At 44.8% G+C, this 144,179-nt stretch overlaps 1 protein-coding gene across 2 annotated transcripts; it reads left to right on the top strand.

Moving 5' to 3' along the window:
• Positions 1 to 57,782: 57,782 nt before the first annotated feature.
• Positions 57,783 to 123,873, top strand: BCL9L (BCL9 like). 2 transcript variants are annotated; one of them, XM_069741183.1, is made up of 8 exons: positions 57,818 to 58,234; positions 81,809 to 82,113; positions 103,446 to 103,568; positions 105,266 to 105,470; positions 109,015 to 109,099; positions 113,708 to 115,250; positions 117,381 to 117,545; positions 119,003 to 123,873. In XM_069741183.1, exons 2-8 carry the CDS (start codon positions 81,855 to 81,857, stop codon positions 119,905 to 119,907), a joined length of 3,285 nt encoding a protein of 1,094 aa, XP_069597284.1. In that variant the 5' UTR covers positions 57,818 to 58,234; positions 81,809 to 81,854; the 3' UTR covers positions 119,908 to 123,873. The 2 variants fall into 2 exon arrangements, with proteins under 2 accessions (XP_069597285.1, XP_069597284.1); XM_069741184.1 differs by lacking the exon at positions 117,381 to 117,545 and having other exon boundaries at positions 57,783 to 58,234.
• Positions 123,874 to 144,179: the final 20,306 nt, after the last annotated feature.

The raw sequence follows: 144,179 nt of genomic DNA, 5'->3' as shown, positions 1-144,179 counted from the left end.
AGAAACTAAGCTAAGAAATCCTACAACTGTATACTGTACATAGAGAGCATTTATTAAAGTAGGGGATGCAACTGTAGTTAGGATTACGTCATTGGAGCAGAGTTGGCGTTTTTTGTTGGTCAAGCTAAGATGATAGAATACTGAAGGCTCAATGGACTAAATAGATGACGTAATAGACTAGCTACTAACAATGCAATAATGATGAGGAAATAATAAAAATGCAATTTTTCTATAAGCCTGCATGAAAGGTGTTATAAGTAATTACAACCTCCTTTGGATCTTGAAAATTAGAGCCAATTGGGCAAATTTGTCTTCAACACCAGGACCTGTCTACAATTCCTGGAAGCTGAGAACATCCCAGTTCTTGCATGGCAAGACATGCCACCCATTGAGCATGTTGGGGATCCTCTGGATCGGCGTATACCACAGCATGTTCATGTTCCAATATCCAACAACTTTGCACAGCGATTGAAGAGGAGAAGACCAATATTCCACTGGCCACAATCAGACCATTTGTGTCATGTACAGTAAATGGTGGTTACACCAAATACTGGCTAGCTTTCTGACTCCCCGGACTCCGCCAATACGGTATGGCCGGGGTTACACTTGCGAGTTCAATGCGAAAAACTCGCGCGACTCTCTCGCATCAAGTGCCGCCGGCACTCGGGACCGGAGCGTGCGGCTGCATAAAAATACATACAGTTGCAACACTCCAGTCTTGAGTGCCGGCGGCAGTGCTCAGGCCTGATGCGAGAGACTCACGCAAGTTTCTAGCATTGAACTCGCAAATGTGACCTGTTGTGAATTCTGTGGCCAAGCTCCCTCCTGTGGTCGTGAGTGGTACTGCGGCTGGTTCTGTCTATAAGCTTCCTTTGGTGGATGAGAGTGGTACTGCGGCTTCTGAGTTTCCTTCCTCAGGTGATGAGGTTAAGTCGTTAGGTGCTGCTCTATTTAACTCCACCTGGTGCTTTGATCCTGGCCTCCAGTCAATGTTCTAGTATTGGTCTTGCTTCCTCCTGGATCGTTCCTGTGGCCTGTCTTCCTGCATAAGCTAAGTTCTGCTTATGTTATTTTTGTTTGCTATATTTTCTGTCCAGCTTGCTATATTGGTTTTTCTTGCTTGCTGGAAGCTCTGAGACGCAGAGGGAGTACCTCCATACCGTTAGTCGGTGCGGAGGGTCTTTTTGCCCCTCTGCGTGGTTGTTTGTAGGTTTTTGTGTTGACCGCAAAGCTATCTTTCCTATCCTCGGTCTGTTCAGTAAGTCGGGCCTCACTTTGCTAAATCTATTTAATCTCTGTGTTTGTGTTTGTATTTCATCTTTACTCACAGTCATTATATGTGGAGCCTTTTCCTTTGGGGAATTTCTCTGAGGCAAGGTAGGCTTATTTTTCTATCTTCAGGGCTAGTTAGTTTCTCAGGCTGTGCCGAGTTGCATAGGGAGCGTTAGGCGCAATCCACGGCTACCTCTAGTGTGGTGTGATAGGATTAGGGATTGCGGTCAGCAGAGTTTCCACGTCTCAGAGCTCGTCATATGTTTTTGGTGAATGTCAGGTCACTTTGTATGCTCTGAACTTCAAGGTCCATTGTGGTTCTGAATTACCTGTTCATAACAGTACTGGAGGCCCAAAGTACTAATGCTTCTCAATAGAGGGAAAAGAGAAGTTCTGAGACCATTTTTTTTTCTTTGCACTGTGTTCTGTCTTTCTTTTCCCCTATACATCAGGGTGGTTCAGAACACAGGTGTGGACATGGACATTCAGGGTCTGTCCTCTTTGATGGATAATCTCACTATAAGAGTACAGAACATTCAAGATTTAGTGGTTCAGAATCCTATGTTAGAACCTAAAATTCCTATTCCTGAGTTATTTTTTGAAGATAGAGCTAAGTTTTAGAATTTTAAAAATAATTGTAAACTATTTCTGGCTTTGAAACCCCGCTCCTCTGGTGACCCAGTTCAACAAGTTAAAATTATTATTTCTTTATTACGTGGCGACCCTCAAGACTGGGCATTTTCCCTTGCGCCAGGAGATCCTGCATTATGTAATATTGATGTGTTTTTTCTGGCGCTCGGATTGCTGTACGACGAACCTAATTCAGTGGATCAGGCAGAGAAAAATTTGCTGGCTCTGTGTCAGGGTCAGGATGAGATAGAGATTTATTGTCAGAAGTTTAGAAAGTGGTCCGTGCTCACTCAATGGAATGAATGTGCGCTGGCAGCTATTTTCAGAAAGGGTCTCTCTGAAGCCCTTAAGGATGTCATGGTGGGATTTCCTATGCCTGCTGGTCTGAATGAGTCTATGTCTTTGGCCATTCAGATCGGTCGACGCTTGCGCGAGCGTAAATCTGTGCACCATTTGGCGGTATTATCTGAGCATAAACCTGAGCCTATGCAGTGCGATAGGACTTTAACCAGAGCTGAAAGGCAAGAACACAGACGTCAGAATGGGCTGTGTTTCTACTGTGGTGATTCCACTCATGCTATCTCCGATTGTCCTAAGCGCACTAAGCGGTTCGCTAGGTCTGCCACCATTGGTACGGTACAGTCGAAATTTCTTTTGTCCGTTACTTTGATCTGCTCTTTGTCTTCCTATTCTGTCATGGCATTTGTGGATTCAGGCGCTGCCCTGAATTTGATGGACTTGGAGTTTGCTAGGCGCTGTGGGTTTGTCTTGGAGCCCTTGCAGTGTCCTATTCCATTGAGAGGAATTGATGCTACGCCTTTGGCCAAGAATAGGCCTCAGTATTGGACCCAGCTGACCATGTGCATGGCTCCTGCGCACCAGGAGGATATTCGCTTTCTGGTGTTGCATAATCTGCATGATGTGGTCGTGTTGGGGTTGCCATGGCTACAAGTCCATAACCCAGTATTAGATTGGAAATCTATGTCTGTGTCCAGCTGGGGTTGTCAGGGGGTACATGGTGATGTTCCATTTCTGTCTATCTCATCATCCACCCCTTCTGAGGTCCCAGAGTTCTTGTCTGATTACCGGGATGTATTCGATGAGCCCAAGTCCAATGCCCTACCTCCGCATAGGGATTGTGATTGTGCTATCGATTTGATTCCTGGTAGTAAGTTTCCTAAGGGTCGACTGTTTAATTTATCTGTACCTGAGCACGCCGCTATGCGGAGTTACGTGAAGGAGTCTTTGGAGAAGGGTCATATTCGCCCGTCATCGTCGCCATTGGGAGCGGGGTTCTTTTTTGTGGCCAAGAAGGATGGTTCGCTGAGACCTTGTATTGATTACCGCCTTCTAAATAAAATTACGGTCAAATTTCAGTACCCCTTGCCGCTGCTGTCTGATTTGTTTGCTCGGATTAAGGGGGCTAGTTGGTTCACCAAGATAGATCTTCGTGGTGCGTATAATCTTGTGCGTATTAAACGGGGCGATGAATGGAAAACAGCATTTAACCCCTTAGTGACCGAGCCAAATTTTTGAAATCTGACCAGTGTCACTTTATGTGGTAATAACTCTGCAACGCTTCAACAAATCCCAGTGATTTTGAGATTGTTTTTTCGTGACACATTATACTTTATGATAATGGTAAATTTTGTTCAACATTTTTTGTGTTTATTTATAAAAAATATCAAAAATTTTAGAAAAATGATAAAAAATTAGCAATTTTCTAAATTTGAATGATTATCCCTTTAATCCAGATAGTCATACAACAGCAAACCATTAATAAATAACATTTCCTACATGTCTGCTTTACATCAGCACCATTTGTAAAATGCTATTTTATTTTCTTAGCATTTTAGGAGGTTTAAAAATGTAGCAACAATTTTTCATTTTTTCAAAGAAATTTACAAAATTTATTTTTTTAGGGACTTATCCATGTTTGAAGTGACTTTAGGGGTCCCATGTATTGGGAAACCAACAAACGTGATACCATTTTAAAAACAGCACCCCTAAACATATTGAAAACTGCTGTCAGGTAGTTTATTAACCCTTCAGGTGCTTTACAGGAATTAATGCAAAGTGGTATGACAGAAATGAAAATGTGTATTTTTACCACCTAAATGTTGCTAACTTCTAAACAGATTACTACAGGCGTCAGACTCTAAGGCCACTATTTGGTCATGAATTGCCATGGCAAACAGGACAACAAAATCATGATCTGAGGGCACCAAATGTGACAAAGAAGAAGCCCCCACACACTGTTAACCATTTATAATGATGTAGTCACTATTGACAGCAGCATCTAAGGGGTTAAACAGATTTAGATGGTGCAAATACTGATCGTGGCTGGTACAGCAAGTTGTCAGCTATAGTGTACAACCGACAGATGCTGAATTGTCATCTGTATGGGGAGGCTATTCTCTTATATCTCAGGTCAGTTAAAAGACGTATTGGCGGTCATTAAGGGGTTAATATGCCCGAAGGCCATTTTGAGTACCTGGTTATGCCACTCGGACTTTCTAATGCTCCATCAGTGTTTCAGTCCTTTATGCATGACATCTTCCGAGAGTACCTGGATAAATTCCTGATTGTATACTTGGATGATATTTTGGTCTTCTCGGATGATTGGGAGTCTCATGTGAAGCAGGTCAGAATGGTGTTCCAGGTCCTGCGTGCTAATTCTTTGTTTGTGAAGGGGTCAAAGTGTCTCTTTGGTGTTCAGAAGATTTCATTTTTGGGGTTCATTTTTTCACCTTCTACTATCGAGATGGACCTTGTTAAAGTTCAGGCCATTTATGATTGGACTCAGCCTACATCTCAGAAGAGTCTGCAGAAGTTCCTGGGCTTTGCTAATTTTTATCGTCGCTTCATCGCTAATTTTTCTAGCATTGCTAAACCGTTGACTGATTTAACCAAGAAGGGTGCTGATGTGGTCAATTGGTCTTCTGCTGCTGTGGAAGCTTTTCAGGAGTTGAAGCGTCGTTTTTCTTCTGCCCCTGTGTTGTGCCAACCAGATGTTTCGCTTCCGTTCCAGGTCGAGGTTGATGCTTCCGAAATTGGAGCAGGGGCTGTTTTGTCGCAGAGAAGTTCTGATTGCTCGGTGATGAAACCATGCGCCTTCTTTTCCAGGAAATTTTCACCTGCTGAGCGAAATTATGATGTTGGCAATCGAGAGTTGCTAGCCATGAAGTGGGCATTCGAGGAGTGGCGTCATTGGCTTGAAGGAGCTAAGCATCGCGTGGTGGTCTTGACTGATCACAAAAACTTGACTTATCTCGAGTCTGCCAAACGGTTGAATCCTAGACAGGCTCGTTGGTCGCTGTTTTTCTCCCGTTTTGACTTTGTGGTTTCGTACCTTCCGGGCTCTAAAAATGTGAAGGCGTATGCCCTGTCTAGGAGTTTTGTGCCCGATTCTCCGGGTTTGTCTGAGCCGGCGGGTATTCTCAAAGAGGGGGTAATTTTGTCTGCCATCTCCCCTGATTTGCGGCGGGTGCTGCAAAAATTTCAGGCTAATAGACCTGACCGTTGCCCAGCGGAGAAACTGTTTGTCCCTGATAGGTGGACGAATAAAGTTATCTCTGAGGTTCATTGTTCGGTGTTGGCTGGTCATCCTGGAATCTTTGGTACCAGAGATTTGGTGGCTAGATCCTTTTGGTGGCCGTCTCTGTCGCGGGATGTGCGTTCTTTTGTGCAGTCCTGTGGGATTTGTGCTCGGGCTAAGCCCTGCTGTTCTCGTGCCAGTGGGTTGCTTTTGCCCTTGCCGGTCCCGAAGAGGCCTTGGACACATATCTCTATGGATTTTATTTCGGATCTCCCCGTCTCTCAAAGAATGTCGGTCATTTGGGTGGTTTGTGATCGCTTCTCTAAGATGGTCCATTTGGTACCCTTGTCTAAATTGCCTTCCTCCTCTGATTTGGTGCCGTTGTTTTTCCAGCATGTGGTTCGTTTACATGGCATTCCAGAGAACATCGTTTCTGACAGAGGTTCCCAGTTTGTTTCGAGGTTTTGGCGAGCTTTTTGTGCTAGGATGGGCATTGATTTGTCTTTTTCCTCGGCTTTCCATCCTCAGACAAATGGCCAGACTGAACGAACCAATCAGACCTTGGAAACATATCTGAGATGTTTTGTTTCTGCTGATCAGGATGATTGGGTGTCCTTTTTGCCTTTGGCTGAGTTCGCCCTTAATAATCGGGCCAGCTCGGCTACCTTGGTTTCGCCGTTTTTCTGCAATTCTGGGTTCCACCCTCGTTTCTCTTCAGGGCAGGTTGAGTCTTCGGACTGTCCTGGTGTGGATACTGTGGTGGATAGGTTGCAGCAGATTTGGACTCATGTAGTGGACAATCTGACTTTATCCCAGGAGAAGGCTCAACGTTTCGCTAACCGCAGGCGCTGTGTGGGTCATCTCGTTATATTCCTATGAAGGTTTCCTCTCCTAAATTTAAGCCTCGTTTCATTGGTCCATATAGGATTTCTGAGGTTCTTAATCCTGTGTCTTTTCGTTTGACTCTTCCAGCTTCTTTTTCCATCCATAACGTGTTCCATAGGTCATTGTTGCGGAGATACGTGGCACCTGTGGTTCCATCTATTGATCCTCCTGCTCCGGTTTTGGTTGACGGGGAATTGGAGTATATTGTGGAGAAGATTTTGGATTCTCGTGTTTCGAGATGGAAACTCCAGTATTTGGTTAAGTGGAAGGGTTATGGTCAGGAAGATAATTCCTGGGTCTTTGCCTCTGATGTCCATGCTGCCGATCTGGTTCGTGCCTTTCATGTGGCTCATCCTGGTCAGCCTGGGGGCTCTGGTGAGGGTTCGGTGACCCCTCCTCAAGGGGGGGGTACTGTTGTGAATTCTGTGGCCAAGCTCCCTCCTGTGGTCGTGAGTGGTACTGCGGCTGGTTCTGTCTATAAGCTTCCTTTGGTGGATGAGAGTGGTACTGCGGCTTCTGAGTTTCCTTCCTCAGGTGATGAGGTTAAGTCGTTAGGTGCTGCTCTATTTAACTCCACCTGGTGCTTTGATCCTGGCCTCCAGTCAATGTTCTAGTATTGGTCTTGCTTCCTCCTGGATCGTTCCTGTGGCCTGTCTTCCTGCATAAGCTAAGTTCTGCTTATGTTATTTTTGTTTGCTATATTTTCTGTCCAGCTTGCTATATTGGTTTTTCTTGCTTGCTGGAAGCTCTGAGACGCAGAGGGAGTACCTCCGTACCGTTAGTCGGTGCGGAGGGTCTTTTTGCCCCTCTGCGTGGTTGTTTGTAGGTTTTTGTGTTGACCGCAAAGCTATCTTTCCTATCCTCGGTCTATTCAGTAAGTCGGGCCTCACTTTGCTAAATCTATTTAATCTCTGTGTTTGTATTTCATCTTTACTCACAGTCATTATATGTGGGGGGCTGCCTTTTCCTTTGGGGAATTTCTCTGAGGCAAGGTAGGCTTATTTTTCTATCTTCAGGGCTAGTTAGTTTCTCAGGCTGTGCCGAGTTGCATAGGGAGCGTTAGGCGCAATCCACGGCTACCTCTAGTGTGGTGTGATAGGATTAGGGATTGCAGTCAGCAGAGTTTCCACGTCTCAGAGCTCGTCATATGTTTTTGGTGAATGTCAGGTCACTTTGTATGCTCTGAACTTCAAGGTCCATTGTGGTTCTGAATTACCTGTTCATAACAGTGACCCCAGCCTAAGACTGCACATTTCAGCGTGTCCTTTTTTGTAGCCATCATAAGGCACACTGTGCAATAATCATGTGTCTAATCAGCATTGAGATGCTGCACCTGTGAGGTGGATGCAGGGCTGCCACTAGGAATTTCGGGACCCCATACTGGCAACATTTTCGAGGCCCCCTTGAGGCTCCGCCAAGGCTCCACCCCAGCTCCACCTCCACATCTCAAACCTTCCACAGTCCCACCGCCCGCTCTTGGAAAAAAATCATCTTCTGCACCACGTCCTCACTAATCTGATATTAACAGTTCCCAGCAGACACCAGATCACATATACTTTATAGCTAGCAGTTTTTGTTTTGGCCAAAAGAATTTTTAAGCCACCACCACGACAAGGTACACTCTTTTCGCAGGGCTCCACTCTACTCTAACCTATTAAACATTTCTTTATATTTTCTATATTTTTCTTTTTCTTTAAGGGAATGAGTCACATATATTTTTTAGAATGACCATTAATACCACATACAAGGGACAAAAACCATCAAACCATGACCAAATGACATTACCACCACATAGTGATGGAATAATACCACACACAAGGAACAAATATATCCTTAACTTGACGAGATCACATATTACCATCACATAGTGACCAGATAATACCACATACAGGGAGAAATACTGCCTCACCATGACCAGACCACATACTACCACCACATAGTGACCGAATACTACAATACTGATCATTAATAAAAAAAAAAAAACACTAATGCCATTATACACAGGAGCTCTGTATATAATGTCAGTGTGCAGGTAATACAGTGATCACCAGTGACATTATACACGGGAACTCTGTATATAGTGTCAGTGTACAGGTAATACAGTGATCACTGGTGGCATTATACACAGGAGATATGTATATAGTGTCAGTGTACACGTAATACAGTGATCACTGGTGACATTATACACAGGAGCTCTGTATATAGCATCAGTGTACAGGTAATACAGTATTCATCAGTGACATTATATACACGAGCTCTGTATATAGTGTACAGTTAACAGGTAACACACTGACTCACCAGTGACGTCTCTAGCTGAAGTTCTTCATCTTTGCTTTTCTTTTTCATGCAGCGCAGACTGCCATCATTTGTTCCAGCCAGGACTTGTCTCTGCATAAAATAACACATAGTTACCTAGAGCACCACTTCCAGAGCACATTCCCCACTTTTCCCTTTCTTCTACACTACACATCTGAATACAGACATGCATCCACCTTTAATATATAATTAGTTATTATTAATCCACCACTGCATCCACACCAACTATAATTAGCCATTTTCCCCAATTAATAAACATATACATTAATTAGCCCCTGTACTCTTTCCCCCAATTCATTACCAGTCACTGCATTTAACGCCCCCCACTAGGTGCCTCCCACTCCCCCGATTCATTATATTTACATGCCACTTCTGCCCCAATTCATTGTCGTCTCCTCTCTCCCACCCCACCCTCTATTCATTATCAACTGCTCTCCCCCACATTCAATACATCATTTACTCCCACCACCCTCAAAATTCATTAATATTTGTTCTCCCCCAGGGCCTCATTTGCTCTCCCCATCCCCCACCTTCAATTCAATTGCTGTCCCCATCCCTCACTTCATCATTTGCAGTCCCCCTCATTTCATCATTTGCTGTCCTCCTCCCCCCCTCACTTCATCATGTGCAGTCCCCTTCTGTTCATGTGCAGTCCCAGTTCCCTCCCTCACATCATCAATTCCAGCCCCCTCCATCATTTGCAGCTCCCACTCCATCATCATTTACAGCCCCCTCCAACATGCGCAGATCTCCCCTTTCATCATGTGCAGAACCCCCCTATAATCATGTGAAGACCCCCTTTTCATCATGTGCAGCACCCCCTTCATCATGTGCAGCCCCCCATTATCATGTGCAGCCCCCATTGATCACATGCTGCCCCTTTATCATGTGCAGCCCCCTTTATCATGTGCTGCCCCCTTTATCATGTGCAGCCCCCTTTATCATGTGCAGTGCCCATTCATCATGTATAGCCGCCCTTCATCATGTGCAGCCCCTTTATTATGTGCAACCCCCTTTATCATGTGCAGCATCCCCTTCATCATGTGCAGCACCCCTTTATCATGTGCAACCCCCTTTATCATGTGCAGCATCCCCTTCATCATGTGCAGCACCCCTTTATCATGTGCAGCACCCCTTCATCATGTGCAACACCCCTTTATCATGTGCAGCCCCTCTTTATCATGTGCAGCCCCCTTTATCATGTGCAGCCCCCTTTATCATGTGCAGCCCCCTTTATCTTGTGCAGTGCCCATTCACCATGTGCAGCCCCCTTCACCATGTGCAGCCCCCTTTATCATGTGCAGCCCCCTATTCATGTGCAGCCACCTTTATCATGAGCAGCCCCCCTTTATCTTGTGCAGTGCCCCCTTTATCATGTGCAGCCCCCCTTCATCATGTCCAGTGCCTCCTCATCCCCTCCTCACCCATTTAATTCATTTTATATAAGACAAAAAAAAAAGTTTTACATACTTACCTCATAAGCGATCCCCAGCAGGCGCAGCTCCGCTTCTGGTCAGTGTCCTCGTACATGTCGGCGCGTACACGATGACGTCATCGCGTATGCGCCGACACCTGACCAGTAGCCCAGGGAGAGCCAAAGGAGTTGGAGCTGCGCAGCCGTCCAGGTAAAGACGGCCGTGCACAGCTCCCAGAAAGCTCCGGGGCCCCGGCCCCGTCGTGTGCGCCACAGGCCTGCAGCACATTAGTGCAGGATGGGGCCCCATGAGCAGTAGCACAAGAGGCGGGGCCCTGCAGGCCCCCTGTGTTCCGCTGGTCATCGAGCCCCATATAACAGTAAGGGCAGCTTCTCCACCATGACAGAAGATCTCCTCTCCACCCTCCTGTCAAGATCACCCCTCACCACCTACACGCTCGACCCGCTTCCGTCCCACCTCATCCCTAACCTTTCTACGGTCTTCATCCCAACCCTAACGCACCTCTTCAACCTCTCACTCACAACAGGTGTCTTCCCCTCATCATTCAAGCATGCCAAGATCACACCCATCCTCAAAGCCCTCCCTCGACTCATCCTCTGTGTCTAGCTATCGCCCGATATCTCTTCTCCCTTATGCCTCCAAATTACTGGAGCAACACGTCCATCTTGAACTGTCCTTCCACCTCTTCTCCCGCTCCCTCTTTGATCGGTTACAATCTGGCTTCCGTTCCCATCACTCAACTGAAACTGCCCTAACTAAAGTCACCAATGACCTACTAACTGCCAGGAGCAGGTGACACTAGTCTGTCCTCCTTCTCCTGGACCTGTCTTCTGCCTTCGACACTGTGGACCACTCCCTTCTGCTACAAATCCTCTCATCTCTTGGCATCACAGACTTGGACCTTTCCTGGATCTCGTCATATCTGACAGACCGAACATTCAGTGTCTCCCTCCCCCACACCACCTCCTCACCTCGCCCCTTGTCAGTCGGTGTTCCTCAAGGCTCTGTTCTAGGACCCCTACTCTTCTCCATCTACACCTTCAGTCTGGGACAGCTCATAGAATCCCACGGTATGCAGTACCATCTCTACGCTGATGACACGCAGATCTACCTATCCGGACCTGACCTCACTTCCTTACTTACCAAAATCCCGCACTGTCTGTCTGCTATCTCAGCCTTCTTTTCTGCTCGCTTTCTACAACTGAACATGGACAAAACAGAATTCATCATCTTTCCCCCATCTCACTCTACCCCTCCACCAGACCTATCCATCAATGTCAATGGCTGCTCACTATCCCCAGTCCCACACGCCCGGTGCCTCGGGGTGATCCTCGACTCTGCCCTCTCTTTCAAGCCACATATCCAAGTCCTTGCCTCCTCCTGCCGCCTCAAACTCAAAAATATTTCCGTATCCGTGCTTTCCTTGACCGCAACACCGCAAAAACGCTAGTGCATGCACTTATCATCTACCGCCTCGACTACTGCAAACTCCTACACTCTGGACTCCCCTCTAGCACTCTGGCACCACTTCAATCCATCCTACACTCTGCTGCCCGACTAATCTACCTGTCTCCCCGATATTCCCCAGCCTCTCCCCTATGTCAAGCCCTTCACTGGCTTCCTATTGCCCAGAGACTCCAGTTCAAAACCCTCACAATGACATACAAAGCTATCCACAACCTGTCTCCTCCATACATCTGTGACATGGTACTTACCTACACGCAACCTCTGATCCTCTCAAGATCTCCTTCTCTACTCCCCTCTCATCTCTTCTTCCCACAACCGCATCCAAGACTTCTCCCGTGCTTCCCCCACACTCTGGAACTCTCTACCCCAACACATCAGACTCTCGCCTACCATAGAAACCTTCAAAAAGAACCTGAAGACCCACCTCTTCCAACAAGCCTACAGCCTGCAGTGATCCTGAACTTACTGAACCGCCGCACAACCAGCTCTACCCTCTCCTAGTATCCTCACCCATCTCCTGCAGACTGTGAACCCTCGCGGGCAGGGTCCTCCCTCCTTATGTGCCCGTGTGCCTTATTTGCTCATGTTTAATGTATTTGTCTATATTTGCCCCATATTCACATGTAAAGCGCCATGGAATAAATGGCGCTATAAAAATGTATAATAATAATTATAATAAATGGCGGCCCTGGGTGGATGGATGATCTCGGCAAAGGAGAAGATCTCATACACAGATTTAGACACATTTTTGAAAATGATTTAAGAGAAAAGGTCTTTTATGCACATAGAAAAAGTCTTAGATCTTTGAGGTCAGCTCATGATAAGTGGGAGCAAAAACAAAAATGTTCCCTTTATATTTTTGTTCAGTATTTCTGAGGTGCAACATATTCCCACAGATGGACTGCATATAAGATGCAAGTGAGTGATGGACAGAGATAGCGAGGAAGCCTGGTACCGAGTGTCGCTGGAGAGTAGATTGCACGTCTGAGGTGCTGTGCACAGATTTCTTTTATGAGAATTGAATATAAGGTTGTTATTGTTGGCATAGGTTAAATGATTAGCTTGTCTCACCCAAATCTGACCAAAAAGCTGTACACACTCACTAGAAAGTTACACATGCGCCACCTGCTGGTCAGTAGATGCATTTATAATAATCTTGAATTTTCCAATTGAGTCCTGGAGGGTCAGAAAATATCTTCTTAAAATGATTCAGAAGTACCCGAGCATGTCTGGCCAGAAAGGCACTATTATCTGTCACCAGGTGAGGGTGACCTTCAAAGCCTTTGGTCCAGATGAGCAGATGGAAAGTAGCAGGGACTGATATAATTGATGCAGCGAGGAGGATGGTGGCCGTAGAGGCAGAATTGCAGCTGGAGAAATGAAGTGTGAAGAGGCCAGAGATTGAGTGTAGGAAGACTGAAGGAGCACAGTCAGCCAAATGGCACAATGGTCCTGTAAATGTAGCAGAGCTGAGAAGGTCAGGACACACATGATAGAGATGGCGCAGAGTAGAGTGCTGGCGCAGAGCACTGCAGCACACAGCATTGGGTTTGTCAGCAGACTTTCTTAGTAAATATTGCAGAGTCCTCCGGTAGCATAGGTGGGCTTGTCAGGTGGCTCACTTAGCAAAGTTGCAGCAGAGCCCGGCACGGTAGCAGAGCTGCATTAATCAACATGCACACTAGTGAAGTTGTAGCAAAGCCCAGCATGGTAGCAGAGCTGAGCTGGTCAGGAAGCATAGTTAAAAACAGAGCAGGGGTGATACAGGGAAGCAAGCACAGAAGTAGTGCGGAAGTCGCTCTGAAGAGAAGAGAGAGCTGGTAACTGGTGAGGAAGCAATGTCTGCCACTGGATCCAGAAGAGGTGACAAGGTAACAAGCCAAAATGATGTTTGAAAAGAAAAAATTCTTAAAGGGAATCTGTCAGTAGGATCCACATTTCTAAGCCGTCTATATGAGCATGTTGGTCATAGGAAGCTGAAAAAACGTATACTTTGATATCTGTGATCTGATGTCTTATTCCAGAGAAATCCACACTTTCTTAATGAGTAAATGAGCTGTTAAGATCTATGGGCGGACATAGATCTACCTGAGAATCGTCCTCCAGAGGTTATTTTACATGAAGGGAGAGTTACCAGTGTGAGACATGTAACGACTGACATATTGCCTTCAGACGATTACCAAGGAGTAGCCATGAACCACCCAGAACTTATTAAAAACAAGTATAATTGTTTTGACAGTTATTAAAAACATTTCAACAATTCATTCAAAAGGGATTCAAAGAGGATCAAGTGACCGTGGGAAAGGAAAAGTCAGCAAGTAATCACTAAAATAAATGTCACGTGAGAAATACACAATGTGGTTTATATCTGCACATACTCACACTGTATACCATCATGATATATTACTAATCTATTCAAATGTACAACATAGAATACCAATAATTGTGAACGGACATAATTATAAGGTTATGTTCACACGTTGCGTTTTTTATGCAGTCAAAATCTGCTCTCTTGGCAGTAAAGAAGCTGCTTACAAAAAGCAGGTTTTGCTGTGTTGTTGTTGCGTTTTTTGCTGTGCATTTTCTGTGGGGTTTTTTTTTTGCTGAATTTCTATTGTTTCTTGTGTATGCTGATAAAGTTTAGTTCTCCCTCAAAAAACATGATGCAACTTCCTTAGGTTTTTGCACCGAAAACGCAGCAAAACCTGATACCTGTGTTTTTTGCTGCATTTTTACAGTTATTGTGTGCTTTATATGGTTGAAAAAACGCAGTAAAAACACTGAAAAAAACGCTTAAAGTGACATGCTTCAGTTTTCTAATTTAGCCAGGAAAAAACTGTGTGCATGAGATTTCTTAAATCTCATTGCTTTTGCTGGTACTGTAAAACGCAGCTTAAAATTTGCATAAAAATACGCAGCGTGTGAACATAGCCTTAACATTAGAAAATAGTATCAAACATATATCAAACATATATCCTTATCAATAGTGTAACTGCTGCATTACAACTCATGAAACACAGTTTGGGGTTGTATGGAGGGCCTTGCAATAACCACAATATGGGTAAGCACTGCACTTTTTTCAATATGTTTGATACTATTTTTTAATGTTTATGTACAACAACAGTATATAATCTCTCACCTTGCAGAACAAATATCATAGCATGCAATGACATTTAAAAAAACTAAGTATTGCACTAAGCAATACATATACCCTGCTCAAAAAAATAAAGGGAACACTTACACCACGATGTAACTCCAAGTCAATCACATTTCTGTGAAATCAACCTGTCCAGTTATGAAACAACACTGATTGTGAATTAATTTCTCCTGCTGTTGTGCAAATGGAACAGACAACAGGTAGAAATGATCGGTAATTAACAAGACAACCCCTATAAAGGGGTGGTTCTGCAGGTGGAGACCACGGACCACTTCTCTGTTCTCATCCTATTTTACTGTAGTTCTGGTTATTTTTGCATTTCGTCATTGCTCTCACTCCTTGAGGTAATGTGCGACCCACGGAAGTTGCTCAGGTACTGCAGCTCATCCAGGATGGAACATCAATGTTAGTTGGGGCAAGAAGGCTCTTGTGCAGCAGGCGGCAGCTCTTCCCTCTAAGCTATTCAACTCACTGGACAGTTCTTTGCTAAACCAGATACTATCACCTGTGTTGTTCCTGATTGTCTCCGCCCCAAGTTCCTGATGGGCTCAACCCTGTGACCTCCTGATTGAACACACTACTTAAACCTGGCACTGCACTTCCTTCCTTGCGAGATTATTGAGCTGCCATCCTTTAGTCTAGTTTCTTTCCACCTGCTGCTTATACTCAAGACTCTATTGCTACTACCGTGTACCGACCTCTGGCTGTTTCCTGACTGCGATACCTGCTTATCATCCTAACTATACTGCTGCTCCATGTACCAACCTCTGGCTATTTACTGACGACGCTACCTGCTTTTGCTGACCCTAGTGGTTGCAATAGCACTTTTCCAACTCAGGTCAGTCCATAACAGTAGCTGTGTCTGTCAGCACAGTGTCCATAGCATAGAGCAGATACCAAGGGACGGGCCAGTACACAAGGAAACGTGGAGGGGGCTGTAGGAGGGCAACAACCCAGCAGCAAGGCCACCATCTCCTCTTTTGTGCGAGGAGTAGTGCCAGAGCCCTGCAAAATGAAATTCAGCAGGCCACTAATATCCATTTGTCTGCTCAAACTGTCAGATACAGACTCCATGAGGGTGGTATGAGCGCCTGACGTCCACAAGTGGGTGTTGTTCTTGCAGCCCAACACTGTGCATGGCGATTGGCATTTGCCAGAGAAAAACAAGATTGTCAGATTCGACATTGGAGCCCTATGCTCTTCACGGATGACAGCAGGTTCACACTGAGCACATGTGACAGACGTAACTGAGTCTGGAGACACCATGGAGAACATTCGGCTGACTGCAACATCCTCGCGCATGACCCGTTTGGCAGTGGGTCAGTAATAGTGTGAGGGCATTTCTTTGGAGGGTTGCACAGCCCTCCATGTGCTGGCCAGATGTAACATGATTGCCATTAGGTATCGAGATGAGATCCTCAGAGCCATTGTGAGACCATATGCAGGTGCAGTGGGCCCTGGGTTTCTTCTGATGCAGGACAATGCTCGGCCTCATGTACCTGAAGTGTGTCAGCAGTTCCTGCAAGATGAAGGCATTGATGCTATGGACTGGCCTGTCTGTTCCTCAGACCTAAATCCAATCGAGCACATCTGAGACATCATGTTTTGCTTCATCCACTAACACTACATTGTACCACAGACTGTCCAGGAGTTGACTGATGCTTTAATCCAGGACTGGGAGGAGATCCCTCAGAAGAACATCCGCCATACCTGGACCTCCCGTCAGCGATTCGCCCTTGATTCAAAAGATTAAGAACATGATTCTGATGTAGACTTTCACACTAGTCCCAAACAGCCACAACTTTTTTCACAGCTCAAATTAAATTATTTAGGTTAGGGATTTGAACCCTCCTAAACATGCTGCAGAACTTTTACGCACTAGACTAAAGGAAAAGAACCTGTTAGCTCCTTGTACCTGTTTGGTTCAGGAACAGAGAAAAGGAATTCCGTCCATAAAGACGATGCTCTAGTGTATTGCAGTGATGTTCTTGGGCTGATGGAGAAATGTAACAATGAGTACAATGTGAGCGTGTGGAGACTCTTTATTGATTCATCCAAAAAATAATCTGAAAGCTGTGCTACTGCACAATGGCACAAATATGTTTCAGTAGCTGTATGGCATTCAGTGCACTTGAAGGTAAGCTATGAAAATGTTAACTTTATTCTCAATAAACGTATCTACAAGGATGGTCAATATGTGGTGATCTGAAAGTTCTCTCTTTGCTCCTTGGGCAGCACGGAGGATACACAAAGTAACCATGCCTTTTGTGTGAATGGAACAACAGGGATAGGACTCATCACTGAAGCCCAAAAAGTTGGCCAATGAGAAAATCTTTGCAACCTGGATTCAAGAACATAATTATGGAAAGTGTAATTGATCCCACTAAAGTTCTCCAGGCACCACTCCATATTAAAACACCATAGCCCCTATTGTATATCAAACAATGAGATAGTGGGTACTTTCAAAATAACCCTATTTTATTATACAGTGGGGCAAAAAAGTATTTAGTCAGTCAGCAATAGTGCAAGTTCCACCACTTAAAAAGATGAGAGGCGTCTGTAATTTACATCATAGGTAGACCTCAACTATGGGAGACAAACTGAGAAAAAAAAATCCAGAAGATCACATTGTCTGTTTTTTTATCATTTTTTTTGCATATTATGGTGGAAAATAAGTATTTGGTCAGAAACAAACAATCAAGATTTCTGGCTCTCACAGACCTGTAACTTCTTCTTTAAGAGTCTCCTCTTTCCTCCACTCATTACCTGTAGTAATGGCACCTGTTTAAACTTGTTATCAGTATAAAAAGACACCTGTGCACACCCTCAAACAGTCTGACTCCAAACTCCACTATGGTGAAGACCAAAGAGCTGTCAAAGGACACCAGAAACAAAATTGTAGCCCTGCACCAGGCTGGGAAGACTGAATCTGCAATAGCCAACCAGCTTGGAGTAAAGAAATCAACAGTGGGAGAAATAATTAGAAAATGTAAGACATACAAGACCACTGATAATCTCCCTCGATCTGGGGCTCCACGCAAAATCCCACCCCGTGGGGTCAGAATGATCACAAGAACGGTGAGCAAAAATCCCAGAACCACGCGGGGGGACCTAGTGAATGAACTGCAGAGAGCTGGGACCAATGTAACAAGGCCTACCATAAGTAACACACTACGCCACCATGGACTCAGATCCTGCAGTGCCAGACGTGTCCCACTGCTTAAGCCAGTACATGTCCGGGCCCGTCTGAAGTTTGCTAGAGAGCATTTGGATGATCCAGAGGAGCTTTGGGAGAATGTCCTATGGTCTGATGAAACCAAACTGGAACTGTTTGGTAGAAACACAACTTGTCGTGTTTGGAGGAAAAAGAATACTGAGTTGCATCCATCAAACACCATACCTACTGTAAAGCATGGTGGTGGAAACATCATGCTTTGGGGCTGTTTATCTGCAAAGGGGCCAGGATGACTGATCCGGGTACATGAAAGAATGAATGGGGCCATGTATCGTGAGATTTTGAGTGCAAACCTCCTTCCATCAGCAAGGGCATTGAAGATGAAACGTGGCTGGGTCTTTCAACATGACAATGATCCAAAGCACACTGCCAGGGCAACGAAGGAGTGGCTTCGTAAGAAGCATTTCAAGGTCCTGGAGTGGCCTAGCCAGTCTCCAGATCTCAACCCTATAGAAAACCTTTGGAGGGAGTTGAAAGTCCGTGTTGCCAAGCGAAAAGCCAAAAACATCACTGCTCTAGAGGAGATCTGCATGGAGGAATGGGCCAACATACCAACAACAGTGTGTGGCAACCTTGTGAAGACTTACAGAAAACGTTTGACCTCTGTCATTGCCAACAAAGGATATATTACAAAGTATTGAGATGAAATTTTGTTTCTGACCAAATACTTATTTTCCACCATAATATGCAAATAAAATGTTAAAAAAACAGACAATGTGATTTTCTGGATTTTTTTTTCTCGGTTTGTCTCCCATAGTTGAGGTCTACCAATGATGTAAATTACAGACGCCTCTCATCTTTTTAAGTGGTGGAACTTGCACTATTGCTGACTGACTAAATACTTTTTTGCCCCACTGTATATCAACCAAAATTTATTTTACATTTACATAGGAATAGAGTACCACACACCAAGCAGGTTAAAAGGGAGTAAAACCAGGTATATTATAAGTATCAATCTACACAGTCAATTAATACAATTAATTATTATAAATTTTGATAAAGTATTTTGTAGACCTCAATACCAAAGACACAAAAGGTTTGATATAATTATATAAGTAATTTGTGCAAAAATTGCTGTGCAAAATAAAAAACCAATATAATGTCTGTCCCTTTAAGAAGAAAGAGATATAGGGTAAACACCGGCACAATTTCCCTGAATGCTGGATACAGAAAACAGGGTATGATCTGGCAGTGCAGAGTCGTAGTATATAACCCCGCTATACAAAAAGTGCTAGATAATATGCAAAGGGCTATAAATCTATGCTGTATAGCATGTGCCGATATATAACTTACAGTACTTCAAAATAGAGACCTGGACCCCAGCCTGCCGCCCCAACGCGTGTTTCGCTGCTCTTCTTCAGGATACGTGGCTTAACGCTGTGCTCATATCTGTATATATATGCTGACTAACCAATAGAGAGAAACCATTCATCAGTGAGGTCAGCTGATATTTGGCGCATGCGCAGGTATTCCCCGACCGCATATGGGAATACCTGTGCATGCGCCAAATATCACTTAAAAAATAGTAACATAGTAACATTGTTATTAAGGTGGAAGGAAGACTCTAAGTCCATCTAATTCAACCCATAGCCTAACCTAACATGCCCTAAAAATGTTGATCCAGAGGAAGGCAAAAAAAAACCCATGTGGCAAGTAGTAATTTATTGAATAGATCACATTGCGGCATGTGTCACACGGATGTCGTCCATATTCGGTACATGTTTTACGGACATGTCTCGGTGTGAAAACACGGACATACTGTATAAGCAGCACCATAGCTTATAATGGGTGTGCTTGTGTACGTGTCTCCAGTACGTGTGAAAACGGATTCCATACATAGCGGAAACACAGACGTGTGAAGGAGGCTTAAGCTACGCTTTTTGTACCTGTACGCTCATGCAATTGCATTCCTATCCAGAAAGCTGCCATCTGTATAGCCACTGTTATCTGCCCGGGAACAAGACTCCAGGTACACTCTTTGATTAGAGTCTGTACAGAGCATAATTAATATCCAGAGATGGAAGCAAGCACAATTTATAAAGAACTCATATCGAATGCTCAAGGAGCTAAGTGATTATGTGCAAGTACATAAGGGAATTTCCACGTTCCCAAGTTACTGTGACTGCAGCTTCCCTAGAGTTTCCGCTTATAGTGTCTTTCAATGCAGACCTACATCCAGATGTCTCTAATTTGTTATACCTCCAAAAACACTATATACCTGCAGATATAGTATACTGATCGATAGTCTTCTCTGCAGTGGGTCTATGCAGCCAACGTGCAGAGCTGGCTGCCAATCAATGCGCCAGGGGAGTGTTTACAGTACCCTCACTATATAGTGAACTGTGACTGCAACAGCTCTGTGTATTACCTCTATGTCTGGAAAAGAGCGGCTGCAGGGAGAATATAAATTCAATTTCTCCTTGTAGTCGCTGCTCCAATAAGGCAGTAAGGAAGCACATAAACACTATTTATCTGCAAATATCAACTATATCTGCAGGTAAATTGCAGTTTTGGAGGAGACAAGTTCTCTTTAAACTCTATACCTATCAACCAAACAGATAAAAGTGATTCATTTTATTGCTAAAGATAAATCATCACTATGGACACAAAAACTCTTCAACTACATTAGTCCATTTCTCCTAAACATCTATGTTTTACTGGAAGACATTGTAATTATTCATCATGACTAGTGTTGAGCAATACCTTCCAATATCCGGAAGTATCGGTATCAGATTGGATCGACCAATATCCAAAAAATATTGGATATCACCGATACCGATACCCGATACCAATGCAAGTCAATGGGACACAAATATAGGAATGTAAATAAGCCCTTTCTGTCCTTCTACATCCTGTTCCGGAGGGGGGAAGAGTGTGGGCGGTGCGTGGGTGGACACTGTGCCTGTCGGTGTGTGAGGGCGGGGTTTGTGCGGGCCTGCCCGGGATCTGTACGGGCCTCTCGGGGCTCTGTGCGGGCTGCCGGGGGTCTGTGCGGGCCTGCCGGGGCTCTGTGCGGGCTGCCGGGGGTCTGTATGGGCCTGCCGGGGCTCAGTACGGGCTGCCGGGGCTCTTTGCGGGCTGCTGGGGGTCTGTATGGGCCTGCCGGGGCTCTGTGCGGGCCTGCCGGGGCTCTGTGCAGGCTGCCGGGGCTCTATACGGGCCTGCTGGGGCTCTGTGCGGGCTGCCAGGGCTCTGTGTGGGCTGCCGGGGTCTGTACGGGGTGCCAGGGCACTGTGCAGGCTGCCGGGGGTCTGTGCGGGCTGCCGGGGCTCTGTGCGGGCCTGCCGGGGCTCTGTGCGGCTTGCCGGGGATCTGTTCGGGCCTGCCGGGGCTCTGTGCGGCCTGCCAGGGCTCTGTATGGGCTGCCGGGGCTCTGTGCGGGCTGCCAGGGCTCTGTGCGGGCTGCCAGGGCTCTGTGCGGGCTGCCGGGGGTCTGTACGGGCCTGCCGGGGCTCTGTGCGGGCTGCCTGGGCTCTGTGCGGGCTGCCGGGGGTCTGTGTGTGTGTACAGTCCTGTTGTGAATTCTGTGGCAGAGCTCCCTCCTGTGGTCACAAGTGGTACTTCGGCTGATTCTCTCTGTGAGCTTCCGTTGGTGGAGGGAAGTGGTACTGCGGCTTCTGAGTTTCCTCCCTCAGGTGATGTGGTTAGGTCGTTAGGTGCTGCTCTACTTAACTCCACCTAGTGCTTTGATCCTGGCTTCCTGTCAATGTTCCAGTATTGGACTTGTTTTCCTCCTGGATCGTTCCTGTGGCCTGCTGCTCTGCATAGCTAAGTTTTCCTTTGCTATTTTGTTTGCTTTTCTTCTGTCCAGCTTATCTATTTGTTTGCTGGAAGCTCTGGGACGCAGAGGGTGTACCTCCGTGCCGTTAGTTCGGTACGGAGGGTCTTTTTGCCCCCTTTGCGTGGTTTTTACGGTTTTGTGTTGACCGCAAAGTTACCTTTCCTATCCTCGCTCTGTTCAGAAAGTCGGGCCTCACTTTGCTAAATCTATTTCATCTCTACGTTTGTCTTTTCATCTTAACTCACAGTCATTATATGTGGGGGGCTGCCTTTTCCTTTGGGGTATTTCTCTGAGGCAAGGTAGGCTTATTTTCTATCTTCAGGCTAGCTAGTTTCTCAGGCTGTGCCGAGTTGCATAGGGATGCCTCTAGTGTTGTTGGAGAGGATCAGGGATTGCGGTCAACAGAGTTCCCACGTCTCAGAGCTCGTTCTATGTTTTTGGATTATTGTCAGATCACTGTATGTGCTCTGACCTCTATGTTCACTGTGGTACTGAATTGCCTAATCTTAACAGTACAGGAAGCCCAAAGTACTAATGATTCTCAATAGAGGGAAAAAAGAAGTTCTGAGACCATTTTTTTTTCTCGCTTTACAAAAATCCGCACACCACAATAAGGTATAATAGTATAAAAGGTAAACTTTTATTGATACATAATGTTAAAAACATGTTAAAAATATCCCCACAAAAAAATCAAAATTCTGCCAAACATACATAATGCTGAACACTGTACAATAACAGTTAATATAGCTATAGCATAGGGATTGTGATTGTGCTATCAATTTGATTCCTGGTAGTAAGTTCCCAAAAGGCCGATTGTTTAATTTATCTGTGCCTGAGCACGCCGCTATGCGCAGTTATGTGAAGGAGTCCCTGGAGAAGGGGCATATTCGCCCGTCATCGTCGCCATTAGGAGCAGGGTTCTTTTTTGTAGCCAAGAAGGATGGTTCGCTGAGACCTTGTATAGATTACCGCCTTCTAAATAAGATCACGGTTAAATTTCAGTACCCCTTGCCATTGTTATCTGATTTGTTTGCTCGGATTAAGGGGGCTAGTTGGTTCACCAAGATAGATCTTCGTGGTGCGTATAATCTTGTGCGAATTAAGCAAGGCGATGAATGGAAAACTGCATTTAATACGCCCGAGGGTCATTTTGAGTATCTAGTAATGCCATTCGGACTTGCCAATGCTCCATCAGTGTTTCAGTCCTTTATGCATGACATCTTCCGAGAGTACCTGGATAAATTCCTGATTGTGTACTTGGATGACATTTTGATCTTCTCGGATGATTGGGAGTCTCATGTGAAGCAGGTCAGAACGGTTTTTCAGGTCCTGCGTGTTAATTCTTTGTTTGTGAAGGGATCAAAGTGTCTCTTTGGTGTGCAGAAGGTTTCATTTTTGGGGTTCATCTTTTCCCCTTCTACTATCGAGATGGATCCTGTTAAGGTCCAAGCCATCCATGATTGGACTCAGCCGACATCTCTGAAAAGTTTGCAAAAGTTCCTGGGCTTTGCTAATTTTTATCGTCGCTTCATCTGCAATTTTTCTAGTATTGCTAAACCATTGACCGATTTGACCAAGAAGGGTGCTGATGTGGTCAATTGGTCTTCTGCTGCTGTGGAAGCTTTTCAAGAGTTGAAGCGTCGTTTTTCTTCTGCCCCTGTGTTGTGTCAACCAGATGTTTCGCTTCCGTTCCAGGTCGAGGTTGATGATTCTGAGATTGGAGCAGGGGCTATTTCGTCGCAGAGAGGTTCTGATTGCTCAGTGATGAAACCGTGCGCCTTCTTTTCCAGGAAGTTTTCGCCTGCTGAGCGAAATTATGATGTGGGCAACCGAGAGTTGCTGGCCATGAAGTGGGCATTCGAGGAGTGGCGTCATTGGCTTGAAGGAGCTAAGCATCGCGTGGTGGTATTGACTGATCATAAGAACTTGACTTATCTCGAGTCTGCCAAGCGGTTGAATCCTAGACAGGCTCGTTGGTCGCTGTTTTTTGCCCGTTTTGACTTTGTGATTTCGTACCTTCCGGGCTCTAAAAATGTGAAGGCGGATGCTCTGTCTAGGAGTTTTGTGCCCGACTCTCCGGGTTTGTCTGAGCCGGCGGGTATCCTCAAGGAAGGAGTAATTGTGTCTGCCATCTCCCCTGATTTGCGGCGAGTGCTGCAAAAATTTCAGCCTAATAAACCTGATCGTTGTCCAGCGGAGAAACTGTTTGTCCCTGATAGGTGGACGAATAAAGTTATCTCTGAGGTTCATTGTTCGGTCTTGGCTGGTCATCCTGGAATCTTTGGTACCAGAGAGTTAGTGGCTAGATCCTTTTGGTGGCCATCTTTGTCGCGGGATGTGCGTACTTTTGTGCAGTCCTGTGGGATTTGTGCTCGGGCTAAGCCCTGCTGTTCTCGTGCCAGTGGGTTGCTTTTGCCCTTGCCAGTCCCGAAGAGGCCTTGGACACATATCTCTATGGATTTTATTTCAGATCTTCCCGTTTCTCAAAAGATGTCAGTCATTTGGGTGGTCTGTGATCGCTTTTCTAAGATGGTCCATTTGGTACCCTTGTCTAAATTGCCTTCCTCCTCTGATTTGGTGCCATTGTTCTTCCAGCATGTGGTTCGTTTACATGGCATTCCAGAGAATATCGTTTCTGACAGAGGTTCCCAGTTTGTTTTGAGGTTTTGGCGAGCTTTTTGTGGTAGGATGGGCATTGACTTGTCTTTTTCCTCGGCTTTCCATCCTCAGACTAATGGCCAGACCGAACGAACCAATCAGACCTTGGAAACATATCTGAGATGTTTTGTTTCTGCTGATCAGGATGACTGGGTGTCCTTTTTGCCTTTGGCTGAGTTCGCCCTTAATAATCGGGCCAGCTCGGCTACCTTGGTTTCGCCATTTTTCTGCAACTCTGGGTTCCATCCTCGTTTCTCGTCAGGACAGGTTGAGTCTTCGGACTGTCGTGGTGTGGATACTGTGGTGGACAGGTTGCAGCAGATTTGGACTCAGGTAGTGGACAATTTGACCTTGTCCCAGGAGAAGGCTCAACGTTTTGCTAATCGCAGACGATGTGTGGGTCCCCGACTTCGTGTTGGGGATCTGGTTTGGTTATCTTCTCGTCATATTCCTATGAAGGTTTCCTCTCCTAAGTTTAAACCTCGTTTCATTGGTCCGTATAGGATTTCTGAGGTTCTTAATCCTGTGTCTTTTCGTCTGACCCTTCCAGATTCTTTTTCCATACATAACGTATTCCATACGGAGATACGTGGCACCTATGGTTCCATCTGTTGACCCTCCTGCCCCGGTTTTGGTGGAGGGGGAGTTGGAGTATATTGTGGAGAAGATTTTGGATTCTCGTGTTTCAAGACGGAAACTCCAGTATCTGGTTAAGTGGAAGGGTTATGCTCAGGAAGATAATTCCTGGGTCTTTGCCTCTGATGTCCATGCTCCCGATCTTGTTCGTGCCTTTCATGTGGCTCATCCTGGTCGGCCTGGGGGCTCTGGTGAGGGTTCGGTGACCCCTCCTCAAGGGGGGGGTACTGTTGTGAATTCTGTGGCAGAGCTCCCTCCTGTGGTCACAAGTGGTACTTCGGCTGATTCTCTCTGTGAGCTTCCATTGGTGGAGGGAAGTGGTACTGCGGCTTCTGAGTTTCCTCCCTCAGGTGATGTGGTTAGGTCGTTAGGTGCTGCTCTACTTAACTCCACCTAGTGCTTTGATCCTGGCTTCCTGTCAATGTTCCAGTATTGGACTTGTTTTCCTCCTGGATCGTTCCTGTGGCCTGCTGCTCTGCATAGCTAAGTTTTCCTTTGCTATTTTGTTTGCTTTTCTTCTGTCCAGCTTATCTATTTGTTTGCTGGAAGCTCTGGGACGCAGAGGGTGTACCTCCGTGCCGTTAGTTCGGTACGGAGGGTCTTTTTGCCCCCTTTGCGTGGTTTTTACGGTTTTGTGTTGACCGCAAAGTTACCTTTCCTATCCTCTCTCTGTTCAGAAAGTCGGGCCTCACTTTGCTAAATCTATTTCATCTCTACGTTTGTCTTTTCATCTTAACTCACAGTCATTATATGTGGGGGGCTGCCTTTTCCTTTGGGGTATTTCTCTGAGGCAAGGTAAGCTTATTTTCTATCTTCAGGCTAGCTAGTTTCTCAGGCTGTGCCGAGTTGCATAGGTAGCGTTAGGCGCAATCCACGGCTGCCTCTAGTGTTGTTGGAGAGGATCAGGGATTGCGGTCAACAGAGTTCCCACGTCTCAGAGCTCGTTCTATGTTTTTGGATTATTGTCAGATCACTGTATGTGCTCTGACCTCTATGTTCACTGTGGTACTGAATTGCCTAATCATAACACAGTCCCATCAGACGATGACTGCTACAGTGACAGTGATTGACACATTAGCCAATGATGGGACAGTAGTAGTCCCATCATCCGGCTAATGTGTTGAATGAAAAAAACATACATACTACATACATACTACATACAGTACATTCATACATTACATACAATACATACATATAGACATACAGTACATTAAACCTAGAGTACATACTCACCATTACTTGTCATTTTGATCCCCAAAGCCAGTGTCACCTGTAAAAAAAATACTAAAATAACAAACAACCAATATACTCCCTGTCCGCAGAAATCCACGAGTGTCCCACGACGATCTCCCGTGGAGAACGGCAGCATCACCTGATGCGACCGCTCTCCAGGGGCTCCAGGAACACAATGACGGGAGGAAGATATCCTTCCGCACTGTATTCCTCCGCCACTGTAAAAAAATAGTCTCTAGTCTCACTTTTGGCATTGCTGTGTGGGAAATTTTCCCACGCAGCAATTGCCATAAAGTGAGACTTTGAACTATAGTAACCTCAGTGATGCACTGCAGGAGCCATTGTCTCATTGCCCCATAGGGCATCATGCAGCTCTCACCCCCTCCTTGCCCCATAGAGCATGATGCAGCTCACCCCCCCTTGCTCCATAGGGCATCATGTAGCTCACACCCCCTCCTTGCTGCATAAGGCATCATGCAGCTCACCCCCCCTTGCCCCATAGGGCATCATGCAGCTCCCCCCCTTGCCCCATAGGGCATCATGCAGCTCACCCCCCCTTGCCCCATAGGGCATCATGCAGCTCACCCCCCCATACAACCAGCCAGGACTCAATAATAAAAAAACACAAAAAAAAGCACAATACTCACCTCTCCTCCTCGCTCCCATGCTGACTCCAGCAGCGGCTCTGCTCCGATGTCAGGAGCAACGCTGCTGTCGGCCTCATACACAGCAGGTGCGCGATGAAGTGACGTCATCACGCACCTGCTGTGTGTCAGCGGCGAGGGGAATCATGGGAGAGGGAGCGTCATCTGACGCTCTCTCCCCATTAATGAGCACTGGGGGGCGCCATTGGTGCCGGGACCCTTGGCTTACGGCCCCATAGCGGCCGTGTGAACTGGGGGCCCCTGAGGGAGCAGCGGGGGGGCCCTGGTCTGCAGGCTCTGATAGCGGGCAGTGTTTAGCCGCCATTTGCAGCAAATGCTTCCCGCTATTATAGTGAAATGAATTCACTCCTCTCCACGCCCATGGGGGCATGGGGAAGTGTGACTATTCATTTCACTTTAGCAGCGGGGACAGGCTTAGGCTTCCTGTCACCCACTGATTCTCCGCTGGTACTGGGGGCCCCATAGCAGCTGCATGATGTGCCGCTATTAGCGACACCCCACTTGCTGGGGGCCCCTGGAGCAGCGGGGGCCCTAGGCACGGCTGGCACTGTATGCCAGCAGGTGTCAGGGCCTGGGCCCACCGGAGAATCCTCCGGTTCTCCGGTGGGCCAGTCCGACCCTGGTCGCGGCCTCTGTCTGTCATGGAAATCCAAGTCACTGATTGGTCGCGGCAAAACAGCCACGACCAATCAGCGGAAGAAAATGGCCGCTCCTTACTCCCCGCAGTCAGTGCCCGGCACCTGCATACTCCCCTCCAGTCACCGCTCACACAGGGTTAATGCCGGCGGTAACGGACCGCGTTATGCCAGGGGTAACGCACTCCGTAACCGCTGCTATTAACCCTGTGTGTCCCCAACTTTTTACTATTGATGCTGCCTATGAGGCATCAATAGTGAAAAGATCTAATGTTAAAAATAATAAAAAAACAAAAAACCTGCTATACTCACCCTCCGTCGTCCGACGATGCGCTCGCGCCTGCCGCCTGCCTTTCCCGTTCCTCGCGACTCCCCGGTGACCGCTCCATGCATTGCGATCTCGCGAGATGATGACGTAGCGGTCTTGCGAGTCTGCTACGTCCTCATCTCACGAGAGTGAGACAAGGAAAAACAAGAGGATGGCGGGAAGGTGGTGCGAATCACCACGGGAGCCGAGGCTGTGATCCTGGGAAGGGGGAAGGTAACGTGGGAGGAGGAGGAGCAGAGCGGCCAAGGTGAGGCGCTTCAGTCCCCACGGCGAGCATGGTGCCCAGGGCTGCCGGTGCTGTACGGCCTGACTGCTGCTGCTGACAGGTGCCGGTCTGTGCGAGACCCCAGCCCGAGAGCCGGCGGGACATGTACGTGTAGGAGGGGACGGCGGCACCATGGTGGAAGAACTGTTCTGTAAAGTTGTCTCCATTATTACACTACGTGGCCTTTGTTATACACTACCTGGCTGTGTTATACACTACGTGGCCTGTGTTATACACTACGTGGCCTGTGTTATATACTGCGTGTGTGGGCTGTTATATACTACGTGGCTGTGTTATATGCTATGTGGGCTGTTATGCACTCCGTGTGCTGTGCTATATACTACGTGGTGAGCTGCAGCATGTGCTACATGTTCACAGATCGACCAGAAGAAGAATTAAATTTCACCTGTCAGAAGTGTAGACTAGTGGCCCTTTTAGAAGAAAAGGTGTGGGGTCTGGAAGAAAGAATAGCAACTTTGAAACTCATCAAAGAGAATGAAGACTTTCTAGACAGAACAGAAGCATCTCTACTGGTCACAGAAGGTGAAAAAAGTGTCAGAGAACCTCCAAAAGCAGATGAGTGGAAGCATGTGACCAAAAGAAGCAAGAAGACCATGGAGAAATCACCAACCACACAACTGAAGAACCGATATCAAATCTTTGTAGAGGATGAAGATGGCACACCTAAGGATGAAGCAATACCAGCAAGCAAAAAAGAAAAGGGCACACAGCAACAAGTGACAGCAAAAAGTACAGCCAAGAAGCAACGAAGAGTGGTGGTGGTGGGAGACTCACTACTGAGAGGCACAGAAGCAGCCATCTGCAGACCGGACATAACTGCAAGAGAAGTATGCTGCCTTCCAGGTGCGATGATCAAGGATGTGACAGATAGGATACCACAGCTCTTCAACTCCAAGGACGTCCACCCATTTCTTCTGATACATGTTGGCACCAATGACACGGCAAGGAAGGACCTACCGACAATCTGCAAAGACTTTGAAGAGTTGGGGAAGAAAGTAAAGGAACTGGATGCACAGGTAGTTTTTTCTTCTATCCTTCCAGTAGACGGGCATGGCACCAGGAGATGGAACAGGATCCTTGATGCAAACAACTGGCTAAGACGATGGTGCAGACAACAAGGATTCGGATTCCTGGACCACGGTGTGAATTACTTGTACGATGGACTCCTCGCCAGAGACGGACTACACCTCAACAAACCTGGGAAACACACATTCGCCAGAAGACTCGCTACACTCATCAGGAGGGCGTTAAACTAGAAGAAGAGGGGACGGGAAGAAAAACATTAGACTTGAACAAAGAAGATCCAGGAAAACATACTCAGAAGGGAGGTAAGAACATTTCTAAAACAATCCACAGCGAGGAGACTGGAACAAAACAAAATCCTCTAAACTGCATGCTTGCAAATGCCAGAAGCCTGACAAACAAGATGGAAGAACTAGAAGCAGAAATATCTACAGGTAACTTTGACATAGTGGGAATAACCGAGACATGGTTAGATGAAAGCTATGACTGGGCAGTTAACTTACAGGGTTACAGTCTGTTTAGAAAGGATCGTAAAAATCGGAGAGGAGGAGGGGTTTGTCTCTATGTAAAGTCTTGTCTAAAGTCCACTTTAAGGGAGGATATTAGCGAAGGAAATGAGGATGTCGAGTCCATATGGGTCGAAATTCATGGAGGGAAAAATGGTAACAAAATTCTCATTGGGGTCTGTTACAAACCCCCAAATATAACAGAAACCATGGAAAGTCTACTTCTAAAGCAGATAGATGAAGCTGCAACCCATAATGAGGTCCTGGTTATGGGGGACTTTAACTACCCGGATATTAACTGGGAAACAGAAACCTGTGAAACCCATAAATGCAACAGGTTTCTGCTAATAACCAAGAAAAATTATCTTTCACAATTGGTGCAGAATCCAACCAGAGGAGCAGCACTTTTAGACCTAATACTATCTAATAGACCTGACAGAATAACAAATCTGCAGGTGGTCGGGCATCTAGGAAATAGCGACCACAATATTGTACAGTTTCACCTGTCTTTCACTAGGGGGACTTGTCAGGGAGTCACAAAAACACTGAACTTTAGGAAGGCAAAGTTTGACCAGCTTAGAGATGCCCTTAATCTGGTAGACTGGGACAATATCCTCAGAAATAAGAATACAGATAATAAATGGGAAATGTTTAAGAACATCCTTAATAGGCAGTGTAAGCGGTTTATACCTTGTGGGAATAAAAGGACTAGAAATAGGAAAAACCCAATGTGGCTAAACAAAGAAGTAAGACAGGCAATTAACAGTAAAAAGAAAGCATTTGCACTACTAAAGCAGGATGGCACCATTGAAGCTCTAAAAAACTATAGGGAGAAAAATACTTTATCTAAAAAACTAATTAAAGCTGCCAAAAAGGAAACAGAGAAGCACATTGCTAAGGAGAGTAAAACTAATCCCAAACTGTTCTTCAACTATATCAATAGTAAAAGAATAAAAACTGAAAATGTAGGCCCCTTAAAAAATAGTGAGGAAAGAATGGTTGTAGATGACGAGGAAAAAGCTAACATATTAAACACCTTCTTCTCCACGGTATTCACGGTGGAAAATGAAATGCTAGGTGAAATCCCAAGAAACAATGAAAACCCTATATTAAGGGTCACCAATCTAACCCAAGAAGAGGTGCAAAACCGGCTAAATAAGATTAAAATAGATAAATCTCCGGGTCCGGATGGCATACACCCACGAGTACTAAGAGAACTAAGTAATGTAATAGATAAACCATTATTTCTTATTTTTAGGGACTCTATAGCGACAGGGTCTGTTCCGCAGGATTGGCGCATAGCAAATGTGGTGCCAATATTCAAAAAGGGCTCTAAAAGTGAACCTGGAAATTATAGGCCAGTAAGTCTAACCTCTATTGTTGGTAAAATATTTGAAGGGTTTCTGAGGGATGTTATTCTGGATTATCTCAATGAGAATAACTGTTTAACTCCATATCAGCATGGGTTTATGAGAAATCGCTCCTGTCAAACCAATCTAATCAGTTTTTATGAAGAGGTAAGCTATAGGCTGGACCACGGTGAGTCATTAGACGTGGTATATCTCGATTTTTCCAAAGCGTTTGATACCGTGCCGCACAAGAGGTTGGTACACAAAATGAGAGTGCTTGGTCTGGGGGAAATTGTGTGTAAATGGGTTAGTAACTGGCTTAGTGATAGAAAGCAGAGGGTGGTTATAAATGGTATACTCTCTAACTGGGTCGCTGTGACCAGTGGGGTACCGCAGGGGTCAGTATTGGGACCTGTTCTCTTCAACATATTCATTAATGATCTGGTAGAAGGTTTACACAGTAAAATATCGATATTTGCAGATGATACAAAACTATGTAAAGCAGTTAATACAAGAGAAGATAGTATTCTGCTACAGATGGATCTGGATAAGTTGGAAACTTGGGCTGAAAGGTGGCAGATGAGGTTTAACAATGATAAATGTAAGGTTATACACATGGGAAGAAGGAATCAATGTCACCATTACACACTGAATGGGAAACCACTGGGTAAATCTGACAGGGAGAAGGACTTGGGGATCCTAGTTAATGATAAACTTACCTGGAGCAGCCAGTGCCAGGCAGCAGCTGCCAAGGCAAACAGGATCATGGGGTGCATTAAAAGAGGTCTGGATACACATGATGAGAGCATTATACTGCCTCTGTACAAATCCCTAGTTAGACCGCACATGGAGTACTGTGTCCAGTTTTGGGCACCGGTGCTCAGGAAGGATATAATGGAACTAGAGAGAGTACAAAGGAGGGCAACAAAATTAATAAAGGGGATGGGAGAACTACAATACCCAGATAGATTAGCGAAATTAGGATTATTTAGTCTAGAAAAAAGACGACTGAGGGGCGATCTAATAACCATGTATAAGTATATAAGGGGACAATACAAATATCTCGCTGAGGATCTGTTTATACCAAGGAAGGTGACGGGCACAAGGGGGCATTCTTTGCGTCTGGAGGAGAGAAGGTTTTTCCACCAACATAGAAGAGGATTCTTTACTGTTAGGGCAGTGAGAATCTGGAATTGCTTGCCTGAGGAGGTGGTGATGGCGAACTCAGTCGAGGGGTTCAAGAGAGGCCTGGATGTCTTCCTGGAGCAGAACAATATTGTATCATACACTTATTAGGTTCTGTAGAAGGACGTAGATCTGGGGATTTATTATGATGGAATATAGGCTGAACTGGATGGACAAATGTCTTTTTTCGGCCTTACTAACTATGTTACTATGTTACTATGTTACTATGTTACGTGGCTGTGCTACATACTCCGTGGGCTGTGTTATATACTACGTGGCTGTGCTATATACTCCGTGGTCTCTGCTATATACTCCGTGGGCTGTGTTATATACTCCGTGGGCTGTGTTATACTGTATACTATGTGGCTATGTTATATACTGCGTGGGCTGTGATATATACTACGTGGCTTTGCTATATACTCCATGGGCTGTGCTATATACTACGTGGCTGTGCAATATACTACGTGGCTGTGCTATTTACTACGTGGCTGTGCTATTTACTACGTGGGCTGTTATATACTACGTGGCTGTGCTATATACTACGTAGCCGGCCACGAACAATCAGCGACAGGCGCAGTCCGGCCGCAAATTGGCGCGGGATTTGAACCACGCTTCGCTAATTGGTCGCGGCTGGCCGAATCCTGTGTATTCAATGTATTATTCTAAAATCTTCATAAATAAACTACATACATATTCTAGAATACCTGATGCGTTAGAATCGGGCTACCATCTCTTTGGGGTAATAAGGGGTTAATGTCACCTTGCTATTGTAAGGTGATATTAAGCCGGGTTAATAATGGAGAGGCGTCAATAAGACGCCTATCCATTATTAATCCAATAGTAATAAAGGGTTAATAAAACACGCACACGTTAGGAAAAAAGTATTTTAATATTCTTCATTTAACCATACTTACCATACTTCAGTGCCTGCAAAAAAACGTAAAATAATAAACCATATACTACCTGTCCGCTGTAGTCCAATAAAGGGCTCGTTTCCATTTGTGAGAAACACGTCCGTGTCTCGCATGTGAAAACCAAGCTCTGGCGCTGGGGACCCACACTGCCACACTAGATCGTATACCCCTCTATACCTCTCATGTAGATTGATCTCATATGTGGTCGCTATTTTTTGCTGTATTGGAGATGTCTGCTCCGGCTCTGCTGGCTGCATGCTGTGCCTGTGTCTAACATTTAACAGTTATATTGTGGCACATGCCCTGATCTGGTTCACAATAGGCATTGCATGCGGTCAGATGTACACTAGTGACTGCCACGCTATGAATAGATGAGAGATATGTTACATTACTGTGCTTAGCTATGACTAGTAAATGAGCTGTGTCAGCCTATATATTTTTTTGGTAATTGTATTATTCAGCAAGTAACTCTAGTATGCTGTCAGCACCACATCTGAAGTGCTCTTTGTGCCTGCTTTATGAATCTAATTATGTTTTGAAGTAAATAATATTTATGTGGTGTTTAGCCAAATGGGCGGGAACTTTGTAAGACAAGACAGTTAGGATACTAATAGGGGTGTGCTACCTAGGAAAGCGGTTGTATTGTGCAGCTGTATCTCCTATTTTTATATTTACATTTCTGTGATCTACTTTTAAATTTTGTTTACAATAAAGTTTTGAAATTTTATTGGCTTGTGTTCCCAATTTTTCGGATTGGTTTATAATATTTTTTACAGTTGACACTGGCTTCGGGGAACAAAGTGACAAGTGATGGTGAGTATGTACTCTATGTTATATGTACTGTATGTCTGTATTGTATGTAATGTATGAATTGTATGTAATGTATGAATGTATTGTATGTAGTATGTATGTAGTATGTATATATGTAGTATGTATGAAGTATGAATGTAATATGTATGTAGTATGTATGTATGTAGTATGTTGTATGTATGTATGTAGTATGTATATAGTATGCAGTATGTATGTAGTATGTATGTAGTATGCAGTATGTATGTAGTATGTATGCATGTATGTAGTATGTATGTAGTATGTTGTATGTATGTGTGTAGTATGTATGTAGTATGTATGTAGTATGCATGTTGTATGTGTGTAGTATGTTGTATGTACAGTCATGGCCAAAAGTATTGACACCCCTGCAAATCTGTCAGATAATACTCAGTTTCTTCCTGAAAATGATTGCAAACACAAATTATTTGGTATTATTATCTTCATTTAATTTGTCTTAAATGAAAAAAACACAAAAGAGAATGAAGCAAGAGGCAAAACATTGATCATTGCACACAAAACTCCAAAAATGGGCCAGACAAAAGTATTGGCTTCCTCAGCCTAATACTTGGTTGCACAACCTTTAGCCAAAATAACTGCGACCAACCGCTTCCGGTAACCATCAATGAGTTTCTTACAATGCTCTGCTGGAATTTTAGACCATTCTTCTTTGGCAAATTGCTCCAGGTCGCTGATATTTGAAGGGTGCCTTCTCCAAACTGCCATTTTTAGATCTCTCCACAGGTGTTCTAAGGGATTCAGGTCTGGACTCATTGCTGGCCACCTTAGAAGTCTCCAGTGCTTTCTCTCAAACCATTTCCTAGTGCTTTTTGTGTGTGTTTTGGGTCATTGTCCTGCTGGAAGACCCATGACCTCTGAGGGAGACCCAGCTTTCTCACACTGGGCCCTACATTATGCTGCAAAATTTGTTGGTAGTCTTCAGACTTCATAATGCCATGCACACGGTCAAGCAGTCGAGTGCCAGAGGCAGCAAAGCAACCCCAAAACATCAGGGAACCTCTGCCATGTTTGACTGTAGGGACCGTGTTCTTTTCTTTGAATGCCTCTTTTTTTCTCCTGTAAACTCTATGTTGATGCCTTTGCCCAAAAAGCTCTACTTTTGTCTCATCTGACCAGAGAACATTCTTCCAAAACGTTTTAGGCTTTTTCAGGTAAGTTTTGGCAAACTCCAGCCTGGCTTTTTTATGTCTCGGGGTAAGAAGTGGGGTCTTCCTGGGTCTCCTACCATACAGTCCCTTTTCATTCAGACGCCGACGGATAGTACGGGTTGACACTGTTGTACCCTCGGACTGCAGGGCAGCTTGAACTTGTTTGGATGTTAGTCGAGGTTCTTTATCAAACATCCGCACAATCTTGCGTTGAAATCTCTTGTCAATTTTTCTTTTCCGTCCACATCTAGGGAGGTTAGCCACAGTGCCATGGGCTTTAAACTTCTTGATGACACTGCACACGGTAGACACAGGAACATTCAGGTCTTTGGAGATGGGCTTGTAGCCTTGAGATTGCTCATGCTTCCTCACAATTTGGTTTCTCAAGTCCTCAGACAGTTCATTGGTCTTCTTTCTTTTCTCCATGCTCAATGTGGTACACACAAGGACACAGGACAGAGGTTGAGTCAACTTTACTCCATGTCAACTGGCTGCAAGTGTGATTTAGTTATTGCCAACACCTGTTAGGTGCCACAGGTAAGTTACAGGTGCTGTTAATTACACAAATTAGAGAAGCATCACATGATTTTTCGAACAGTGCCAATACTTTTGTCCACCCCCTTTTTTATGTTTGGTGTGGAATTATATTCAATTTGGCTTCAGGACAATTCTTTTTGTGTTTTTTTCATTTAAGACAAAATAAATGAAGATAATAATACCAAATAATTTGTGTTTGCAATCATTTTCAGGAAGAAACTGAGTATTATCTGACAGAATTGCAGGGGTGTCAATACTTTTGGCCATGACTGTATGTATGTAGTATGTATGTATGTAATATGTATGTTGTATGTATGTCGTATGTATGTAGTAATAATAATAATAATAATTTTTATTTATATAGCGCCAACATATTCCGCAGCGCTTTACAAATTATAGAGGGGACTTGTACAGACAATAGACATTACAGCATAACAGAAATACAGTTGAAAACAGATACCAGGAGGAATGAGGGCCCTGCTCGCAAGCTTACAAACTATGAGGAAAAGGGGAGACACGAGAGGTGGATGGTAACAATTGCTTTAGTTATTCGGACCGGCCATAGTGTAAGGCTCGGGTGTTCATGTAAAGCAGCATGAACCAGTTAACTGCCTAAGTATGTAGCAGTACAGACACAGAGGGCTATTAACTGCATAAAGTGAATGAGAACATAATGCGAGGAACCTGGTTTTTTTTTTTTTTTTTTTTATATATATATATATATATAAATAGTAATATAAAATAAGTAGTATGTATGTAGCATGTATTTGGTATGTATGTAGTATTTTTTTTTTTTTTTTTACATTCAACACATTAGCCGGATGATGGGACTACCACTGTCCCATCATTGGTTAATGTATCACTGTCACTGTAGCAGGCATCGTCTGATGGGACTTATATCCCCATGCTAGACAAGCGATCAGCCTGCAAAAAATGAGAGTCCCATAGTGGGACAAGGTAAAAAAAAATTGTAATAATTAAAAATGTAAAAATATTTATTTAAAATTATTAAATATTATTTAAAAATAATAATTACAAAATCTAAATATTTTGTACCCATAAATAAATATTTGTATGAAAAAAATAAATAAAAGTACACATATTTGGTATCGCCGCGTCCGTGACGACCCAACCTATAAATGTTTCACACTAGTTAACCCCTTTAGTGAACACCATAAAAAATAAATATAAAGCAAGGCAAAAGAACAATGCTTTATCATCATACCGCTGTACAAAAGTGGAAAAAAATGCAATCAAAGCATGGATATAAATAAACATGGTACTGCTGAAACCATCATCTTGTCCCACAAAAACAAGCCACCATACAGCTCCATCAGCGGAAAAATAAAAAATTATAACTCTATAACTCTATGTAACTAAAGAGATGTAAAAATAATTATTTTTTCTATTAAATAGTTTTTATTGTGTAAAAGTGCCAAAACATAAAAAAATAATGAGATATTGCTGTAATCGTACTGACCCAAAGAATAAAACTGCCTTATGAATTTTAACACACATGGAATGACATAAACCACCCCTTAAAAAATATTCCTGAATTGCTCTTTTTTGTTTATTCTTCCTCCCAAAAATCATGATAGAATGCGATTAAAAAATGTCATGTGACCGAATATGCTACCAATAAAAACGTCAACTCGTCCAGCAAAAATCAAGCCGTCACGTGAGTCGCCGAAATATGGAAAACGTATAGCTTTCAAAATATGGTGATGCAAAACACTAGTTTTTGGAATAAAAAAGCATCTTTTAGTGTGTGACGGCAGCCAAACATACCAAACAAACCCAATATAAATCTGGTGTCACTGTAATCGCACCGACCCGAAGAACAAAGTCACCTAATCACTTATACGGCTGCGTAGATAATAAATAAAAACAATTTTTCACCTGCTGTTGATTTTTTCATTCTGTCTCCCAAAGGTCGCAGTAAGGCTTGGTGCACATTTATCCTGCACTTTGCGCTGAGCACTAACACCAGGGATTCCATGTAAATCTCTGAAATACGCATTTCAGACAGAACCATCGAAAGAAGATTCCCTATAATGAAGCAGATGGAGGCACTGTAGACGCTATCTGAACTGTGATCCAGCAATGTCTGTCTTTTTAGGATTGCATAAAAGTGCCGCCGAGCACACTTTTGTGCACCTCTGAATAGAAGGACACCGCTGAACAGAGGCCAGACGGAGCCCAGAATAACCCTGCTGCCTCATTATAGTGAATGGATCCTTCAGGGGTTTCATCTGTCACAACACTCAGAGATTTAGATGGAGATCCCAAAGTGCTCAGCGTAGAGTGCCGGATAAATGTGATCCATGTAAAATGTTCCTGTGATGAGGGAGCAGCTGCCATCTTGGATACGGGGCATACTAACAGAGATTGACTTGACTTCATTTTGTCCCATATCAGAATTCACCGGGCCCCCACCTTTTCCCTACTCGAATGAAGGCCCTTTAGTATGGTAATGGTCATGAAAAACAATAATCTCAGAATCAGTGGGATCCGTTGAAGCATTCCAGAGTTATAACCACATAAAGTGACAGTGGTCAGAATTGTAAAAATTGGCATGGTCACTAAGGCTGGTTTCACACTTGCGTTTTGATCTGCAGCGTTTTAAACGCAAACGCATTTGGTGCAAAATTGCGTTTAAACGCTGCGTTTTTTTAGGCGCATGCGTTTTTGCATGTTTTAACGCAAACGCAGCGTTTTGACGCGTTTACAAGTGTTTTTTCCTGCGTTTGCGTTTTTGAAACGCATGATGAGAAGTGTGTGACAGCTGCCAATCATCAAAATCAACTAGAAAACCCACTTTAAACAGAAATACCTAGGGTTAGGGTTAGGATCCCTAGTAACCCTAGGGATCCTAACCCTAACCCTAAAACACAAACTCTAACCCTAACCCTAAAACACAAACTCTAACCCTAACCCTAAAACACAAACTCTAAACCTAACCCTAACCCAAACTCTAACACAAACTCTAACCCTAACCCTAAAACACAAACTCTAACCCTAACCCTAAAACACAAACTCTAACCCTAACCCAAACTCTAACCCTAACACAAACTCTAACAAACTCTAACACAAACTCTAACCCTAACCCTAAAACACAAACTCTAACCCTAACCCTAAAACACAAACCCTAACACAAACTCTAACACAAACTCTAACACAAACTCTAACACAAACTCTAACACAAACTCTAACTCTAACCCTAAAACACAAACTCTAACCCTAACACAAACTCTAACCCTAACCCAAACTCTAACACAAACTCTAACTCAAACCCTAAAACACAAACTCAAACCCTAAAACACAAACTCTAACCCTAACACAAACTCTAACCCTAACCCAAACTCTAACCCTAAGGATCCTAACCCTAACACTTAGGGTTAGGGTTAGGATCCGTTAGGGTTAGGGTTTGGGGGTGGCTTATCAGTGTGTATTCTTGTGTTTTTCTATAAAAACGCATGCAAACGCATGTGCTTAAAAACGCATGCGTTTACATAGACATCAATCAGTTTTTTTGCCGCAAAAAACGCATGCGTTTTTTTGCCGCAAAAAAAAGTCGTTAAAATTACTACATGTTGCATTTCTGCAATACAACTTATGCAGAGAAAAACGCATGCGTTGCAGAAACGCGTCAAAACGCATGCAAAAAACGCATGCGTTTTTAATGTTAAGTATAGGAAAAAACGCATACGTTTTTTAGCGCAAAAACGCAAAAAAAAAAAAACGCAAATGTGAAACCAGCCTAACGTGAAAACCACCTTCGGGGGTAAATGTGAATAGTGTTGTATGATAATGTGCTGTAGTATATGTTTGGTAAAGAAACTTGCATTTTATCTTTATGGCCGATTTGTGTTCTCCTGGAGGCTCTGTCTCATGGCCGGCCCTGGGAATGGGAGGAGGTCTGTGTAACACCCCAGGGTCCTGGTTGTTACAGTGGCATTGCTTTCCTTATGGGGAGAGTGATGTCACACTTGGAAGCAAGGGAAGATCTCTTCTATCAGGTAAACACAAACATGCAACATGTTTGCACTCCAGGCCAGAAGGGGGAGCTCTGAACCCGGTTTTCCGGGGAACTGCCCTTGAGATATATTCTGGCTGGAGGGGAAGTCAGAGAGCAGTCTGTCAGGAGGACAGAGAAGTGAGCAGTCAAACAGTGAGTGTCAGAAGGACTGAAGGGGCTGTGCAGCCAGAATTGCTGCAGCTCCTGGGGAAAGAGAATTAAGAAAGAAGAACAGCTTGTAGAGAGCATGTGGGAGAGCAAAGCACAGGAGAGTGACATCTGGGAGGGATAGCTGTGACTGGGCTACCTCCCTGGCTGAGCGCAGACGATAGCTGGAAGACCGAGGTTGTGTCAGAGTCTAAGAGGCACAGCAGAGACCGGCAGGACAGCTGGATTATAAATCACCTGTCTGCCTTAATACCCAGGAGGCATAGTGGCACACAGAGCCCGGGTCGTGATAGAGAACCTGTAAAAAGTCTCAAGCCACCTGTCATACGGGTTTGTGTCCCACCTTTATGGAGGACAGAGAGGAACTGTGAGGACCTTGCTAGAAGCAATAGGCAGTAAGGGAATACAATACCACTGTGCTGTGAAGAAGGCTTTCATCTCCTCCTGGTAGAGGGGACTCTGAACTTGCTTCCAAGCCGGCCGGACCCTGCCTATGCCTGTGATCTGGCGCCCTGGACTGTGGATACCTGAAGTCTCCAGTAAACCAGGTAAAGAGACCGCAAATCTGTGTCCTCGTTCTTTATTGCACCATTCACCATCTTCACCTATACACCGGGAGCCCTGGGGGCCTACTTCACCTGTGGGAAGTTATACCATCTAGCTGCCATAACATCACCCCAGCGCACCCCTTAAGCAGCGTCGGTCCCCTCTGACCGAATACCACAGGTGGCGTCACAAACACAAGCTTTATTCACCAATCCTCTTAAAGACCAAGTACCCCACGGCCCTGGCAGGCGTTCCATCTGTCCACTAGGGGAACCATTACCAGCATAGGAATATAGTTTTTCTCACACAGGGAAACAGTTAATACAAGGGATTAGCCCACTAGTTGGGAATGGTTTGATCAGCTAACAGGGGAAGCCTGTCCTGCTTCTAGTCAGTCAGAGTGAGAGAGAGGGAATTAGAGTTGGAGTCTTGTCAAGTTCTGAACCAGGTGTAGGTGTAGGTCAGATGAAGGCTAGACACTACAGCGTTAACAGGTTCTAAGTCACTGGGTGCAGCAGAGGCAAGAAGATTCTGTCAGCACCAAGTCTCCCTACAGTACGAGAACACATCTAAAGGTTCATGAGGACGCTGGGGCAGTCTTGGGCCTAGGGCCCGGAAGAGGTATTGAGTGCCATATTTCTGTCTCCCCTGTGAGGAAGGGTCTCAGCGAAAGGGAAAAATGGTGGCCTTCAGGAAAGCTGTACTGCCAGATAGAAAGTCTCTGGTACCAACAGCAGAGGTTGAGGCAGGGGCAGATCAGGCAGAAAGGAGGCAAGAACTGATAGTACACAGTACAAAGGGAACATCACCAAAAAAGACCCTGTCTGAATCTGTATGCTGCAGCCATCTGCAACCGAATTGTACAGTAAAGCTGAACTTGTTAAACTGGATCCAAGGTCTCCCGTCTTGATGTAGCTGGTTCCGGTCCCATGGACGAGGATATTCCAAGGACTCCCAAACGAAAAGTGAGTAAAGCACGAACTCCGCAGCACAACACCCTACACCTGTCTGATTCCTGTTTAGAAGAGGGGTTTCAGGGCAAAGAGAACTCAGTTCCGTCCCACAGCAAACTTGCCCTGACCCCCCCTCCATATCCATGAGGCTGGTCTACATTTAGAATTTTACCCAGATTTGGGATTATTAGAGTAGGGACACTTATATTTAATTGTCTGGTATTTCTCCGATGTTTATGTCTAGTTTTTAATATGTTGTACTTATTATGAAACTTCAAATTTTTTATGCATTTCAAAAATAAAGTACAAGTGATTTTCAATACTCATGTGGTTCCCCTACCTGACAATTTGTTAGTGTTATGGCTGACATATATGAAATGCATAGGTAATTGAATATTAAACTGACTGAAAAGCTTCTGAGTTAGAGGAGCTTCTGCATAATATTCATGCTATAGGTTTTTTTTTGAGAATTCTGTGATGCTCATTGCTCAACTTAGTATTCTCATCTGGAGACCACCTTTGTGGAGGAGGACAATTTCTTCTTCAGGCAAGCGATCTATTTGACATCCCAGAACTGTGGCACCCATGTGCCAAAGTGACGACGCAGCTGTTATCATATTACTGTGTGGGGCTAAGGAACATATCTTGTTGTGCAACTCTTCATTCCTGTCCAGAAACCTACCATCTGTGTACCGACTGGCATCATACTGGATGTGCACCTCCAGGTACATTCACTAGAGTCAACAGAGTTAAATGTAGCTTTAAATATTTGGAATATTTTAAAATCCCACAGCTTCTCTCTCCATATGCGAGAGCTGAGGGAAACAAGGAAGCACCTGTTGATAAATGATGTTTGGGAGAAATTGGCAAGTGTTGGGGTAGTTTCGTAGTGTTAGGCTACATTAACATGGACTGCTTAGATGAGCAGACTAGCTACATCCACGAATTGCTGACATGACTGGCTCCACAAAATGAATGGGCACAGACATTGCCTTATAATTACATACACCAGTCTGCTCTGTAGATTTGGGTCAGAACTCAGAAGGCATGTGGACAATTTGGGCATTACGGTCTATTTACAGACCGAGAAATATGTCCTTCTGAGCAATGAGGCTAAGTGTAGTCAACAAGTTTTCCAATATGGAGCTTCATGTAGCCTTTTCCAGTGGCCTTATCAGCTGCTTCTCTTGTTAAGGTGCCGTCACATTAAGCGATATAGACAACGAGCCGATTGCTGCAGCGTCGCTGTTTAGGTCGCTAGGAGACGTCAAACATGGCAACAGCTGAGCGATGCAGGAGCGATCCAGTGACGTAACGGCGACTCACTTATCGTTCTCACTGGTTGTTCGCTCCATTGAAAAACATTGCAGGCATCATTGCTTTTGCTGTCAAACATGACGAATCACGCCGACCTGACGACCAATTAAAGTTCTGGACTTTCAGCAACAACCAGCGATGTCACAGCAGGATCCTGATCGCTGCTGCGTGTCAAACACAACGAGATCGCTATCCAGGACGCTGCAACATCACGGATCGCTGTCGTTCTCGTTGGAAAGTTGTTCAGTGTGAAGGTACCTTTAGTGCATTAAGTCCATTCCACAGACTAAGTCTAACCAGTTGGCCTTCCATAAAACATATAATCCGGTTGCCTTAGCTGTTGACGGTTTCTTATACAGTACCTGGAGAACAAAAATAGCTGCCATGTTAGATCCCTTGTAAGGGTACCGTCACACTATACGATTTACCTACGATCACGACCAGCGATATGACCTGGCCGTGATCGTAGGTAAATCGTAGTGTGGTCGCTGGGGAGCTGTCACACAGACAGCTCTCCAGCGACCAACGATGCCGAGGTCCCTGGGTAACCAGGGTAAACATCGGGTAACTAAGCGCAGGACCGCGCTTAGTAACCCGATGTTTACCCTGGTTACAAGCGTAAAACTAAAAAAAAAACAAACAGCACATACTTACATTCTGGTGTCCGTCAGGTCCCTTGCTGTCTGCTTCCTGCACTCACTGACTGCCGGCCGTAAAGTGAAAGTGAAAGCACAGCCGCTGTGCTCTGCTTTCACTTTACGGCCCGCAGTCACAGTGCGGGAAGCAGACGGCAAGGGACCTGACGGACACCAGAATGTAAGTATGTGCTGTTTTTTTTTATTTTAGTTTTACGCTTGTAACCAGGGTAAACATCGGGTTACTAAGCGCGGCCCTGCGCTTAGTTACCCGATGTTTACCCTGGTTACAAGCGAACGCATCGCTGGATCGCATCGCTAGATCGGTGTCACACACACCGATCTAGCGATGACAGCGGGAGATCCAGCGATGAAAGAAAGTTCCAAACGATCTGCTACGACGTACGATTCTCAGCAGGATCCCTGATCGCTGCTGCGTGTCAGACACAGCGATATCGTAACGATATCGCTGGAACGTCACGAATCGTACCGTCGTAGCGATCGAAATGGTATAGTGTGACGGTACCCTTACTTATGTCCCAATCTCTCGACAGAACAGGCACAGGTTTGTTTATTTGAAAAAAAAAAAAGATCTTAAGATCTTCCCCCTTGGCTCCAAAATCTGGGAGGATATGTGGATATGGAGTTTATTTACGTGTGTTTTGGACTTATTCCGCTCCAAAAATAGCCTAAAAAATTACTCAATATTTGCTTGACTCTTTCTTTTCATTTCTTTTGTAAAGCGACTTGCTGTTCACATGTTCAGTTTTTTAAGCGTTTTTCTTCGGCTTGGTTTGGAAACATGCCTGGTAGGAAAAAAGAAAGTGAGCAACTTTTTTAAGTGCTCCCTGATAGAAAACCACTTCAAACAAAGCACTGTTCAATCAGAAGGCTGCAAATATTTTTTTGTAATCAACGCAGTTACGCAGGTGACTTTGTACCTTTCTGAATCATCTTTTTGTCCTGATTTAAAAAATGTATATAGTTTTTCTGTAGCACATATAGTTTCCATGGAGAAGCATCATTATTATAAGGTATAGGAAATATACTGTCGACATTAAGAAAACAGTAATCTACAAAACAGAAAAAAATGCTTCACCTTACAAAAGTTTTTATTGAACCAAAATAATTTCACATGCAAAATAGAAACCAAAATATGAGCAGAAATTAAAAGTACTTGACATTTCACTGTCATTGATACGATTTTTCTGGGTTGTCCCTATATAACATCCAACATTAATCTGCCATCATTGAGTCATTCCAAAAACTCGGGTAGCGGTAGACCATTACTTTAATGTCCTGGTGAAATCGCTCGCCTTGTTCATCGCTTACATCCCCAAGATTTTGAGGGAAGAAATCTAAATGTGAATACAAAAAGTGCACTTTCAGAGACATGCGACATCCAAGACACTGGTATGCATTTAGCAGTTCCACAACACCTTCAACATTTTCCGGAGATTTTTGTTTTCCTAAGAAGTTTTCACAGATCCACTTGAAGCTTTTCCAAGATCTCAATTCCTTATCATTTAGAGTTCCTTCAAACACATCATCTATATACATAATTGTCTAAGGGTCACTTCCGTCTGTCTGTCCTTCTGTCACGGTTATTCGTTCGCTGATTGGTCTCGGCAGCTGCCTGTCATGGCTGCCGCGACCAATCAGCGACGCGCACAGTCCGGAAGAAAATGGCCGCTCCTTACTCCCGCACTGTCTGCCCAGCGCCCGCATACACCCCTCCGCTCACACAGGGTTAATGCCCGCGGTAACGGACCGCGTTATGCCGCGGGTAACGCACTCCGTTACCGCTGCTATTAACCCTGTGTGACCAAGTTTTTTACTATTGACGCGGCCTATGCAGCGCCAATAGTAAAAACATCTAATGTTAAAAATAATAAAAAAAATAAAAAACGATTATATACTCACCTACGCCGCCTTTCCCGCTCCTCGCGATACAACCGTCACGTTCCGTAGGCACAGATCGTCTGGCAGAAGGACCTGCTGTGACGTCACGGTCATGTGACCGCGACATCATCACAGGCCCTGCGCGAGCAGGACCTGCCGTGACGTCACGGTCATGTGACCGCAACGTCATCATAGGCCCTTCGCGCCTGCGCGAGCAGGCTGGGACCGGAAGCTGCCGCCCGTACCTCGCACAGGCGACAGAACTACAAGGGGCCCTCGGATCGGAAGGTGAGTATGTTTATTTTTTATTTTTTAACCGGTGACATACGTGGCTAGGCAATATACTATGTGGCTGGGCAATATACTACGTGGCTCTGTGCTGTATACTACGTGATTGGGCAATATACTACGTGGCTAGGCAATATACTACATGGCTGGGCAATATACTACGTGGCTGGGCAATATACTACGTGGCTAGGCAATATACTACGTGGCTGGGCAATATACTATGTCGCTGGGCAATATACTACATGACTTGGCAATATACTACATTACTGGGCAATATACTACGTCGCACGTAACTGGGCAATATACTACGTGACTGGGCAATATACTACATTGCTGGGCAATATACTACGTCGCTGGGCAATATACTACGTGACTGGGCAATATACTACGTAACTGACCAATATACTATGTGGCTACGTGGACAAGCATATTCTAGAATACCCGATGCGTTAGATTCGGGCCACCATCTAGTCTCTCATAAGCTCTCTGATCTGAGGACCAACAGATACCCCTTCCTTCAGTTTTGCTGGTGAAATGCTGGAGAATTTCTGTTAAATGTACTACAGGAAAGATATATGTCTTGGTACCGTGTTAGCCAGTAGATAGAAAAATATTTAGAATTGAGAGTCCTCAGTAGTAGATACCTTTTAATTGCTAACTGAAACACCAAGGTTACTTACTGGTAGCCGTTTTTTTCTGGAGCCCATGACAGCACACCTGAGAGAGGGATCCGCCCAGTCGGGACAGGAAACCTACTGAAATAAAAGGGCGGCACCTCTCCCTCGCTTCAGTTGGTTTTCAGAGCATGAGAGCCCCCCTTGGTTAGTACACATGGCAATCTACCACCACATCATAATAACAAATAACACCCAGCTAAAAAAGTGCGCACCAAAAGGGTGAAAAAAAGAAGGGAGGAAATATACAGGTGCTGTCATGGGCTCCGGAAAAACCGGCTACCAGTAAGTAACCTTGGTGTTTTCCCGTCTCCCATGACAGCACACCTGAGATATTTTTGGAGAAGAAACACCTTAGGGAGGGACCACCGCTTGTAGCACCCTTCTACCAAAGGTAAGGTCAGTTGAGGAGGATAGATCTAGTCGGTAGTGTCTAAAGAAGGTAGACGGTGAGGACCAGGTAGCGGCCTTACAAATTTGATCAATCGATACCTCTGCTTTTTCTGCCCAGGAAGTAGCCACAGCTCTGGTGGAGTGAGCCTTGATGCCTTCAGGGATCGGGGCACCATGAGAAGCATAGGATAAGGAAATGGCCTCCCTAATCCACCTAGCAATAGTACCCTTGGATACCCCATATCCCTTCCTGCTACCCTGGAAAGCTACAAATAAGGACTGATCCTTCCTCCACTGACTAGTCAAAGATATATACTGCAAAATAGCTCTTCTTATATCCAGTGTATGAAATTTTTCTTCCCCTGGGTTCTTGGGATTATCACAAAAAGAGGGTAACACAATTTATTGGCTCCTATGGAACTTAAGTACTACCTTCGGCAGATATGGCGGATCTGGTCTGAGCACTACTCTGTCATCAAATATCTGCGTGTAAGGAGGGGAGATAGACAGGGCCTGCAAATCACTCACCCTACGGGCTGATGTCAACGCTACCAGAAGTACTGTCTTAAGAATGAGTATTTTTATCGATGATTCCTGCAAAGGTTCAAATGGATCACTAGTCAGAGCCTCTAACACCAGATTCAAATCCCATGGAGGAACCCTGTGAAGGTTGCCCTGAAAAATCTAGAAACTTTTTCCAGGTTCTACCATATATCCTCGATGTTATTAGCTTTCTACTTTTCAACAAGGTGGAGACCAACCCTGGTGAAAACCCCTGCCTACTCAATAATGCCCTCTCAAATTCCAGGCTGCAAGATGGAAGCCCTTCACTTGAGAGTGGCATATTGGACCCTGAGTATGTAGGTCCGGAATTTCTGGTAGAATCCATGGATCGGTTACTGACATTTGTCTCAGGAGGGAGAACCAAGGTCTTTTTGGCCAAAATGGAGCAATCAAAATTACTCTCGCCTGCTCCATTCTGATCTTCCTTTCCACTGTCGGAATCATCGCTATCGGTGGAAACACATACGCGAGACTGAAATTCCATTGTATTTGAAGAGCATCCACCGCGAAGGGTTTCTCTCTCGGGTCTAACAAACAGAAACTCTCTACTTTCCTGTTGTTTAGAGTGGCAAATAAATCTATTACAGGTAAGCCCCAAGCCTGCACTATCTGTTGAAACACCTGGGGATTCAAAGACCACTCTCCTTGTCTCAGTGTCTTGCGACTTAGGTAGTCTGCTTTCGTATTCTTGACTCCCATTATGTGGAGAGCCGAGAGGGATAGTAGGTGACACTCTGCTAGCTGTAGGAGGACAGACGCCGACTTCATCAGGGAAGGGGATCTTGTCCCCCCTTGGTGGTTGATATACGCAACTACTGCGTGATTGTCTGACATGACCCTGGTATGGTGACCTTGAAGGATGGGAAGGAAATGTTTTACAGCTCTCTCTACAGCCCATAACTCTCTTAAATTTGATGCTTGCTGAGATTCTAGTTGGGACCAGGATCCCTGAACTGAGAGAGTCCGTAAATAAGCCCCCCATCCTGTACCGCTTGCGTCTGTGATGATCTATTCTATCGGAGTTATCCACTGGACCCCCGACGCCAAATGATCTCTTATGGCCCACCATTTTAGGGAATCCGTTACCTTCTAAATGCCCTTTTAACCACTTCTGTGCTGACAGGACCTCCCACTGTAACAGTCTTAGATGGAACTGTGCCCATTTTACTGCGGGTATACAGGACGTCAGAGAACCCAACAAGGACATTGCCTTTCTCAACGTCATTACGGGGTGACGAATTGCTGACTCCACAAGATTTTGGATTTTGACCAGCTTGTTTTCTGGTAGGAGACAAAGCTGACGCCTGGAGTCCAGAACCAACCCCAGAAAGGACTGGACTAGCTCCGGCGTCAACCTCGACTTGGTAAGAGTTATTTTCCACCCCAAACGCTCTAGCGTTGACATGACTTTTTCTATTTGTGCCAGGCAATGTGCTGCTGAGTTCCCTATTATAAGGAAGTCGTCCAGATACGGAACTATAACCACGTTCTGAGAGCGGAGGAAGGACATGACCTCTGACATTAGCTTGGTGAATATTCTTGGCGCTATAGAAAGGCCGAATGGGAGGGCAGCGTATTGATAGTGCCTGAGACAACCTTGGACATAAACCGCTACTCTTAGGAATTTTTGGTAGTCTTGATGAATTGGGACGTGGTAGTAGGCGTCCTTCAGGTCTATGGCTGCCATGAAGCAACCTGGGAACAAGAGTTTTATCGCCGTATTCACCGACTCCATTTTGAAGGAGCAGTTTACTACTGACCGATTTAGATTTTTTAAATAGACAATGGTTCTCAGAGACCCGTCCGGTTTTCGTATCAAAAAAAGAGGGGAGTAAAAACCTTTTCCCTGCTCTTCCCCCGGGACTTCCACCGGAACCCGTTTTGATACCAGCTCCAGTACCTCTGTCTCCAAGGCTAGCTGCTCCTCCGGGGTTTTTCTTTGGGGTGTTAAAACAAAAGTTTGTCGCGGTGGAAAAACAAAATCTATTTTTAGGCCGTGTTTGATGACCTTTAGAGTCCAATGATGTTTAACCAGGCTGGGAAAAAAGATGAAAGCCTTCCCCCCACCTCCGGCCTGGCGTCATTGGGAGGGCTTTTTTGCCGCTGTAGAGGGACCTTTAAACATATATCCAGATCCCTTCCTGTCTCTGGAGTCCCAATTCCTTCTATGTCCCGGGGGGCGGCCCCTACTAAATTTGCCCCTCCGAAAATAAGGCCTTCTAAAATCCACAGGAAAACGAGGAAATCCCTTTTTTCTATCTCCTGCTTTCTCTAAAATGTCTTTTAATTTTTGACCGAAGAGGAAATGGCCGTCACACGGTATAGAACAAAGTCTATTTTTTGAAGGTAAATCACCCGGGCACCCCTTCAACCAGAGAGCACGTCTAGCCGCGTTGGATAAACTTGCCGCCCTAGCCGCCAGCCTTACGGAGTCTGCCGAAGAATCCGCTACAAAGGCAGCTGCTCCTTTAGCCAAAGTTACATTCATTAAAATTTCATCCCTTGGGGCTTTAGACTTCAGTTACTCCTCTATCTGCTGTAGCCAGACAATAAGGAAGCGAGAGACACAGGTCCCTGCAATTGCTGGTTTTAAGCCCCCTGCGGTCGCTTCCCAGGTGTGCCTTAGGAACCCATCCGCTTTTTTATCTAAGGGATCCCTTAACACACCAGAGTCTTCTAAGGGAATGGATAACTTTTTAGATGATCTAGCCACCGCACCATCGATTTTCAGAACTTTATCCCATGTCTCCGAATCTTTGTCCTCAAAGGGGTAATGTCTTTTAGAAGCCGAGGGTAGATTACCCGATTTTTCTGGCTTCCTCCATTCCTTTTCTATAAGGGCCTTTATTCTGGAATTAACTGGAAAGGTGCGCTTTCTCTTCTCCTCTAGACCCCCAAACATTATGTCCTCCAGGGACTTGGCCGCTTTCTCATCTTTTAGGCCCATTGAAGCTCTAACGGCTTTTACTAGTTTGTCCGTGTTCTCGGTCAGAAAGCACGGACGACCTCCAACATCACTATCAGAAGAGGATCCAGAGGACTTAGAGGAAGAGGAGCAGGGAGATAATGGTTCCTCCTGACATTCCTCGTCAGAAAGAGAAACCTCAGAAACCAAAACTGGTTCTGGGTTTTTACTACCCTTTCTCTTAAGGGCTGCTTTTACAGAGTCTTGTACTTCGGCTCTGATTATTGCTCTAAGACTAGAGGCAAAGTCAGGGGTCTCTTCCTGGATAGTCTTTTGGATGCAATCTACACAAAGACTTTTCTGCCACTGGACTGCCAACGGAACTCTACAGAGGGCACATTCCTTATTCTTTGTCTTGGAGCTAGCCTTCCTCGACGCCTGCCAAGTAAACAGAAAATGTAGCCCATTACCACCAGGGTGACATTCACGTAGATCACTCACCACCCGCTGATCATAAAAGGTACCGGATTCCGAGGCGGACTAGGAGCACGGGGAACGTTCCTCCTGGAGGCTGAAGAGTCCTGAGACGTCCGACTAGGACGATTGCCGCTGCTTCCACTTGAGCGGCCATCTTTCTTAGCGCGCTGGTGAGCTGGTGTATCACCTGATAAGGGCTCTGCTTGCTGCTGCTGCTGCTGTAATGACCGCTGCTGCTGCTGATCCATACAATCCTCCATCTCTGGAATCTGTATGGAGGTGAGCGACGTTCTGTGCAGCCATCCCCTTAATAAAGGGTCTTCCATAGTGCTCCCCGCCTCTTCCGGTAATCATATCGCTCCTCTCCCCCTCCTGCACACCGCCGGGAAGCATATACTGTTACCGGCGTTCATTCCATGGGCGCCGCCATCTTGAACCGGCGCGCCGCTCTGACGTCACGCAGGCACGCCCATTCCCAGCGTGCCCTGCGCTGGACGCCAGCCGCGCGCCGGAAGTCGCCCAGAGAGGGGGAGAGAGCAGCGTGGCAGCCGCAGAATGGCCCCCAGAGTCCGGACTGCGCTGGACTGACGCCCGCACGTGCGCAAGAGCCCGGAGGATCTGCGGATGGCGCTACCATCAGCCTGAAGGCTGACATACAGGCGTCCTGCCTGTGCTTCAAGTGCCGGGACAGGAGTGGGTAAGTGGATCTTCAATCAAGAAAAAATACCGCCGTGATTTCAGCACAAGGGGTTCCCATCAGGACAGGAAACCCAACTGAAGCGAGGGAGAGGTACCGCCCTTTTATTTCAGTAGGTTTCCTGTCCCGACTGGGCGGATCCCTCTCTCATGTGTGGTGTCATGGGAGACGGGAAAAAGATGGTAACAAATTGCAAGCTTTCGAGACTACTCAAGCCTCTTCATCAGGCATAGACTAATACAACATCTGAAGAATCACATATTTATACACAACACAGCACAGAACTGTCATTATGGGAGAGTGATAAGTGATAAACAGTGGTGTCCATAAATATTGGAACAGTTCCTAGATTAGGAGTGATGTACAATAACAAATTGTATTGTGGTACCGTGTTAGCCAGAAAAATTGATGAGAATATTTTTCTGCCCAATGATGACAGAAGTATTCTAGGAGTGATACCTTTATTGGCGAACCAGAAAATAATATGTTTGCAAGCTTTCAGAGAACAGTGGCTCCTTCTTCAGGCAAAATTACAAATAATCTATTAATCTATTTGTAATCTTGCCTGAAGAAGGAGCCACTGTGCTCTGAAATCTTCACTAGAAAAATCTCAGCTTTTGACCTGCCTCAAAAAATCTGTATGCACATTTCCTAGCATGGGCCAATTGAGTGCTTCCCAAGTCCTCACTTAGCAAAGCAGCTTCCAGGTCTGTCCTTCTCAGAAACCTGCAAGTGAAACAAGTACACACAGCTACAAAAAATACATATGTATGGATGTGCATGGTATAAATAATTGGACTCCTGAGGCGTCTATCAGTGATCTCAAGTCCTTACAGGAACATACCATAAAGAATGCACAAGGACTCCATAATCTGCAACAAATGCAACTTTTGTTGTTCACTCTTCTTACAAATCACCAATTGTTCTCATGTCTCATCCAGAATGGGGAAATGCCACTTCAGTGAACAGATCTCGCTGCAAAAAGTACATCTTAATTAGGTACTTAGAAGCAGGAGGCAAAACTTTGAGATATGCGAGTCAGAGTCTAGGAATGTCTTTTTCCATTTTTTTTTTTTTTACTTCTGTCAACTGTTGTAACTGGAAATAAAAGGAACATTTCTACTTCAAGAAACCAGACAGCAAAAATAACCATCCAGACAACAGACTTTAAACAGGGGGTCTGGAATTTACATTTATTTGAACTCTAAGTGTCTAGTTATTGTCATAATCTGATCTTTCTAATATAAGTATATTAGAAAAAGTCCCTACCATTCCTTCAGTAAACTACCGTATATACTCGAGTATAAGCCGAGATTTTCAGCCCAAATTTTTGGGCTGAAAGTGCCCCTCTCGGCTTATACTCGACTCACGGTCGGCGGGTGAGGGGGAGAGAGGGCTGAGGCATACTTACCTAGTCCCGGCGATCCTGGCGCTGTCCCTGCAGTCCCACGGTCTCCGGGGGAAGGAGCGGGACGCCGGGAGCAGGTAAGTATCGCATATTGGAAAAAACAAAATCCAGCTCACCATACCGACATTCCCAAGAGCTCGGAGCACGGAACCGCTGTGTCAGGGCGTAGACGAACAGGAAAGAGAAAGAGATCCAGCTCAACGAAATAGTGAAAAATCCATAGTTTATTTCACTTAAAATATAGTGAAAGGACAAAACATCAGCATACAAAAAAATATTTTAAAACCAAGGTCAACGCGTTTCCGGTGACTAAGCACCCTTAATCATGATTTTTTTGTATGCTGATGTTTTGTCCTTTCACTATATTTTAAGTGAAATAAACTATGGATTTTTCACTATTTCGTTGAGCTGGATCTCTTTCTCTTAAGTATCGCATATTCACCTGTCCACGATCCACACGCCGGGCGTCGCTCCATCTTCCTGGTGTCTCTCCGCACTGACTGTTCAGGTCAGAGGGCGCGATGACGCATATAGTGTGCGCGCCGCCCTCTGCCTGATCAGTCAGTGCGGAGAGACGTCGGGACGGGACGCTGGGGAGCTGCAAGCAAGAAAGGTGAGTATGGCATTTTTTTTTTTTATTGCAGCCGCAGGCAGCATTATATATACCGGTAGCACAGCTTTATAAGGAGCATCTATGGGGCACAAATGAACGGTGCAGAGCACTATATGGCAGGGCTTTATAAGGAGCATCTATGGGGCACAAATGAACGGTGCAGAGCACTATATGGCAGAGCTTTATAAGGAGCATCTCTGGGGCACAAATGAACGGTGCAGAGCATTATATGGCAGAGCTCTATAAGGAGCATCTATGGGGCAATAATGAACGGTGCAGAGCACTATATGGCAGAGCTTTATAAGGAGCATCTATGGGGCAATAATGAATGGTGCATAGCACTATATGGCACAGTTTTATATGGCACATATATGGGGCAATGATGAACGGTGCAGAGCACTATATGGCACAGCTTTATATGGCACATCTATGGGGCAATAATGAACGGTGCAGAGCATATATGTGGCACAGCTTTATATGGAGCTTCTATGGGGCAATAATGAACAATATGGAGCATTATATGTGGCACAGCTTTATACAGAGCATCTATGGGGTTATAATGAACAGTATGCAGCATTATATGTGGCACAGCTTTATATGGAGCATCTTATGGGGCCATAATGAATGGTATGGAGCATCTATTTTTATTTTTGAAATTCACCGGTAGCTGCTGCATTTCCTACCCTAGGCTTATACTCGAGTCAATAAGTTTTCCCAGTTTTTTGTGGCAAAAGTAGGGGGGTCGGCTTATACTCGAGTATATACGGTAAATACTTTATTTTTCTTTTTTACCTACTTCCTCCTTGATGACACTTTGAGAAGCCCCAGTGCATACTCAAACGAGTCATCATCAGTGTCGCAGCCTCTGCCCACACCCTGAAAAGAAGCATCATCAGTGACATCCATTTCAGGGCCTGGGCTAGTCCCTAAACAAAACCTAACGCTTGAATACTAATAAATTTAGGGTGGTCCTAGATGATATGACTGAATGCAAGAGGACAAACCAATCCATGTATTCAGCCACAACATCTGGTCACAAACTTGGACCTCATCCATACATCTGATTTTCATCAGTGTTTTGGATGCAATTTTCAGCAGTTTTAAGGCTAATGCAGACATCTGTGATCATGGTTGGGTCGGGTGACCCACTGCCAGTCTGTGCTTAGCTGTCCTTGATCAGATCGAGATCCATGGACATTTCTATGGGTCCATTACAATCCAATAGCTCATCATAATGCACAATTCTACCCGCTTTAGAGGTGGCAGTGGCCCCCTTACCTATTGGGTCCCTGTACAGTTGCACAGGTTGCACCAATGGTATGTCCACCCCTTGTTTTACCATCAATATTTCAGCAATGACTTTCTTAACCACAACCCAAACCCACCGCCAGTTTTTAGAAGACACTTTCTTCAAGCATCATTCGAGATAACCAAGATTTTTTATGCAGGACAAGATTTCATAGCGTCCATCGAAGTCTCCACTGCTTGACTGCCAGTAAAGGTCTTAAAGATGAAAGAATAATGACATGGCCCCTTCCTTACCTGACCTAAACCTTATTAAGAAATTGTAGGTCCTTCTAAGGCTTCTTTCACATTACCGTTGGTACGCGACCGACGCTAAGCGTCGGCGCAATGTACCGACGGACGTTGTGAAAATTCTGTGCAACATGGGCAGCGGACGCAGTGTTTTAACACGTCCGCTGCTCATAGTAAAGTCCCAGGGAGGAGGGGGTGGAGTTCCGGCCGCACCTGCGCACTTAAAATTGCAGGACCCGACGGACGAAAAAACGTTCCCTTGGAATGTTTTTTCGCTATGACGGTCTGCCAAAAACCGACGCATCCACTGCACGACGTATGGAACGTGTGTCCATATGTCACAGTGCGTCCGTAATACAAGTCTATGGGGAAAAAACGCATCCTGCGGGCAACTTTGCAGGATGCGTTTTTTTCAACAGAACGACGCATTGCAACGCTTGGCAAAAGACGGAAATGTGAATGTAGCCTTAGCCTCCCCTAACCTTTTCCTCAGCCTCACTTAGCCACCCCCACCTTTCCCTCAGTCTCCCTATGCCGCCCCCCACCTTTCCCTCAATCTTCCTATACTGTCACCACCTTTCCCTCAGTCTCCCTATGCCGCCCCCCATGTTTCCCTGTCTCCCCTCCACCTTTCCCTCAGTCTCCTTATGCCGCCCCCCATCTTTCCCTCAGTCTCCCTTCCACCTTTCCCTGTCTCCCTATGCCGCCCCTACCTTTCCCTGTCTCCATATGCCGCCCCCCACCTTTCCCTCAGTCTCCCTATGCCGCCCCCACCTTTCCCTGTCTCCCTATGCCGCCCCCATCTTTCCCTGTCTCCCCTGCACCTTTCCCTCAGTCTCCCTATGCCACCCACCATCTTTCCCTCAGTCTCCCCTCCACCTTTCCCTGTCTCCTTATGCCGCCCCCATCTTTCCCTCAGTCTCCCTATACCGCCCCCCCATCTTTCCCTCAGTCTCCCCTCCACCTTTCCCTCAATCTTCCTATGCCACCCCCATCTTTCCCTCAGTCTCCTTTCCACCTTTCTCTGTCTCCCTATGCCGCCCCCATCTTTCCCTCAGTCTCCCTCTGCCGCCCCCCCATATTTCCCTCAGTCTCCCCTCCACCTTTCCCTCAGTCTCCCTATGCCGCCCCCTCTTTCCCTCAGTCTCCCCTGTACCTTTCCCTCAGTCTCCCTATGCCGCCCCCCTCTTTCCCTGTCTCCCCTCACCTTTCCCTCAGTCTCCCTACGCCGCCCCCATCTTTCCCTCAGTCTCCCCTGTACTTTTCCCTCAATCTTCCTATGCCACCCCCCATCTTTCCCTCAGTCTCCCCTCCACCTTTCCTTCAGTCTCCCTATGCCGCCCCCTTTCCCTCAGTCTCCCCTCCACCTTTCCCTCAGTCTCCCTTTGCCGCCCCCATCTTTCCCTCAGTCTCCCCTGCACCTTTCCCTCAGTCTCCCCTGCACCTTTCCCTCAGTCTCCCTATGCCGCCCCCATCTTTCCCTCAGTCTCCCCTCCACCTTTCCCTCAGTCTCCCTATGCCGCCCCCTCTTTCCCTCAGTCTCCCCTGTACCTTTCCCTCAATCTTCCTATGCCACCCCCCATCTTTCCCTCAGTCTCCCCTCCACCTTTCCCTCAGTCTCCCTATGCCGCCCCCTTTCCCTCAGTCTCCCCTCCACCTTTCCCTCAGTCTCCCTTTGTCGCCCCCATCTTTCCCTCAGTCTCCCCTGCACCTTCCCTCAGTCTCCCTATGCCGCCCCCATCTTTCCCTCAGTCTCCCCTCCACCTTTCCCTCAGTCTCCCTACGCCGCCCCCATCTTTCCCTCTGTCTCCCTATTATACCCCCCATCTTTCCCTCAGTCTCCCCTCCACCTTTCCCTCAGTCTCCCTATGCCGCCCCCCATCTTTCCCTCAGTCTCCCCTCCACCTTTCCCTCAGTCTCCCTATGCCGCCCCCCATCTTTCCCTCAGTCTCCCCTCCACCTTTCCCTCAGTCTCCCTATGCCACCCCCCATCTTTCCCTCAGTCTCCCCTCCACCTTTCCCTCAGTCTCCCTATGCCGCCCCCCATCTTTCCCTCAGTCTCCCCTCCACCTTTCCCTCAGTCTCCCTATGCCGCCCCCCATCTTTCCCTCAGTCTCCCCTCCACCTTTCCCTCAGTCTCCCTATGCCGCCCCCCATCTTTCCCTCTGTCTCCCTATTATACCCCCCATCTTTCCCTCAGTCTCCCCTCCACCTTTCCCTCAGTCTCCCTATGCCGCCCCCCATCTTTCCCTCAGTCTCCCCTCCACCTTTCCCTCAGTCTCCCTATGCCGCCCCCCCATCTTTCCCTCAGTCTCCCCTCCACCTTTCCCTCAGTCTCCCTATGCCGCCCCCCATCTTTCCCTCAGTCTCCCCTCCACCTTTCCCTCAGTCTCCCTATGCCGCCCCCCCATCTTTCCCTCTGTCTCCCCTCCACCTTTCCCTCAGTCTCCCTATGCCGCCCCCCATCTTTCCCTCTGTCTCCCTATTATACCCCCCATCTTTCCCTCAGTCTCCCCTCCACCTTTCCCTCAGTCTCCCTATGCCGCCCCCCATCTTTCCCTCAGTCTCCCCTCCACCTTTCCCTCAGTCTCCCTATGCCGCCCCCCCATCTTTCCCTCAGTCTCCCCTCCACCTTTCCCTCAGTCTCCCTATGCCGCCCCCCATCTTTCCCTCAGTCTCCCCTCCACCTTTCCCTCAGTCTCCCTATGCCGCCCCCCCATCTTTCCCTCTGTCTCCCCTCCACCTTTCCCTCAGTCTCCCTATGCCGCCCCCCATCTTTCCCTCTGTCTCCCTATTATACCCCCCATCTTTCCCTCAGTCTCCCCTCCACCTTTCCCTCAGTCTCCCTATGCCGCCCCCCATCTTTCCCTCTGTCTCCCTATGCCGCCCCCCAGCCTCCACTGTAGTCCTTGCTTCCTCTCCCCCCATGGCCTCAGCCTCCACTGTAGTCACTACCAGCCTCCCCGTCCCCTCAGCCTCCCCTGTCAGCCTCCCCTGCCGCCCTCCTCGCCGTGTCCCAGGTGTGCGGGCGGCTGGGAGGACTGAGCTCAGGAGACAGGAGGAGGAGGGGAGCAGGAAGCAGTTACAGGGAGAGGCTCTTATTTTGACAGCGGCAGCAGAGCGGCTGTAGGATCCAGTGTCTTCCCACATCCGAGATCAGAAACCCCCGGGAGCGGGGACACCAGAGCGGCACCGCGGGGAGGGGGATCGTCCAGCCGGGTCCCCCTCCGTTCTCCCCCGACACATGCCCGGATTGTAAGCGAGGAAGTGCCGGGCAGCTCGGTTACATGCCCGCCGTGCCCTGCGGCTCGGAGGAGGGGGCAGGATGAGAGGGGGCACGGTGCTCGCCTCAGCTGCGGCTCTCTCTCCCCCTCGGCCCCCGAGCTGCGGATGCTGAGAGGGGGAACTGGGAGACCCCACAGGAGGCCGGAGACTGAGGCCATGGGAGGCCGCAGGGCAGAGTGCTGACGAGAGGTAAGCGGCAAGGGCAAGCGGGGCAGCCAGGTAGTCAGTGCCCACCTGCCCTGTGTACACAGCTACATGCCTCCCAACTGCCCTGTGTACACAGCTACATGCCCCCCACCTGCCCTGTGTACACAGCTACACGCCACCCACCTGCCCTGTGTACACAGCTACATGCCCCCCACCTGCCCTGTGTACACAGCTACATGCCTCCCAACTGCCCTGTGTACACAGCTACACGCCACCCACCTGCCCTGTGTACACAGCTACATGCCCCCCACCTGCCCTGTGTACACAGCTACACGCCACCCACCTGCCCTGTGTACACAGCTACATGCCCCCCACCTGCCCTGTGTACACAGCTACATGCCACCCACCTGCCCTGTGTACACAGCTACATGCCTCCCACCTGCCCTGTGTACACAGCTACATGCCACCCACCTGCCCTGTGTACACAGCTACACGCCACCCACCTGCCCTGTGTACACAGCTACATGCCACCCACCTGCCCTGTGTACACAGCTACATGCCACCCACCTGCCCTGTGTACACAGCTACATGCCTCCCACCTGCCCTGTGTACACAGCTACACGCCACCCACCTGCCCTGTGTACACAGCTACATGCCTCCCAACTGCCCTGTGTACACAGCTACATGCCACCCACCTGCCCTGTGTACACAGCTACATGCCTCCCACCTGCCCTGTGTACACAGCTACATGCCTCCCAACTGCCCTGTGTACACAGCTACATGCCTCCCACCTGCCCTGTGTACACAGCTACACGCCTCCCACCTGCCCTGTGTACACAGCTACACGCCTCCCACCTGCCCTGTGTACACAGCTACATGCCACCCACCTGCCCTGTGTACACAGCTACATGCCCCCCACCTGCCCTGTGTACACAGCTACATGCCACCCACCTGCCCTGTGTACACAGCTACATGCCACCCACCTGCCCTGTGTACACAGCTACATGCCTCCCACCTGCCCTGTGTACACAGCTACACGCCACCCACCTGCCCTGTGTACACAGCTACATGCCTCCCAACTGCCCTGTGTACACAGCTACATGCCACCCACCTGCCCTGTGTACACAGCTACATGCCCCCCACCTGCCCTGTGTACACAGCTACATGCCACCCACCTGCCCTGTGTACACAGCTACATGCCTCCCACCTGCCCTGTGTACACAGCTACATGCCTCCCACCTGCCCTGTGTACACAGCTACATGCCACCCCACCTGCGCTGTGTACACAGCTACATGCCACCCACCTGCCCTGTGTACACAGCTACATGCCCCCCACCTGCCCTGTGTACACAGCTACATGCCCCCCACCTGCCCTGTGTACACAGCTACATGCCCCCCACCTGCCCTGTGTACACAGCTACATGCCCCCCATCTGCCCTGTGTACACAGCTACATGCCCCCCACCTGCCCTGTGTACACAGCTACATGCCACCCACCTGCCCTGTGTACACAGCTACACGCCACCCACCTGCCCTGTGTACACAGCTACATGCCTCCCACCTGCCCTGTGTACACAGCTACATGCCACCCACCTGCCCTGTGTACACAGCTACATGCCTCCCACCTGCCCTGTGTACACAGCTACATGCCACCCACCTGCCCTGTGTACACAGCTACATGCCACCCCACCTGCCCTGTGTACACAGCTACATGCCACCCCACCTGCCCTGCTGCACTACATGCCACCCACCTCCCCTGCTGCACTACATGACACCCACCTGTCCTGTGTACACGGCTACATGCCACCCACCTGCCCTGTTGCACTACATGCCACCCCACCTGCCCTGTATACACAGCTACATGCCACCCACCTTCCGTGCTGCACTACATGCCTCCCACCTGCCCTGTATACACCATCTGTGCACTACTTGCCACCCCACCTGGTGATGGTCTCCATGGCTTATCATCATTCCGTCTGTGTGTAAGAATGAGGCTGTAGCCGTTGTATGTGACTGGCATCAGTGCCATGTTGACAGCTGGTGGGCAGGACTAGTAAATGACACGTGGGCTCCTGGTCTTGCGCCCCCTCTGTGTGCCGGGGTGGCTCCCGCCCCCCCCTCTGTGTGCCGGGGTGGCTCCCGCCCCCCCCCTGTGTGCCGGGGTGGCCCCCGCCCCCCCTGTGTGCCGGGGTCGCGCTGAGGCCGCTCCTGGCATTGTCTCCAGCAGTCATCACTGGGAAGCTGGCCGGTCCCAGGATCAGCAGTAAGGTCGTCCTGCTGGATGTGGTGTGTGACCACAGGACCACCGTAGCAGTGAGTGGTGGTCACACCGAGGAGGAGCGGACACTGATTGTCTGGTCATCGTCCATGTAGAAAGCCGGCTGTATGAGACTGTGATGTGGAGCATCGGCCCTTGCTGTGCTCCTGGTGAGGCCGTGTTCACACCACAGTCTGCACACAGCAGAACATTCATAGCAGCCAGTGGCGAAATGCACATGAACATTTTTACTGACTGATGCGATTCATGTGAAAAGAATCCCAGCACATAGTTATACGCGTGCGTCACCTACAACGGCGGGGTGAGATGGTAACGCGGAGGGTGTGGGGACATCAGAACACACGGCCACGTCCTCCCCTGCTGACCCCGAGTGTCGTCACTAGATCAACTTTTAGAACAGGAGTTTCATACAATGACTGAAGTATTTATTCTAAAAAAATAAATACAGTGGCATGTAAAAGTTAGGACACCCCTCTTCAAAATTACTAATATTGTGAACAGTTAAGCAAGTTGAGGATGAAATGATCTCTAAAGGTCTAAAGTTACGGATGGCACATTTCCTTTTGTATTTTAGGCAAAAAAAAACATGGTAATTTTTTTATGTTTTAAAAATGTCAAAAATGAAAATGGGCAGATGCAAAAGTTTGGCACCTTGCATAATTCATTCCTAGTGGCACCCCATTTTGCAAGTATCACAACTTGTAAACTCTTTTTTTTTTGCAGCCGTACAAGAGTCTTTCAATTCTTGTTTTGAGGGATTTTCATCCATTCTTCCTTGGAAAATTCTTCCAGTTCTGGGCCGTCTTGCATGCACTGCTATTTTAAGGTCTACCCACAGATTTTCAATGTTCAGACCAGGCGACTGTGAGGGCCTTTGTAAAACCTTCAGCTTGCGCCTTTTAACGTGTGTTTAGGATTATTATCCATTTGTAGAAGCCATCCTCTCTTCACCTTCAGCTTTTTACAGATGGTGTTCTGTTTGCATCAAGAATTTGTTGACATTTCTTTGAATCTATTCCATTTACCCGTGGAATGTACCCTGTGCCATTGGCTGCACCACCACCCCAAACCATGATTGATTCACCCCTGTGCTTAATGGTTGGCCAGATGTTCTTTTCCTAAAATTCTGTGCCCTTTCTTCTCCACACATACAGTACAGACCAAAAGTTTAGACACACCTTCTCATTTAAAGATTTTTCTGTATTTTCATGACTATGAAAATTGTACATTCACACTGAAGGCATCAAAACTATGAATTAACACGTGGAATTATATACTTAACAAAAAAGTGTGAAACAACTGAAAATGTCTTATATTCTAGATTCTTCAAAGTAGCCACCTTTTGCTTTGATGACTGCTTTGCACGCTCTTGGCATTCTCTTGATGAGCTTCAAGAGGTAGTCACCGGGAATGGTCTTCCAACAATCTTGAAGGAGTTCCCAGAGATGCTTAGCACTTGTTGGCCCTTTTGCCTTCACTCTGCAGTCCAGCTCACCCCAAACCATCTCGATTGGGTTCAGGTCTGGTGACCGTGGAGGCCCGGTCATCTGGCGTAGCACCCCATCACTCTCCATCTTGGTCAAATAGCCCTTACACAGCCTGGAGGTGTGTTTGGGGTCATTGTCCTGTTGAAAAATAAATGATGGTCCAACTAAACACAAACCGGATGGAATAGCATGCTGCTGCAAGTTGCTGTGGTAGTCATGCTGGTTCAGTATGCCTTCAATTTTGAATAAATCCCCAACAGTGTCACCAGCAAAGCACCATCACACCTCCTCCTCCATGCTTCACGGTGGGAACCAGGCATGTAGAGTCCATCCGTTCACCTTTTCTGCGTTGCACAAAGACACGGTGGTTGGAACCAAAGATATCAAATTTGGACTCCTCAGACCAAAGCACAGATTTCCACTGGTCTAATGTCCATTCCTTGTGTTCTTTAGCCCAACAAGTCTCTTTTGCTTGTTGCCTGTCCTTAGCAGTGGTTTCCTAGCAGCTATTTTACCATGAAGGCCTGCTGCACAAAGTCTCCTCTTAACAGTTGTTGTAGAGATGTGTCTGCTGCTAGAACTCTGTGTGGCATTGACCTGGTCTTACCTGCGATTTCTGAGGCTGGTGACTCAGATAAACTTATCCTCCAGAAGCAGAGGTGACTCTTGGTCTTCCTTTCCTGGGGCGGTCCTCATGTCAGCCAGTTTCTTTGTAGCGCTTAATGGTTTTTGCCACTGCACTTGGGGACACTTTCAAAGTTTTCCCAATTTTTCAGACTGACTGTCCTTCATTTCTTAAAGTAATGATAGCCACTCGTTTTTCTTTACTTAGCTGCTTTTTTCTTGCCATAATACAAATTCTAACAGTCTATTCAGTAGGACTATCAGCTGTGTATCCACCAGACTTCTGCACAACACAACTGATGGTCCCAACCCCATTTATATGGCAAGAAATCCCACTTATTAAACCTGACAGGGCACACCTGTGAAGTGAAAGCCATTCCCGGTGACTACCTCTTGAAGCTCATCAAGAGAATGCCAAGAGCGTGCAAAGCAGTCATCAAAGCAAAAGGTGGCTACTTTGAAGAACCTAGAATATAAGACATATTTTCAGTTGTTTCACACTTTTTTGTTAAGTATATAATTCCACATGTGTTAATTCATAGTTTTGATGCCTTCAGTGTGAATTTACAATTTTCATAGTCATGAAAATACAGAAAAATCTTTAAATGAGAAGGTGTGTGTCCAAACTTTTGGTCTGTACTGTACCTTTGATCATTGAGGCTTAAAGGTACCGACACATTAAGCGACGCTGCAGTGATATAGACAACGATGCCGATCGCTGCAGCGTCGCTGTTTAATGGTTGTGTGGTCGCTGGAGAGCTGTCACACAGACAGCTCTCCAGCGACCAACGATGCCGAAGTCCCCAGGTAACCAGGGTAAACATCGGGTTACTAAGCGCAGGGCCGTGCTTAGTAACCCGATATTTACCCTGGTTACCATTGTAAATATAAAAAAACAAAACACTACCTACTTACATTTCGGTGTCTGTCGCGTCCCCCGGCGTCAGCTTCCTTGCACTGTGTAAGCGCCGGCCGTAAAGCAGAGCGGTGACATCACCGCTGTGCTCTGCTTTACGGCTGGCCGGCGCTGACACAGTGCAGGGAAGCTGACGCCGGGGGACGCGACAGACACCGGAATGTAAGTATGTAGTGTTTTGTTTTTTTATATTTACAATGGTAACCAGGGTAAACATCGGGTTACTAAGCACGGCCCTGCGCTTAGTAACCCGATGTTTACCCTGGTTACAAGTGAAGACATCGCTGGATCGGCGTCACACACGCCGATTCAGCGATGTCAGCAGGTGATCCAGCGACGAAATAAAGTTCTGGCCTTCTAGCTCCGACCAGCGATGTCACAGCAGGATCCTGATCGCTGCTGCGTGTCAAACACAACGATATCGCTATCCAGGACGCTGCAACATCACGGATCGCTATCGTTATCGTTCTAAAGTTGCTCAGTGTGAAGGTACCTTTGCATGCTTCTGACACTGAATTTTATGGTTAGGATGCAGGAGAGGTTTTCTTCTGATGACTCTTCCATGAAGGCCATATTTGTGCAGGTGTCTCGGAACAGTAGAACAATGTACCACAACTCCAGAGTCTGCTAAATCTTTCTGAAGGTCTTTTTCAGTCAAGTGGGGTTTCTGATTTGCCTCTCTAGCAATTCTATGAGCAGCTCTCACTGACATTTTGCTTGGTCTTCCAGACCTTATCTTGACCTTCATTGTCACTGTTATCTGTCATTGCTAAATTACATTTCAAACTGATGAAAGGGCAACTTGAAAACACTTCACCATCTTCTCAAACCCTTCTGCTTTGCAGGCCTCCACCATTTTCTTTTTCACAGTGCTAGGCAACTGCTTAGAAGAACCCATGGCTGCTGCTTTTTGGCACAAGGTTAGAGGAGGCTGGGTTTTTATAAAGCTGGGAAATTCGCATCAACTGGCATGTGCCAATGATGATAGTGACCAAGCCAAAACCCTAACAGGCTAAGGCCGGCCTCACACTAGCACGTTTTACGGACGTATGAGAGGTGCAGAGAATACGAATTGCATACGGTACAATGCTTCTCTATGCTCCAGCTCCTATCTGCCGTATTTTACTGATCCGTATTATACGGTCTTCTATGGCTGTAGAAAATCGCAGTATGCTGCCTTTTGTCACCGTATTGCGCAAAAAATACGCCAATGAAAGTCTATGGGGGCGAGAAAATTACAGATTACACACGGACCATGCGTGTGACTTGCGAGAAATACGCAGCGGTGTTCTATAGAAAAGCCAGCAATTCAGTGCGGTGTACAGTAAAATCACACTGACAGGTTAGAATACAATAGCTAAGAAATGTCTACACATAGTATAGGGGTGTATATATATTAATATTTCATACAGCGCTAGATAGCTTAAAAGCCGTTAATTCAATTGCCGGCTTTTCCGATCTCCTTCTCAAACCTGACATGATATGAGACATTGGCTCCCGCGCAATTTTCTCCGCCAGAGTAGTAAAGCCAGTGACTGAGGGCAGATATTAATAGCCTGGAGAGTGTCCACGGTTATTGGCCCCCCCCCCCCCCGGCTAAAAACATCTGCCCCCAGCCACCCCAGAAAAGGCACATCTGGAAGATGCGCCTATTCTGGCACTTGGCCACTCTCTTCCCATTCCCGTGTAGCGGTGGGATATGGGGTAATGAAGGGTTAATGTCACCTTTCTATTGTAAGGTGACCTTAAGCCAGATTAATAATGGAGAGGTGTCAATTATGACACCTATCCATTATTAATCCAATAGTATGAAATGGTTAAAAAAACACACACACACACATTATTACAAAGTATTTTAATGAAATAAATACACACGTTGTTGTAATATTTTATTATATTGGTAATCCACCTGAAGACCCTTGTCACCTGGCACAAATGTAAACAAAACAAACTACAATATCCCATACCTTCCGACGACCAGTCTCGTCCCACACTGTAAATCCATCTGAAATGGTTAACTAATTTTGCAAGCAGAAGCTCTGCTAATCAGGGTGGATTTGATTTAAATCTAACTGATTTAAATCACTAGTCAGTAAGGCTTGATTTAAATCAGTGATTTAAATCAAAGTTTCTACCTAACTGAATTTGACTCCGCAGAGGTCCCAGCCTCTTCTTCACGGCAAAAATGTTACAACATGAACAGAGTTGAGAAAAAGACCTTAATCCTATTGTTCTACAAACCTATGAATACAGAATCAACCCCTTCAGTGCCAAGTCCAAGAAGTTAGACAATATGTTTCTGATTGTTTGGATTGGAATAGATCTGCACAACACAAGAAGAATGTGAATCTAAGTGTGAGGAGGAGGAAGGGCAAGCAGACAAGAAAATGAAAGTGAAACTTTGAGCACAATACTGCAGCATAGCCACAGACAGACAAGTCTGGATCTGTTTGTTTGTACGATCTGAGGTTTATTACATTCTTTGTCTCTCATCTTTGACTCATCTTCATCACCGCACTTCTCATGATGTTGCCTCATTCGCGCCACCAGGCCTTGCATCTCTTTGTTGCATCGTTTGCATTTTGCACGCATGCCTGCCTTACCGATAGGCGAAGGAGCTTCATTAAAATATTCCCAAACTGGGTCTCTTTTACGGCCTGCTGCCATTATAAGGAAAGAATGTAATAAACCTCAGATCGTACACACAAACAGATCCAGACTTGTCTGTCTGTGGCTATGCTGCAGTATTGTGCTCAAAGTTTCACTTTCATTTTCTTGTCTGCTTGCCCTTCCTCCTCCTCACACTTAGATTCACATTCTTCTTGTGTTGTGCAGATCTATTCCACTCCAAACAATCAGAAACATATTGTCTAACTTCTTGGACTTGGCACTGAAGGGGTTGATTCTGTATTCATAGGTTTGTAGAACAATAGAATTAAGGTCTTTTTCTCAACTCTGTTCATGTTGTAACATTTTTGCCATGAAGAAGAGGCTGGGACCTCTGCGGAGTCAAATTCAGTTTCGAGAACTGCGTAAGTAAAGCGAGCGTCTGTGATAATATAGGAGAGAAACTGCCCACTAATCCTACAGAAACCTCTGGAGGAGCATGGCATTGTGAATGTTACACATATACAGCCTTTATTCTACTGAATTAAACAACTCAGCTTTATCTCATGATGGAAGAACCTTTAGATGGTAAAATATTTTCCTCAAAAAGCAATTTATTGAAAAAAATCCGATTTAAATAAAAAAAAATCCGATTTAAATAAAAAAAATCCGAATTTTTTTTTTTTTTAATTTTTTTTTAAAAAAACATTGATTTTTATCCACCCTGCTGCTAATGCAGCTGCCCCTGCCAGTAAAAACTCGGCGAATGAATGGAATGTAGGTGAATGACCTGTAGTTACCTCGAGTTGCGGTGATGCGCCCTCTGCTGGATGCCCTCATATGAACTCGAGCCTGGGAACTTTTCAGAATATTTTCCCAGGCTCGAGAAAATTGCGCGGGAGCCCACGCCAATTTTTTCTGCGATTTAACCCTTTAATAGCTACAGCGCCCAAATTTTGCACATACACACTACTAACATTATTAGTGTGGAATATGCAACAAAAAGGGATATGAGATGGTTTACTGTATGTAAACCAGGTCTCATATCCTGTCGGGTTTGTGAAGGAGATGGCAAAAGCCGACAATTGAATTACCGGCTTTTAAGCTAACTAGCGCTGTATTTTATACAAGCCGGCGAGAAAATCCCGCAGTACGGATGCCATACGGATTACATACGGAGGATGCCGTGCGCAAAATACGCTGACACACCCTGCTGTTATGAAGGCAATCCAGTAACACAGTGTGCCAGCAATCAGAGCACATACAGTGATCTGACAATAACCCAAAAACAATAGAACGAGCTCTGAGACGTGGAATCTCTGTAGACCGCAATACCTGAACAACTAAAGGCAGCTGTGGATTGCGCCTGACACTACCTATGCAACTCGGCACAGCCTGAGGAACTGACTAGCCTGAAGATAGAAATACAAGCCTGACTTGCCTCAGAGAAATACCCCAAAGGAAAAGGCAGCCCCCCACATATAATGACTGTTAGCAAGATGAAAAGACAAAACGTAGGGATGAAATAGATTTAGCAAAGTGAGGCCCGATATTCTAGATAGAGCGAGGATAGCAAAGAGAACTTTGCAGTCTACAAAAAACCCTAAAGCAAAAAACCACGCAAAGGGGGCAAAAAGACCCACCGTGCCGAACTAACGGCACGGCGGTACACCCTTTGCGTCTCAGAGCTTCCAGCAAAAACGAATAGACAAGCTGGACAGAAAAAACAGCAACAAAAGCAAAGAAGCACTTATCTAAGCAGAGCAGCAGGCCACAGGAAAGATCCAGAAGCTCAGATCCAACACTGGAACATTGACAAGGAGCAAGGAAGACAGAATCAGGTGGAGTTAACCCCTTAGTGACGGAGCCAAATTTTTGAAATCTGACCAGTGTCACTTTATGTGGTAATAACTCTGCAACGCTACAACAAATCCCAGTGATTTTGAGATTGTTTTTTCGTGACACATTATACTTTATGATAATGGTAAATTTAGGTCCATATATTTTGTGTTTATTTTTAAAAAATATCAAAAATTAGAGAAAAATGTTAAAAAATTAGCAATTTTCAAACTTTGAATGATTATCCCTTTAATCCAGATAGTCATACCACAGCAAACCATTAATAAATAACATTTCCCACATGTCTGCTTTACATCAGCACCATTTGTAAAATGTTATTTTATTTTGTTGCATTTTAGGAGGATTAAAAATGTAGCAGCAATTTTTCATTTTTTTCAAGGAAATTTACAAAATTTATTTTTTTAGGGACTTATCCATGTTTGAAGTGACTTTGGGGGTTTCCCAATATATGAGACCTCTAAACATGATACCATTTTAAAAACAGCACCCCCTGACATATTGAAAACTGCAGTCATGTAGTTTATTAACTCTTTAAGTGCTTTACAGGAATTAATGCAAAGTGGCATGATAGGAATGAAAATGTGTATTTCTACCACCTAAATGTCTCTAACTTCTGAACAGATTACTATAGCCGTCAGACTCTAAGGCCGCTATTTGGTCGTGAATTGCCATGGCAAACATCAGGACCACAAAATCAAGATCTGAGGGCACCAATTTGGTTAAATAGGAAGCCCCCACACTCTGTTAACCATTTATAATGATGTAGTCACTATTGGCAGCAGCATCTAAGGGGTTAAACAGAGTTGGATGGTGCAAACACTGATCATGGCTGATGCAGCAAGTTGTCAGCTATAGTGGACAGCCGACAGCTTCTGGATTGTTACCTGTATGGGGAGGCTATTCTCTTATATCTCAGGTCAGTTAAAAGGCGTATTGGCGGTCATTAAGGGGTTAAATAACAAGGCAGCCAACGAGCTCACCAGAACACCTGAGGGAGGAAGCCCAGAAGCTGCAGTACCACTTGTGACCACAGGAGTGAATTCAGCCACAGAATTCACAACACCCTGCCTACAGATGACATACGGACCACTATTTTGGGGACTTTTCTGCGTATTACGGCCGTAAATAACGGACCGTATTTTCATACGCTGAGTGTGACGCCGTCCTAATTAAGGTCTGAAACCTTGGTCAAAGATTTCTGAGCGCACAAATCTCCAAGGGTGCCCAAACTCTTGCATCAGCTCATTTTCCTTTTTGTCATTTTTAAAATGTAAAAATATGGACATTTTTTTGTTTTTTGCCTAAAATACAAAGGAAATGTCATTTTTAACCTTAGCCCTTTTAGAGACCAATTCATCTTCATCATGCTGAAATGTTCACAGTAACAGTACTTTTGACCAGGGGTGCCCAAAAATGTTACCTGTCATTGTAAGCATCAACATCTTTTTTTGTTTTGTGCATCTGCTGTGACCAGCTCCTGAGGTCGGCTGTTCCACACATTAAGTTAATGTTAACGCTGTGCCATTTATCAGCTGTTGAAATAAGCCTGTTTTTCAAGCAGAAGACTCTTCATGAATCGCTCATTTTCTCTGGAGTTTAGTAAATCTGCACGTAGAATATCATTGTTCTCGGCAGCACGTGTCTCGTTTACACAGGACAGTGTGCTGCTGAAAATGATCATTTTTTGTTAAGCAAGCTGAAAAATAGTCTCACCAGTCGAACAAGCATTTTGTTAGTTCTTTGGCTGATTGGTGGCCTGTTTAGTGCTTATCTCCGATTATTGGCTAGTGTGAACGTACCCTTAATTTTCATGTGACAACACGAGCTGCAGAGTGTCACAGAATACGTCTGGGGCAAAGCAAGTGTTATATATTGTAATGTTAGGAAACTTCTATCACTTGTACGGCCCTGATTCACCAAAGCTTTGACCACAGAATTCTGGAGAAAAAGTTTGGAAAAGTTATAAAAAATTAGGTGCTACATGTCTGCCATTAACCCCTTTCTGGCATAATAGTACGCCGATATCGGTATTCCCCACTTTGATGTTGGCTCTGGCGGTGAGCCCACATCTTTCCGGAGACATGTGAGTTGTTTTTAACAGCTGATGTGCCCGCAATAGCCGCAGATGGAATCACGATCCACCTGTGGCTATTAACCAGTTAAATGCCACTGTCAAACTGACAGCGTCATTTAAATCGCGCTTTCGGCAATCGCGCTGGAAATATGCGCACTGATGACCCCCGTCATGTGATTGTGGGTCACCGGTGTGTTAGGCTGGTTTCACACTTGCGTTTTAAAACGCATGCGTTTGTAAAAAAAAAAAACACATGGTGGAAAAAACGCATGTAAACGCTGCGTTTTTTAGACGCATGCGTTTTTGCATGTGAAAAAAACACTTCATTTTGCCGCGTTTACATGCGTTTTTTCATGCGTTTGCGTTTTTTAAACGCATGCTGAAAAATGTGTGACAGCTGCCAATCATCAAAATAAAGTAAAAAACCCACTATAAACAGAAATAGCTAGGGTTAGGGGTAGGGATCCTAACCCTAAAGGGATCCTAACCCTACCCCTAACTCTAACCCAAAAGGGATCCTAACCCTACCCCTAATCCTAAAGGGATCCTAACCCTATCCCTTTAGGGATAGGGTTAGGATCCCTTTAGGGATAGGGTTAGGATCCCTTTAGGGTTAGGGTTAGGATCCCTTTATCACCTTTATGGTGGGGGGTGGCATAATGGTGTGTTTTTAGTTTTTTTTTTTTTTTTAAACGCATGCGTTTTTAACGCTAACAAACGCAGGTGCTTAAAAACGCATGCGTTTACATAGACATCAATAGGTTTTTTTCCAGCAAAAATACGCATGCGTTTTTTTGCAGCAAAAAAAACGCCGCTAAAAAATGCTACAGGTTGCATTTCTGCAAAACAACGCATGCATACAAAAGACGCATGCGGTGGAAAAACGCGGCAAAACGCATGCAAAAAAAGGAATGCGTTTTTAATGTTAAGTATAGGGAAAAAAACGCATGCGTTTTTTTGCGAAAAAACGCAAATGTGAAACCAGCCTTACAATGCAACCTGAGGTCTGCTGGAGACCTCTATGGTTGTCAGTGGTGGCTTGCTGTGAGCGCCACCCAGTGGTCGGCGCTCATAGCAAGTGAGTACATCTGCTACATGGAGGCTATCTGAACATCGATTCGATCAAGTTGTGCCGGCTTCTAGTCTCCTATGGAGACTATTGAAGCATGCCAAAAGTAAAAAAAAAAAAAAAGTTTTTAAGAAATATAAAAGTTCAAATCTCCCCCCCTTTCGCCCCAATCAAAATAAAACTAAAATCAAACATACACATATTTGGTATTTCCGTGTTCAGAATCGCCCAATCTATCAATAATAAAAAGCATTAACCTGATCGCTAAACAGTGTAGCGAGAAAAAAGCAAAAACGCCAGAATTACCTTTTTTTTTATTTTTTTAAATTATTTATTTTTTGGTTGCCGCAACATTGCATTGAAATGCAATAACGGGCGATCAAAAGAACGCATCCGCACGAAAATGGTATCAATAAAAACATCAGCTCGGAACGCAAAAAATAAGCCCTTATTCCATATTTACGGAAAAATAAAGTTATGGCTCTGGGAATGAGGGGAGCAAAAAAACGAAAACGCAAAACCAAAAACCGCTCTGGGAGTTAAGGGGTTAAAGTGAGACCACAGGCTCCATGTCCAGAAGTCTCCATTTCCTTAGCATACATGTTGCAGTTATCTCCTATCTGATTTTCTTTTTTCACTGGCGGTTTAGTTCTTTGTACTTTTTATTATCATTCTTTCCTTGCCGTAATGGAAATCCGTTCTGTGTACACTGCTTGCTCCTGTGCCGGCTTGTTATACCCAGCAGTCAGAGCCGAGAGCGAGGGAAGGTGAAGGGCCGCCTGACCCAGTGATGGCCAGAAGGTGAGACTCGGACATACACAGTCGCTCTCTAAGCCTGGCCGACCGTTGTCAGTTCTCAGTGTAGCTGATCCTTCATGTGTTTCCGGCAGGGAGAGAGGAGGAAGCCGCTCTGAGGAACTTCCCTGAAAACAAAAGGATCGGCCGATCCTATTCCACCGGCCTGATCCTTCTCTCTCTGACCACCTTGGTCAGGGCAGACTCAGGAGGCCACGTGCACACTACATGGTTGGCGTCTATAAACCTTAGTTGTGGGCAGTTGTTTTGAGACTGACATAAACTTAGTTTTTTCCACATTTTGCTCCTTCAGTGTTTTTATATATATATATATTAGAGGGATGTCTTCACTTATTGTAGTACAGTTATCAGCATTTCTGAAGATTTTATACTTTTAATGACAAATATGTGAAGTTTTTATAAAGACTCTATTTCCAGTGTTGAGCCTTATTTTTCCAGACTTCTGCACTTCTCCCCGGCAGCGGAGAATCCTCTTCTGGTCCAAGTCCTGACTGATGACCGCCCATTCCTGTCTGATTAGTACTTGGAACTTATCACAATTTGTGTTTTGGTCGTCCTCTCGCTTATTGAGGATTGACCATGGGTTCTCGTTGGATTGAGATCTGGGGAGTTTCCTAGCCGTGGACCCAAAATGTCAGTGTTCTGTTCTCCGATCTACTTGGTTATGTCTTTTGAATCGGAACATGGTTTCCATCCTGCTGGAAAAACTATCCCCACATTTCTCCTGGAGCTTTGGGAGAAGGATGATTAGATCCTATTCTTTATTCCTGGCAGTGATATTGGTCATAAATGTTAGTGAGCCCCCTCCATGGATGAAAAGCCCCCACACATAAATGGTCTCCGGACGCTTTACTGTTGGTAAAGCATCACCTTTTTTTTTTTTTTTTCCTCTCTGGACAATCATTCTTCCTGATGTCCCAAAAAGTCTGATGGGGCTTCATCAGAGAAAATAACTTTACCTCAGTTCTTTGCATTCAAATCCCTGTACTTCCTGCAGAATGTCAGTCTGTGGGAGGAACGAAGATTGTACCCCCCGGAGAACTGGAGGAATGATTGTCCGGAGAAGGAATGGTGAGCGCTACCATGAGTCCTGTGTCTGCCAACAGTAAAGCATCCTGAGATTATTCTTGTGTGGGGACTTCTCGTCCATGGAGGGGGCTCACTCACAATTTTGCCTAGGAACACTGCCATGAATAAAGAATGGCATCTAATCATCCTCCAAGAGCAACTTCTCCAAACCATCCAGGGGTAATGTGGTGATGATGCTATTTCCAGTATCATGAAGACCATATCACAAGGAAAAAGTGATAACTAAGTGGCTCGGTGAACAAAACATTGACGTTTTGGGTTCATGACCAAGAGACTCTCCAGATGTCAATCCCGATCAGAACCATGGTCAATCCTCAAAAATGAGAGGACAAACAAATACAGAAATTGTAATGAACTCCAAGCACTGATCAAACAAAAATGGGCGACCATCACTCAGGATTTGGCCCAGAAGCTGATCTCTGTTGCTGGGAGAAGGGCAGAAAAATGAGGGACAATGCTATAATTATTGAGTCTTTACATAAACCTGATGCATTTGTCAATAAAAGTGCAATCACTTATGAAATGCTTATGGTTGTACTTCAGTAACCAGAGAAATATCCAACTCGTAGATATAAAAACACCAACACAAATGTTGGTTTTCACAATCTCCGGCCTGAGCCTTTGAATGCTGGTAAGATCAAGCACAGATCTCAACATCTGTACCTCAGGACCTCCAGTATAATGTGGGACACAATGTAGCACGGATCTCCATGTCTGTACCTCAGGACCTCCAGTATAATGTGGGACACAATGTAGCACAGATCTCCATATCTGTACCTCAGGACCTCCAGTATAATGTGGGACACAATGCAGCACGGATCTCCATGTCTGTACCTCAGGACCTCCAGTATAATGTGGGACACAATGTAGCACGTATCTCCATATCTGTACCTCAGGACCTCCAGTATGATGTGGGACACAGTGTAGCACAGATCTCCATGTCTGTACCTCAGGACCTCTAGTATGATGTGGGACACAGTGTAGCACAGATCTCAACATCTGTACCTCAGGACCTCCAGTATGATGTGGGACACAGTGTAGCACAGATCTCCATGTCTGTACCTCAGGACCTCCAGTATGATGTGGGACACAGTGTAGCACAGATCTCCATATCTGTACCTCAGGACCTCCAGTATAATGTGGGACACAATGTAGCACGGATCTCCATGTCTGTACCTCAGGACCTCCAGTATAATGTGGGACACAGTGTAGCACAGATCTCCATATCTGTACCTCAGGACCTCCAGTATAATGTGGGACACAATGTAGCACGGATCTCCATATCTGTACCTCAGGACCTCCAGTATAATGTGGGACACAATGTAGCACGGATCTCCATGTCTGTACCTCAGGACCTCCAGTATAATGTGGGACACAATGTAGCACAGATCTCCATATCTGTACCTCAGGACCTCCAGTATAATGTGGGACACAATGTAGCACGTATCTCCATATCTGTACCTCAGGACCTCCAGTATGATGTGGGACACAGTGTAGCACAGATCTCCATGTCTGTACCTCAGGACCTCTAGTATGATGTGGGACACAGTGTAGCACAGATCTCAACGTCTGTACCTCAGGACCTCCAGTATGATGTGGGACACAGTGTAGCACAGATCTCCATGTCTGTACCTCAGGACCTCCAGTATGATGTGGGACACAGTGTAGCACAGATCTCCATATCTGTACCTCAGGACCTCCAGTATAATGTGGGACACAATGTAGCACGGATCTCCATGTCTGTACCTCAGGACCTCCAGTATAATGTGGGACACAATGTAGCACGGATCTCCATATCTGTACCTCAGGACCTCCAGTATGATGTGGGACACAATGTAGCACGGATCTCCATATCTGTACCTCAGGACCTCCAGTATGATGTGGGACACAATGTAGCACGGATCTCCATATCTGTACCTCAGGACCTCCAGTATGATGTGGGACACAGTGTAGCATAGATCTCCCTGTCCTTACCTCAGGACCTCTAGTCTGGTGTGGGACAGTGTTGCACAGATCTCCACATCTGTACCTCAGGACCTCCAGTATGACGTGGGACACTGTAGCACAGATCTCCCTGTCTGTACCTCAGGACCTCCAGTCTGGTGTGGGACACAGTGTAGCACAGATCTCCATGTCTGTATCTCAGGACCTCCAGTATGATGTGGGACACTGTAGCACGGATCTCCATGTCTGTGCCTCAGGACCTCCAGTATGATGTGGGACACAGTGTAGCACAGATCTCCATGTCTGTACCTCAGGACCTCCAGTATGATGTGGGACACAGTGTAGCACAGATCTCCATGTCTGTACCTCAGGACCTCCAGTATGATGTGGGACACAGTGTAGCACAGATCTCCATGTCTGTACCTCAGGACCTTCAGTCTGGTGTGGGACACAGTGTAGCACAGATCTCCATGTCTGTACCTCAGGACCTCCAGTATGATGTGGGACACAGTGTAGCATAGATCTCCCTGTCTTTACCTCAGGACCTCTAGTCTGGTGTGGGACACAGTGTAGCACAGATCTCCATGTCTGTACCTCAGGACCTCCAGTATGGTGTGGGACACAGTGTAGCACAGATCTCCATGTCTGTACCTCAGGACCTCCAGTATGATGTGGGACACAGTGTAGCATAGATCTCCATGTCTGGACCTCAGGACCTCCAGTATGATGTGGGACACAGTGTAGCACAGATCTCCATGTCTGTACCTCAGGACCTCCAGTATGATGTGGGACACAGTGTAGCATAGATCTCCATGTCTGGACCTCAGGACCTCTAGTCTGGTGTGGGACACAGTGTAGCACAGATCTCCATGTCTGTACCTCAGGACCTTCAGTCTGGTGTGGGACACAGTGTAGCACAGATCTCCATGTCTGTACCTCAGGACCTCTAGTCTGGTGTGGGACACAGTGTAGCACAGATCTCCATGTCTGGACCTCAGGACCTTCAGTCTGGTGTGGGACACAGTGTAGCCCAGATCTCCATGTCTGGACCTCAGGACCTTCAGTCTGGTGTGGGACATAGTGTAGCACAGAACTCCATGTCTGGACCTCAGGACTTACATCTGTTTTAGTAGTCCAGATGCTTAATTTTGATTTAAAAAATAAGGCGGCTGATGCAATCTGCAAATTACCTGGTTGCATTCAGGGAGGTGGAGACCTTGTGCAGAAAGGTCAAGCTGGTTGCACTTAATCCGACCAGACTGACCTACATGTGGGACATCTCTAGAGAGAAGTGTTGTATTTTAAAGAGGTCCCAAATTAATCACATACTTCAACACTTCTACATTTCACGCCACCAACAAAACTGACTTGAAATTTTTTGTAATCTCCCCCCTATAATGCTTAAAGGAATATTCCCATTTCCAAGATCCTATCCCAAAATGTAGTATGTGTAATATTTGAAATGTAGTCTAGTTCTTCTGATTTGCTATATCACTTACCACATGTGCAGGGCATTGCAGTAGCTTAGATATCCATGGTTACGACCACTCATGTAGTGAGTTAGTTGTTAGTGGTCGTAACCATGGATATCTAAGCTACTGCAATGCCCTGCACATGGGGTAAGCAACATAGTGAATCAGAAGAACTATACTACATTTCTAATTGGAGATACTGTATTTGCTATTAATAATAATGAATATTACTTACTACAACTACTAAATATTGGGCCGTATCTTGGAGATGGAAATGCTCCTTTTAATCTTTGTCTTTTGCTGTACCTTGTAATTTACCAATTTATCTGTTTTTAGGCTGAAGTTCTGTAACTGATTTGGCCTAGTTCACACAACAGTACTGTGGTCGTATTTTCTCATCCGTTTTTCTCATCCGTTTTATGTCCAAAAGTCCTAGGCCAACCATGGGACTAATGACTTGTGTGAACCATCTTGTAGGCATACAGTGCATTGAGAAAGTGTTCATACCCTGTGAAGTTCTGCTTTTTTACACATTTAATTTAAAGGACAGTAGGAAGAGCTATTATTATTCCTCTATCCTAGACATGGCCGACAAGTTATCCACACATGATATGAGCTGGATCTAGTTATTATATAGAGGCAGACCTATTTAGTGCCATGAAGAAGTATTCATTTCCCGGATCGTTTGCTCGTACGGTCCCGGTGTGAGCACACACGGCCTGATCACAGTGGCGTGAATCCTGTATTTTTCGCCTTTGCTCGTCCAGCGCAGGAGCCACGTAGCTGGTAACCAGTTTGTTATGGAAACACGTGGGAAGATGTGTGTATGTGACAGCGTACAGCGCGTACAACAGGAACAGTTTGTTTTGCATCCTTGTCGCTTGTTAATCTCCCTGCTGTTGACTATTGAATGTGTGTAATAGCGTTGTGCCAAATCCCAGAGAACATGCAAACTAATGGAAGGCACAGAACAGCCGGGATTTGTGCACGCTTCTGGGCGCAGCCTCAGATTCTTCTTTGCTCTTATGCATTTTGTTATCTGATTTGCAGTTTTTTTTATTTTTTTTAATTATTTTTGTGCTACAGTCATTTCCCTATGCATTAAACATACTCCTGTATGCTAAAATAGGAGGCCTGTAATGATGGAGAAAGGGCCAAGATGGCACCATTGCGGGATAGCTCTGTTCTTTCCTCTATAAATTGTGCCAATTTTAAGCTTTTGCTTTCCCCCAAAATATTTTGATTTAACACTAAATTACTATGGTTAGATTAGATAACATCATAGACAATGATTTTCCCATGAGAAGGTCTTGTGTATAAGGAAGAAGAGTCAGGAGGCCCCCAATACACATCAGATGGCTTTCAAGCCCCCAATAATTGGCTTGTTTGGCCAACTTTTATCCAAAGTGTATGAGGACCTTTAAGTCAACATGAGATGGTTTTACCAGTTGTGAATGCAATCCTTCATGTTAGAATCATTCTATCTGTTCCCTTATTCGGCCAAGAGCGGTCTTTCCCGACCTCCCCTGAAATGTTTGTGTTGGCCCTGGTGGGCCCTACACGTCCTTCATTTACTGACAAAAGCCCAGATGTCTCCATTATTGATTGAGAAGGAAAAGAGCCCAAGCTCAGTCTAGGTCATTAGATGGGGAGTCCCGTGAGAACAACTTGGTCCACAGGATAAGGCTAGGGAATAACGTGCTGATGGATGGGGGGCTGACCGCTGGGACCCATACTGATAATGGAGTGGCAGGTCGCTGCTTTCATTCTCTTATGGGGGTGCCGCAAAAAATGAAGCTTAGTGTTCAGTAACCCCATAAAGAACGAATGGAGCAGTGGACGAGTGTATGTCCTTCTATATTACCCCTTTCTGCCGATTGGAGCGAGCCTCAGTGGTTGAACGGCCACCGATCTGCAAGTTATTACCTTTCCCTGGTAGATGGTAACTTGTTTTCACCAGTAAACCCAATTAAAGTACCGTAGATGTCAGTTTGTAATGTTAAACATTTTTATTTGTTTCTACTTCAAAATACATTTTATCATTGATATTTTGTCCAAAATTCTGAATAATTCCTTTTGTAAATATGTCTAGCAGTTGGAGTCTTATTTCTTATTTTATACTATTGACAGCTGGAATATATGCAGATTGATCTTATCTTTATTAGTGGATAATAATAATAATTAAACTATTACAAAAGAAATTGGGATAATTAGAGAAACGAAGCCACTAAAGGAATCGTATATGATTAAAAATGCATCTACATGAGATTAACAAAGCATTCCTCCTCCTACCATCAAAGTTTTTATCCCCTTAATATATTGCAGTCATCATATTATACAGCACTGTGCATTTACAATTGCTCATTTTGCCTTTCTACCCAGCTAATTCTTCTTTTCTCTGCTCTATGTAGAAACAGGAAGTCTCTTGTCCCTGCATTTACCATCCCCCTCTTCAACTCCTGACTCAGCGACTCATGACTCATACAGGGAAAATTGACCTCCTGTTTCTACATAGAGCTTAGAAGGATTCAGCTAGTCCGTTTTTAATCGCGTGATGTCATACACCTAATGGAAAAGAGAACAACTAACTGGATAGGAAGGCAAAATGAGCAATTGTAAGTACATAGTGCTGTACAATATGATTGAAGTAGGGGATATCTGGGAGTTTAAAAAATATAAAGGTATGTAGTTGCTAACAGAGGATACTACCTGTCTGTTTTTCCCCAGTGCCTATCATTGATCGCTCCTGCCGGAGATTCAGCTGCTCCCTGTCATCAGATCAACAGGTTGTCTTCCTGTTGATAGGGCGTGACTACCAGTGTCATGCTGATTGACAGCTAGCTTCCCCAATTAATCAACGGAGCGTCGACTGTCAATATTTCTACCTTTCTGCCATGTAGTGACGTTGGTGGCCATAAGGTAGAAGGAAGGCAATAATTTATGAATATCCTCACCCATCCCTTGTAGATTGTGAGCCCTCGCTTGCAGGGTCTTCTCTCCTCCTGTACCAGTTGTGACTTGTATTGTTTAAGATTATTGTACTTGTTTTTATTATGTATACCCCTCCTCACGTGTAAAGCGCCATGGAATAAATGGCGCTATAATAATAATAATCAGCATGACGCCAGTTATCCCGTCCTGTCACCAGGAAGAGAAACTGCCTCTGTTAACCTGATGTCAGCGGAAGTCTGTTGACTGCTCCTTGCTGGTGGAGAAAGGCGCCAGGTACAACAGGCAGGTAGGTAGTAACAATCTGCTTGTTAGTGCACTTTTTTTTTTTTTTTAATGTCCCAGATATCCTCTTTTATGAGGATACATATTTTTTTGGGAGTGCTTCTTAAAATTACAATGCAGGTTACTCCTGAGCACCCAGGTTATATAAACCTCCGCTCTGGAGCAGGCAACTCTGAAAACAGTCCCCCGAGGAAGCCCACGCGAAACGCGCGTCGGGGCTGATCTGGACACACGCTGACAGGTTACCTGGGTAAGCAGGACGTTGTTTGAATATGATCTCTGTCCCTTGGGTAGCGATATTTGGCTAATGGGTGTATGCTCTCCCACACTAAACCCTCTACCTTGTGACATTTGATCTACTGTTTGCACCTTTATTGCACTACGCTCTTTTTCCTTACTGCATTGGTTTATTGGGGTGGAAATCATATGATGTCCGTCAGTTTGCCCAGCCTGTTTCCTTCCGTGTTTTTGCTGTTTCTTGTGTCCTCATATGGAAGCCCTCTATGTGCCTTGTCAATGATAAGCTGTTTATATCATGATTTTTTGTATATTTGTTTAATAAATTACATTTTTATGATACTATTTTTCTGGACATTTGCTCCATGTGCTTGTGTAGGAGCTATATATTTTGGTGTGTCTTTGATCTAGTCCTTGGAGAAGGCATATGACCAGATTTAGTAATTGACATGTATCAGTGGTTTATGTTGTCAACTCTGAAAACTAGTTGAGTAAAACAAAGCTAGTGGAGATGCAAAAGAGTAGCCTAAATATCCATACAGACCCTGTGGTGGTGAAACGCCCCATGCATGTTCCGCTTGGCTTGATCAGGGGGTACACATGCATAAAGGCAGTTCACTACCACAGGGTCTGTATATACTGTTTTGCATCTGTGATTGTTTTGCTAGCATTCCCCCGACTGCCTCCGGTGCTAGGGGACATGTGTACACCATTTGGTATTTGATAGAGAGGACTCGTTACTACGTATAGAGCATTAGCATGGTTATTTGTACGTTTTACCCCACTGGTTTTCATGGTCGCCCACTCTAGAGCTGAAGGTTGCACATCGGAGTAACTTGCACTGTAAGGCTACGTTCACACTAGCATTGTGCGCCGATGCGTCGGCGACGCGACGCACGCAAAAACGCTGCGTTTTTCGACGCGTGCGTCGTTTTTTGACGAAAATCGGACGCAAGAAAAATGCAACTTGTTGCGTTTTCTTGGTCCGACGCTAGCGTCAAAAAAGACGCACGTGTCGGAAAACGCAACAAGCAAAAACGCATGCGTCCCCCATGTTAAACATAGGGGCGCATGACGCGTGTGTCGCCGCTGCGTCGCCCGACGCTAGCGCGACGCACACTAGCCGAACGCTAGTGTGAACGTAGCCATATTTAGTCTCCTGCATTATTTATCCTATAGAATCTTTCGTGTATTCATTTTTGTAATTCTCACAATTTTATGGAATGGTTTTATCATAATTCATTAATAAAGATCAGATCCATTTGTATTTATTCCAGTTGTCCAAATTGACTTTTGGTATAGTATAATAGTCCAGGGACAGACACGGGAGCCATCGACGATCTCACCTATAAGGTGTTTGGATATTTACAGGGTTTTTGTTGTTCTTCTATTCTGTCCAGACCCTTTGTTCTTTGTTCCGAGTAATAGCCCTATATGACATAAGTGGTGGAAGAAAGCTTCAATGTTACCATGCATCTTAATTGATGGTTGATGGTAGGCAGGGAGTTTTGAAAAATTTTAGATTCAAAAATGTATAATGTTAAAAAATGGACATTAATGTAATGGTGGCAATTTGTCCTGCTGGCTTTATTGTGAAACATAATTTTTAGACCATGGAATTGCTGTGGATATGGTCCGCGCTGCTGAATAATGTAGATCCAGACGTGTTTCACATAAGGAATGGTGGTTTATTCAATGCGTTTCAAAGTCTAAATGACTTCACCAGGAAAATACCGCATGAATCCTGCTCTTTGCGCTAGTCTCTCCAGCAGTTTATCGTTGATAATTTTTAGACCAGAATTCGCTTGTAGAAATAGTTTTTCTTTCTTGAATACACTTCTTGTAATAGGTATTGTATACAAACAATGGTTAAAGATTTTTGATTGATTAATTTTCCCCCTCCCCCCCAGGTTCTTGACATCCCTCTTATCATCAGTGTTATTCTCTGCCAATCCAATGCACTCTGAAAGCAAACTGAGCAATCATGGGAAGGCATCTAGCAATGGTGGACAATCACAGCCTGCAAATGTGAGCCAAGGATCCAAAGAGACCGGGCTGCTTGGCCCCAAACCCAGTCACATGTCACCAAGCGGCGTGGGTCTGAAAGCCACACAGAACCAGGGTCCGAACCATGGGAACGGGCAACGGGAACCATCTGGGGAGGTAGCAGAGCAAAAAGATCCAGGAACACCCTCTCTGGACCCAGAACCCAAAGGTACCAAAATCATGTGTTCTTACTGTAATTAAGATTGAAAGTGTGTAGACGGGACGCGCCTTCAGAGCCGCCGATCTCGCTGAGCGGCCCCCGTGTCACGTCGCCAGCGCCGGAACCTGAGAACCACGACTTATTTTTAACATTATGCAAAATATTGTCTTCAATTTTAGAACTTCAAATATTTTTAAATAACGTTTTTTTTCACACTTTGATCTGGCTCAATAATTGCAATTTTCGGCTGCTCTTGAAAAAAAAAAAACTTAGTTGTTAAAGGGGTGCGATTAGCTATGCAAGTGGGCTTAACCAGATGTATTACAATTAAACAAAGGGTGTAGGGCACCACAAATAGCTTCAAAGAAGGAGGGTTCACCGTGGGCTTGAGAACAAGTATATCAGAGGACAAGAGAAAACATCATGCTCACATACGCAGGAACACCTCAGTATATAAGCAATTCAAATGTTTATTGGCAAACATAAAAAAATACATGAAGGACAAGAACACAAAGAAATATTAAAAACACTTAAAAATTGCACACCTGCAATAAACACCTATACAAATGCCATGCCCTAATGTGGGGGCAATGACAACCCAAAAAGTGTGTATCCCCTATAACAAATAAATCAATATATCAGTATAACATTGCTCCTAGGGTGAAACCAGTCTGAGCCATATTAAGCAATATACATGGCTATATTAATATCACAGTACCATATAACCCCAAAATAAGGAGCATAATTCTAGCGCAAAACGTACTAACAGTTAGAGGCATCAAAGAAAGAGCAAGTCTGATAGATATATATAAAGAGGGACAAGAGGAAATGGATCTGAAGATGATAAATAAATGAACCTGATCCTCAGATCAATGTACCCTCATACCAACAGACCATAGATCCAAGATAGAACCATGTCAGCAATAGGGGAATAAAGTGTGGGATAGGTTCCCACGCGTATCGCCGCCCAGATTGCGGCTTCTTCAGGGAAAAAGATCGCATATTGTGCTAAGCGTCCCTCAGGTATATATACACATTCATTATAATAAACACATCTATATATATAATTGTCTAAGGGTCACTTCCGTCTGTCTGTCTGTCTGTCACGGAAAACCGAAGTCGCTGATTGGTCGTGGCAAAACAGCCACGACCAATCAGCGACGGGCACAGTCCGGCGGCAAAATGGCCACTCCTTACTCCCCGCAGTCAGTGCCCGCTCCATACTCCCCGCAGTCAGCGCTCACACAGGGTTAATGGCAGCGTTAGCGGACCGCGTTATGCTGCAGTGTAACGCACTCTGTTAACGCTGCTATTAACCCTGTGTAACCAACTTTTTACTATTGACGCTGCCTATGCATGTAAAAAGATCTAATGTTAAAAATAATAAAAAAAAATTAAAAATAGTTAAATAGTCACCGCAACTTGGATCCAGAACAGGCCTTTACCACTCATCGCGACGCTCCGGTGACTGCTCCATGCATTGCGATCTCGCGAGATGATGACGTAGCGGTTTCGCGAGACCGCTACGTCATCATCTCGCGAGACCGCAATACACTCTTGGGACCGGAGCGCGCGAAGAGCATCGGTAAACGCTTCGCCTGCATCCGGGGGCCAACGGAAGGTGAGTATATAACTATTTTTTATTTTAATTCTTTTTTTTTTAACAGGGATATGATGCCCACATTGCTATATACTACGTGTCTGTGCAATATACTACATGGCTGTGCTATATACTACGTGGCCGGCCGCGAACAATCAGCGACAGGTGCAGTCCAGCCGCGAATTGGCGTGGGATTTGAACCACGCGTCACTAAATGGTCGCGGTTGGCTGAATCCTGTGTATTCAATGTAGTATTCTAAAATTATCATAAATAAACCACATACATATTCGAGAATACCCAATGCGTTAGAATCGGGCTACCATCTAGTTCATTATAATTAAAAAGTATTCACCTGGAAGAAGAGCGTTTAGGGATTACGCACATACAGCGCTGTATGACCGCAGCCATCTTGTGCATGTTCAAGATTGGGACTTTGCAATAAAGTTCTGTGAAATTGCTAACGCGCATGCGCCCAGTTTAGAGTCCGGCGCACGCCAACAATTCACAGATACTCAGTATAGTCTCTACTGGGCATGTGCAAGGGAGAAAGACATACCAGCATGCATGTAATGCCACTATCAAGGCAGCACAATAACTGCACAATTTTCATGCGCGCATGAGCCCAGGATACAAAAGATCCCAACCTAACGCGGGACCCAAGCATCCAGTGCAAGTCCATGAGCAGATGGGTAAATAAGTAACGGGCAGCACGGTGGCTCAGTGGATAGCACTGCAGCCTTGCAGCGCTGGGGTCCTAGGTTCGAATCCCACCCAGGACAACATCTGCAAAGAGTTTGTATGTTCTCTCCGTGTTTGCGTGGGTTTCCTCCGGGCACTCCAGGTTTCCTCCCACATTCCAAAGACATACTGATAGGGATTCTAGATTGTGAGCCCCATCGGGGACAGTGATGATAATGTGTGCAAAACTGTAAAGCGCTGCGGAATATGTTAGCGCTATATAAAAATAAAGATTATAAAGATAGAAACATAGTCTCCTTGATATATGGAAAGATGTCATACGGTCAGAAAAGGTACATGTACCTGTATACGAAGAAGCACAGAATAAGGAATGTCTGTTCACCAAGGATTATAATGCCTTTAACAAGATATACAAATGATTAATAAGAGACACCTCTAATAGCCCTTATACAGATTGTGTATGAAAAAAATAACCTACACACAAAAACATCATAGATGGAAAATATGTTAGTGAAAAGAAATATATACATACACCACCCATTGATGATGAAGCATGTCCGTTTAATTTCCGATTTGTAGCACTGTCCAAAACACTCATGGGACAGGTGCTTAATAATCTGAGAACTAGAATAGTTAGACAAATGCCACATCCGTGGTTCCAAAATAGAGCTCCCAATATCAATCTACAAACATGAGCAGCAACCACATGTACAGGTCCTTCTCAAAAAATTAGCATAGTGTTAAATTTCATTATTTACCAATATTATAGATTCATTATCCACCAACTGAAATTTGTCAGGTCTTTTATTGTTTTAATACTGATGATTTTGGCATACAACTCCTGATAACCCAAAAAACCTGTCTCAATAAATTAGCATATCAAGAAAAGGTTCTCTAAACGACCTATTACCCTAATCTTCTGAATCAACTAATTAACTCTAAACACATGCAAAAGATACCTGAGGCTTTTATAAACTCCCTGCCTGGTTCATTACTCAAAACCCCCATCATGGGTAAGACTAGCGACCTGACAGATGTCAAGAAGGCCATCATTGACACCCTCAAGCAAGAGGGTAAGACCCAGAAAGAAATTTCTCAACAAATAGGCTGTTCCCAGAGTGCTGTATCAAGGCACCTCAATGGTAAGTCTGTTGGAAGGAAACAATGTGGCAGAAAACGCTGTACAACGAGAAGAGGAGACCGGACCCTGAGGAAGATTGTGGAGAAGGACCGATTCCAGACCTTGGGGAACCTGAGGAAGCAGTGGACTGAGTCTGGTGTGGAAACATCCAGAGCCACCGTGCACAGGCGTGTGCAGGAAATGGGCTACAGGTGCCGCATTCCCCAGGTAAAGCCACTTTTGAACCATAAACAGCGGCAGAGGCGCCTGACCTGGGCTACAGAGAAGCAGCACTGGACTGTTGCTAAGTGGTCCCAAGTACTTTTTTCTGATGAAAGCAAATTTTGCATGTCATTCGGAAATCAAGGTGCCAGAGTCTGGAGGAAGACTGGGGAGAAGGAAATGCCAAAATGCCTGAAGTCCAGTGTCAAGTACCCACAGTCAGTGATGGTGTGGGGTGCCATGTCAGCTGCTGGTGTTGGTCCACTGTGTTTCATCAAGGGCAGGGTCAATGCAGCTAGCTATCAGGAGATTTTGGAGCACTTCATGCTTCCATCGGCTGAAATGCTTTATGGAGATGAAGATTTCATTTTTCAGCACGACCTGGCACCTGCTCACAGTGCCAAAACCACTGGTAAATGGTTTACTTACCATGGTATTACTGTGCATAATTGGCCTGCCAACTCTCCTGACCTGAACCCCATAGAGAATCTGTGGGATATTGTGAAGAGAAAGTTGAGAGACGCAAGACCCAACACTCTGGATGAGCTTAAGGCCGCTATTGAAGCATCCTGGGCCTCCATAACATCTCAGCAGTGTCACAGTCTGATTGCCTCCATGCCACGCCGCATTGAAGCAGTCATTTCTGCCAAAGGATTCCCGACCAAGTATTGAGTGCATAACTGAACATTATTATTTGTTGGTTTTTTTGTTTGTTATTAAAAAACACTTTTATTTGATTGGATGGCTGAAATATGCTAATTTATTGAGACAGGTTTTTTGGGTTATCAGGAGTTGTATGCCAAAATCATCAGTATTAAAACAATAAAAGACCTGACAAATTTCAGTTGGTGGATAATGAATCTATAATATATGAAAGTTTAATTGTAATCATTACATTATGGTAAATAATGAAATTTAACACTATATGCTAATTTTTTGAGAAGGACCTGTACATAAAATACAGAAAAATAATAACCTAAACAAAGACCAGAGTACCGTTGTGGATTGTTTGGACATAGCTTATTCAACAACACTCTTTAGGGGCCCACATCAAAAAGTGGGCTCTAGATATACTGATAACCCCATGTTATAGCGCATATGACATGAATGATAGTATGTGAAATTTACCACTTCTAACTTATTTCTATTTGTTTTTTGTTATTATTATGAAAAAGCGAAAAAACGCATATGCACACAGCTCATTGATATATGGTACTGTGATATTCGATTCAAGTAATCAACAAGAGTTTCGTCTAGACAGTCCACTAGAAATTCTTAATAGATATGGTGCGGGAGAAAAAATATATATTTTGAATTGTAAATACAGCATGTATATAGAATGCCAAATAAAGTGCATGTCTAAGCTGAAAATCAGCCGTAAAAACCAGAGAAAAGGAGCCTCCTCGTTAAGTCCATTTGGTGACATGCTCTTCATGTTAAAGATCCAGCGGGATTCCCGGCGTAGAAGTTCTTTAGTCTGGTCACCACCACGAATACTGCTTAGCACCTGATCAACAAACATTATTCGTATATTATGGTGTCTACTGTCGTGATATTCCAAAAAATGAGATGCGACTGATGAGATGGGCTTGCCCTTCTCCTTATCCCCTTTGGCCTTTCCAATATTTGATGTGCTGCTGAATCTGCTCATGAACACTGTTTAGGGGTGGCCGAATAGTAGGTTTATGCACCACAGCAAGCCTTTGAAGGATCATACACCTTGAGGTTCGAGGGACTCCAGAGGCACCAGAAGCTTCAAATAACTGTTTGCTGCTTTGTAATGGTATTTTGTCAGCTGCTCTCTTAATCCAATGAATTTGTCTGGCAGAAACCTTCCTCATTATGCCTTTATCTGCATGAACTTTGTCTGTGCTCTGTTTGTCACAAATCTCTTCACAGTATGATGATCACAAAGTTTTTGTGAAGTATCTAATTTTTTCATACCTTGTCCAAGGCATTGCACTATTTAACGCTTTTCAGCAGCAGAGAGATCCTTTCTATTTCTCATATTGCTTGAAACCTTTGGCCTGCTTAATAATGTGGAACATCATTTATAAGTAGTTTTCCTTTAATTAGAATCACCTGGAAAACTAATTAGCACATGTGTTTAAGATTGATTTCAGTTATCTATTGAGCCCTGAGACACAATACCATCCATCCACAAGCTTATTTGAAAAACAAAACAATTAAATCTTTATGACACTTAAATCCAATTTGCATAATAATTTGGAACACAGTGTAGGGTCGGAACAATCGCAGAAGCTGTGGTCAAGAATTTGAATTCCCTATTGTCCAATATACAGTTATATTTGGCCGAGATAAGTAGACGGTCCAGCTTTTTCTTAAAAATGCCTGTAGGATCAGAGGGTAAAACTTGATAACAATCAGAATTGCTTAGTTGTCTTCGAGCCTCTTTTGGGATCTTTTGTGTCCTGGGCACATGCGCGCCTGAAAAATGTGCGCAGTTATTGTGCTGCCTTGATAGTGGCATTAAATGCACGCTGGTATGTCTTTCTCCCCTGCGCATGCGCAGTAGGGACTATACCGAGTATCTGAATTGTTGGCGTGCGCTGGACTCCAAACTGGGCGCATGCGCGTTAGCAATTTATTCGGACTCCCATGACAACACCACGAGAGAGGGGATCCGCCCTTCAGGAACAGGAAACCTACAGATACAAAAGGGCGGCACCTCTCCCACATATCAGTTGGTTTCCTGTTCCTATAGGGACTGGATCCTAGGAAGATAGATCCCAGGACGACCAGCCGACTCAGGTAGCGAGGGAGTCTCCTACCTCGGCCGGTGTGGAGTTCCTGGAGGCATCACGGTGGTCCTGGCAGGGCTGCACGTCGGTGATGCTCGCAGCAGGGAGCGGTGGGCCAGCGGTCTTTTCCGTCTCCAGCCGGCGTCAGGTAAGTATGTGCCCCTCGCTGTGTTCCCAAGGTGTATGGTGGTGCTGTATTGATTCCGGAGGGCCGTCCGGGACACCGCTGGCGATCGCGGCGGCCATTTTCCTGAAGCCCCGGGAAGCCGAGAAGAACCATCTGTGCACGCGCGGCCTCACAAAGATGGCCGCGCCCACCGATAAACGGCTGAATAGCGCAGATCGCGCTATTTTCCTTCAAGCTGCGCAGTGGATTTGCCAGTTGGACATGCGCACACCACTACGCCACCAACAGAGATCTGGGGGAGAAACAGCGCTGTCACCACGCCCATATGACCTGACCAGCGTGAGTGACAGCCCAAAACGGCGACTTTACAAAGGTATTTTGGCAGCATAGGTGGGGAATAAAGGCTCACAAAATACACTAATGTAAAGCACAGCTCTGCCCCTATTTAACGGTATTTGTAGCTCATCTTGAAAAAACGGGGTGACAGGTTCCCTTTAAACTTACTCCCCTGTGTTCTTCTCCCCTTGAACAGTCGGAATCGGAAGTCATGTCTCTATGTCTAAAGAATGTTCTGATAGAAATCCCAGATTCTGAAAGAGTGAGAGGATTTTACTCTCCTCTGTTTCTTATCCAGAATCCCGATAAAACATTTAGGACCATCATAAATCTTAGGTCCCTTAAGTTTTCTGGTCAAACATACCTTTAAAATGGAATCTATTAGTTCAACAATAAAGATGCTGTTTAAAGACTGTTTCATGGTAGTAGTGGATTTAAAAGATGCTTATTATCATGTACCCATCCATTCAGCATCAGGTGTTTAAAAGCAATTAATAAACCCACCATGACCCTTAGACAGGCCATGTCCCTTTTAGGGTCCCTGACATCATGTATTCTGGTTGTCAAGTGAGCTCAGCTTCACACTAGACCCCTTCAAAAAGATGTTTTGATTAATGATAGGGCTGTGGGAGGGTGCTTACATGAAAAAATAACATTGAACCCATTAACCCTTAGGTCGCTTAGATGGTGGCTAGACAAGGATAAATTAGCTGTAGGTGTTCCTTGGGTAGCAGATATAACTCGAGGGATAACCACAGATGCTAGCCCCTCGGGGTGGGGGCCCACATGGGTGATATTGTGGTTCAGGGACAGTGGGACTCCCTCACAACAGCTTCATTCAACCAGAGGGAGTTAATGGCCGTTTGAATAATCGGTTAAAAAACTCCCCATATATCTACAGGGTCACTACGTCGGGATCCTTTCGGACAACCAGGTGGCGGTGGCCTATGTAAATCATCAAGGTGGAACACGTTCCAAGGCTCTGATGCAGGTGGCAGATTGCCTTTTCCAGACAGCAGAGACACATTTTCTATCTTTAACTGCGCTCCACATCAGAGGAAAAGAAAATGTAAAGGCAGACTTTCTCAGCCGCAATACCCTAAGGCAAGGCGAATGGTCTTTAAACAGGGACATCTTCAATCTGATTGTCTGCAAATGGGGTCAACCAGAGATAGACCTCTTTGCCACCAAATGCAACAGAAAAGTAAGAAAATTCTGTTCCTTGAATCCCAGGCAGAATCCTCTGGCGGTGGACGCCTTCCTGATAAAATGGGATTTTCATTTGGCCTACGCCTTCCCACCATTGAACCTGTTGCCTCTAGTGGTGAAGAAAATCAGGGAGGATGGGGCAAAAGTTATACTGATTGCCCCATTCTGGCCCAGGAGAACCTGGTTTGTATAGCTCAGAACAATGTTGATAGACGATCCTTGGGTACTTCCAGACATCCCGGACTTGCTCTACCAAGGTCCGATCAGCCATCCACAAGTGAAGGGACTCTATTTAACGGTATGGAGTTTGAGCGGTCATTGTTAAACGACAGAGGCTTCTCCCCGAATTTAGTAAATACCCTTCTTAAGAGTAGGAAACAGATCACAACTAAGATCTACTCTAGAACTTGGAAAAAGTTCCTGGCCATATCAGGCTTCGATATAAAAAAGGGCTTGCCAATACGCCAAATTTTAGAATTTCTGCAGAAGGGATTGGAATTTAATCTTTCCACGAGTACACTAAAAGTACAGGTCTCAGCCCTGGGAGCCCTATACTCTTGTAATATCGCCAGCAATTATTGGGTTTCGAGGTTTTTTAAGGCTATTGGTAGAGCTAGGCCCATACATAAGAGTATGTCGGTTCGATGGGATCTTAATCTAGTCCTTTCATCTTTGACAAGAGAACCCTTCGAACCCTTAAAATCAGCCTCAATAAAGATGCTATCCTTTAAAACAGCTTTCCTGGTAGCGATAACATCTGCACGTAGGAGACATCCAGGCACTTTCCAGGCTTCCCCCTTATACTGAATTCTTGCAGGATAGGGTGAGCCTCATGCCTGACCCAGCTTACTTGCTGAAAGTAGCATCACATTTCCACAGGTCTCAGGAGATAGTTCTACCATCATTTCTCCCTAATCCTTCTAAATCTAAAGAAGAGGAACTCCATATATTAGATGTCAGAAGATGTCTTCTGCATTATATCTCAGTCACTGATACTTGGAAGAGAGATAATGCACTATTCTTATCCTTTCAATGTCCTCGGAAAGGGTATAGAGTATCAAAATGCACACTAGCTAGATGGATTAGGGAGGCTATCTCTCTGGCTTATACAGCAGGTGGGGGTCCGGCTCCGCAGAATCTGAGGGTGCATTCCACCCGGCCATGGCATCTTTCTGGGCGGAAAGATCTGGAGTATCAATCTAACAAATATGTAAGGTGACCACATGGTCATCCCCTTCCACCTTTTTCAAACACTTATCAGTTGGACTTGGGGTGCTCCTCAGATCTCAACTTCAGGTTAAGGGTGCTGCAGGCTATAGTCCCTCCCTAAGGTAGTTTACATCTCCATAAATCTCTCGTGGTGCTGTCATAGGAGTCTTAATAAAGCATTAAGCTGCTTACCGGTAGCAGCGTTCTTCGGAGGCCCATGACATCACCATGAGAGAGGGGATCTACCCTTCAGGAACAGGAAACCTACAGATACAAAAGGGCGGCACCTCTCCCACGTATGAGCTGTATTCCAGAGACTGAGAGAACTACCGCGGAGATATATATACAGTTAGGTCCATATATATTTGGACAGAGACATTTTTCTAATTTTGGATATAGACATTACCACAATTAATTTTAAACAAAACAATTCAGATGCAGTTGATGTTCAGACTTTCAGCTTTCATTTGAAGGTATCCACATTAAAATTGGATGAAGGGTTTAGGAGTTTCAGCTCCTTAACCTGTGCCACCCTGTTTTTAAAGGGACCTAAAGTAATTGGACAATTGACTCCAAGGCTATTTCATGGACAGGTGTGGGCAATCCCTTCGTTATGTCATTCCCAATTAAGCAGATAAAAGGCCTGGAGTTGATTTGAGGTGTGGTGCTTGCATTTGAAAGATTTTGCTGTGAAGTAAACATGCGGTCAAAGGAGCTCTCCATGCAGGTGAAACAAGCCATCCTTAAACTGCGAAAACAGAAAAAAAACATCTGAGAAATTGCTACAATATTAGGAGTGGCAAAATCTACAGTTTGGTACATCCTGAGAAAGAAAGAAAGCACTGGTGAACTCATCAATGCAAAAAGACCTGGGCGCCCATGGAAGACAACAGTGGTGGATGATCGCAGAATAATCTCCATGGTGAAGAGAAACCCCTTCACAACAGCCGACCAAGTGAACAACACTCTCCAGGAGGTCGGCGTATCAATATCCAAATCTACCATAAAGAGAAGACTGCATGAAAGTAAATAGAGAGGGTTCACTGCACGGTGCAGCCACTCATAAGCATCAAGAATAAAAAGGCTAGACTGGACTCCGCTAAAAACATCTAAAAAAGCCGCACAGTTCTGGAAGAACATTCTTTGGACAGATGAAACCAAGATCAACCTCTACCAGAATGATGGAAAGAGAAAAGTATGGCGAAGGCATGGTACAGCTCATGATCCAAAGCATACCACATCATCTGTAAAACACGGCGGAGGCAGTGTGATGGCTTGGGCATGCATGGCTGCTAGTGGCACTGGGTCACTAGTGTTTATTGATGATGTGACACAGGACAGAAGCAGCCGAATGAATTCTGAGGTATTCAGAGACATACTGTGTGCTCAGATCCAGCCAAGTGCAGCCAAACTGATTGGTTGTCGTTTCATACTACAGATGGACAATGACCCAAAACATAAAGCCAAAGCAACCCAGTAGTTTATTAAAGCAAAGAAGAGGAATATTCTTGAATGGCCAAGTCAGTCACCTGATCTCAACCCAATTGAGCATGCATTTCACTTGTTAAAGACTAACCTTCAGACAGAAAGGCCCACAAACAAACAGCAACTGAAAACCACCGCAGTGAAGGCCTGGCAGAGCATCAAAAAGGAGGAAACACAGCGTCTGGTGATGTACATGAGTTCAAGACTTCAGGCAGTCATTGCCAACAAAGGGTTTTCAACCAAGTACTAAAAATGAACATTTTATTTAAAATTATTGAATCTGTCCAATTACTTTTGGTCCCTTTAAACACAGGGTGGTACATGTTAAGGAGCTGAAACTCCTAAACCCTTCATCCAATTTTAATGTGGATACCCTCAAATGAAAGCTGAAAGTCTGAACTTCAACTGCATCTGCATTGTTTTGTTTAAAATTCATTGTGGTAATGTCTATAACCAAAATTAGAAAATTTTTGTCTCTGTCCAAATATATATGGACCTAACTGTGTATGTATGTATGTGTGTATATATATAATTAGCTATTGAACCCGTTCTACGCCCGGGTGGCGAGCATTTATATTAGTATATGGTCTCCATCCTGTCATGTGCTGCACCCATCCTGCGTCCCCATCCTGGCATGTGCTGTTCCCATCCTGCACCCCCATTCTGTCATGTGCTGTTCCCATCCTGTGCCCCATTCTGTTGTAATGTGCTGCACCCATTCTGCCTGTTCCTCTTTCCATTCTGCCATATGTTGCTCCCATCTTTCTGCGGGTGGCTGTGCTGGGGGCGGCTATGCGTGGCTGTGCTGGGGGCGGCTGTGTGTGGCTGTGCTGGGGGCAGCTGTGCTGGGGGCGGCTGTGCGTGGCTGTGCTGGGGGCGGCTGTGCGTGGCTGTGCTGGGGGCGGCTGTGCGTGGCTGTGCTGGGGGCGGCTGTGTGTGGCTGTGCTGGGGGAGGCTGTGCGTGGCTGTGCTGGGGGCGGCTGTGCTGTGCGTGGCTGTGCTGGGGGCGGCAGTGTGTGGCTGTGCTGGCGGCGGCTGTGCTGGGTGCGGCTGTGCGTGGCTGTGCTGGGGGCGGCTGTGCTGGGGGTGGCTGTGCGTGGCTGTGCTGGAGGCGGCTGTGCTGGAGGCGGCTGTGCTGGGGGCGGCTGTACTGGGGCGGCTGTGCTGGGGGCTGCTGTGCGCGGCTGTACTGGGGGCGGCTGTGCGTGGCTGTGGCTGTACTGGGGGCGGCTGTGCGTGGCTGTGGCTGTACTGGGGCGGCTGTGCGTGGCTGTGCTGGAGGCGGCTGTGCGTGGCTGTAGTGGGGGCGGCTGTGCGTGGTTGTGACTGCTGTGCGTGGCTGTGCTGGAGGCGGCTGTGCGTGGCTGTGCTGGGGGCGGCTGTGCGTGGTTGTGGCTGTGCTGGGGGCGGCTGTGCTGGGGGCGGCTGTGCGTGGCTGTGCTGGGAGCGGCTGTGCGTGGCTCTGGCTGTGCTGGGGGCGGCTGTGTGTGGCTGTGCTGGGGGCGGCTGTGCGTGGCTGTGGCTGTGCTGGGGGCGGCTGTGCGTGGCTGTGCTGGGGGGCGGCTGTGCGTGGCTGTGGCTGTGCTGGGGGGCGGCTGTGCGTGGCTGTGGCTGTGCTGGGGGCGGCTGTGCGTGGCTGTGGCTGTGCTGGAGGCGGCTGTGCGTGGCTGTGCTGTGCGTGGCTGTGCTGGGGGCGGCTGTGTGTGGCTGCGGCTGTGCTGGGGGCGGCTGTGCTGGGGGCGGCTGTGCGTGGCTGTGCTGGGGGCGGCTGTGCGTGGCTGTGGCTGTGCTGGAGGCGGCTGTGCGTGGCTGTGGCTGTGCTGGGGGCGGCTGTGCTGGGGGCGGCTGTGCGTGGCTGTGCTGGGGCGACTGTGCGTGGCTGTAGCTGTGGCTGTGCTGGGAGCGGCTGTGCGTGGCTTTGCTGGGGGCGGCTGTGCGTGGCTGTGGCTGGGGGCGGCTGTGCGTGGCTGTGGCTGTGCTGGGGGCGGCTGTGCTGGGGCGGCTGTGCGTGGCTGTGCTGGGGCGACTGTGCGTGGCTGTAGCTATGGCTGTGCTGGGAGCAGCTGTGCTTACTGCCTGAGTGCGGCGCTGGCTATAAGGCCAGTTTCACACATCAGTGGCTCCGGTACGTGAGGTGACAGTTTCCTCACGTACCAGAGCTACTGACACACGTAGACACATAAAAATCAATGCATCTGTGCAGATGTCATTGATTTTTTGTGGACCGTGTCTCCGTGTACACAGAAGCATTAAAGTCAATGGGTCCGTGTAAAACAGTCCGTGTGCCGTGCAGGAGACAGCGCTACATTAAGCGCTGTACCCCCACTGGTGCTGAAGCCGCGATTCATATGTTCCCTGCAGCAGCGTTTGCTGCAGGGAACATATGAATATTAGTGTTTAAAATGCAGATCCATGTCCCCCACCCCCCCCACCCCCTGTGCGCCCCCTCCTCCTGTGCGCACAGGGAGCCGCATATTCAGTACTGTAATCGGCGGCCCCACGTGACCGCATACAGGAGAAGCTGCAGCCAGGAGAGGACGCTGCGGCGAGGCATCCGGAAGCTAGGTGAGTATTTTAATCACAGGGGGGGGGGGGTGGCGCCCAAGGGGTGGGGGGCACATTGGGGGCGCACAGGATCTGCATTTTACACACTAATATTCATATGTTCTCTACAGCAAACGCTGCTGCAGGGAACATATGAATGGGGCTTCAGCACGATGCCGGGGACAGCGCTAAACTTTAGCGCTGTCTCCGGCACGCTCCGTGTGGTACCCAGTGGGCACACGGGCGGCACACGTGTGCCACACTGATGTACCACAGAAACGTAGGGCACACGGACACGGATAATTCCGGTACCGATTTTTTTCGGGTACCGGAATTATCTGGACGTGTGGGACTGCCCTTATAGATACAGCACCTTTGCAGCCAGCACAGCGAGGGCTGACTCCGCCCACTTGCGTCACTGGTCACATGCCTGTGGTGACATCATGGAAGGTCCTGGAGCTCCGCTGGGCTCTGCAGCTACCCTGACTGGAGCTGCAGAGCACGGAGCCTCCATGGCCGGTATATTAGGGGGATGCAGGGATGTGTGGAGCCCCCATGTCCGCTATATTATGGGGGATTCGCGGGTGTGTGGAGCCCCCACGGCCGGTATATTATGGGGGGGATAATTAAGTTCGGCTGCGTCACTCTGGTCCAGACTGCGCAGGTGCGGTGTGTCGCGCTTGCGCAGTCTATAAAGGCTTCGGACAGAGTGACGCTCCCACCGTTATTTTATAGATATATACAGGTCCTTCTCAAAAAATTAGCATATAGTGTTAAATTTCATTATTTACCATAATGTAATGATTACAATTAAACTTTCATATATTATAGATTCATTATCCACCAACTGAAATTTGTCAGGTCTTTTATTGTTTTAATACTGATGATTTTGGCATACAACTCCTGATAACCCAAAAAACCTGTCTCAATAAATTAGCATATCAAGAAAAGGTTCTCTAAACGACCTATTACCCTAATCTTCTGAATCAACTAATTAACTCTAAACACATGCAAAAGATACCTGAGGCTTTTATAAACTCCCTGCCTGGTTCATTACTCAAAACCCCCATCATGGGTAAGACTAGCGACCTGACAGATGTCAAGAAGGCCATCATTGACACCCTCAAGCAAGAGGGTAAGACCCAGAAAGAAATTTCTCAACAAATAGGCTGTTCCCAGAGTGCTGTATCAAGGCACCTCAATGGTAAGTCTGTTGGAAGGAAACAATGTGGCAGAAAACGCTGTACAACGAGAAGAGGAGACCGGACCCTGAGGAAGATTGTGGAGAAGGACCGATTCCAGACCTTGGGGAACCTGAGGAAGCAGTGGACTGAGTCTGGTGTGGAAACATCCAGAGCCACCGTGCACAGGCGTGTGCAGGAAATGGGCTACAGGTGCCGAAATGGGCTACACAGAAGCAGCACTGGACTGTTGCTAAGTGGTCCCAAGTACTTTTTTCTGATGAAAGCAAATTTTGCATGTCATTCGGAAATCAAGGTGCCAGAGTCTGGAGGAAGACTGGGGAGAAGGAAATGCCAAAATGCCTGAAGTCCAGTGTCAAGTACCCACAGTCAGTGATGGTGTGGGGTGCCATGTCAGCTGCTGGTGTTGGTCCACTGTGTTTCATCAAGGGCAGGGTCAATGCAGCTAGCTATCAGGAGATTTTGGAGCACTTCATGCTTCCATCGGCTGAAATGCTTTATGGAGATGAAGATTTCATTTTTCAGCACGACCTGGCACCTGCTCACAGTGCCAAAACCACTGGTAAATGGTTTACTGACCATGGTATTACTGTGCTCAATTGGCCTGCCAACTCTCCTGACCTGAACCCCATAGAGAATCTGTGGGATATTGTGAAGAGAAAGTTGAGAGACGCAAGACCCAACACTCTGGATGAGCTTAAGGCCGCTATTGAAGCATCCTGGGCCTCCATAACATCTCAGCAGTGTCACAGGCTGATTGCCTCCATGCCACGCCGCATTGAAGCAGTCATTTCTGCCAAAGGATTCCCGACCAAGTATTGAATGCATAACTGAACATTATTATTTGACGGTTTTTTTGTTTGTTATTAAAAAACACTTATTTGATTGGATGGGTGAAATATGCTAATTTATTGAGACAGGTTTTTTGGGTTATCAGGAGTTGTATGCCAAAATCATCAGTATTAAAACAATAAAAGACCTGACAAATTTCAGTTGGTGGATAATGAATCTATAATATATGAAAGTTTAATTGTAATCATTACATTATGGTAAATAATGAAATTTAACACTATATGCTAATTTTTTGAGAAGGACCTGTATATCCGAAAAACGCTGCTACCGGTAAGTAGCTTAATGCTTTCACAGAACTTTATTGCAAAGTCCCAATCATGAACATGCACAGGATGGCTGCGATCATACAGCGCTCCATGTGCTTAATCCCTAAAAGCTCTTCTTCAAGGTGAATACTTTTTAATTATAATGAATGTGTATATATACCTGAGGGACGCTTGACACAATATGCGATCTTTTTCCCTGAAGAAACCACAATCTGGGCGGCGATACGCGTGGGAACCTATTCCACACTTTATTCCCCTATTGCTGACATGGTTCTATCTTGGATCTATGGTCTGTTGGTATGAGGGTCTGAGGATCAGGTTCATTTATTTATCATCTTTAGTTCCATTTCCTCTTGTCCCTCTTTATATATATCTATCAGACTTGCTCTTTCTTGGATGCCTCTAACTGTTAGTATGTTTTGCGCTAGAATTATGCTCCTTATTTTGGGGTTATATGGTACTGTGATATTAATATAGCCATGTATATTGCTTAATATGGTTGCATCCTAGGAGCAATGTTATATTGATTTATTTGTTACAGGGGACACACACTCTTTGTGGGTTGTCATTGCCCCCACATTAGGGCATGGCATTTGTATAGGGGTTTATTGCAGGTGTGCAATTTTTAAGCGTTTTTAATATTTCTTTGTGTTCTTGTCCTTCATGTATTTTTTGATGTTTGCCAATAAAGTTTTGAATTGCTTATATACTGGGGTGTTCCCGCATATGATCTTTTCTCTTGTCCTTCGATAACCAGATGTATTAATTGCAAGCCACAAAAGAAAAGTTACAATGCCTGATACAGAAAGGAGGGGGTGGGGTAGCGGCGAAACAACTCTAGACAGACGTTGGATGTAAAGGTCTGCCAAATTCATCAAATCTCATGCAATACCTTAACAATTTTGGAACAATTAATTGCGATAACTGATTTAGAAAATTCCCCTCATGATAATTTTTATGTTTTAGAAGTTGTCTGCTTTAATTTCCTATTATAGAACAGATTACTTACCATAAATGAGGTGCAATATATTCCATAAGAATATTCAGCTCCCATGATAATTTATTTCTATTCTTGATAAAATGACCAGATTGTGTATATACTTACAAGATGCTGTCACTAGGGCAGCGTCCATATAGATCACGGCTTCGTAAAGAGATTTACCAGCGCATTCAATGGTTGATCAGTGCCGTACCCTCCACCGAGACCCCTTCACTAAGAATATGTCTCCCCTTCTGTGACTTGTAGTCCCTCGAGGCCCGTTTCTTGGCACGGTGACTAGAGTCATCCATTGTGCTGATTGGCAAGACCACCACCAATCCAGTTATTACTTCCTACTATGAAAGAAAATATTAATACTTTGTCATGAAAATGATGAAATGTGATGCCTCCTCATCGCTAAACTAAATGGAACCACTGAATCCCTCTCCCTGCCCCAACAAATCCTCATTGTAGGTTGTTACAGGGAAGCTATCATCAAAAAATTACCTATTATCAGGTGCTTGTATTACATTTCTTGTTAAACAATTTTTTAGATATACCGTATATATAAAATATATATATTTATTATATTTTTCCTGATCTTTGTTAAAAAAAAAAAAAATAAAAAAAAAATAAAATAACATTTCTAATTCTGCAATTTTCACACTGGCCACTGGGATTATTTTAGATTCCTACTTCCTGTCTTTTCAGGAAGAGTTTACTGGAGTTCTGTTATCGGCGGAGGCAGGAATGCAGTGATGGGTAACGCCTCTATACACCACATCCACCAATCACAATAGGCGATGACAGAGCTCCTCCTCCTTCACAATGGCTTTGGCACACGCTCATTAGACAATACAAAAGATAGGATTGGGATCAGACTATTGTGGCTAATGTATGTGTATTTTATCTGAAAATGCAATTAGGGCTTATACAGATGAGCGCCATCTGATAAAAAAAAAAATCAGAATGCACTCTGACTAAAGTTAATCAATGATTCCGTTCTCATCTGCAATTTTTTTTTTTTTTTTAATTCCCCCCCCCCTCCTCCATTCGAATCAAACTGAGAAAAAAAATCACAGCATGCTGCAAGTGGCCGCGTATATCAGATGAGATTTGCACGGCACATGGACCATGCAGGTGCCATCCAATTTTTACGCACCCGTCTCTTAGGAAACCTGACATTTCAGCAGCCGAGTACAGTAAATTCAGAGCGTAACAAGTCACAATAGATGGAATTGATATCTACATAGATCGAAAGATAGTGTAGTTCTTGTGTAGTTTAATGTACATGTATTTAGTAAAAAAAAAAATGAAAATAAATGGCGTGGAGTCCCCCTAATTTATAGTAACCAGCTGAGGGAAGGCCAACAGCTGAGGACTGATGTTTATAGTCTGGGAAGCAGGTAAGCTATTAATATCAGCTCACAGCTGTCTACTTATTGACAAGGGGTTAACCCCCTCCAAAAAAATGATGTAGGGTAAAAATTAAAAAAACACAATATTCCTCACCTGTCCGTAGATAATTTTCTCACAATGCGAGCAGTGAGGTCAATAAAGTGACTGGGGTTCATCAGCTGTGAACTCGTGACCTTACTCACGTCAGAGCTAGACACTGCAGAAGCGTAATCGCGCTCCTGTCTGTGTGACCCGGCTGGCTTGCTTGGCGATAGCATCATGCCACCGCTCAACAAATCATCTGAGTGTAGCAGAGGTGGAGTTCTTCGTGAGACAGCATCACATAGGGATTATCTGCAGACAGGTGAGCAATATGGCATTTTTTTTTTTGTTTTTTTTAATTTATACATTAATAAATGGGTAAAGGAGGGTCGGGGAGTTCTCATTTCAAATGACTTTACTCTTGTCGGTGTGTTTATTACATTTTGACTCTGGGGTTAGTAATGGCTTGTCTTATAAATGCCTCTACATTATTAACCCCTGGGCTTGATGTCACCTGACATTGCAAAGCGGACATCAACCCCAATACTATTACCCCACTTGCGCTGCACTAGAGCAACTGGGAAGGGCGAAGCTAAGAGCCAGAATTGGCGCAACTAATGGATCCTCCATTTATGGGGCAGCTGAGGCCTGGTGACTTTAGTCTGGGAGGGAGCCAATATCCATGGTTCCTTCCTAGGCTATTATATCAGCCCGCAGCTGTCTGCCTAGCCTTTTCTGGTTTTTAATTTTATATATATATATATATATATATATATATATATATATATATACACACACACACACACACACACACACACACACACACACACACACACACACACACACACACACACACACACACACACACGTGTGTGTGTGTATATACATGTATATATACATATATATATAATTTTTTTGTGGGGGGGGAGGGGGGTCGCCACTTGTCAATAACAAAGACTAAGTAGACAGCTGTGAGCTGATATTAATATCCCAGGAAGCTCCATGTTTCTTACCCCCTTCCAAACTATAAACATCAGCCCCTACTTTTGGCTTTTCCTCAGCTGGTTAATGAAAATTAAGGGAACCTCATGACATTTTTTTCTTCTTTTAGTTATTTAATTATGAACTAAACACATGTACAGTAAGCTGCACTTTCCTGATTATATATCTCAATGATGTCTATCTATCTGGATCTGTATATAACATTGTCATTTCAAGCTCGTTTACGAACTAATAAAACAGTATTTCTCTATGTAAAAGCTCATGTTAAAAACGCATTGCATGTGGATTGCATACACGTGTCATATAGGTTAGAAAATATAGAAACAGAGAGGGGAGCGCACATGAATGCTATCAGCCGGGAAAAGAATGCAGAAAGGTCATAGACCTACTCACTGCAGACGGTTATGCTGGACAAGCATAACAATGTGGAGTGGCTCAGAAGGATTCCTAGTCTTGTGGGGCAGAGGAACGGCAGCTCCCAGACCTCGGCACAGTGGTATCCAGAAGGAGGAACAGGACGATGATGGATGACTGAAATCCGGAGATGTGGCAACATGCAGGAGACTCCGAGTACTGCTTCTCACGTGATCAAGGACCTGCCGGTCACGTGGTGGAAGGTCCTGGAGCAGCAAAGGGCAATTTGGCTTGTCAGCTGCAGCTCCCTCCGCGATCCCTCAAGGAGAGAGCAGTAATGCAAATTGAAAAAAGTAAAGCTGTCTGGATGGAGCGCTGATGACAGAGGCTACCGGAGCACAAGTTAGGGATTTAAAATCTTTAATCACAATAATATAGGTGAGAAAAATCACATGTCCTACTTTTTCAGGAACAATGTGGCCAATTTTATTTATGCTGATGAGTGTGAGCCCTTAAATTTTTTTTCTGCTAACGCATTCCCTTCAAGTTCTTCCAACCTCGCATAGAGACTATTTTATCTTATTATATTTTAAGATATTTCAGGCATTAAAACCTGGAGTTTTTTTCTTGGCTATAGGGCATCTGTTCAATGCTGGATTTCACATAAGCCATTTGACCCAAAAAGTCATTTTTATTTTTTTATTTTTTTTTAATAACCGCTCCAGAAGCGCTTGTTCAAAATTAGACACACAATTTTCCAATGTCCCAATTTATATTTTTTTCAGTTGTGTAATTGGATTTTGGCAAGAATAGCTGGGCTTTTAGGTAATGTGAGATGATGATACAGGTGAAGGCATTTCCTACAAATATTAATGTTGAGCTGTACGTTTTATTCTAGGCACAGGAACTGTTACCAGTTCTAGTTTCATTCCAATTTAATCCACAGTAAGTGATTTTATTAACTAAAATCTCAAAGAACGCACATTACATCTCAGGGCTAGGGACATTTTGCCAAGTGCTGACCACCTCCCATATATTTATTGCGAATACAAACAGAGCCAGCAACCATTGATCGATTAGTGCTCTGTAGCTGCTTACCCCAACGCACGTTTTGCGATCGATAGCTTTTTCAGGGGGCAGGGCAGAAGCATACTTAGTCAGATTTAAATACAGACTTTGTTAGGTATCACGTGATAAAAATTACCAATACTGGTCCGATCCCTGATACATACACACACAGGACTTCTCAGAAGTCATTACGACTCAACCCTGGCCCTGAGGCACTACAATGCATGCACAGAAACCCGATAAAGAACTGGCCTATTCAGACATGTGCATATTGAAGCCGGTGCGGAGAAAAAATGTCCTTATTAAGAGAAAACCATATTACGAGATTAATTTTTATACATGAAACTTTATCAACCGTAGTAATGTACAGCGTGATCAACTAATATAAGTGCATGATAGATAAGAAATGTAATAAACAAAGAGGGGAAGGTTTGCATGATGTTATTGCTGTTATACTTTCAGTATGCCTGCTAGGCTGCGTTATGATGAACCTTAGTTTTTAACCATGTGATGTCTGTGTGCACAAAGGTCCGCCTGTGGACAGACCACTGACCAGTGTAAGTCAAAGTGGGTGTTCACTAAAGCATCCTTCAGTTCCCCCATTTTGCAGACAAAACAATCTATCCTAGAAGAAAAAAAATGATTTTGTTTCAAGACCCAAAACATATAAAAAGTCTATAAAAGAGAACCAAATATTATAAGGGAAAAATACCAAATATTGCAGAGGATGGTCAACTCTCATTCCCTGCTGGATACATGTTTACCTTTTTTATTTTCTGATCTTGTGAGCTATCAATCTAGTAATGTTTGTGTTGTACTTTTGGCTTCTTACATGCCATGTTTTGTTTTTGTTTTGTTTTTTAGGAGAATTACCCCCTCGCAGCAAAAGACGTTGTGTTTTGGAGCGTAAACAGCCGTACAGTGGAGACGAGTGGTGTTCAGGACCGGACAGCGAAGAGGATGAGAAGAATTTATTGATCGCTCACAGTAAGCCAGTTCTGATTCCATGGATACATTCTTTTAATAAAATCCTGGTTTGATTATATTTTTTTTTTGTCTGGATACATTATTAATGCACCATAAACTAAAACATGAGTTTTGGCCAGTTAGCCTTAATCTTTGGAGACAGCCGGCAAGATGCTGTTGTTGTTCTACTCACCCTTTACCAGCAATGTACATCTTATTTGTGTGGTTTTCTAAGGTAAAATTCATCCATAGCATAGGGAATCTTTGCCTTAAACTTTTGCAAAGTAAGAATGCTTACAAAATAGAAGTATTGAGGGTTTTTTTTTTTTTTTTGAGGGAACAAAAGAGAAACGTAAATCACATCAGTATATGGTGTGACCTTCACTTTGCCTTCAAAACTGCATCAAAGCATCAGTTTCTCTAGGAACACTTGCTCAATGTGAAGTATTTTGTAGGCTTATAGTCAGGTGCATGAGTAACTAACAATACCAAACAGGTGGTATTTGTGGTGGAACATCATTTTTATATGTAGGTTGAAACAGTCAAAAACAGAAACAAATATGTAGGAGGCTTAAAACTGGGCAAAGAGACCAACTCTGCTACAACAGTGAGGCTGTGGAAGACTGTTTCAGGTCACAGATGACTGAGCAAACAACAAGACACAAGGTAGTAATACTTCATCAGCAAGGCTTTGCCCAGGCGAACATTTCAAAGCAGACTGGGGGTCTCAAGATGTAGTGTTCAATAAGAAGAGGCATGAAGAAATGGGCAACTTTGAGGACACTAGATAGTGGTCAGCCAAGGAAACCTAGTGCAGCAAATGAAAGACACACCATGCTCACTACCATTCGATATCAGAAGGTGGCCAGCAGGGCCATCAACTCAGAATTGGGAGCAATTGGTGGGACCCATCTACGGGTCGGAGAAGTCTGGACAGAACTGATCTTCATGGGAGAATTGTGGCTAAAAATCATACCTTTGACATGGAAACAAGGCCAAGAAACTCAAATATGGATGAAAACATAGGAACTGGGGTGAAGAAAAATGGTGGCAGCCAGTGCTCTGGACTGGTAAATAAAACTGAAATATTTGGCTCTCAGAGAAGGCAATCTGTTCATAAAGGTCTGGAGAGCAGTACAATACTGAGTGCCTACAGATAGCTGAAGGATGAGGGCAGATTAATGGTGTCCTCAATGCTGAGATATACAGGCAGATACTCCTTCATCAGGAAGACGTTTCATTTGCTCCAACAATGACCCCACACATACAACCAATGTCAGTAAGAACGACGGCGTAAAGAACAAGTAGTCCTGGAAGTGATGATATGGCCCTGACTCAGCCCTGATCTCACCATCATCCAGTCTGTCTGGGAGTACATGAAGAGACAGAAGGATTTGCACAAGTGACTTCAGCAGAAGATCTGCGGTTAGTAGATGTTTGTAGCAACCTCCCTTCAAAAAGTGTGTGCAAGTGTACCTAGAAGAACTGTTACTTTGCCGTTTTGAAGGCAAAGGGTGGTCACCAAATATTGATGCGATTCAGAATTGTCTTTTGTTAATTGACAAAAATAAATGTTTTTTTTTAAAGTATTTTTACTTTGCAACATTTTTTCTGTACCTGCCTAAAACTTTTGCACAGTTTAGAAATAATTTTAGTTTTGGATATAGGATGTATATGAAGCCATGAACTAAATGTCATTTGTCTCTCCACCTTGTCAGACTGTAGTGTCAGTGATTCTGCGATATCCGCTCCTACAGTACCAGGATCAGGATCCGCTTCCCTTCCAGGACTCAATGACTCCAGTTCTTCCAGCACACCCCATGGGGCTAACCAAAACTTACATGGAGAGGGAGGCGGGCCAGGAGGTCCGTCCAAGGCGCCCTCACAATATGTTTATGTCTTCACAACGTATTTGGCAAACGCGTGAGTCGTCATGTTATTACTAGTCAAGGTGGTGAACGGCATAAATGCTCTACAAGGAATACAGTATTATAACCTGGAAAATAGTACATGAAATAGTATATACATCTGAAATAAGTTTACATACTCCGGTTATAGTCATTAAAACTCTTATGTATCACCTGCCCCCATCGATTCTGGGTGTACAACTTCAAGTTTATGAAGTCTACTTTGCATATGACATGAACAATTTTTCTAACAAATGTTTACAAATTATCATTTCATGTATACAGGGGGGAAAATAAGTGTTTGATCCCTTGCTGATTTTGTACGTTTGCCCACTGACAAAGACATGAACTATCTATAATTTTAAGGGTAGGTTAATTTTAGCATTGAGAGATAGAATATCAAAAATAATATCCAGATTGTTTAAATTATATAAATTTATTTGCATTTTGCAGTGAGAAATGAGTATTGCTTGCCAAATACGTAATACTTGGTGGCAAAACCCTTGTTGGCAAGCACAGCAGTCAGACGTTTGTTGTAGTTGATGAGGAGGTTTGCGCACACGTCAGGAGGAATTTTGGTCCACCCCACTTTGCAGATCATCTCTGAATCATTCAGATTTTGAGGCTGTCGCTTGGCAACTCGGAGCATCATCTCCCTCCATAAGTTTTCTATGGGATTACGGTCTGAAGACTGGCTAGGCCACTCCATGACCTTAATGTGCTTCTTTATGAGCCACTCCTTTATTGTCTTGGCTGTATGTTTTGGGTCATTGTCTTGCTGGAAGACCCAGCTACAACCCATTTTTAATGTCCTGGTGGAGGGAAGGAGGTTGTCACTCAGGATTTTATGGTACATGGCTCCATCTTTTCTCCCATTGATGCGTGAAGTAGTCCTGTGCACTTGGCAGAGAAACACCCCCAAAGCATAATGTTTCCACCTCCATGCTTAACATTAGGGACGGTGTTCTTTGGGACATAGGCAGCATTTCTCTTTTTCCAAACACGGCGAGTTGAGTTAATGCCAAAGCGCTCAATTTTTGTCTCCTCTGACCACAGCACCCTCTCCCAATCACTCACAGAATAATCCAGGTGTTCATTGGCAAACTTCAGACGGGCCTGCACATCATGTGCCTTCTTGAGCAGGAGGACCTTGTGGGCACTGCAGGATTTGAAACCTTTATTGCGTAATGTGTTACCAATGGTTTTCTTGGTGACTGTGGTCCAAGCTGCCTTGAGATTATTAACAAGTTCACCCCGTGTAGTTTTAGGCTGATCTCTCACCTTCCTCATGATCAAGGATACCCCCCACGAGGTGAGATTTTGCATGGTGCCCCAGATTGATGTCGATTGACAGCCATTTTGTATTTCTTCCATTTTCTTTCTATTGCACCAACAGTTGTCTCCTTCTCACCCAGCGTCTTACTTATGGTTTTGTAGCCCATTCCAGCTTTGTGCAGGTCTATGATCTTGTCCCTGACATCCATATAAAGCTCTTTGGTCTTGCCCATGTTGTAGAGGTTAGAGTCTGACTGAGTCTGTGGACAGGAGTCTTTTATAAAGGTGACTGATGTAAGACAGCTGTCTTTAACGCAGGTAACGAGTTGATAAGGAGCGTCTTACTGGTCTGTAGGAGCCAGAACTCTTAATGCCTGGTAGGGGATCAAATACTTATTTCTCACTGCAAATTTATATATTTATACATTGTGATTTTTTTTTTTTTTTTTTTTTTTGGATTTTATTTTTGATATTCTATCTGTCAATGTTAAAATTAACCTACCCTTAAAATTATAGACTGTTCATGTCTTTGTCAGTGCGCAAACCTACAAAATCAGCTAGGGGTCAAATCATTATCCCCCCCCCCCCACCTTCCCCCTGTAATATGGAAAAAAACAAACATTTTGGGGATGATCCGTTTTGATCGATCCTTTATTGCATTTTTTGCGCTGTTGTGATGACCAAAAAAAATCACAGTTCTGGCATTGACCCTTTTTTTTTATTTTTATGGCATTTACCGATCAGGTTAATTTTTTTTTTTTTTCTTTCTAATATATATTTTTATCAGACTTTTTCACGGACGCAGCTATACCACATAAGTTTATTATTAAAGGGGTGTGATACGGATTGGTATAGGATTTGAGCTTCCTATTGTCTGATCGCTTGTACTATAGACTGCAATACCACAGCTGTATACAGGAAAAATCATGGGTTCTTATGAGGCTAAGCCGCAGGTTGCTTTTCATAGGCTCTCAGTCATGTATTTGGTTCTTTGCCTAACATCATTCGAAAGTCATAGAAAATCAGCCTAAATATTAAAAAAAAGTGGATGTCCACAAGGGTGGTTCATACTTAGGAGCAATTTCCAAATCCTCAAAAAGGTCCACGTTGATCTATACAAAAATAACCACCACTGGACTGTGCGGACATAACACCGTTCAGGAAGGTGATGCGTTCCTTGTTGCAAACTGTGAATGGCTTTCTGAAGATGCTGGAGGAAACAGACCTGACCTGAAGGACTGCTCAGCAGAGAAGAAGCCACTGCTTCAAAATTTTACCCCCAAAAAGCCAAGTTACAGTTTGCAGCTGCACATGAGGACAAAGCAGTTTAGTTTATGGAGAAATGTTATTTGAGGCGATTATGAAACAAAGATGGAACTGTTCTGCCAAAATGTTATGTAGGGAGGAATAAGTGGGAGAGTTGCAGGCAAAAGGCCAACCATGAATCACGGGGGGTGGAAGCATCAAGTTCTAGAGGGGCTTTGCTGCAGGAGGATCTGGTGCACTTCACAAAATGACTTAATGAGGATGGAAAATTGTGTAGATATTGATGCAACTTCTCAAGTCACCAGATAACAATTGGGTCTTCCTAAAATATATACCGTATTTTCCGGCATATAAGACGACTTTTTAACCCCTGAAAATCATCTCAAAAGTCGGGGGTCGTCTTATACGCCGGGTACGGCGTGCGCAGGGAGCGGTCCTGTATGGTTCCCAGAATCTGGAGGAGAGGACTCTCCTTCAGGCCCTGGGATCCATATTCATGTAAAAAAAAAAAAGAATAAAAATAAAAAATATGGGATATACTTACCCTACGACGGCCCGCGGCTCTCAGCGGTGCAAGTGGCGGCCTCCGTTCCTAAGGATGCATTGAGCGAAGGACCTTCGATGACATCACGGTCACGCGACCGCAACGCTAGTTTGTAATGACTGTATATAATATTAGTTTCGCTTTGTATATTGAAGAACTGAAATAAATGAACTTTTTGATATGTGAGCTGCCAGGAATACAAGGAAAGAAATTAAAGCTGAAATCCTTGACCTCAGAGGAGGTGTGTACTAGGGTGAAATGTCCAGAATTGGGGAAACAGGAGTGGCCTTAACCATTCTTATAAATGCTCGATTGCTGCTCTCTAAAAGACCTATTTCTTCAGAAATAGTTCAACATTTATTTAACAAGTAAAATAAAAATAAAATCTCTTCACATGCGAACTGTCAGATAATTGGAAGAAACAGATGGTATTAGTTTTTAATGAAATGATTCATTCCTTCGTCCTTCTCCACAGGGCGGCCGAAGCTGTTTTACAAGGCCAAGCAGATACCATTCTGCTCTACCACCAGCAGAAGGTTCCTCGAGCCAAGCTGGATGAGGTATTGTGGTTATATCACGTGCCATGATTATTATTTGCTTACACATATTTTATTTATATCAGTGGGAGAAGTCGCTTTCTCAGTGTAAGTCTATGGAGGTTGGTGCTGAATCTTACAGATCTACGCTGGGAAAGCAGCACTATTGTCTGTGTGCGCCAGAAAAGCCGAAGAGCAGCAACTTTCGACAGAAGGAGAGCGGAACAGCGTCAGTAACTGGGGACGGCAGCGAATAAGAAGTATTTTAACCACTTCAAAACCAGATAATTTTTCGTTTTTGCTCGTTCGTTTTTTTTTTTTCCTACTCCTTTTTTTTTTTTTTTTTTTTTCTCCCTTCCAAAAGCCTTAACTTTTTTTCTATTGACATTGCTATATGAGGGGTTTTTTTTAAATTTTTGCAAGGCTAGTTTTTCTTCTGGCCGCAACTGATAGTGACAGGTTGCAGCTATTTAATAAAGTCAGCAATATTTGCTTACAATAATACTAATAAATAATTGTTATTATCATTATTATTTATTTATATAGCACCATTAATTCCATGGTGCTGTACATGTGAAAAGGGGTTACAGACTAGTACAGAGGGGAGAGGACGCTGTCCTTGTGGACTTACATTCTTCGGGATAATGGGGAAGAGACAGGAGATCGGTGTGCTGCAGCACTGGTGGTTGGTGAGGCGGCAGCTCGGGTGGTTGGTGAGGCAGCAGCTCAGGTGGTTGGTGGGGCGGCAGCTCTGGCGGTGGCGACGCAGCAGCTTGGGTGGTTGGTGACGTTGTGGCAGCTCGGGTGGTTGGTGACGTGGCGGCAGCTCGGGTGGTTGGTGACGTGGCGGCAGCTCGGGTGGTTGGTGACGTGGCGGCAGCTCGGGTGGTTGGTGATGTGGCGGCAGCTCGGGTGGTTGGTGACGTGGCGGCAGCTCGGGGGTCTTTGATGCCAAGGGAAGAAAGAATCTGTAGCAGTAGGCAGTGGTTGACTGTGTCGAAAGCAGAGGACAGGTCGAGGAGGAGGATGGAGATCTGTCTGTTAGCTTTGGCTGTGAGTAAGTCATTAGTAATTTTGGTCAGAGCAGTTCCGGTGGAGTCGTGGGGGCGGAAGCCAGATTGGAGGTTGTCAAGGAGAGCGTTAGATGAGAGGTGGGAGGAAAGTTGACCATGGACATGCTGCTCAAGCAGTTTGGAAGCAAATGGGAGCAGTGATATGGGGGCGATAGCTGGGCATAGCCGTTGGGTCAAGGTTTGAAGGCAGAGGGGAAAGTACCAGAAGATAGCGATAGGTTGAAGAGATGGGTTAGGGCTGGAATGAGTGTGTTAGCGAGGTTGGGGAGCATGTGGGAAGGGATGGGGTCAAGTACACAGGTGGTGAGGTGTAATTTGGAAAGGAGGCGAGTAAGTTCTCCTTCAGTGATGTTGGAGAGGGAAGTTATTGGGGAAGGGCAGAGGTCTGGTATATGGAGTGGTTGGGGTGGAGGAACAGTAAAGGCTTGCCTTGTTTGGTCGATTTTGTTTTTGAAGTAGGTGGCAAATTCTTCAGAAGAGATGAGGGGAGTTGGAGGTGGCAGTGGGGGGTGGAGGAGAGAGTTAAATGTGCTGAACAGTTGTTTTGGGTTGTAGGATAGTGAAGATACAAGGTTAGTGAAATAGGTCTTTTTAGCAGAAGTGAGGGCTAGTTTGAAGGCAAGTGTAGCTTGTTTGAAAGCGGTGAAGTTGTCTGGCAGGCGTGTTTTTTTTTTCCAACGCCACTCCGCGACCCTGGATGCTTGTCGGAGTTTTTTGGTGAGGTTGTTATTCCAGGGTTGCCTATTGATTTGTCGCACTTTGCCATGCATGAGAGGGGCGACTGAGTCTATGGCTGATGTGAGGGTGGAGTTATAGAAAGCGGTGGCGCTATCCGTGTCGTGGAGTGAAGATATGGAGGACAGGGGTAGAAGAGAGTCTGAGAGTCTGTGAATGTCTAGGTGTTCAAGGTTTCTGCGAGGATGTGGTACTGGCTGGACGTGAGGGGCGGGTGAGGAGGACAAGGAAGAGAAGGTGAGTAGATGGTGGTCAGATAAGGGGAAGGGAGAGGTTGTGAGATTAGATGAGGAACAGAGTCGGGTGAAGTTGAGGTCTATCGTATGTCCGTCTGTGTGGGTGGCTGTGGAGGACCACTGAGTAAGTCCAAAGGATTGTTTAAGGGCCAGGAGCTTGGAGGCTGCTAGTTGGCGGGTGTCAGTAGGGATATTAAAGTCTCCCATTATGATGGTGGAGAGAAAGTGAAGAAGCCAGGTGGAGAATTGGTCAATGAAGGCAGTGGCTCAGCCTGGTGGTCAGTATATGACAGCCATTTGGAGATTAGAGGGAGAGTAGATACGGACAGAGTGAACCTCGAAAGAAGGGAGGATAAGGGAGGGTGGGGTTTGATAGCGTTGAAGTAGCAGTTTTTAGAAAAAAGGAAACCCACCCTCCCACCATGTCTGTTGCCAGAGCGAGGAGTGTGGGTAAAGTGGAGGCCACTGTAACTCAGTGCAGCAGGGGAGGCCGTGTCAGGGGGCGTCAGCCAGGTCTCGGTGAGGGCAAGGAAGGAAAGGTTGCGGGAAGTAAAGAGATCGTGGATCACGTGGATCTTGATGCAGACAGAGAGGCCATTCCAAAGTGCCCCAGAGAGAGGGAGCAGGGGGGTCGGAGTCAATTGCACAGGTTTTAAGTGTGAGGGATTGCAGTAGTTTCTCATAGTGTGAGAAGGATAGGGGCGAGGATTAATGGAGATAAAATAGTGAGGGCAAATGTGAGTATGGTTAAATAGCAGGGGAAGAAAGGAGAAGCAAGTAAAATTAGGATACAATGATTAGTCTTACCGTCTGGCCGATTCCTGGCATATTTCTGACTATACACTTAAAGATGTCACTTGAAATGATGTCACATCGGACTAAAGTCAAATCTGACCGACACCGTTCAACTTATACCATACAAGTGTCCAAGAAATGAGACCAGGTGAGAGAGGGAGGGGAGGATGGAGGTGGAGGACAGTCCACAGCAGGGGACAATTAAATGAACATTTGACTGCCATCAAAGCTGAAGAAAGATAGGATAATTAATCATTTTATTTTTATAGGGCCAACATATTCCGTAGCACTTTACATTTTAGAGGTGACTTGTACAGACAGTAAAAGACATTATAGAAAAGCAATAATCACATAAATCAACAGATACAAGAGGAGTGAGGGTCCTGCTCGCAAGCTTACAATGTATGAGGAAATAGGGGGGACACAAAAGGTGGATGGTAACAATTGCTTGTAATGTATGGTCCAGCCATCAATGTATGGAAGAAGCTCCGCTCCGGAGTCCCATCTGCACACAGGCGTACAGTTATATGCATGAAGTGGTTAATACTTACCCCCTACCCCAGGGCCGTGCCTCCTTCATTCTCGGTGTATGAGACTTCCCCAACAAACAGTGATTTAATAACTATTTTCTATGGCGCCAACATATTCCGCTGCACTTTACAAATCAGTAGGTTCTTGTACAGACAATATCTGACATTACAGAGTAACACATTCTACAATTACTAAGAGGAGTGAGGGCCCTGACCTCAAGCTTAAAATCTATTAGGAAACGGGAGACACAGAAGGTAATAATAAAGTGCTTGTCATGTACGGTCCAGCCAACAATAGAATAGGGCACTTATGTAAATCTGCATGAGCCGGGCACTTATGTAAATCTGCATGAGCCGGGCACCTGCCAATGTCTGTATATGTTTAAATGGAAAGTGGAAGGTGTGAGGATAGATGATAGAAGCAACCAGATTCTGAACAGGAAGGGAGAACAGAGAATAGTTGATTAGTGAAATGATGAGATAGACCTGTTTTAAGAGATGTGGTGCTAGGGAGCCCATCAAACTGTGGAAAGTAGGAATTAACCAGATTGCCTAGGGTAGTGCATTCCAGAGAACTGGCGCAGCAGGAGAGAAGTCTTGGACATGGGAGTTGGAGGTCCAGATTATACAGAATGTTAGTCAAAGATCACTAATAGGTAATTAAATTGCATTTCTTGTTGCAAATGATGGTGCAAACATCACATTAAAGGGGTATTATATTTTAACATTGCGAATATTTTATACTGAATAGTGTTCACTGAGCATCCTGGGTGACTAAGGAGAATAAATGTGTACATTCTGATCACGTCTGAGGATTACTTGTTCATGTATTTTAATAATGTATTAAAGCTGAAAGGTTTCAGTGCCACCCTTCATGGGGAACACCATACAAATGGCCGGATGTCATTATTATTATGACTTTTCTATGTGTTCTATGTTAAACACTATACTCCGTGCTGGGGAATTGTCTGGTTTTGGGTTTTATTTTTATTTTATTTTTTTTTGCTTAATTAATACAAATCTTCTAATTTGTTATTAAAAGGTCCCCAAAACCTCTGCCTCCATTTACTAGAAGAGTTTGCAAATAGATTTTAGGAATTGGGCATATTTTAAGGTGTCAGTGCTATAGTGTGATTCTGTAGTCTGTCTTTTAAGCAAAAACAAGTCCTTCATTTTAAGCTTTGACAGCTGCCTACAGAATTGATGTGATATGTGAAGGTAAATCATTTAACTATGTTTTCACACATGTCTCCGTTCATTCAGGAAACTCTTCAGAAACAGTCAATCACTCCAGAAACTGTAGTAGAAGATTCTGTGCCCACACTACCACCTTCTACTTCACCCACACCAGCCAGCCATCCAACAAGCGTGCCTATCCAGGCTCCCCCTAATGTGCTCCAAACTGAAGCAGCAGTGGAAGATTCAAAACAAGAATTGACCCCAAACACGACGGGAAATAGCCGTCCCGCCAGTAGTCACTCCAATCCGCCTCCTGTACCTTCTGTCCCATTACCAGTCGATGACCTTGACCTTTTGGAAAGCACGCAAGAGACCGCTGGGACTCTGAACACAGAGATTCTTTCAAGAGAGCAACTTGAGCATCGGGAACGATCGCTTCAGACTTTGCGAGATATAGAAAGGCTGTTGCTTCGAAGTGGTGCCGACAGTGAGTCATTATTAAGACACAACACAAGTCCAGTAGAAGGATCTGTACCTTCTCATCCTCAGCCTCATGTACCTTCAAACCCACCAACCCCAGTAAAAAAGTATGAAGAACCCTTGCAATCTATGATAGCACAAACTCAAAATTTGGGAGGTCCAGTGATGGACCAAGAAATGGGAGGTCCTCCATCAGGACCAGACATGGGTCATCAAATGAGTCTGATGATGCAGAGGTTGGGACAAGATAGTCTTACACCAGAGCAGGCTGCATGGAGAAAGCTTCAGGAGGAATATTATGCAGAAAAGAGGAGGAAGGAAGAGCATATGACTATACATGGGAGGTCAGCACCTGATCTGATGCTCAGGGGACCTCCGCCACCTTACCACAATAAGCCTGGTGAACAGTGGGCTGGTAATCGGTTGCCTGGATCACTCGAGGGCCAGGAAACCATTCAACTGAGAGGTGCAGGGATGCCATTCCAGGGTCCAAGATTTCCAGGAAGATATGGACTTGTGCAAAACATACCAATGGACAGCATGGGAGTCATGCAAAGAACGGGTAGATGGCCTGAAGATATGACACCAATGGGTGGAGGACAAGGTAGCTTTCCACAAAGTGGTATGGCATACCCTGGGGGAGGGCAAGGAGAAGTGGAGAGATTTTTAAACAATTCTTCCCGTGATGAGTTTTTGAGACAACAGCTCATAGAGAAACGTTCACCTGTTATTCAGAGACAGTTGTCAGTACCCAGTGGACAAGGCATAGATATGGAACGAGTCATAATCCAACAGCGTCCAGGTGACCCTTCTATGTTCCAAGGAGATGGACTGGGTGGTGGGTCTACCATTGGCATGGATTTTGGAGGGTCTCGAAACATGGTAAGCCCAACCATGGGACGTCCAGGACCAGGCCGTGAGCTTGAAGCAGGAGGAGGTGGAAACCTGAATATGAACATGAGTGTCAATATGAATATGAACCTTAACCTTCAGATGACACCCCATCAGCAGATGTTATTGTCCCAGAAAATGAGGAATGAGCTAATGAGTTCCCAAGCAGGAGTAGGATCAGAAGAGCTAATTCGGACAGCACGAGTACAAAATGGCGGTGGAATGACAGGCGGTGGCCAGAAGATGGTAGTTCAAGGTCAGTATTTCCCTATGGACAGGGCACGTATAACTGCATGCTCCAGGGAATGTGTGGAGTAGATCACATATCTGTGGGGGCCACATCACGACTCAGTCACTTTCCAATGTCCTTGACAACTGGTTCCAATCCAACCGGCTTTGTTTCAGTAAGCATGATTACAGTCGAAAGCAACAGACCATCAGAAACTACAATCATAGATCAGATGGAATCGCCTATCATTAGCCATCTTGGGTCTCCTACACTTGGACAAGTCAGTTCACCACTTGTCTCTTCTGCAGACCATCTAAAAGCTCCCCAATTTGCAGAAGGATAGATGACTGCTCCTTCCCAACAATCCCCCTATTTCTATTAAATATCAGTTATTTGGCTCATCCTTTAGTGGGTGCTCACTCAGCTTCCCCCCTAGAAAACTAAATTCTGTGAATTTATCCTCTCCTCCCAGTGTGGGAGCCATCTCTGAGAACTACTATTCCTAGTTCAGGTATTCAACCCGTAAAGCAGGGAATAGGCATGATGGCATGATTTCTGCTGCAGAGTGGATGGGTTACACGTTCTGTACATTTTTGATTATTAAGCTTGTGAGCTTGGGATGTTTACATGCTCTGTTGTACAGGATACCACTTTATGTAGGATTTCGTGACATGGAGATCTTTTTAAATGCAAATTGTCCGTGGTTGTCAAACAATGCTGAATGATGAACACATTATCGTTCTCTAAAAAAAAAAAAAAATCCTAAATTTAATGTGTAGATGACTTTTCACATTTCCTTTTTTTTATTTTAAAGGCATTGTCCAGGAATAAGATATCGATGATCTATCAAAAGGGTAGGTCATCTGTATCGTTTTGGTGGGGGTCTGACACTCCCATCCCAGACTGATCAGTTGCTACCAGGCAGTACATACTATGAACCCGTAACACTGCAGCTCCATGCACTGTACAATGGCCATTTTTACATACTAGAGCTCGGCTCCTTTCCACTTTAAGGGAACTAGATCACCGTACCCAAGAATGGCTACTAAATGGTGTAAGGATCTGTGGTGTTATGGCCACAGGTCACCGTAACACTTCTGTAAGCATCATTGACACCTCTGCAGGGTTTTTATTTTTCTTGTGTATTTCTATGCATCAGACTTCTCCTGCCCTGATCAAGTGTCCATCTGTGTGGAGCAATGCTCTGCTCCACCTCCTTGCTCTCTGCTGGCGCCCCCTTTTCGGAGCCCTCTTCCGCCAGCGTATTCAGTTTACTTATTTTGTTTGTCGCTCAATCAACAAATGCTGAAAACTGCACTTGTGACAGGGAGGTCAGGAGGAAGGGCACAAGGTGTCTGCACCGCAAGGCATCTGGACGCTTTTAAACCCTGACAAATAATTCACTGATGTGTTCTTCTGTCTCCAAAATGGTCCTCTAAAAAGGAGATCAACATAATCTGTTCACGCATCCAGGTTTCATCCGTTTGTAACAGATCAACATTAAAAATAACTGATCCACTACAACTGAGCCAAAAACAGAAGCAAAACAGAAACCAAAGGGCCATTTAGTGTGATGGGGCAGGTGGACACATTTTTGAGTCTGCTTGGCTTACATTCCAGCAGTGCTCTTTTTTTTTTTTTTTTAAGCAGACACAAAGGCATAGTCCGTTGTAGTAGTAACTGCCTCTCTTCGGCGCTGCAGTGTTATTAGGGGCGCTGCAGTGTCATTAGTGGTGCTGCAGTGTCATGAGTGGCGCTGCAGTATACTAGTAGTGCATTGGAGTACAACTATTACAAATTAGAGTGTCTGGAAATAATGTACTCTCTTCTAGCTAAAATTACTATTTAAACATACTGAGGGCTCTTTTGTACCCTGCTGGAGAATATTCACTGCGCCCTCTGGTCCTGGCTTTGAATTCTATGTTTTTCTGATGGTCGCAGCACCCAGTAGCAGCTGATCAGTAGGGGTGCCGGGTGTCGGACCCTATTGATATGAAATTGATGACTTATCCTAAGGAAAGGTCATCAATATCACAGTCCTAGACATGCCCTGTAAGCTTTGAGTGCTGATGTCCGTGCACACCTACAGAGACGTATACTTTGTCTTTAGGACTTCATAGTACATTCTACAGTCCATAATCTAATTATTTTTTTTAGATGGTACACCGACCCCGAATCCTTTATCCTTGATGATGTCTCAGATGTCTAAGTATGCCATGCCCAGCACCACTCCATTGTATCACAATGCTATTAAAACTATTGCTACATCTGATGATGATCTACTACCAGATCGAGTCCTCCTTCCACCTGGTAGCCAGCAAGGTGAGAATTTTCACTGCCAGCGCTACTTGAAAATTTTTGCTTTCTCTGAAAAGTGAGCCAATTTTCACACTTTTGACCTATGCTAATGAAAGATGAATTTTGAAATATTAATATACTAAACTCCCAAATATTGTAAAATTCCACCCAACAGTTTATACTCCAGACCACCTTCATGTAGTTTTGCCTGAAACGGCAATTTTGTATGGAATACCCTAAACCTACTTACATGCCCATGTATTATCCTGGCACACTAAAAAAGGCACCTGGCATTGATACTCCTGGCCCCTTCATCCCATTTTTGTCAGTGTTTGTTGCTAAAAGTAAATTCACATAAAACAGATTTGTTCAAAGTGAGTCCATTAAGAATCTGAGACCTTCAAGATGCCGTAAAAAGATAAGCAGGGTTAATACATGCCAGTGTCACTCATTCCGATGTCTACATGAACATCCTAAAATCGCCAGAACTAAAAAAAAAAAATATAAAAAAGAAAACCTTTCTGGTGCACTCGATGTGTACCATCCATCTTCTCACCCTTTTAGTAAAATTCCCCCTTTTTAATTAAATGTGCCAATATTCTTTCTGATTGGTAAGGCTACTTTCACACTAGCGTCGTGCACTGCACGTCGCTATGCGTCGTTTTGTAGAAAAAACGCATCCTGAAAAAGTGCTTGCAGGATGCGTTTTTTCTCCATTGACTTGCATTAGCGTCGCATTGCGACGCTTTGCCACACGTCGCAACCGTCGTGCGACGGTTGCACCGTGTTGTGGCGGACCGTCGGCTGCAAAAAATGTTACATGTAACATTTTTTGCTGCCGACGGTCCGCCATTTCCGACCGCGCATGCGCGGCCGGAACTCCGCCCCCACCTCCCCGCACCTCACAATGGGGCAGCGGATGCGCTGGAAAAATGCATCCGCTGCCCCCGTTGTGCAGCGCATTCACTGCTAGCGTCGGTACGTCGGCCCGACGCACTGCGACGGGCCGAGTACGGCGCTAGTGTGAAAGTAGCCTAAGATGGGTGATAACATGAAGAAATGTTCTGCCTTCCCTTGTGAGCCCACTGAAAGGCTGTGCAGGGGAACAGATGACAGTAACAGGCTGCCATTGTTATTTTGGCATTTCCTCCACCAACCCTTCTTCTGGAGGAATCTTCAAACAAATCTAATGGAGCAAGCAGCCAAGGTGTTAGACCCCCACTGATCTGATGTTGATGACCTATCCTAAGTAGGTCAAAAAGGAATGAGTAATAGAAAAGTAGTAGAAAAGGAATGATTTTAATAATCTTGCATAAGTGTAGACGAAAAACGGGTGCCCCTTCCTTATGACTCTTTCGTAGAGATCTGGATGAGGATATACATTGGTTTGTCCTGTGTCTGTTGCTGACAGTGTGTGGATGTGAGGAAGTTAAGTGTGATTTCTAAACCTATATTTACTGGTGATATCTTATTTGTTTCAGGCCCTGGGATGAATCCGCCGATCTCCCTGCATTTAAATTTAAGTTCTGCACAAAGTCCAATAGGAAACATTGGTCTCCAAGGACAGGCGCCACTCTCACATGAACCTCCCAATTCAATGCTCAGTTCACCTGGTCCACCTATGCACCCATCAATTAACCCTATTCAGACACCTTTGATGATTCCTGCTGTGACACAGGACTCTTGCTGTCCTGGTCCGCAAATGATGTCCTCCAACCCAATGGTCTTCCCACCACGACTCCAGCCTGGGCCACCACATAATCCACCTTTACAACAAGGAGGTGGAAATAACATCATGCATCAAAACTATCCAGATGAAACACCAAATCAACCTCGCCTGCCACCCAGGATATCTGAACCGTATGGCCCTGGTCTTTCTGCCGTTCTTACAGACCCAGAGCTAGGAGAAGTAATTCGGCCATCACCCAGTGGCATACCTGAATTTGACTTGTCCCGTATCATGCCATCTGAAAAGCCAAGTGGCACTCTGCAGTACTTTCCCAAGGGGAGTACCCAACCCTCAAAACCACATCCTGCTAATATGCATCTCCTTGGCCTCCAGAATATGATGGTTGAGCAACATTCAGGTCGTTCAGGCCCAAGTCTTCCAGGCCCACAGAGAGCCCTGGGAATTCCACCTTTGCACCCTATGGGTAGGACAGGAATGGCGCCTCCATCTCAGACAGCTCAACAGAACTTCATGTTAATGAAGCAGCGGAGTGTGTCCGGAGAGATGTACACCCAAAGTTCCAGTATGTTGTCACCACAGGGTGCTCTTGGTGGGCATTTGCATGGACAACAAAGCATGATGGTTGGACACCAAATGAGACAGCGTAGTATATCCTTGGATACATACATCCCAGGAGCAGGACACTTACCATTTTAGTGTCAGAGACTCACTAGCACCAACCTAGATCTTCCTTCCATGATTCCATTTAAAGATGGCTCTCGCAGCTAAGCAGTTTATAGTGGCTTTCTTGGATAAAAATCACATTTCTGTGTCAGAAATTATAAAGCAAAGAAAATGTTAGAGGTTGTCCAGTTCTGATGTGTGTCCTGAGCTGCAGTGTATGTTATGATTGAAGAAGGACTCGTGTATGTTCCACGCAATCCCTTTTGAAAGAGAAGATCATAGCTCAATTTGGCTTTGGTTTATACCAGCATTTCTTTTTCCGAAAGTCCTAGCAGATTAAGATAGTATGTCCTTCTTGAAAGGAGAACTGTGGGGACTGTTACTTGTAAAATTCACCATTTTTCAAAAGATGAGCGAGCACAAAAACATTTTTCTGTAATAAAACTTTGTGAATTGTTGGCTTTTTCGATAATTCTATACTTCGTGGTCATCTCGGAGCAGTTATTGGTAGCACATCGCTTGGATTTGTCATAGATGTACAGTCGGTGGTGGTTGACCACTGTGCCACTGCTTGCTAGTACAACATAGCAGTAGGGCTAGGAAGGCGATATGTCAGTCCATCACCTAATGATTGTGCTTGGCTATTTCTCAGTGCCACATCCTCTCCCATTATCCCATTAGTCACTGACCTCCATGCAGTTTTGGAAAAGGTGGACTGAGCTGCATGCAGCTTTCCTGCCACTGCTATTATTTGGTTCTGTTGATCATGAGCGATCAGTCCCCCAGCGAGTGGGCATTAATGGCAGATTCTTGTGGTATTGGCCATCAATGTCTACTTTGAAACACCATTAATCATAATTAAGCCATAGTTTAATTTGTTCCATTGTTCCCAATTGTCTAATTCCTTCAAAGTCTCTATAAAACTATTCTTCATATATTATTCATCATTTTCTCGTTTTTACCAATAATGTTTCCATTTTTAATATTTTTATCTCCTATCCATATACATTTCAGTCATCAATTCTTGCTTGGTAGATCACAGCCTGTTTTGGTGGTCAGTTGTACGCTTTTAGAGAATTTTGGATAAAATACAATGCAATGTTTAGCATATGAACTGTTTCTACCCATATTGTATTGCTGTAGATTTTCACCTTCTGTTTTTTTTCAATATCTGCTTGCAGGTTAAATGCCTTATTGAAAATGCTGTATGTTCCCTTGCTCTAATTTTGTCTTGTCATTTCCATGGTTCATTCTTCTTTCTCTACCATTTCTTTGTTACCTTCATTATCTGGCCATCTTGTGTTTGAGAACCTGTCACCAGGTCAGCTCCTTTAGAGCAGGGGTGCACAACTTTTTTTGGGGGGGTCTTTGGTCATTTCTGCTCCTTCAAGGGGCCACAATAAAACATTTGATGCTTTGAGCACAAATCGTCAATTTTACGACTTTCTTTTTTGGGGTTGGATTTCACTGTGGATTCATCACATGATTGTATGTACTATATCACAATGAGAGCCAAGTCATTATGACCTTCTCTTCCCCAGTTTACTATGAAAGTGGAGTCTTGTCCAGTTGTAGGGAGATGATAGGACTGTCTTGTGCCACAAGAAGTCAGGGGCTTTTCTCTATGTACTTTTTACAGTGTGTGGTACAGTAATATTGTTTTCCTTGCCTGGGAGAACTCCACATCCACAGTCAAATCTGATGTCAACCATTCCCACCCCAACCCCAGTACTACGTGTGCTGGGCGCAAAGGAGTCATTGTCAGGGTGCTCTTTTCATAGGTCATCTTGTTGCATTCCTTGCGATAGCCAGAAAATGCTCCTGACCTTCCCACCACATTGTCCTGCCCTTACTCGCATAGAGGAGTGCTCCAAGTAGTACCTGCATGCCTTTTAGGTATGACCACAACCCTACAGGGCAGAAAATGCTCTCCAATACTCTTAAGTACTCTTCTTCTTCTGGTGTCCTTTTCTTCCATGTCTGCGTTTCATTTCTCACTTCTCCAAGTACTATCTCTGTCTCTCCTAATGGTTTTATCTCTATTCTTCCTATCACGTATCATTTCCCGCTTTAGGTGTAATATTGCCCTGTATATTCTCCTTCCAGTATCCACTCAATCATTAATCGTGGACTCTGCCTCCGGAGGTTTTCTCTCTTCAAGTGTTACTCCTTTCCTCCAGGTATTATTTTTTTCCTCCCTGAGACCATCTGCCTTTTTCCATTCAGACATCATCCATCTTCCTTAGGAATTTTCCCTGAATTACTTTTATTTTTCCTTTTATCGGCCCTATAATGTTGGCAGGAGGAGCCAGCAGCAGGTCTTGACGGTGACTTTGGTGGCTCCTTTTGCTTTAGAACCAGAGTACTGGTTTTCTCATGTACAACAATTTACAAGAGCGACAGGGCCACCTCCTGTGGGTACATTCTTCAGAAGCTGCCTGGAGAATAGTTGTAATTCATGGAGCAGCCTCCATTCTGGATGTATTATCACAAAGCTTATCGTCTACCTGTGTGATAATATGTTTCTGTCCAGCAGGAAGGGGGCTGTAAGTAGAGACCATGGGGTTACAAGTTGGAGACCTCCGCTTTAGAGTATTTGCACAATGCCCCATCAAATGTCCTTTTTGAAGGTGAATGAATGAATACCTGCGACCTCAATCATGTCTCCAAATGAAATAAGTCATGATCCACTTCCCGAAAGACAGTTCACTAATAAAAAATGTTTCATCTTGCCTCTTTTAGCTTTGTTGGTGGCTTAGATGCCTCAGAGTGCGGAGGTCCATTGATGGATAGCTTTTTTTTTTTATAGACCTCCTGATCAATGAGTCACATATGTAAAGTCTTCCATAATCATATAATTTTCCATATTACTTTATAATACTTCTAAAGTGTTAGGCAATTTCAGCTAAGTCCTTACTGAACAGGAGCATCCATTCGTAGGCAGCAATCTGTAATGAATTGTTCAGTGTCTTTCTACATGGTACTACCGCAGTTTGCTTCTTCTCTAACAAGTGAGTCCAGTTGATGATTTCTGGATAAAGTAAAAGTGATCAGTCCTAAGATCTATCACTGACTACTGAGATCTAAACGACTTCTGGCCGCAATGGTAAAACACATGAAATGATCAGCTATAGATTGATGGATTGGATTTCTATAGAACTGACGATCACATCAGAGAAAGGCAATCTTAAAGCGATCCTATGTCCCAGGGCCAAATTTTATATTTGAGGAGTCTACCTGGTGGCTTCCTTCTGTGCTCTAAAAATAGGGTCCTTTATGTGTGATCACAAGAGTGGCAACAATGCTCCCCGGACTAGCATATGCCCAGTGTGCTGGTGTAATCGGAGACCCGCCAACCTGCTTTCAGATTAGCCAATGCTGCGACAAGCATAACGGAATGGCTTCTGATAATATTACTTCATGTTACCCATCACCTATTAGATTATGTCCCTGGGCTGGAGGATATCATTCATGTTCCTGCATCAGGTTGCCCTATAAATTAATGTCCATAGACATGGGAGTTGTACAGAACGCAGCCATTGCACCATATTACCGTGCTATCAGAACGCCTGATCCAGGCCTCATTACCCTGCTTTAGTGTTTGACGTCAACATTTTGGCTACAGAGAAATAAAAATCCCGTGAATTTTCTAAACTCTGCTGTGAACCCTAAGGTTTTCAACTCCGTGACGCCCATGACCTTGTAACGCAATGTTAATATAACTTGAGATGTTCAAGTGTCTTGGTATTTTATATCATGTGGTGTCTCTCCATTCATTGCCATCCACCATGTACTGAAAAGCCAAATGGAGTCATTAGCAGTAAGAACTGTTTCTGGTGAGAAGAAGCGGTGCAGTTGGTGCAGTGTAATGTCTCTGTACAGTGCTGTCTCTTCCTATGTATACCTTTTTTGTGAGTGTGGCTTTTTTTTTTTTATTAAAGCAGCTAAATGTGAAAACATTTTTGAAAATAATGTAAATACAGGTTATGAAATGTGGAAGTTGTATCCCGCGTCTTTAATCTTTGTACGCCATTTGACGATAAACAACAACGGATAGAAATGGCAATCTCCAAAAATGGTGAAAATCAACCAACCAGTTCATTGGCCACGTCAGTAATCTGTGGCCCTCTACAGGACTCCTTATTTTCATTAGACGGCATAGTACAACGTCACATGTGCATTATGCCACAAGGAGAACGCCAGGCCAACTAATCAAAACAGGAGCCGCTGGAGGCCTACATTTTTGTGATTTATACGTAAGAATTATGGTGTGAAAACTTTAGTGAATCGGGACTTGAGTTTTTGACATCACTTTATATCCTAAATATTTAGTAAAATTAATTTTTTTTCACCCATCTTCACAAAACCACCACTATCAGTATAGGTCACATGCTCCTCAGCTCCCTCTTCATCATGCCCAATCGTAGTCTTTATTCCTACTGTATATACAAAAAAAGTTGCACTCTATCGTGCCAAAGCATGTCGAATATGAAATACATGAAATATGAATAGCAAAATGCCTTTTTGAACATTAGGAAAAATATTTGAGACGCTTTGCACAGAATTTGGCCAAATAGTGTGAGCCCATCAACCATCGTCAAGGTGGTCTCATTAATCTGATGGGTCCCTGACCTCCCTGTCCAAATGTGAACACTTACCGAAGGCCAATGTCTGTATGCCTGGGTGAATGTGGACACCTCTCTCAGTAAAGCATACATATATGGATTGGCCGGAACCAAGTGTGATTAGATGTAATTAAAAACCAGATGGTGAAGGGAGGAGTGCTCAGTCAGTAAGCTAACATAGAAATGACAGAAAAACGACTGGCACATCCAAACTAGTGTGAATAGGTGCATACCAGGAGCAGCTACCTCCTTAGAGTGCAACCTTTTTTTGTATATTATATATGGAGGTAGCTGCTCCTGGTATGCACCTATTCACACTAGTTTGGATGTGCCAGTCGTTTATCTGTCAAGTCTTTATTCCTATGGCGCCGGCATATTCTGCAGTAGTTTCCATTTCAGAGGGTACTTGTACAGACAAAGACATAACAGAATAATACATAATCCCAAAATGAAGAAAAATAGCAGCAACACTCCAAATCTTGGTGAAAAAAATCCTTTGTCCTTTATTTTACAAAGAATTGCATCGACAAGGTTGTGCGGGCAAAGACAAGTGCAGATTATGCAGAAAAGAGAAACAGGACGACGGCCGTTTCACGTTATTCACGCTTCCACAGGTCCAGATGCAATGAATAGTATGTCATTTCCTTTAAGTAATCACATGTGACGATATTAGCATATCATTAAACAACACATGGGATAATTTGCATAACCTGAATAATTAAGGTGCAATAACGATTTAAAAACAACTCCTGTTAGAGTTGTTAACAGGAAGTGACACAATATTAAAACATTATACAAAAAAAATTTATAAAAAATCTTTTTCAAAAAATTTTGTTAAAAAAAAAATTTCAAAATTTTTTTTTCAAAAAATTCTTTTTTTTCGCTGACAGAAGAACTTATTTAGCACTGATAGGAACCATTGATAAAAAACAAGAATAATCCAACCTTTCATTTAGTCCCAGCGGACCTTGTGCATTCGCTCTAATAATCCATTGGGCCTCACGTCTTAACAGAATTTTGTTATGATCCCCCCCACATGGTGGTAATTTAACTACCTCCAAGCCTGCAAACTGCAAGCAGCGAGGATTGGAGGCATGTTTATCCTGAATGTGTTTAATAAATCTGGGAGAGCTCATACCAGTTGTGACGGAGTTAAAATGTTCTCGGAATCTGACATAGAGCGATCTTATAGTCTTACCTATATAGAAAAAAGCACGGACAGAAAATAATATACACAACATATTTCGTTTTGCATGTAATAAAATTGCGTACTCTGTGGTGTATGGGGCCAACCTGTAGCGAGTTCCCCGTTAGATGGGACTGACAAAAACTACATGCCCCACATTTGAAATTTCCTTTGGGGATATTGGCAGACAACCAGTTGGTATTAGAAGAAGAAACACAATGTTTTACTAACAAGTCCGATAAATTATTTGAACTTCTATACGAAAATCTGGGAAGCAATTCACCGCATTTTTTTAACATGTGGTCTGAAGCTAGGACATGCCAATGATTGCGGATCGACGCATGAATTGCCTGATCAAGAGGTGTATGACAGAAGTTAAAGAATTTTTTCTTCTGATCAGAGGGAGCAGAACATGTATTGAGAAGGTGCGTTTTTTTCTTTAAAAGATCAGATTGCGTTTTCATTTTAACGCGTTGTTCAGACTCATTAAGAAGACTTGCGGGATAACCCCTTGCTTCAAAACGTGTCTTTAAATCATCTATTTGCTGTTGGAAACCTGTATTGTCACTATTAATTTTTCTTATGCGCCGCATCTGACTATATATGCGTTATGTGGATGACATTTTTATTATTTGGGATGGGACTCAAACTGAATTTGAAGAATTTGTAGTCCACCTAAATGGAGTTAATGATGAAAATATGCGGTTTACCTCATGTTATGGAGGCGATAAATAGAATTTTTTAGATGTAGATATCGAAATTAAAAATGGTATGATTATGACAAAAGTCTATAGAAAATCCACTGCCTCTAATTCTTTACTACATTATAATTCCGCCCATCCTTATTTTACTAAAAAAGGTTTGCCCTATAGTCAGATGCTGCGCATAAGAAAAATTAATAGTGGCAATACATGTGAATTTCCACTTTGCCAGCAACCAACAGTCCTGATCTTGTGGGGTAGAAATAGCCATCAACATATCCCTAATGCAACATGTTCTGTATTAAGAGGATTGCACACCCCTCGAGTGTGGCACCACGTTGGGCGCCACCTGTTTTTGGGGGGATTGTTGAGCAACTAGGCCTCACATCCATTATGGCCTTCCAGAATAGGATGGCCCTTGACATGAGCAGAAAAAAGAGGGGGTCTGCAAAATGATAGGGCCATCCTATTCTGGAAGACCATAATGGATGTGGGGCCTAGTTGCTCAACAATCCCTTTGAGGGTATCTCTGGTGTAGTTCACAAATCGCTGTTGATTGTAATACAGGTAATTGATCCAGGCTACATTTTTGTTTGCTGTTATGAGGAGCATGGATTCAAACCCTGCTGCTACTTGGTCTCTGGCTTTGAATTGATCAGGCACACCCCGTGGGAACCCTATGGAGTTTATGTAAACATGGGGATCAAATGAACCCTCACACTCTCATCATCCATCCCAGCCACCTCTTGCTGGTTTAAAAACAGCTAACATAGAAAAACTCAAAACAACATGAAGAGCAAACTCAACAAAATCTTGTCAGATGACAAATGCACTCGCAGGGTGCAGCAGGCCCCCGATAATAAATGCTAAAGCAGCACAGGTGCAAGCTACTGATGACAGCAACCACCCACTCGCCCAAACATTAGAGGGGTTGGCTGCCTAGTAGAAAAAATGCACAAAGGTAAGGCTTGCATAAGACACTATTCAATCCATTTTGGCCAAAATTGTAACTAATACCTCATCTAATGTATTATATACATTATTTAATTTTTCATCTTTTTTGCACTTTTTATCATCTTTTTGCAGGGTGCAGTAGTGCCCCTTTATGTTGTTCCTTGTGTGTTGCATGTGTATATATATAGTGCTGGACAGCCCGCCTGCTAATACTATGGGCGTGATCAATAGGGTGCTCAGACACTGCATCACATTTATCTGTGTGAATAGTGTCTTATGCAAGCCTTACCTGTGTGCATTTTTCCTACTAGGCAGCCAACCCCTCTAATGTTTTGGCGAGTGGGTGGTTTCTCTCAGCAGTAGCTTGCACCTGGGCTGCTTTAGCATTTATTATCAGGGGCCTGCTGCACCCTGCGAGTGCATTTGTCATCTTACAAGGTTTTGGTGAGTTTGCTCTTCATGCTGTTTACTCTTGCTGGTTTACCGTCATTGATTTGACTAAAGCTTTCTTTAGTGTACCATTACACCCTGACAGCCAATATCCTTTAGTCTTCACCCATGAGTGGTGCACAATACACATGGACAGTGATGTCACAGGGTGGCCCAAAACAGACCTTGTTCAGCCAAGCTGTGACCACTGTCCTGGAGCCTTGGAAAATGACACATCCCATTGTCACACTCTAATACGTTGATGACCTCCTGTGTGCAGACTCAAAACAAGAAGCACAGGAAGAGTCAATTTCCTTGCTCCAGTTCTTGGCACACACTTGATGCAACCAAAGGCAAATTGCAGTTCTGCCAGGTAAGGGTTGTGTTACTAGGACACTGCATCTCACACCAAACACATGACTAAAGCCAAAAAGCCGTGCAGAACATACCTCTGCCAACAAAGCCAACTCGGCTACAGTTCTTTCTTGGACTTGTGTCTTACTGCTGTCCTTGGATCCTTGATGCCTCCCTACACATGCAACCTCCCTCGTTCTAGCCCCACATTGGGAAAGTTATACACCTTTATATATCAAATCTTTTGGGAGTAACCGAGGGTGCATATCGTTATTTGATAGGTCAAGCTGCAATCATTACCTTTTATGTCAATAAGATTTGAGCCATAATTATTGACATACAAGGTAATGATTGCAGCTTGACCTATCAGATATGTGCAATTGGTTACTCCCAAGAGATTTGCCATATAACGGTGTGTAACTTCCTCAAATAATTGCTTCTGCATTTGACATCAAGGATTATAAAAGGACAGGTGCTACCCGATTGGCACACTGACGCCATTGCACAGTTCTGTGACCCTTAGAATAGGAGGGAGAGAGTGCTTGTCTAGGCCTGTGTGTACACAGTATAATAAAGGCCTGAAGTGTAGATACTGGTGCTAAAGGTCAGCCATCATACGATCAGTTGTTGTAAGGGCTTATCGTTTGTATCAAACACAATCTGCATTTAGAAAACCTGAAAAAACCAGAGCTTTTAAATTCCAAAACATAGCAAAAAATACTACAAAAAACTAAATGAACTAGTGTAAGACCAGAAGGGAGTGTATAAAAATGTATAACTTTATTATAGTACAAATATTAAAGCCAAACACACAAGTACAAAACAAAGAAAACAGACAACACTGGACAGGTCTACAAAATGATGATACAAACTGGCAGGGGCCGGCGATCCAATAGAACAGAGGCGCTCACAAATATGTGATAAGTCTACATACCAAAAAATGCACAATAAATATAAAGGCAAAATGTCATATCACATGGCATGTATAAAAGACAGAGCAACCTAATGGAAATCCACTAAGGTAAATGGGGACAGAGTACGCCACATATCACAGTCAAAAACAGACCAGGGTGTAAATGAGAAGTAACATATGATAACCCGGCCACATTATAATAAAGCTGACAGTGCAATGCCAAAAGTACATAGGGATGAAATTATAGGCATATCTTACCCGTGGACGTCGTGACCCACCGCACAGATACCCCAACGCGCGTTTCGCTGCTGCTTTTTCAAGGGGCAGCCCCTTTGTACTTTGTGCCACCTCAGCTCCCATTTCCAAAGTCAGCTACAGCTGCTGCCACTCTGGAAGTGCTGCAGCAGTGCATGCAACTGCCGACTCACCAACTAGTTTGCGACGTCAGGCTGGAACTCCACACTGCACATGCTGGCAAGGCTTTGTGAGTAGAAGAGGTCAGTGGTTGAGTACCAGCTCCAACACGCCTGTCAATATTCTGGTTACCCTCCTCACATAACAACTGAAGAGTGGGCATGTATGTGTGACAATTGTTTGGTTCTCCAAGACTTTGAGGACTCCGCAAAGATAGTGGTGATGACGCCATAGTGAGCGCAAATATCCTGCTTCTGTGCTTATAGAGTTGCTGCTCACAATTAAACAGGAAGCTGTGCATGCAGACCAGGTGGGCATGGTGGAAGACATAACACAGATTGTATATTTCGTAGATTTATTACTAGAGGTAGCACTGGAAACGTTTCAGCCCCACAGTGGGCTTTCATCAGTCACTACAATGTTAAAGAAAAAATTCAATACAATGCGGTACATAAACAAAACATGAAAGAAACAAAAGTATATACAAAATTGTCATAAAAAATCAATCAGAGCCAAAATATTTATAGATTCATATTATAGTGGTAGTATCGCAGTGAAATCGTGCTTAATAGCCTCGCTAGGTATATTGTGGGAGTAGCTGATATGCGTAAGAATGGGACACATACCGTGCTTATGCCAACTAGTTTGTGGCAAAGAGTCCTTATATTTAGGATGCAGACCTGAATACGGTGCCTAGTGTGGCAAAAGAAGAGAGAACGTGATGTATAGCGTTCGGATGAGTAGTAGATGAGAGGAGGATGCAGTTGCTAGTGGAATTTTACTATGGGACATGTCTTATAGTAAAATTCCACTAGCAACTGCATCCTCCTCTCATCTACTACTATAATTTTCCCTTAAGGGGTCATCTCCTGTGAGTACCATCTAGTTGATATTAGTCAGTTTAAATCTGTCCATCCGAACGCTATACATCACGTTCTCTCTTCTTTTGCCACACTAGGCACCGTATTCAGTTCTGCATCCTAAATATAAGGACTCTGCCACAAACTAGTTGGCATAAGCACGGTATGTGTTCCATTCTTATGTATATCAGCTACTCCCACAATATACCTAGCGAGGCTATTAAGCACGATTTCACTGCGATACTACCACTATAATATGAATCTATAAATATTTTGGCTCTGATTGATTGTTTATGACAATTTTGTATATACTTTTGTTTCTTTCATGTTTTGTTTATGTACCGCATTGTATTGCATTTTTTTCTTTAACATTGTAGTGACTGATGAAAGCCCACTGTGGGGCTGAAACGTTTCCAGTGCTACCTCTAGTAATAAATCTACGAAGTATACTAAAGTTGAGTGCGAGACTTTTTTCATATTGCACTTTATGGTTTGGGTACCTAGTCTCTGCACCGGTCTGTAGCAGTGCACACGGAGTTTCTTCTTATAACACAGAATGTAGCCCGCCAAGCCTCATGTTATCTGCTCAGCATGGAATGGGTAACAACAAGGAGGTGAACACTGAGGAGGAACAGGAGCTGGTGGCTAGCGCAACAGAGGCTAGTAGCCACACATCCTTCCTGTCTCTCCTACGTGGATGGGTTAAGGATGGGAATGAGGAGGAAGAGACGAAGGAGATGGAGTGTAAACATTAAAAAAACTAATCCAAAAATAAAAAAAATGGTAGTTTTTTGCATAAGACATTGTCTCTTTTCGAAAATATCTGCTTTTACAAATAAATATATATATATATATATATATATATATATATATATATATATATAGCTTTATGAAACTTTATACTTTCTTAAAAAAATAAAATAGTTTTTATGGAGATATGAAATATTTTCTTTATGAATTTCGTATATGCCATTAGAAAAATATATATAAAAAATTTAAATTGGATTTTATGTGGATGTTTAATGCTTAATTTAATATTTGTAGTTTTTCAATGTTTATGCTTTTATGCGTGTAAAGCTCTGGATAAAGTTGGAGTGATATGGGTGTGTCTAAAAAGGCTTAAACCCTGGTATGGCACCCGTCCAAAATTGATATGCACTAACTTCCTTTATATATATAAAATGCACAAAGCTGTAATAGTTCTTATATATAATACCTGAAGAAGACTCATAAGAGTTGAAATGCGTTGTATGCTGTACTAATGAAACTTGGTTTTGGAATATATCATCGTATATCACCCACTGTGTTCCAGAAGCGCACACCACATGGAGAAAAACTACACATGTAGTTTCCTATTGAAACACCTTGAGTGTTTTCACAAGTGCCCAGGATTGTGCTGCAAATCGTGAACAGAGGGCACAACAAGTAATACACACAGTGGAATTATAGACAAGTTTATAAAGACATCAAAAAGGTGAGTGTAAAATAGCACTTGTTTAACATACATTCAAATCTAGCTGCTGCACTTAGAATCAGCTCTCCCCTCTTTCCATTTTTTTAATTTTATATCCAATCCTTCAATGTTTGCAAGTTAAACTGTATGGCCTGGTATATCAGCAAACATCATTGTTCAGTGACCCTGCATCCGTGGTTTGCAAAGATAACAGAACAGTAAACTGTAGGAGCTGATATAATGGGTAAATAACAACCATTCATCAATTTATAAATATCAATTCAACCTACAAGAAGAATCAACATAAAGAAAACAGTCTGTGCCTCCTAGCTTAGGCTAGGGTCACATTGCGTTAGTGCAATCCGTTTAGCGCTAGCGGATTGCGCTAACGCAATGTTTTCTATGGGGCTGCGGTCGGGGTCGCGGTAACGTCCCCGCTCTCGCCGATCCCCGATCTGCGAGAGCGGGGAACGGACCGCGGGCGCGCCTCGGACGCTGCAAGCAGCGTCCGCGGCGCGCCAGGAATCACCGGCGCGTCGCTAGCGCGTGCCGAACATGGCACGCGCTAGTGAAGCGCGTTCCCATTAGCGTGAATGGGCGCGTTAACGGCCGCGTTGCACGGCGTTAATTTCGCCGTGCAACGCTGTCCGTTTAACGCGGTCCCATAACGCAATGGGAACCCAGCCTTACTGAAAATAGACATGTGGATAACCAAGATAAAATGCTGTGTCGTCTGTTATGAAAGGCAATTCAGTACTACAATGGACATAGCGGTCAGAGCACATACAGTGATCTGACAATAACCAAAAATCATAGAACGAGCTCTGAGACGTGGGAACTCTGCAGACCGCAATCCCTAATCCTCTCCAAACAACACTAGAGGCAGCCGTGTATTCGGCCTAACTCTGCCTAGGCAACTCGGCACAGCCTGAGAAACTAACTAGCCTGAAGATAGAAAATAAGCCTACCTTGCCTCAGAGAAATACCCCAAAGGAAAAGGCAGCCCCCCACATATAATGACTGTGAGTTAAGATGAAAAGACAAACGTAGAGATGAAATAGATTCAGCAAAGTGAGGCCCGACTTTCTTAACAGATCGAGGATAGAAAAGGTAACTTTGCGGTCTACACAAAACCCTAAAGAAAACCACGCAAAGGGGGCAAAAAGACCCTTTGTACCGAACTAACGGCACGGAGGTACTCCCTTTGCGTCCCAGAGCTTCCAGCAACAAAATAGACAAGCTGGACAGAAAAAAATAGCAAACAAATAGCAAAGAAGAACTTAGCTATGCAGAGCAGCAGGCCACAGGAATGATCCAGGAAAAAGCAAGTCCAACACTGGAACATTGACAGGAAGCCAGGATCAAAGCATTAGGTGGAGTTAAGTAGAGAAGCACCTAGCGACCTCACCAGATCACCTGAGGGAGGAAACTCAGAAGCCGCAGTACCACTTCCCTCCACCAACAGAAGCTCACAGAGAGAATCAGCCGAAGTACCACTTGTGACCACAGGAGGGAGCTCTGCCACAGAATTCACAACAGTACCCCCCCCTTGAGGAGGGGTCACCGAACCCTCACCAGAGCCCCCAGGCCGACCAGGATGAGCCACATGAAAGGCACGAACAAGATCGGGAGCATGGACATCAGAGGCAAAAACCCAGGAATTATCTTCCTGAGCATAACCCTTCCATTTAACCAGATACTGGAGTTTCCGTCTAGAAACACGAGAGTCCAAAATCTTCTCCACAATATACTCCAATTCCCCCTCCACCAACACCGGGGCAGGAGGATCAACAGATGGAACCATAGGTGCCACGTATCTCCGCAACAATGACCTATGGAATACGTTATGTATGGAAAAAGAATCTGGAAGGGTCAGACGAAAAGACACAGGATTAAGAACCTCAGAAATCCTATACGGACCAATGAAACGAGGTTTAAACTTAGGAGAGGAAACCTTCATAGGAATATGACGAGAAGATAACCAAACCAGATCCCCAACACGAAGTCGGGGACCCACACGGCGTCTGCGATTAGCGAAACGTTGAGCCTTCTCCTGGGACAAGGTCAAATTGTCCACTACATGAGTCCAAATCTGCTGCAACCTGTCCACCACAGTATCCACACCAGGACAGTCCGAAGACTCAACCTGTCCTGAAGAGAAACGAGGATGGAACCCAGAATTGCAGAAAAATGGCGAAACCAAGGTAGCCGAGCTGGCCCGATTATTAGGCTATGTGCACACTTTGCAGATTCCACTGCGGATTTTTCCGCAGCGGAATTGCAAAATCCGCAGTGAAAACCCATCGCGGTTTTTACTGCGGATTTATCGCGGTTTTTACTGCGTTTTCTTCTGCGGATTTTCAACTGCAGTTTTCTATTGGAGCAGCTGAAAATCCGCAGAAAAGAAGTGACATGCTGCGGAATGTAATCCGCAGCGTTTCCGCGCGGATTTTTCTGCAGCATGTGCACAGCGTTTTTTGTTTCCCATAGGTTTACATTGAAATGTAAACTCATGGGAAACTGCTGCGGATCCGCAGCGGTCAAATCCGCTGCGGATCCGCAGCAAAATCCGCAAAGTGTGAATATAGCCTTAAGGGCGAACTCAGCCAAAGGCAAAAAGGACACCCAGTCATCCTGATCGGCAGAAACAAAGCATCTCAGATATGTTTCCAAGGTCTGATTGGTTCGTTCGGTCTGGCCATTAGTCTGAGGATGGAAAGCCGAGGAAAAAGACAAGTCAATGCCCATCCTACCACAAAAGGCTCGCCAAAACCTTGAAACAAACTGGGAACCTCTGTCAGAAACGATATTCTCTGGAATGCCATGTAAACGAACCACATGCTGGAAGAACAATGGCACCAAATCAGAGGAGGAAGGCAATTTAGACAAGGGTACCAGATGGACCATCTTGGAAAAGCGATCACAGACCACCCAAATGACTGACATCTTTTGAGAAACGGGAAGATCAGAAATAAAATCCATAGAGATATGTGTCCAAAGCCTCTTCGGGACCGGCAAGGGCAAAAGCAACCCACTGGCACGAGAACAGCAGGGCTTAGCCCGAGCACAAATCCCACAGGACTGCACAAAAACACGCCCATCCCGCGACAGAGACGGCCACCAAAAGGATCTAGCCACCAACTCTCTGGTACCAAAGATTCCAGGATGACCAGCCAACACCGAACAATGAACCTCAGAGATAACTTTATTGGTCCACCTATCAGGGACAAACAGTCTCTCCGCTGGACAACGATCAGGTTTATTAGCCTGAAATTTTTGCAGCACCCGCCGCAAATCAGGGGAGACGGCAGACACAATTACTCCTTCCTTGAAGATACCCACTGGCTCAGACAAACCCAGAGAGTCGGGCACAAAACTCCTAGACAGAGCATCCGCCTTCACATTTTTAGAGCCCGGAAGGTACGAAATCACAAAGTCAAAACGGGCAAAAAACAGCGACCAACGAGCCTGTCTAGGATTCAACCGCTTAGCAGACTCAAGATAAGTCAAGTTCTTATGATCAGTCAATACCACCACGCGATGCTTAGCTCCTTCAAGCCAATGACGCCACTCCTCGAATGCCCACTTCATGGCCAGCAACTCTCGGTTGCCCACATCATAATTTCGCTCAGCAGGCGAAAACTTCCTGGAAAAAAAAGCGCATGGTTTCATCACTGAGCAATCAGAACCTCTCTGTGACAAAACAGCCCCTGCTCCAATCTCAGAAGCATCAACCTCGACCTGGAACGGAAGAGAAACATCTGGTTGACACAACACAGGGGCAGAAGAAAAACGACGCTTCAAGTCTTGAAAAGCTTCCACAGCAGCAGAAGACCAATTGACCAAATCCGCACCCTTCTTGGTCAAATCGGTCAATGGTTTGGCAATACTAGAAAAATTGCAGATGAAGCGACGATAAAAATTAGCAAAGCCCAGGAACTTTTGCAGACTTTTCAGAGATGTCGGCTGAGTCCAATCATGGATGGCTTGGACCTTAACAGGATCCATCTCGATAGTAGAAGGGGAAAAGATGAACCCCAAAAATGAAACCTTCTGCACACCAAAGAGACACTTTGATCCCTTCACAAACAAAGAATTAGCACGCAGGACCTGAAAAACTGTTCTGACCTGCTTCACATGAGACTCCCAATCATCCGAGAAGATCAAAATGTCATCCAAGTACACAATCAGGAATTTATCCAGGTACTCTCGGAAGATGTCATGCATAAAGGACTGAAACACTGATGGAGCATTGGCAAGTCCGAATGGCATCACTAGATACTCAAAATGACCCTCGGGCGTATTAAATGCAGTTTTCCATTCATCTCCTCGCCTGATTCGCACCAGATTATACGCACCACGAAGATCTATCTTGGTGAACCAACTAGCCCCCTTAATCCGAGCAAACAAATCAGATAACAATGGCAAGGGGTACTGAAATTTAACCGTGATCTTATTTAGAAGGCGGTAATCTATACAAGGTCTCAGCGAACCATCCTTCTTGGCTACAAAAAAGAACCCTGCTCCTAATGGTGACGATGACGGGCGAATATGCCCCTTCTCCAGGGATTCCTTCACATAACTGCGCATAGCGGCGTGCTCAGGCACGGATAAATTAAACAGTCGACCTTTTGGGAATTTACTACCAGGAATCAAATTGATAGCACAATCACAATCCCTATGCGGAGGTAGGGCATCGGACTTGGGCTCATCAAATACATCCCGGTAATCAGACAAGAACTCTGGAACCTCAGAAGGGGTGGATGACGAAATTGACAGAAATGGAACATCACCATGTACCCCCTGACAACCCCAGCTGGACACCGACATGGATTTCCAATCTAATACTGGATTATGGGCTTGTAGCCATGGCAACCCCAACACGACCACATCATGCAGATTATGCAACACCAGAAAGCGAATAACCTCCTGATGTGCAGGAGCCATGCACATGGTCAACTGGGTCCAGTATTGAGGCTTATTCTTGGCCAAAGGCGTGGCATCAATTCCTCTCAATGGAATAGGACACTGCAAGGGCTCTAAGAGAAACCCACAACGCTTAGCATACTCCAAGTCCATCAAATTCAGGGCAGCGCCTGAATCCACAAATGCCATGACAGAATACGATGACAAAGAGCAGATCAAGGTAACGGACAGAAGAAATTTTGACTGTACCGTACCAATGGTGGCAGACCTAGCGAACCGCTTAGTGCGCTTAGGACAATCAGAGATAGCATGAGTGGAATCACCACAGTAGAAACACAGCCCATTCAGACGTCTGTGTTCTTGCCGTTTAACTCTGGTCAAAGTCCTATCGCACTGCATAGGCTCAGGTTTAAGCTCAGGTAATACCGCCAAATGGTGCACAGATTTACGCTCACGCAAGCGTCGACCGATCTGAATGGCCAAAGACATAGACTCATTCAAACCAGCAGGCATAGGAAATCCCACCATGACATCCTTAAGGGCTTCAGAGAGACCCTTTCTGAACATAGCTGCCAGCGCACATTCATTCCATTGAGTGAGCACGGACCACTTTCTAAATTTCTGACAATATACCTCTATCTCATCCTGACCCTGACAAAGAGCCAGCAAATTTTTCTCTGCCTGATCCACTGAATTAGGTTCATCGTACAGCAATCCGAGCGCCAGGAAAAACGCATCGATATTACTCAATGCAGGATCTCCTGGCGCAAGAGAAAATGCCCAATCCTGAGGGTCGCTGCGCAAAAAAAGAAATAACAATCAAAACCTGTTGAACTGGATCACCAGAGGAGCGAGGTTTCAAGGCCATTAATAATTTACAATTATTTTTGAAACTTAGTTCTATCTCCAAAAAACAAATCAGGAATAGGAATTCTTGGTTCCAACATAGCTTTCTGATCAATAGTGTCTTGAATCTTTTGTACTCTTGCCGAGAGCTGATCCACAGATGAAGACAGACTTCTAATGTCCATCGCTACACCTGTGTACTGAACCACCCAAATGTCTAGGGGAAAAAAAAGGCAAAACACAGTGCAAAGAAAAAAAAATGGTCTCAGAACTTCTTTTTTCCCTCTATTGAGAATCATTAGTACTTTGGGCTTCCTGTACTGTTATGAAAGGCAATTCAGTACTACAATGGACATAGCGGTCAGAGCACATACAGTGATCTGACAATAACCAAAAATCATAGAACGAGCTCTGAGACGTGGGAACTCTGCAGACCACAATCCCTAATCCTCTCCAAACAACACTAGAGGCAGCCGTGGATTGCGCCTAACTCTGCCTAGGCAACTCGGCACAGCCTGAGAAACTAACTAGCCTGAAGATAGAAAATAAACCTACCTTGCCTCAGAGAAATACCCCAAAGGAAAAGGCAGCCCCCCACATATAATGACTGTGAGTTAAGATGAAAAGACAAACGTAGAGATGAAATAGATTCAGCAAAGTGAGGCCCGACTTTCTTAACAGATCGAGGATAGAAAAGGTAACTTTGCGGTCTACACAAAACCCTAAAGAAAACCACGCAAAGGGGGCAAAAAGACCCTCCGTACCGAACTAACGGCACAGAGGTACTCCCTTTGCGTCCCAGAGCTTCCAGCAACAAAATAGACAAGCTGGACAGAAAAAAATAGCAAACAAATAGCAAAGAAGAACTTAGCTATGCAGAGCAGCAGGCCACAGGAATGATCCAGGAAAAAGCAAGTCCAACACTGGAACATTGACAGGAAGCCAGGATCAAAGCATTAGGTGGAGTTAAGTAGAGAAGCACCTAACGACCTCACCAGATCACCTGAGGGAGGAAACTCAGAAGCCGCAGTACCACTTCCCTCCACCAACAGAAGCTCACAGAGAGAATCAGCCGAAGTACCACTTGTGACCACAGGAGGGAGCTCTGCCACAGAATTCACAACAGTCGTCACAACATTTATTGTTGAATTACGGTGGCATGTAAAACTTACAAAAAGCAAAGAAAAATAGCTCAGGATTAGATAACTCACTTATACAGAATTAGTTGCTTTCTGTCACATTTTAGTCGTATATAACATTAGAAAAAAGTGTTTGAAAATCTTGCTTGTTTCTACACAATTCTTATCCATACACTCTTCCATTTCATTGCAATGTAAGCCTAAAAAAATTGTTCAAAATTTTATCGGTATTAGAGTGCTCATGCATAGACTATTCCGTGGTCTGGAATACAATTCGTTGGTATATAACCCTCAAAAAACATTTTAAAAAATTTAGGCTGTGTGCGCACATTGCAAATTTGATGCGTTTTTGTTGGGTTTTTTCTGCGCAAATTTTTGAGAAAAACTTGAAGCAAAACCTGATGCCAGCAAAGTGAATGAGATACCTTATGTGTCATGCACATATTGAGCATTTTTGACTTGCAGAATTGATGCAGAAAATAATCTGGTGCATGTCAATTCTGTGTGCGTTTTTGCCCTGCATTTTTCACCATTCACTTCACGCCAATCAATCAAAAATGCAGGCAAAAACACGCGTTTTGCTGCCAAGAGATGAAGAAATTTTCCTCAATGTGATCACATACCCTTATCTATATTATATTGCTCCCCATAGACTATTCCGTGGTCTGGATTACATTTCCTTGGTGTATAACTCTCAAAAGTGAATAGCCTTTATGAGTCTAGGAGTACCGATACATGACAATTTGAACAGACTGTGTATGAGACCCTCCTTTATGTCTAATACAGGATGTATCGGAGTCTGCTGCTGCGCAGTGACTCACCTGCGCAGAAGATTGATGAAGACTCTGCCCATAGAAGGGCATGTTAAGTTTCACATAACCGCGCGAGTGGACGGCGCATGTGCAAAATCACAGCGCTGCAACTTCGCGTCACAGGTCAGTGTGACATGTATGGGAGAGGGTGCCATTATAATAAAGAAAGGAGGCAGGGATTTCTTCCAGCACTGCATGCCCTGGAGCCTGGAAGAAATCATTAAAGGGAACCTGTCACCTGAATTTGGCGGGACTGGTTTTGGGTCATATGGGCGGAGTTTTCAGGTGTTTGATTCACCCTTTCCTTACCTGCTGGCTGCATGCAGGCTGCAATATTGGATTGAAGTTCATTCTCTGTCCTCCATAGTACATGACTGCACAAGGCAAGATTGCTTTGCGCAGGCGTGTACTATGGAGGACAGAGAATGAACTTCAATCCAATATTGCAGCCAGCATGCAGCCAGCGGGTAAGGAAAGGGTGAATCAAACACCTGAAAACTCCGCCCATATGACCCAAAACCAGTCCCGCCAAATTCAGGTGACAGAGTCCCTTTAACTTATAACATTAAAACTGCTTTTCTCAACATCTACACCGCAGCTATGAGGCATACAGGTATGACTGGTTTAACCACTCTATTACCTGTATTCCCATAGTAATAGCTTAAATTCGTCCAGGTGGTGACAGATTCCCTTTAATACTATAGCCATGACCCGGTGTCACAACCAGCCGGAAAGCATCAGCACAGCCTTGGATCAGGTTAACCATGCTGCAATGGTTGCCCTTCGGTAGGCTCAGGTTTTAACAGAGGTTCAATCCGTAGTGATTTATACTTGTAGCACTGTTGTTGTCACTTACGCATTCTATTCCTAAATAGGCTATAGCACTGTTTCAGCGGGGGTCGAGTTTTCCTCCAGGAGGTCATTGTCCTGGTTTGCGGTTGTAAAACAGCTGTTTCCTCACGATCCTTGGTACACTGACTATCTTCCTGGGTAAGGCTACTTTCACACATAAGGTTTTTTCCCTCCGGCCCAATCTGGCTCTTTTTTTAAAAATCGGAACCTGCAAAATCAAAGCCCGGATCTGTTTTTTTTTCTCATTGACTTGTATTAGCGCCGGATTGCGCCGCATGGCCTACCGTTCCTTCCGTTTTTTCCGGATCCAGCTAAAATTTCAATTCCGGCTTCTGGAAAAAACATACTCAGTAATGTTTTTTGTCTCAGTTGAAAAAGCCGGAAGAGCCGGACCCGGCGCTTCCGGCTTTTTGCTAGAATGGAAGCCTATGAGAGCCGGAAGATGCCAGATCCGTAAAATGACGGATCCCGGCTCCGGATTCTGGTTTTTTAAACTGAATATGCTCCAATTTTTTTATCCAATTATCAGGATATGCTAGTCGGATCCATCAAAAAAACGGATCCGGTGCATCAGTTTTTCACAATCTGCGACGGATCCATTTTTTTCAACATTCGACGGATTGTGCCTGACAGCAAAAACCTGATCTGTGAAAGTAGCGTTAGTCAGGCCTACCAACTGAGCCCGTTTAGTTGTGCGAGCCTTGCAGAGAACCCTTCAACAGAGATGCTACTCTGTCTACTGTCCTGGAAGGATAGACTCTCCACCTGATACCTCCCATTTGGGCGAATCTTGCAGGTAACCCTGCAATCTAGAGGTTATTCTGACCACATTACAGAGTGTGTCAGACCTACAAATTGAGAACTTACAGCAGAGCGAATCCCACAGAGGACCTGCAAACACAGAGGTTGTTCAGACCGCCTTTCTGAGGGAGTCAAACTGCATTGCAGATTCCACAGGTGAATCTACAACTTGGACACTAGATGGACCACCTTCCACAGCAGGTAAAGAGGTGCATCGCAGAGGTGATTCAGATGACACTTTAACTCTCTACTGTTAGTTCCGCTTTGGCCCTGTCAGATCACTCAGGGCACACTATCCGCGCACTCCCAGAGGGCTTGAACTATCAGGCAGAGCTCTGTAAGCAAACCTGATTGTACTGAGAGTGAGTCTGACCTTTTAACCAGTGTCTTCTCTCATTTGTAGATTTCATCGCACAAGCGAGCTACATGGCATGAAAGTAGACCAGGAGGTGCTCTTTCCACTTACATTAGTCGGTTGAACTAAGCGAGATCCTTCGCTGGAGGTATCACAATAGATACCTATTGCTGATCATGCAGGTAATCCAGTTGGCACCCAGACCACTATCTAGGCAAGTCAACATCTAGTGGAGACCACTTGGTAGGTCAGTTTGCACACATGAACCAGTAGGTACTTTGGCCTCATCCTAGGTGAGTTTGTCCAGCAAATTCAGACTCCTCAGTAGTGGGTATTTCAGGTGAACAACAGTTCTCTGATCCTGTACTACGTGACTCAGACATATCGACAAGGATCTTTCAGTATTGTAGAGTTGCAGGACTTCTGTGCACTTCTTCAGCTTCCAGACAGTATGTTTATCTCTGGAAGAGATCTCTCAGCTTAGTTCGTTTAAGCAGTCCTGCTCCAGCCTTTTTGCTGAAGGTCTTTAGAAGGAATATTCCTCTAATTCTAGAAGCACGGGTTACCAGCAAATCTTTTGCAGTGTGGGATGCAGGAGGCTTACACTCATCTAGGCTTCTTCAGCCAATATTAGACCATAGCTCAGGATGCACCAGGATGGATGCTTCCTGTGTAGGGCGTTACTTTTTAGATGCATTGAGTGGCTATTGACGCATCCCTTTGAGGTGGCTAGTTCAGTACTTGGTTTCAAGCTTTATGTTGTCTGTCTCCACCTTATCCTAGTCCTTTTCACCTATAGTCCTTGAGATCTGAGTTGCAGAGTACTAACAGTGCTTCCATCTTTTCACTTCCTATGACTATGCATGCTTTTCATGTTTTTAATATGGCTTGGTATGCCTGAATAAAGTTTTTTTCATCAGTGGTGTGCCGCTATCCTCTCAATTTTTGCTTAAGATTCTCTAGTTTAAGTCCAGAACTCCAATTCAGTGTGGTAGATGCCCTCAGACATCTCCCATAGTATCTAGACAGACCTTTCATAAGGTTGTCCTCTTTTTCCCAATTTCTTTTTGGTCATTCAGTTTACCTGCAGGACTTTTGGGTCTGCACTTCGGAAGGCTCCTGTCCTTTCAGATGAGGATTATCTGACTAGGATTAAGGAACAAGGACCCTAAAAGGTCACTTTTCTGCCATTTAATTTAGAAACTGTTTTATAGGTGACAACCTATGGGCAGCACTTGTGGGGCAATATCCTTGTTTTACTACTTCAGATCTAAATTGAAATAGGGCAGAATTCCAAAAGCCAAGTTCCTGCCTTGACTATCCTAGTCCAGCGGAATTTATCTTATGGACCAGAGGTCAGGACTGCCTACTTGGTCAGAGAAAACTCACGCCCACCATATTATTCTCTGGGATCTAGGGGTCCAGCCGTCCTTCAGTCCTCCGATCAGAAATCTCTGCAGTCCGTTTTTGTGGTATTTCTCTCTCTCCTTTGACGGGACAGAGCATTTGGGTGTTTGGCTCCCTCCTTTCGCCTTAGCAGAACTCTCTGGCTTTTCACTTTAATTAGATTACTCTTCCTTCTTCAGGTTCTTCGTCTCTCCTCACCCTGAGAGGTTCTCACATAGGTGGATGTTGTCAGAAGCAGTGCACCTCTGCCTGTCTCACAGCTCCTCTCGGATGCCTTAGGGTCATCCCGCTATGCTCTGGAAGAGGTCCGACTGCCTCTATAGTGATCTTTGCTTGCTGGATTAGATCAGAAAAGGGTTATAGGGCAGGTGCCAGTGATCCCCCATTCAGGGTTAGGGTGCACTCTGTGTGGGCTGCAAGAGCTTCCCGGGCAGTTATTCACCAGGATTCGACCTTGCAGCTCTGTAAAGGAGCCTCTTGCTCATCACTGCATACCTTTATCAAGTTTTACAGGGTCCACACCTTTGCTTCGGCAGATGAAAATATGGGGAGGATGATACTGTAGGCAACATTTCTCTGGTAAGTGTATAATGTTTAAGTTGTTCCCACCTTTGGATAGGGTTATAATGTCCCCCAATAAGACAAATGAAAAATTAGGGATTTTTGCTCACGTAAAATATTCTTTGGGGGGACACAGCTCCCACCCTTGGTTGCCCGGTTGGGAATGCATTATTTTACTTTTAGTGCTTTCATTGCTTTGGCTTTCTTTCTCTCACTGCTTTTTGACTAAATTGAAGAGCCTGGTGCTAACAGGCAAGGTACAGACTACCAGGGAGCAGCCAATTTTCAATTAGTTGCATTAAAAGAATTAGCCTCCTGGTGGCAGCAGACTATTCCGCGGTTACTGTGTTTCCCAATGAAGACTACGAGAAAAGGATTTTACCGTGAGAATAAACTCCACCTTTTCTCCCCAGCGCAGTAGTAACAGCTACTCACTCAGTACAGCTGTATAGTGTCCTCCATGCTGCTGCTTCTGAACAAATGCCATGTAGGGAAAGAAGAAATTCCTATTATACCGCGTGAATAATGTGCTAAATAGTCAGTGAACATACTTGAAGATGGTATATACAGTGCCATACGAAAGTATTTGGCTCCCTGGAACTTTTCAACCTTTTCACACATATCATGCTTCAAACATAAAGATACCAAATGAAAGTTTTTGGTGAAGAATCAACAACAAGTGAAACACAATTGTGAAGTTGAACGAAATTTGTTTAT

This window comes from Ranitomeya imitator, chromosome 10 (genome assembly GCF_032444005.1).
Source record: "Ranitomeya imitator isolate aRanImi1 chromosome 10, aRanImi1.pri, whole genome shotgun sequence".
NCBI lineage: Eukaryota > Metazoa > Chordata > Amphibia > Anura > Dendrobatidae > Ranitomeya > Ranitomeya imitator.
The sequence above is the reverse complement of the archived record's forward strand: the minus strand, read 5'-3'. Positions and strand labels throughout refer to the sequence as shown.

Excerpts from the sequence above, each read along its gene's own strand:
- BCL9L (XM_069741183.1), top strand. The coding sequence starts at position 81,855 with ATGCACTCTGAAAGCAAACTGAGCAATCATGGGAAGGCATCTAGCAAT. Across the intron at positions 103,569-105,265 it reads GAATTTATTGATCGCTCACA|ACTGTAGTGTCAGTGATTCT; the intron begins GTAAGCCAGTTC and ends CCACCTTGTCAG. Across the intron at positions 105,471-109,014 it reads ACAACGTATTTGGCAAACGC|GGCGGCCGAAGCTGTTTTAC; the intron begins GTGAGTCGTCAT and ends CCTTCTCCACAG.